This window comes from Bubalus kerabau, chromosome 19, assembly GCF_029407905.1.
Source record: "Bubalus kerabau isolate K-KA32 ecotype Philippines breed swamp buffalo chromosome 19, PCC_UOA_SB_1v2, whole genome shotgun sequence".
NCBI lineage: Eukaryota > Metazoa > Chordata > Mammalia > Artiodactyla > Bovidae > Bubalus > Bubalus kerabau.
Genome location: NC_073642.1, coordinates 70,610,835 through 70,753,310, shown reverse-complemented (window position 1 = coordinate 70,753,310; position 142,476 = coordinate 70,610,835). Strand labels below are relative to the sequence as shown.

At 51.3% G+C, this 142,476-nt stretch overlaps 2 protein-coding genes, 1 pseudogene and 3 gene segments (V, D, J or C); all 6 read left to right on the top strand.

Annotated features, from left to right (window-relative positions):
- The window catches only part of LOC129633974 (signal-regulatory protein beta-2-like), a 23,108-nt gene extending 22,273 nt beyond the window's left edge, over positions 1-835 (top strand). Inside the window, exon 5 of the mRNA XM_055555917.1 lies at positions 777-835. Coding sequence (XP_055411892.1) covers positions 777-835 — 59 coding nt within the window. The remainder of the gene's footprint in view (positions 1-776) is intronic.
- Positions 836-1,996: 1,161 nt separating this feature from the next.
- Positions 1,997-4,698, top strand: LOC129633973 (immunoglobulin heavy variable 4-38-2-like). The segment is given in 4 exon segments: positions 1,997-2,085; positions 2,168-2,475; positions 4,430-4,547; positions 4,646-4,698. Coding segments are annotated over 4 exon segments (525 nt in total).
- Positions 4,699-7,154: 2,456 nt separating this feature from the next.
- LOC129633972 (immunoglobulin heavy variable 1-46-like) lies at positions 7,155-10,662 on the top strand (annotated as a pseudogene).
- An 18,075-nt stretch (positions 10,663-28,737) lies between these two features.
- Positions 28,738-42,237, top strand: LOC129633971 (immunoglobulin heavy variable 4-59-like). The segment is given in 6 exon segments: positions 28,738-28,783; positions 28,866-29,173; positions 32,709-32,826; positions 40,751-40,799; positions 41,039-41,129; positions 42,199-42,237. Coding segments are annotated over 6 exon segments (651 nt in total).
- A 3,892-nt stretch (positions 42,238-46,129) lies between these two features.
- Positions 46,130-57,813, top strand: LOC129633970 (uncharacterized). Its single transcript, XM_055555916.1, has 7 exons — positions 46,130-46,208; positions 46,291-46,598; positions 52,181-52,468; positions 53,619-53,649; positions 54,185-54,245; positions 54,568-54,686; positions 57,692-57,813. Exons 1-7 carry the CDS (start codon positions 46,163-46,165, stop codon positions 57,811-57,813), a joined length of 975 nt encoding a protein of 324 aa, XP_055411891.1. The 5' UTR covers positions 46,130-46,162.
- A 7,525-nt stretch (positions 57,814-65,338) lies between these two features.
- Positions 65,339-136,016, top strand: LOC129634372 (Ig mu chain C region membrane-bound form-like). The segment is given in 12 exon segments: positions 65,339-65,402; positions 65,485-65,780; positions 78,658-78,684; positions 81,301-81,322; positions 96,717-96,725; positions 125,979-126,032; positions 131,787-132,110; positions 132,187-132,519; positions 132,772-133,086; positions 133,218-133,550; positions 135,536-135,651; positions 135,753-136,016. Coding segments are annotated over 12 exon segments (1,884 nt in total).
- Positions 136,017-142,476: the final 6,460 nt, after the last annotated feature.

Below are 142,476 nucleotides of genomic sequence, written 5' to 3'. Positions count from 1 at the left end.
ACTGGTGTGTTTGTGTGACAGATGTGTGTGTGTAACAGGTGTGTGTGTGTGTGTACCCCATGGACTGTGGCGTGCCAGTCTTCTTTGTCCTTTCTAGGCAAGAAACCTGGAGTGAGTTGCCTTTCCTATTCCAGGGAATCTCACACACGGGGAGTCAACCCAGGTCTCCTACATTGCAAGTGGATTCTTTACCACAAGAGGCAAAATTCTCATTATCCACAGAACACTGTAGATAGAAAACCTAAAGACTCCACACAAAGCTACGAGACCACACTCATTCAGAGAGCACTGAACTCAACAGGTCAGAGTGGGTACCAGCATCTGATTGCTCATGGCTTAGGAGTTGTTGGGGATTCTCTGGATCCCAATTCTGATGCCATAAACGAAACCCCATAGAAACCAACTGGTAGTGGAATTGGGGATGTCGTGTGCGGCCTTCCAGTCCCGTGAGATGAGAAGCATATTTGGGTTTTACAGGTGGTCCAGTGGGATCACAAAATCAGAGAAAGTGCAGGAGAGAGGAAAGCCTGTTAGGAGATGCACCACAGGACTCCACTGCCTTGATGATGGACGAAGGTGTTGAGCCAAGGGATGAGGACACACCTAGAAGCTCAGTGACCTGGATGCCAGACGCCCACAGTTCCAGGGTCACCCTCAGGAGTCTTGACCATGTTGCATAGTATCGGGCACAAGTGACCCCACAAGCTCTGAGGCAGAGTGAGGTGGGGCCTCTCCCCGGAGCTCATTCAGGTGTCGGAAAACTGGATCTGCCACAGAAAACATGCTGGTGCAGAACTGCTGTGACCAAAACCAGACCAGGAAGGGCTTTGCATAGACAGTAGGTTCTAACTCAGTCAGTGTACAGGTGAGATCCCTGTGCCGAGGAAGAACTGACCTGCACCAGACCCGAAGGGGTGTCGTCTCAGGGCAGCAGAAGACCAGGGTCCCATGGACAGGGCGACCATCAGAGTGGGGACACACACTGGTCTTTTCTGGCTCCAGGAGGGATAACCCCACTGATGACATGTTGACAGCACTCCCCACCCCGGGCAAACCCGCTGCCAACTCCACACGTGCTGTGACTGTCGTCAGCCCCAGGCTACATCCTCACACACAGAAGTGCAGGAGTGAGGACACAGCCGCAGGGCCACAGGGAGGCGGGGGAGCAGAGCCCTAAGGAGCTCCCAGGAGCTGTGTGTCCTCAGTCCTCAGCAGACTTGGGGTCCTCAGTGTCCACCCTCAGGGAGGAGATGCTGAGGTTCACGAGTTCCTGCAGACACTCAGTTGTGCACAGGAAAATGCAGCCCACTGGGCAAATCAGCCGTGCTGGGAAGACGAGCCTCTCAGCACAAATGTCTACTTTGTCCACAAAATTAATACTGTGTTTAATTACTATGAACAAACCACCTCTAGAGTGATTCTTGAGGTTATTTAAGCTGTTCAAGAGGAAAAAATAGATAAGAAAGCAAAGGAAAATATAAATGCTTTAGTAATTCTGATAGACATTAAATTGTACTCAACTCCATTTGAACTCAATGTGATTATTACTTGTATATTTTTCTCTGATGTTTGTATATGGAGTAAGTAAACATCAGCTAATCAGAAAAGAAAAAAAAATAAGAGTTTGTGTCTAACAAATGGCTGGTACCTGAATGTGTGGTGGGCATTTGTTGAGTAACAGTAAACACATTCATGGGATTAAAGTCTCTTCCCCAAATCTGCAATGTTCCCTGAAAGCATTTTTTTTCCTGACCAGCCCTCCTTCATCATTTCATTCCTCAACAGTCTTCCTGGTATAGGGAGGGGGATCCCAGGAGGGGCTGAGTTCTCTGAGCACACATTCAGCAACCCCCTCACAGGGGGAGCCCAATAGACAGGACCTCTATTCACTGCTTTCTGCTTTTTATACAGAGGTCCCTCCTGTATGCAAATATCCACTCAGGTCACAGGGTAGAAACACAGCACCAGCTCCCTTAAATTCAGCCTCCTCCTCAGGCTTGAAGAGACTTGCGGGAGTGGTGACTCTCATCTGCTCGAAGATGAACCCACTGTGGACCCTCCTCTTTGTGCTCTCAGCCCCCAGAGGTGAGTGTCTCTGGGTCAGACATGGGCACGTGGGGAAGCTGCATCTGAGCCCACGGGTCACCGTGCTTCTCTCTCTCCACAGGGGTCCTGTCCCAGGTGCAGCTGAAGGAGTCGGGCCCCAGCCTGGTGAAGCCCTCACAGACCCTCTCCCTCACCTGCACGGTCTCTGGATTCTCATTGAGCAGCTATGGTGTAGGCTGGGTCCGCCAGGCTCCAGGGAAGGCGCTGGAGTACCTCGGTGGTATAAGCAGTGGTGGAAGCACATGCTATAACCCAGCCCTGAAATCCCGGCTCAGCATCACCAAGGACAACTCCAAGAGCCAAGTCTCTCTGTCACTGAGCAGCGTGACAACTGAGGACACGGCCACATACTACTGTGCAAGAGACACAGTGAGGGGAAGTCACTGTGAGCCCAGACAGAAACCTCCCTGCATAGGGGCCCGTGACCACCAGGGGGCGCGCAGGACTCAGTACAGAGCTGAGCCCTGGAGCAGGTGCAGAAGAGGCGTTGGGCGGTGGGGGGCCTGGGGGGGATTCTCCTCAGAGCTTCTCTTTCCTCCTCCTGCCCAGGAACCGCACCTCAGACCCTCTTGTTGTGTCCTGGTATTTCATTTTTGTGGTTTATGTCGCTCTCAGAAAACTATGTGTTTATATATGTTTTAATTTTTCCTTGAAGCAGGATAGCTTTATGCAAACACACACACACACACATAATACTAAACAGCTAAAATTTTTCACCTTCATTTCTCTTCTTTAAAAGGAACTCAGTAAAACACTTGAGTCTCATGTTATTTTCAAACTGTTAACTATCCTGAAGGAAACAGGAGATAATTAAACACTTTTAATCTTTGTTTTGTTTTTGTCCATGAAGGAGGAAGAGACTCAACCTCCTTCTTTCTGTCAAACTGCACATTAGAATCTGCAGCAATCAGTGTCAAAGGCTCCAGTGTCAGGGGTCCCCAGGGCTGCATATGCAATGATTCTCATCATTCACAGGTTCTGTACTGAAAATTCACCTACATGCTAGCTTTTATTAGTGTCTTAACATAAACACTGTTACCTTGTGTCCTTATATAGACATTGACAGTTTGGCCAGTTCACTGAGTCACTCAACACACACACATTCCAGGTGAGGTCAATCCGGGTGATACCATCTCGCCTCAACGTCTCTGAAGTCCACACCCCATTCTAAGCTTATCTGTGGATCATTCATAAGGGGAAATACAGAGGTGCTCAGGTGGATTTGCCCCTGGGGTCACCGTGGAGCCCACCACCATGGGTCCTCGCTCCCATCACAGTGACCTTCACTGGCACAGGGAAAGGAAGGAGGAGCTGTGCTGGGTTCAGCCCTGAGGAAAGACCCAAGGACTGAGACGATGAAGGGCTGAGCTGAGATGGGCAAGGGGCAGGAGGTGGGGGCCGTCAGGGCGGAGACTCTGGCCTCAGAAAGGCAGACCTGCCCTGGGATCTGGTTCCAAGCCATCTGATAGACACACTGCTTGCCCACACTTCCTCGCCAACCATGTAAATTCAGAAGGCGCCCGTGGGGATCCTGGGATGACCAGGGTGAGTGTGACCACAGCCTCTCTGTATTCACAGGAATAGAGCTCCTCAATGCAAATTCCTCTTCATGCTTCAGGGTAAAATCCACCCCTGGGCTGTGAGAGCTCACCCCTCTCTGCTCACACAGGATGGAGGTCTCAGTGAAGGCACAGCTGTTGGGTAGAAAATGGGGCCTTGGGGTCTTCTCCTCTGCCTGGTGACAGCTCTCCAAGATGAGGGTCTCAGGTGCAGACACGGGTCTGTGGGGATAATTGTGACGGCAGGTGACTGACAGGGACGGATTCTCCTTGTCCCCAGCTGGCCTGTCCCAGTGCAGCTGAGGGGTAGGGTCCAGAACTGCTGAAGCTCTCACTGACCCTCTCCCTCACCTGTGCCATCTCTGGTTGCTCCATCACCAGGGGTTACTGGTAACCAGTACTCCCTGCAGCTGAGCTCTGTGATGACCAAGGACACGGCAGTGTGTTGCTGTGCAAGAGGCCCAGTGAGGGGAAGGCAGTGTGAGCCCAGACACCAGCCACCCTCCGGGGAATCCATGACCACCAGGGAGAGCTGGGGACGTACAATTGTGTGTTGCAGGAGCAGGTGCAGATGGTGATTGACAGCTGGTCTCCTATCAGGAGGCTTCCTCTCCTTGTAGCAGTTTATGTGGGGAACTTATCTGCATTCATGACTCTTAGGTACCTCCTCAGTCTCTGAGGCAGAATGATGGTTGAGAGACGGGACCATATCCTCACCACACGAAAGGCACGGTCTCTTAGGGTTGCTTCCTCTTGTCACTTAGGCCCGTTCTCTGGACATTTGGTGTAAGCTCGCTAAGTCCACAGGAGAGGTTCTGTGTGACTCAGCAGTGCGGCTCAGCACAGCAGGGCCAGTGAACGAGCTAGCCAGCGGTCAACAGTGTAAGTACAGCTGGATCAGACAACAGAGGTGTATAAACCCAGCACCAGGGAAGAACCCCCCCTTGGTGGTGCTAACTGAACTGACACCTCACTCACAGCATCAGCCATAGTTCTCTCCACGGAGACCCAGCGGGACCTCCACGCCACCTGAGATAGAAGCTGAGTCTGCTGACACCATGCTCAGATGCAGGAAGATGAAAAGTTTGTGTCGTCTGTGTTCCTGCATCTACGTTTGTGGTGTCCTCAGACTCACCTTCTACATCAACCTGGGGTGGGAGTCCCACTGAATTTCCATGGAGAAAACTATGAATAATGCTCTGAGTGTGGTGTCAGCTCTTTGAGCACCACCGAGGGCATTCCTCCCTTCACTAATTGACAGGCTCTAGTAGGTGCAGTAACTTCTGTCATTTGGGTGGTTTTACGGCAGATAGAGGACACATACTAAAGGGAAGCTTGTACTTGAAAACCAATTCTTACTTGATATCCTCAGCTTTCTTGTCAAGCTATGAGCCACCAGAAGTTCATATGAGGACAAGTCTTTAAACGAGAGAGTACAATACCTCTAAGGAATATACAGAATATTCCATGATGAATAAAGAAGCCATTGTGAGCACCGTCTTCGTGTTCAGGCATCCCTCCTGACTGTCTCATGGAACAAACACTACCTTTAGTTGATGGAATTTACTGATTTTAAATCACTTTTGTCCTAATATATGCATGCTGGTCACTCCAGTCATGTCAGACTCTTTACCACCCAATGGACTGTAGCCCATTAGGCTCCTCTCCATGAAATTTTCCAAGTAAGAATACTAGAGTGGGTTGCCATGCCCTCCTCCAGGGCATCTTCCTGACCCAAGGATCGATCCTGTGTTTCTTACATCTGCTTATTGGTAGGCGGGTTCCTTATCACTAGCGCCATCTTGGGATCATTATGTGAGTCTCGTTCAGCAGAAATCACACAAAGAGAAGTGAACAGAGTAAACAGTGAGAAAGTCAAAGTTGCTCAGTTGTATCCAACTCTTTGCGACCCCACAGACTATACAGTCCATGGAATTCTCCAAGGAAGAATACCGGAGTGAGTAGCATTTCCCTTCTCCAGGGCATCTTCCCACCCAGGGATCAAACCCAGGTCTCCCAAACTGCAGGCAGATTCTTCACCAGCTGAGCCACAAGGGAAGCCCAAGTATACTGGAGTGGGTAGCCTATCCCTTCTCCAGCAGATCTTCCAGTCCCAGGAATCGAACCCTATATTGCAGGATGATTCTTTACCACTGAGCTATCAGTTCAGTTGCTTGGTAATGACTGATTTTTCACAACCCCATGGACTGCAGCATGCCAGACTTCCCTGTCCATCTCCAACTCCCAGAACTTGCTCAAGCTTATGTCCATCCAGTCGGTGATGCCATCCAACCATCTCATCCTGTCTTCCCCTTTTCCTCCTGTCTTCAATCTTTCCGAGCATCAGGGTCTTTTCAAATGAGTCAGTTCTTCAAATCAAGTGGCCAAAGTATTGGGGCTTCAGGTTCAGCATCAGTCCTTCCAATGAATATTCAGCACTGATTTCCTTTAGGATAGACTGGTTGGATCTCCTTGCAGTAAAGGACTCTCAACAGTCTTCTCCAACACAGCAGTTGAAAAACATCAATACTTCAGTGCTCAGCTTTCTTTATGGCCCAATTCTCGTATCCATACATGAGTACTGAAAAATCCATAGCTTTACTAGACGGAATTTGGCCAGCAAAGTAAAGTCTCTGCTTTTTAATGCATTGTCTAGGATGGTCAAAGCTTTTCTTCCAAGGAGCATGCTATCAGGCAAGCTTGAACTGATCTATCGGGGAAGCCCAAACAATGAGAAAAATCACAAGCCAATGAAACAAGGAGCCCAGATGTGGGTGGTCCAAGGTTTGGTGAAGTCAGAAGTTCATGTACCTGGAGAGAATGAACAACCTTCCACATGGCACACCCACATGTCAGCCCCTCCCCCAGGAGACCCCCTCATGTACGGACGTGATGACTGCATTCCCTGGTCACACGGGGACATGGAAAGGGGCTGGGAGAAGAGAGACAGCTCCTCTGAAATTACCTCAGGAACCCGGAATCACCGAGAGGCGCTTTGTCCTGCCTTCTGACTAGAACTGGGCCACCAGGACGTGACAATCTCCGCACCATGGTGCCTTCTGAATTCCAGCCTCTTGGAAGAGCTTTGGAATCTGAGCCTAAAATAAATGCCCTGCTGAGTCCTTCATCCCTTTCTCTCTATGTTGGTCAAGTCTGTCCAGGCTCCTCTGACTCTTAGTGACATTGGATTTCTCCTTCGACTCCCAGGTCAAGGACAACCTCAGCTGGTACCTGCTGGTTCCTGCATCAAGAGGTAGTGTGTGAGGAAACCGTGATTTCCACCATTAAAGCAAGGAAATTCTCAACACCAAAAGTTTCCCTGGACCTAACAAAGTCCTAACATTACAGGGCAATCCCCCAGCACAATACCAGAGAGGTGGGCAATCCACAGTCCAGGGGAGATCTGCCCAGGAATGCAAAGCTTCAGGAGGAGCACCTTCAGGGTAATTACTACCAATTCCTGCAGGACCAGCAATAACCACTGTAAGGATGAGAGATCCTGGAGGCCACAGCCCATGGTTTGTGGGATATAACTCCACAAACATCCAGGTCTTCAAGGTGAGTGTGCATATTTATCACTTCAGGACACCTGACAGACAAAGGGAAGGCCAATGCTGAGAAATGTTAACACCTATCCAGAAGGTTCATCAGGCAGACCCTCCATAAAAGAGCTCTTCCCCCAGCTTCTCCTAGGAGGTGAACAGAAATTCTTATCCACTGCAGACCTACAGAGGGGGCATATCTCAAGGCTAAGAGAAGGGACTGGACCAGGGCACTGCAGCCCAGGAAGGAGTAGAACGAGGATGGGCCAATACTAAAAACCCTGGGGACGCTCAGAGCCCAGACCCAGATCCCCTGAGTCATGGGTGTTCAACCTCAACAATGCAGGTAACCCCTACCCACATGTGACCCCCAGGGACCTGGCAGAGCTACGATATGCAGCCTCCTTGAGGAGGGGAGCTAGTGTGCAGACACCACAGCCAGACAACCATCAGGAGCCAGGGCGCTGAGGCTCTGGTACCCATGGCTGGAGACCAGGATTGGAGCACCTCACTACTGGCCTCAGACCCACTCTCTCCTGCCTGATCTACATGGCTAGTATCCCTCTCCTCTCTTGGGTATCTGACGATCTCAGGAATATTTATGAAGGTTCCATCAGAGACTCAGAACAGGGGGAAGCAGGCTTGTCACAGGGTCCTGCTGGAGGACACGTGGCTGACTCAGCAGTGGGTCTATCTCCCCACTGACACCAGGTCCTGAGGTCCTCAGGCAGGTGGTCAGGAGGGATGGAGAGAAGCAGGATGGAGTCTGAGGACGGATGCACCCCGAGACCATTCTGCTGAAGCAATGTCCTGCCAGGGGACACGCACACGGCTGGCCTAGCTTCTCTGCAGGGTGCTGTTGTGGCAACCCTCTCCAGTGTTCCTGCCCGGAGAATCCCATGGACGGAGGAGTCTGGTGGGCTACAGTCTGTGGCATATCAAAGGGTCAGACACGGCTGAGGTGACTGAGCGTGCTCACCGCCCCATTCCCTGGGTGAGCACTCCCTCTGGGCAGCCTCACCTGAGTCAGCTGACAAGGGCTGTGCCTCGTCCTCCTCCAGCATCTCAGGTGTCTCCTCTCACAGGTGTGGGCACTAGGAGCCCCTCAAGTGTTTGTGCTGTGAATTCTCAGGGGCGATTGCGCTGTTTCCAACAAGGGGGCTCGTCTAGACCTTCTTGTGGGGCCCCTGCAGGGTCCAGGTGCTGTAAGAACAGGTGAGCCCAGAGTGAACGGTAGGTGCAGTGGGCATCGAGCCCCGTGCTTCTGCATGCAGCTATCCTGTGACATGATGTTAGCCCACGGGGGTTCCAGGAGGCCAAGGGACCCCAAGTCCTCGAGAGCCTCTGGACTCACTGTGAGTGTCAACTGCATCAGTGCCCCTGCAGCCCCAGGGCGGTGACGTCCAGGTGTTCTCACAAACTCCTTCCTTGGGGTCTCTCTACAGAGTGCGTGCGTTTATTGAGGCTATTTCTAGAGATGATTAAAAGAACATGCTGTCTCTAGAAGAATACTCTGAAGATGGAACACAGCCACTTAATACCAGACTAGAAACACTGCTAGGACTGCCCTGTGAGCCCAGGCAGGGGGTGCCCAGGACCCCAGTGCAGGGCTGCTGCCCAGGAACATGTGGGGAGGGGCCAGGAGTCTCAGAGAGGGAGTCTTCTATTTTCACTGAAAACAATAGCTAGCAGAACAAGGACTGGTGACATTGAATATTGGGGCCTGTTGGGAATACACAGCTCGGTGAGGCCATGAGAAGTACATGTGTATATGTCTGTGAGTGTGTGTGTGAGTGTGTATGTGAGCATGCAAGTCTGGATGTGTTGCATGTTTGTGTGTGAGTGTGTGCATGAGTATGTATATGTATTAGTATATGTATGTGTGCATCTTTGAATGTGAATGTGTGCATGTGTGTGCCTGTGTTTGTGTGTATGTGTGTGTGTCAGTGTGTGAGTGAGCATGTCTCTGTTTGATTGTGTGTGTGTTTGTGTGTTTGACAGATGTGTGTGTGTGTGAGACAGGTGTGTGTGTGACAAGTGTGTGTGTGACAGGTTTGTCTGTGTGTGTGACAGGTGTGTGTGTGTTTGACGGGTGGGTGTGTGAGTAACAGGTGTGTCTGTGTAACAGGTGTTTGTGACAGGTATGTGTGTGTAACAGGTGTTTGTGTGTCTGTATGACTGTGTGACAGGTCTGTGTGAGACAGCTGTGTGTGTGACATGTATGTGTGCGTCACAGGTTTGTGTGTGTGTGTGTGACAGGTGTGTATGTGTAACAGGTGTGTGTGTGTGACAGGTGTGTGTGTGTCTGTATGTCTGTGTGACAGGCTTGTGTGTGACAGGTGTGTGCGTGAGACAGGTGTGTGTGTGACATGTATGTGTGTGTCACAGGTTTGTGTGTGTGTGTGACAGGTGAGTGTGTGTAACAGGTGTGTGTGTGTGACAGGTGTGTGTGTGTCTGTATGTCTGTGTGACAGGTCTGTGTGTGACAGGTGTGTGTGTGAGATGGGTGTGTGTGTGACATGTATGTGTGTGTCACAGGTGTGTGTGTGTGTGACAGGTGTGTGTGTGTGTGTGTCATGTGTCTGTGTGTGTGAGACAGGTAGGTGTGTGTGTCTATGCAAATACCCAGTGGTGGCTGACTTTGGCGAAACACACTGATTAGAGCTGAAGATGTCTCTGTGGCACTAATGGCTGGTTCACGATGGGGACTGTGTCCTCTGGGGCGGGTCCTGCAGTGGAAGAGCTCTCTGTGCACAGGGGTCAGGGACCTGGCAGGACACATGCCCTCAAACAAGCATGAGGACACGGACACACACCCACTGAGCATGATCATGCATCAGAAGACTACTCCTTCCTAATATCGCCCGTGTATTGAGTGTAAAGTTTTCAGCCTCAGAACATGCAGGTGACCTGAGGTGTCCTAGGTTAAATACGGATATTCTGAGCCCTGAGAACATCACCCAGAGCAACACCGGCTCTGCACAGCAGTCCTGGGAGCACAGCCCTCACCAGGGACTGGAGCTGGACAGTCCTCCTCCTGGTGGCCTTGGCTCCAGGTCAGGGTCATCCCGGTGCTGCGGTGAAGGAAGGGACAGGGTCCAGTCAAGGGGGTTCATGCACTTCTGTCCCCTGTCCACAGGTGTGCACTCCCAGGTGCAGCTGGTGCAGTGGGGGCTGAGCTGAGGAAGCCTGGGGCCTCAGTGAAGGTGTCCTGCAAGGCTTCTGGATACACCTTCACCGACTACATGCACTGGGTGTGACAGGCCCCTGAGCAAGGGCTTGAACAGATGGACAGATTGACAGCAAAGATGGTGGAGCAAAGTATGTGCAGAAGTTCCAGGGCAGAGTCACCTTGGCTGCAGACACGTCCACCTGCACAGTCTATATTGAGCTGAGCAGTCTGAGGTCTGAGGACACGGCTGTTTATTACTGTGTGAGACACACAGTGTGAAAACCCACATCCTGAGGGTGTCAGAAACCCTGAGGGGCAGGGCAGCTGTGCTGGGGCTGATGATGACAGGGATGATTGGGTTGGGGTCCTGAGAAAAGTGAGTACAAGCATGTGTTCACTCTTACAGGAGTGTGTCCACTGTCAGAATTTGTGTTCATCATCAAAGGAGTTGGGTGTTCACTCTCAGAGGACTGTGTTCCATCAGAGAAGTGTGTTCGCTTGTACAGGAGTGTGTTCCCTATCTGTGGAGTGTGTTTGCTGTTACAGGACTGTGTTCACTGTTAGAAGAATATGTTCATTTTTAGAGTGTGTTCCCTGTCAGAGGTGTGTGTTCACTGTTACAGGAATGTTTTCCATACAATAGATACTCTGTCAGAGGAGTGTGTTCCATACACTAAGCACTCTGTTGGAGGACTGTGTTGTGTACAATACACACTCAGTCAGAGGAGTGTGTTACGTACAATACACGTTGTGTCAGAAGAGTGTGTTCCGTAAAATAAGCACTGTGTCAGAGGAGTGTGTTCCGTACAGTAAACATTCTGTAAGCAAAATATCAGCACTGTGGGGGGAAGCGTCAGTGCACTGTACAGACATGAGCCCCTGTGAGGTCTCTGTGTGGACCCGAGTCTTTGCCTCAGAGCCGTGGCTCCATCCCACGTGAAGTCCAGCTTCATCTCCATGCAGATGTGTTAAGTCGTCTGCAGGTGGTTGAGCCTTTTGCAGCCCCGCCCAGGAGTGAACACCCCTTTTGCTCTATGTCATGTCCAGGACCTGGTATGTTGGGATCTGGGTTCCAGCCATTCTAACTGTGCAGTGGTACCTCACGATCCTTTAAGCATGCAATCCCTGATGGCTTGTGATGTGAAAGGACTTTCCAAGTGCTCACATGTCAGCTGTCCATCTTTGGAGGCAAGTTCAGACTTCACCCATTTTTCACTGGGTTGCTTACCTTCTGTTGTTCAGTTATGAGTGTCCATGTGCATTCATAGCACAAAGTTCTTACCAAATATGCTATTTATAAGTTATCTTTCCAGCCTGTGGCTTGCCGTTAGAGTCCCTTAACAGTGAGTTCAGAAAACAAGTGTTTTTCATTGTGATGCTCTCCAATTTATCAGTTTTTCCCCCATGGATCATGCTATTGGTCTTACGTCTAAAAATTGTTGGCAAATTTAAGGGCACCCAGAAGCTTTCCAAGTGCAGCCCCGCCCCTCCCTCAACAGATGGAGCTGAAGAGGTGGGAAAATCAGGAATATGGAAGAATCCTAGATCCATTGACAGCTTTGTCCTGTGTGTGTGTGTATGGGTGTTCAGTTGAGTCTGACTCGTTCAGACCCCATGGACTGCAGCCCACCAGGCTTCTGTGTCCGTGGGACTTTTCCAGGCAAGAGTACTGGAGGAGGTTGCCATTTCCTCCCTCAGAGGATCTTCCCCACCCAGGGATTGAACCCGTGTTTCCCACGTCTCTTGTGTCTCCTACATTAGCAAGCAGATTCTTTACCACTGCACAACCTGGAAAGCCCTGTCCTAACTATAGTTTTCCCCTTTCCAGAACAGCCTATAAATGAAGTCACACAATATGTAGGCCTTTAAGACTGCTTTCTTTCACTTCTCCATATGCATTTAAGGTTCATTCACACCACCCATGGACAGTCAAGAAAGGAAATTAAGAAAGTATTCCATTTAAAATTGCATCTAAAAGAATTAAATGCCTAGCAATAAATTTAACCAAGGAGAGGAGAGACATGTGCACTGAAAACCACAAAACCTAAGACAAAACATAAAACACGGAAAGAAATGAGACTCCATGTGTGTTCAGTTGTAGCTGACTCTTTGAGATGCCCTGGACTGTAGCCCTCCAGGCTTCTCTGTCCATGGGATTTTTCAGGCAAGAACACTGGAGTGGGTTGCCATTTCCTCAGGCGGGGCATCTTCCTGACCCAGGGACCCTATTTCTCCTGACAGTCTTGACTGCAGCCGAGGCCCCATGGAGCCTCCCCTCCTGCGTCTCCTGCACTGACGGGTGGGGTCTTTGCCGTGCACGTCACCTGGTGCGCACACATCTGAGCTCACAGATGGAACAGCTTCTCCACATTGTAGGACAGCAAGGCTTCCCTGAGTCACTAACATGACCAGTGAGGAGCAGAAAGCCACTGAGTAAGAGGGCAGGGTTTCCCTTAGGGCTGATGGGAGCCCTCAGGACCCGGAGTGAGGAGGTGGCTGCTCAACTGTTTGGTGTCAAACGGCTAGTTTCATGACAAGTGACGTTTCCATCCACTAAAAAGAAAAGATTCCTAGATGACCCTTCAGGGTTCCATAGCTCGTTCTTCTATTCTTCCCATGCACGTGTGGACCACGGGCGGCCCACTCTTCCTCTGGGGAAGGACACCGTGCTTGCCTCCAATTCCAGCAGTCATGGATGAGGCTGCTCCAGCCGTTCGTGTGCAGTCCTGTGTGGACGTGTTTTGGTTCACTCAGAGGCACTAGAAGCATGCTTGCCGATCTCAGGAGAAACGTGCTGATATTGCTCAGTTGCTAAGTCGGCTCCGTGAACTGCAGCACACAGGGCCGCTTGTCCTCCACTACCTCCTGGAGTTTGCTCAAACTCACGTCCATTGAGTTGGTAATGCTATCTAACCACCTCATTCTCTGCCGACCCCTTCTCCTTCTGGCCTCAATCTTTCTCAGGATCCTGGTCTTTTCCCATGAGTCAGCTCTTCACATCAGGTGGCTAAAGTATCGGAGCTTCCGCATCATTCCTTCCAGTGAATACCAGGGTTGATTTCCTTTAGGATTGACTGGTTTGATATCCCTGCTGTCCAAGACACTGTCAAGAGTCTTCTCCAGCAGCACAGATTGAAAGCATCAATCCTTTGGTGCTCAGCCTTCTTTATGGAAAATGGTAACCCACTCCAGGGTTCTTCCACAACAACCTTACAAATAGTATGAAAAGGGTAAAACTGTGTTACCTTTCTTCGAAACTGCCACACTGCCTGCCGATGTGACTGGATCAACCTTCTTTCCACCAACAATGATGAGCTTTTCCATTGTCCTTCTCACTGGTCAACAGTGGGCATTGCAAGACTGGTGGGTTTTAGCCATTCTAACAGTATGGCTAAACAGTGGCCCTGCATGTGAGGAGAGCTCTTAGGGAGGGTCTGGATTTTCTCTGGTCCTGATGCTCTCAGACATCTCCCCTCCATACCTGTGGGGATGGACCCTCACTCTCCTGAAAATCCACTGCACTGTGACCTTCACAGAAGGGGAGTGGTCCCACAGAGAGCACAGGTCTCGTTACAAGCATGGGGTTCCAGACCCCCGGCCCACCACAGAAGCTCTGTCTCACACACACCAGAATGGGCCGAGAGGCCCTCCCAGCCCCAAGGCCCCTCCGCGATGCTCACAGGTCAAGCTGTCACCTCAGTAGCAGCCCGGGTGGTGGGACGATGGAAGGATGATGAAGCCCCCTCTGCCTTCAGAAATGCATCTGGTGCAACATGCAAGTGTCCCTGTTCCCAGTATGCTGTCCTGTGGAAGCTGGAGGGGCCAGCTCGGGGTGAGTGTGTGAGACGTGCCCCGACAGACCCCCATCCTCCTCCACTCCTGCTCTGGCCATGTCCAGAGAAAGGGCTGGAGGTCAGTGGGTGGCAGAACCACAAGGCCAACCCTGGCTGGCAGAGGCGGTGGCCACAGGAGTCCTGGAACAACATCCACCTCTTGGAAATGTCCCATTACACTCTCCCCTTTTCCATCAGGCAGCGGGCAGGCCGCTCTGTGGGCGCCCCCACGGCCCTGCCTCAATGGGCCAGGCCAGGATCCCCACGAGGCCACCCCAGCACCTGTGCACTCCCCACACTGCATCTGCTCCCAGATGATGCCTCACACACAGCGTCTCTGCTCAGGGAGCAGGTGACCGGGGGCAAGCCCTCTGGGCCAGCACTTTGGTCCTTGTAGGTCAGGAGCACCCTCTCGATCACCCCCTCTGGGGACAGGGACCAGCTCCCTTGTACAGGATTCCCTCCAGCCCAAGAAAAGATCTACAGGACTATTCCCCTACCCGACCTCACCCCAGCACCCCCAACTTCTGAATAACGACAGCTTCTGTAAACCACGTGTGCAGGGAACATAGGAGCTGGTGATGCCCCTGGTGGCCACATGCGTGTGCTCCACGTGTTCTCCACACCAAGCCCTGACGTCCCCACCATTACTACGGGGACCACACTGCCAGAGGGAAGGGGACCCTGTGTATGGCAACTGCAGGTCTGGCTTAGGCGCTGCCCTGCTGTGGCCCCCTCAGAAATCCCAGGGGTCCCTGGCCTTTACTGGCTCTCCTGCCACCTGTGGGCATGTGATGTTTGCCTCCTTCTAAGGTTGTGCCTGTTTCCTCCCCAGCCCACACTCAGGAGGCTGACACGACCTCAGGAGACCCATGGAGCCAACTGGGCTGCTACATACAGCCAGAATGAATACCGATCCTTTTCACACCCAACTCGAGAGCTGCCCTTATCCCTGGTGGAGCCTATTGGTCAGCAGGTGTCCTCCCACACTCTGAAGAAGACAGGGTGTAGGTACAGAAGGGTGGAAATAGTGGCCGGGTACATCACATCTAAGCCAAGTGAACTTCCTGAGACTCCTGTCTTCTGTTGTTGTCTCTGGGGCTGATGCTCCGCACGGAGGACCATCCAGATGGGGAAGATGGAGACCCTGTGGACAGTAGGAGCCAGGCTCCACGGCATCGGCAGCCTCTTTCGGATTGACAGCTCATCTCCAATTGCACGTCTCAGGGACTCGGAATACCACAGGGCTGCCAAAGCACTGTTGACCCAGTTATCACCACAGAACTTCCCAGGAGCACGCTGGCCGCCAGAGCCCGTACAATGCACACCCTGTGTTCCTGCAACCAAAAACACTACGCCCAGAAATCAGAGACGCACCTTCCTGGGACATCGTCCCTGGCACGCGCCTCCCCAGTGACAGCCGCTGCTGCGCAGGGCTGAAGGCACATGCAGTGCTCTGTCCTCTACAGTATCCAGCAGGTAAAAGCAAACACCTTCCCCACCTGCAGGAAGTACTCCCTCTGACCATTTCTGCAAATGGTGAAGAGGACCTGAAGGAGTCTGTGACTCCCCCAGGATGACAGCAGGCACTGACACTGAATACAGAGCCAAGAGGAAGGGGGCAGGGCTCCCAAGCATCAGGGCCCAGAGACATCCCAGAGCCCACCCTCCTTCTGCTCTGCTCGCCTCATCACAGGCCGATGCGCTGAGGGCCAGGAGTCGGGGCCACGAGTAGTGGCCTTACTGGCAGAGCCAAGAGACAGAGCAGAGGGCCGATGAGAGTCCTCCTGAACCATGTGGCCTGGAGTTTGACTCCTGTTTCTTTTACAGTGCAGAGACCGGGAGGTGAGGAGGTCGAGTGCTAAAGTGCTAAGGGCCACAGGCTGCTGCAGACACTTCATGCTTCCAGCCAGATTCTGAATGGAGGGCTCAGGTTCTCATCCCCTGCAGCCATGCCCAGCGGGGCTTGGCCAAGGGTTTCCTGTGAGCTGACTCTCGGGCAAGGGGGCAGGGTTCAGGAGACAGCCACTGCGTGGGCCACCTCCCTGTAGCGAGCAGCTTGCAGTCAAGGCAACAGAACACACACGTGAAAGGGAAGGAGCCAGATCCGACCTGAGTCAGATTGTTCTCTCCCAAGACAAGAAGGGAAAAAGAAAACAGACCAACGAGCAAAATGCAGCAGAGAGCACCCTCTGTTGATACAGAATTCTCATATTACAGATGAAAGTGAAATCTTGCTTTTGATTCTGCCCTGTGAGTGAGTTTCTGTCCTCTGTGGATGGCTACAAAGTGGTGTAAAACTGCCTGAAACACTTCCTCGCTCCCCGTGGGTATCATGCGGCCCCTGGGTCCACAGAGGCACAGGTGAGAACCATCCCCTGCCGGGAAAGAGCCACACAGAAGGACACAAAGGTCACCCGGGGGCTCGCAGTCAGGCCTGGTTTCTGGTCTCACCAGCCAGGGTCAGCAAGAATCACAGAGAGCGTCCCAGAGGAGAGTGGGGAGCCTGCTCCTCAGGGGGCCTAAACGAAGCTTCCAATGAAAACCAAGAGGAACACGTGGTTTGCAAGTGACCTACCTGCTAATCGGAATGAGACACACCCAATTATGAACTTTTAAAACACTTTCAACACCTACAAATGTTAAGTGATGTGAGCAATGTCTGGTTCCAATCGCCAAAGTAGAAGGAAGTGGTGCTCGCAGGAGGGAAAAGAGGCCTGTGCAGGAGGGGGCCTGGCAGCTCCAGGGGGCACAGCGGGGGCCCGTGAGCCGTGTTGCAGATGTATGTGGGGCGTGCAGACCGCTGGAAGAAGGGCTGGACGTATGGAGTGGAGACAGGCCTCTGCTCCCCTCCCCTGCCCCTCCCATGCTGCACTCGTGGACACAGCCTCCCCCCTGCCCAGGTCAGCCCCACTGAACTGATGACCAGGCTTGCCCAGGGCCTCGCCCTGTGACTGTGACTCAGTCTCTGCAGATGACCCGCCCAGGGCTGGACGCTGGCAGCCCCGGCACCCTTTGTTCTCTGTCAGTGTCTCCTCTGACGGCAGTGGCCTCAGCACGCGGCTCAGACCTGGCTTCTCTGCAGGGCCTCACCTTCTCTGTCCTCGCTGGCAGACATCCCTGAGCAGCGCCCCCATGCCGGCAGAGGGCCGGGTCTCCCTGAGGGCAGCCCTCTGGCTGCTCGGGCTCTGTGCAGTGCTGGCCCCTGTCCAGTGCTCTCCAGACCGTCCCTCATGGCGCTACATCTCCACGGAGGTGGTCATTCCCAGGAAGGAGCTGCACCAAGGCAAGGGCACCCAGGTGTTGGGCTGGCTCTCCTACAGCCTGCATTTTGGGGGACAGAGGCACGTAATCCACATGCGGCGCAAGAGGCTCCTTTGGCCTGGATACCTGATGATGACTCCGGATGACCAAGGAGTCCTGCAGACAGACCACCCCTTTGTCCCTGAAGACTGCTACTATTTTGGCTACCTGGAGGAGATCCCTTTCTCCACGGTCACCATGAACACATGCTATGCGGGTCTCCAGGGTTATATGACGTTGGATGACCTCACCTACGAAATCAGCCCCCCAAGCATTCTCGAAAGTTTGAGCACACTCTTTCTCAGATGGTGGCAGACGCCAGCACAATGGGACCGATGCACAGACCGGGGTATGAGGAGGAAAGGGACCCTCTGCTCTCTCCAGCAAACATCACTGCAGCCCCCAGGATGTCTAGTAAGGTGTATATGTTTCATGAAGCACTTATGAAAGCACTTACATCAGTCTACTAATGCATTTTACAGAACCATAAACAATGTGTCAAAAACTGTTCAGTACATGGTGGATGTGGGCAATATCATTGATGCAGTGTATCGTGGTCTTGAGACGAGGTTTTATATTAGCGTCATGCATGTTTACGATGTTAGGGACCCAGTCAGCACTGCGTCTCTCAGACCACAGAGTGCATACTTCCAGTTCTATTCAAGAACCTTATATCCTGCTTTTAAACCACATACAGCTGTAGTCTTTAGCACAGCTGAACCGCCTGACGGTGTCTATGTTCCAGGCCTGTATAGTTTCTGCCTTTCAGGTAGTTTGGTGCCAATTGCTACATCGGGGAAAAATACCCTAACGGTGGCTCTCTGTGTGTGCTTTCTAATTGGCAGAAGTATTGGTCTGTATTATGACTACCCAGACTGTGTTTGCCAGAGAAGGACCACCTGCATTATGAATGGCTACCAGTCTCTGACAGATGCTTTCAGTAACTGCTCCTATGGGCATTTACAACATATAGTTGGCCGTGATATAAGCTCTTGTATGTTCCACCTTGAGCCGGTATATTACAATAGATCGATGACACACGAACGTTGTGGAAACAAAGAAGTGGAAAATGAGGAGCAATGCGACTGCGGCTCCTTCAAGGACTGCTACAGCAACCCATGCTGTGACAACCTCTGTTCTTTCACTGAGGCAAGTATTTGTGACGCAGACACATGCTGCACAAACTGCACATTCTCCAAGCCCGGGACGCTCTGCAGACCCATCCGGAGTATGTGTGACCTTTCTGAGTACTGCCGTGGGATAAGCAAGACCTGCCCTAGAGATGTTTTTATGCAAGATGGAACGCCGTGTGGTGAAGAAGGGTACTGCTTTAAAGGAAGCTGCACTGACCGCAGTGTGCACTGCAGAGAAATCTTTGGTCGAGGGGCTTTGAATGCTCCGGATCAATGCTATAGTTTAAACAGAAAAGCTTACCGATTTGGATTCTGTAGAAGAACATCTTGGTCTGTCCGCTTTATAGCTTGTTCACAGCGGGATCAGCTTTGTGGAAGGCTGCAGTGCACCAATGTCAGTTTCCTGCCTCCACTGCAGGAACACGTTGGATTTCATCAAACGCATATGTTAGAAGCCTTGTGTTTTGGGCTGGACCTACACCGTGGGCAAGGAGCAGTTGATTATGGCCAAGTGAAAAACGGTGCCCTCTGTGCTCCTGGAACGTACTGTTTAAACACCTTCTGCAACGGTTCTGTTAGTCAAATGGAGTATATGTGTTTCCCTCAGAAATGCAACTCCAGAGGAGTTTGCAACAGTGAAGACAACTGCCATTGCCACCTGGGCTGGGCACCTCCGTTTTGCCAAAACAGGGGTGATGGAGGGAGTGAAGACAGCGGACCCCCTCCAAGACTGTTTCGATCGGTACCATATGACGAAACAATTTTAGTCTATGCGAGACTGGTGTTCGGTCGCCTGTATGCCCTTATAGCTGCTGTCCTCTTTGGTGTGGCCACAAATGTAAAAACTATCCATACCAGCAAAATTAAGGAAGAGACAGTGCATCCTGTGTAAACCAGCCTGCTGACCCCTGCACAACTGCAGGGGAGGTAGGAGGAACTTCTGAGAAGGAATCAGTGATAGACAGTAAAGCTGAAGTCTGCAGCAGACAGGGGTGGGGTCAGATATCAGGAGGATCAGCATTCTCACACCAGGTCTCTTCGATAGGCCGCTGATCAGAACTCTGAAATAAATCTTGAAAAGCATACATAGGTGTCCTCTAATATCTTGTATTCCTAAGAGCCCAAACTGAGCCTGAGACTGGTCAGGAGAGACCTGAGTCAGCAACTGGGTCTTGACCCAGAGTTGCTGGTCCTGGTGTTAACAACCCCTTTAGGGGCAACTTTATTGGGGGTTTCTACAAATCCGTGCTCTTGAACACTGAAGTTTTCCTCATCTCCTAGGTACCTTCTCTTTTGCCAAACCCAAACTGGATTCAGGGTAGTCAAGGACTACTCCCAGTCAAGGACTACTCACGCAGGGTTGGGGGCTAATGGGGTGGTCTGCCACATGTGGCAGCCCCACTGTCCTCTGGCAGCTGGGCATGGTGGGAGCCTTCCAGGTCCAGCCTCAGGACAGAGCAGAGACCCAGACAGCCATTTCTCACCCTTGGGTGACCTCTGGCTTTTTCTGAGGTGAACATCATGCGCGTGTGTGCAAGAGTGAGTGTGCTCAAGTGCTGGGTGTGTCTGACCCCCATGAGGACACCCCCTGGGAGGCCAGCCTGGTGCTCATGGCCTCCAGGCTCTGCAGACCCAGCACTGGAATCTAGGTGGGCTCTCCTCTTTTTCCACAATTTTTGGGTAAAGGCTTTAAAGTCCTCAAACTCAAACTGGGTTCTAAAACTCAGAGATGGAAGGTTCTGGAAACAGTCTCCCGGCCCCACAATGACTCCAGTATGCGGGAGCCCAGGGACCACCGGGTCTGCTTGGGAGACGCACTGCCAGCACTCTTGTTTAAGACCCTCCCAACCTACCAGGGTCCTCCTCCCTCCCACCGACCCCTGCCTGCAGAGTCCAGTGCAGGCAGAAGAGTTTCCCCCTACCCTGTCCAGGGGCAGGACTCTTGCCCCTTCTCCTGGTCAGGGCTGGCAGAGAGCCTGGGTTTAGGTGCTTTCAACACTGGGGCACCCAGTCAGGACCTTAACAAAGCCTCCTTTGGCCCACCTGCTCCCTCCCGTACCTGAGGAAGCAAGTGGACCAGAGACAGCACCTCATGGTGAAAGGCCTCTCTTCCCCCAAGCCCTTGAGAGACAAGGTTCTTCTCCTTCCAGCGGTTCTTCCCCCATGTCGGAGAAGAAGCTGGGGAAAGCGGGCTGCTGTGGGTTAGCCATTGCAAAGGCCCACTGAGCACAGTCAGTGGCTCCGGGTCCATCCAGGGCTTTGGGAGGAGGGAGAGGATGCAGAGGCAGTCTCGTCATGTTTCTTGACCTGAAGCAGCCCAGGGGGAAAGCACGCATTTGGTATTAGTCGATTCTGAAACTGAAAGCAGAAATAGAGTCTAAAATAGAAGATACCTTCCCCTGTCTCTGGGGAAGAACCAAGGAAACCTGGGCCAAGCAGCAGGTATCAAAGAGTGGGGCTGATGACGGTGACTGGTGAGTGAGCTCCAGGAACCCTGGACGGGCTGGGAGGAGCTCGTCGGCGGAAGGTTGGGCCCACCCGGGAGGAGATGCTCCCTAGGCCTCCCACCACCCCTCAGAGCCACACCTTCCTGACCGGCCCTGCCTCAGTGCCTCCCTGTTGGAGAAGACTCTGGAGAGTCTCTTGGACAGCAAGGATATCTTACCAGTCCATCCTAAAAGAAATCAGTCCTGAATATTCATTGGAAGGACGGATGCCCAAGCTGAAGCTCCAATACTTTGACCACCTGATGTGAAGAACTGACTCCTTGGAAAAGACCCTGATGCTGGGAAAGATCGAAGGCAGGAGGATCAGGATGACAGAGGATGAGATGGTTGGATGGCATCACCGACTCGATGGACATGAGTTTGAGCAAGCTCCAGGAGATGGTGATGGACAGGGAAGCCTGGCGTGCTGCAGTCCATGGGGTGGCAGAGTCGGACACGACTGAGCACGTGAACTGACTGAACTGAGGCCTCCCACCACTCCCCAGAGCCACGCCTTCCTGCCTCAGCACCGCCTCCTGCTCTCAGCTGTCCTTGCTCATAGACGCCAGCTGGCCCCCCTACAGGGGACAGCACTGCAGTCCCTGTGGGCCGGGGGCTGCTAGCAGCCTCAGAAGGAAAACCCACCTGCATGGAGCCCCCAGGACAGGCCGCAACACCCAGCCCAGGCCTAGCTGGGAGGCCTGGACACTGGTGAGGGCCTCAGCAAGCAGCCACAGCTGCCCAGCACAGCTGCAGCCCCACGAGGGCACATGCCGGGGGCGCTCGGCTCCAGGGACCCTGCGGCCACCTGGGGCTCCAGAGGTGACCTGGAGGGGATGAGGGGAGACGTGCCCTGTGCCTGGAGCCCCGTGCAGGTGCCCACGGGAAGCCTGGAGCAGTGGCCAGGAGCTCCTGTTGTCCTCAAAGGCGCAATATCAGCCCCAGAATGCAGGGCCTGGTGAGTCCTCCATCCAGACCTAGCACAGTGCGCATCGTCCACTCAGCCTGAGCTCACTGCAGACCTGCCCTGAACTCCGTGCCTCTGCGCCATCCTCCCCAGAAGCCAGAGCCCTTCTCCACGCCAGAACCAACCCTGCCCACCCACCCCCAGTGCTGTCTTCTCATCACAGCCTCCGTTCTTGCATGGAGATCTGGCCCCACCAGCAGCTGGCAGGAGATGGTGTGCTGGGTCCTTTGCGGCCCATGCCAAGCCTGTGGAGTAATTAATCATCACAGTTCCCACGGGTCCCCTGGGGATTCATGGTGAGGACCCAGCGAGTGACATGTGGGCACCGGGCATGCTGCCCAGGCCACACCAAGCACTCAGTCTGCCAGGGTCTTCGCCAGCTCCTGCCACTCTGTTCCTGCAGCCTGAGCCCCTCCCTCCACCTGCAGCAGCTGACACACCTGCCCCACCCGCAGCTCCGGAGACTGTGCGCCCACCCCCAGCATGGCCATGCCTGTGGAACCAAAGCCTAGCCGTGGGATTCACCCCAGCGGCCCTGCCCCTCGGGCAGGACACGACTCACCCTCAAGCTGGAGGTCACAGCCCCAGCGGGCAGTGCCCGCAGACAGCCCAGCCATCCAGCCGTGTTTGCAGCAGTGTTCCCTGTCTCTGCCCCACCTCAGGGGCTCTCCCTGCCCCGCACCACCTGCTCCCCCTGCAGGCTCTGCTCCTCTGCCCTGGACACACTGCAGGCTGGGAGGACCGAGCAGGTCCAGAGCACAAGGGTTAGCAGAGCATGCCAACAAAGTCAATGCCGGCAGCCAGAACGTTCCTTTTCTAGCCACAAAACTGACTGAGAAAGAAGTAGGAATCTAATTAGAATGCGAATCCTCAAGAAAGCGCTGAGGTTACCGAGTTGTAATCATCTGCACAGGCTAATCCAGGCCCTGGTGGATCTGGGGCAAGCTTTCGGACATCTGCAAAACTGGTCATGCCCGCGTGTAGGAATCCTGCCCCAATGCCCCATGGCCGTGTGTGGGGATCCTGCCCTGATGCCTTCAAAAGGAGAAGCTCGGGCTGGATGACGTGTCAGCAAACAGCCAGACATCATCAATGAAACTCTTACTCTTGTTTGTTGTGGTTTAGACACTAAGTTGTGTCCAACTCTTCACAACCCCATGACTGTATCGCCTGCCAGGTTCCACTGGCCATGGGCTTTCCCAGGCAAGAATAATGGAGTCTCTTGCCATTTCCTTCTCCAGGGGAGCTTCCTGACCCAGGATCAAACCAGCATCTCCTGCATTGGCAGGAGACTTCTTTACCAGTGAGCCACCAGGGAAGTCCAGATGAAACTCTAGGAAGCCAAATTCTGTCCAGTTCACTGCACAGACTCGAACCAGACACTCAGAACTCTGTACAGCTCACCCAGTGATCTCCCCACATGTGAAGCAAAGACTCACTCTATGAAGCCACTGCAAGCACATGTGGACGCCAAGGGGACACCCCTCTCCCCTCCACACCTGAAGTGACCCTGAAAACTGATGAGATGGCTTTTGTATCTAAGGCAGGACAGGCCCTCAGTGTAGTGTGCACCCTCCCCGTGCTGGGCCTTCCTGGCACCTGTGGTTCTGTGGCACAGCTCAGCCTGTGCTCCTCAGATGTCAGAGGGCCTGCCCCAAGGGAAAGGGCAAGTTTCCTCTCTTCCGACACCGGCCGCGTAACTTCCTGAAGATCAGCACTCTCTCCCAGCTCTGGAGGGGTCTCGGCGAACCTCTGCCCACTTTGTACGACTTACCTGGCTGGACACCCTTGGTGACCTTTCTGTAAAATACCCTCACGTCTTTCCGATGGACGATGCTTTGTCTCAAAAATGTGCATGACTATGCCTTCGACTCCTGGTAGGCAGAGTGACTTCTGAGAATCCACTTCCCTTCTGGGGCTAGAATCCTCAGTTTGGCTTGAATATAATCTCCCTTTTTCTTCTTACCTTTGAGAAATGGAGCACTTCCTGCCATATCAGTAAACAAGGATGCCACAGTCATCCGGGATGCCAGCCCCCCAAAGGTGAATTCCTGAGCCCTGAGGGTGCCCAGGGAGGTGAACAATACCTGCCGTCCAGCAGCCCGTGGGCTGCAGCCACTCCCCTCAGTGAGCCCTGAGGAAACTCAGGATGTGAAAATGCAGGACACTGGCCCAGACAGCTGAGGTGTTATGAAATGAATGTTTTCAGGGAGCCCAGACGCTTGCATCTTCCCACACACAGAAAAGCACTAAATTCCTGAACTTGGGTTATCTGGCTTTCTTTAATTAGCAATACCCTTTTGACATACAAACTACCTTCCAAAAGGTAGTTTGCAAAACTTCTGTATCACCTGGCTCCCCCACCGCCCTCTATCCCAGACATGAGGCCCCGGCTCCCTGGCAGTCTCACAGCACGCCTAACGCACTCCCAGCAACCGCCTCCCAGGCTCCAAAATCACTGCAGATGGTGACTGCAGCCATGAAATTAAAAGATGCTTGCTCCTTGGAAGAAGACCTATGACCACCCTAGACAGCATATTAAAAAGCAGAGACATTACTTTGCCAACAAGGGTCCATATAGTCAAAGCTATGGTTTGCCAGTAGCCATGTATGGATGTGGGAGTTGGATCATAAAGAAGGCTGAGCACTGAAGAATTGGTGCTTTTGAACTATGGTGTTGGGGAGACTCGTGAGAGTCCCTAGGACTGCAAGGAGATAAAACAAATCAATCTCAAAGGAAATCAGTCCTGAATATTCATTGGAAGTACTGATGCTGAAACTGAAGCTCCAATGCTTTGGCCACCTGATGCAAAGAGCTGACTCATTAGAAAAAAACTCCGATGCTGGGAAAGCTTGAGGGCAGGAGGAGAAGGGGATGACAGGGGATGAGAAGGCTGGCTGGCATCACCAACTGAATGGACATGTGTTTGAGCAAGCTCTGGGAGATGGTGAAGGACAGGGAAGCCTGGCGTGCTGCCATCCATGGGGGTCTCAAAGAGTCGCACACAACTGAGTGACTGCACAGTAACAAAATTTGATGAGATTTTGATACTGTGTAAGTTGTCCATTTTGAGGCTTTTTTGGTAAAAACAGATTAAAAAGAGAAACATTTTCCAGCTCCTCGCTCTCTATATCTCCAAGAGGATAGCCTCCTTCTTGTGATGCCCAGAAGCTGGAAACAATTCCCATTTCAAAGATCAGCTTAATGAATGCAACAACACGGCCATAATGATGCTTGGAAACCCCACCTGTCATTAATTCCCGTGATTCCTGGTAGACACAGCAGGAAGGTGTTATTCACAAGTAGTCATGCTCAGTGAGATAAGATGTTCCAAGAAAAATACATACAATATGACCCTATTTTGTAAATTCTAGAAAATGAAAAGTAATCTGAAGTAATCTTCAAGTAATCCTGAAGAAAAGATCAAGATTACATGGGGACAGGGACGAAGAAGAGAAGGGACAGGAGAGAGGAAAACCAGACGCTCCTGAAAATAATGACAGGAACTGATTTGTTCTCTCTTGATAATGGTGATGTCTACGTCAGTATTTATCAGAGTGTATGTGGTTTATTGTATCAAGTACCACATCAAAGCTGTTAGAAGTGCAAAGGTGGATGACTTGGAATTTAAGGGGTGAAAGAAAAATAATGAAATGTTAGACTCTTGAAATTACTTGTAATGGGCCCTACTGTCTCCATGTATTTTATGTCAATACAGGAAGAGAACAAAGTTCTCATGCCCAGGTTACAGAAGGGGCTCTCAAACCTCCCCAGGCGTCTCTGTCCTGAAGTGGTTCAGCGGGCAGCCAGGCCCAGGGCACACATGTGGACACTGGATCTGACGGTCACCCAGTGTTTATCCTTGGTTGCTCCAGAAACCCTCTGCAGTCCTGGGTGTAGTTTCTCTCTCCAATATGAGGGTTACAAGGCCACCTGCATCACAGGATTGCGTGCATGAGAAAAATGACCTGAGTGTTATTGCTCTGGAAAAAAAAAATTGTATTTCCCAAATACTATCAACATCACAAATCTAAGACACTGGCTTGTTCTCTGGAACTCTGTCCTTTCTGCTGCCATTCGATGACATGACTTCTTATATACCAGCAGCTCATGCAAATAGGGCCCTCCATCTGCTGAAGCTCCAATACTTTGGCCACCTGCTACGAAGAGCTGATCCATTGGAAATGACCCTGATGCTGGGAAAGATTGGAGGAGAAGGGGGTGACAGACGATGAGATGGTTGGATGGCACCACTGACTCAAAGGACAGGAATTTGAGCAAACTCCAGGAGATACTGGAGGACAGAGGAGCTTGGCACGTCGCAGTCCATAGGGTCTGAGAGAGTCAGACATGACTGAGCACCTTTATCAATGTCGTATTGATTCTTTGCCTGAGCTCTTGTGCAAAAATGTGTACTAGTATTTTGACATGTTTAATTTTAATTATAAACAATTTCCCAAACTGAACTGTATTAAATGAAATAAGATCATTTAAAAATGTATCACATTTAAATAACTGAGGAGTGAGGTCACATCTTCATGTGACTCACTGAGCCCACAGACGATTGTTCTGACACAACACACCTGTGCACAGAGGGGCCTTCACCGGCCCTGTTTGGTCCTGAAACCTGGAGACCGGTTACATTTCCTTCTGCACGAACAGCAATTGGTATGGTCGCCTCCAGTCCTCCAGCTCATCAAGGCCAGGTCAGATGCTGGGGCATGTGCTTGAAGGTTGTCACTGATTGCACCTGGTAACTAACAGGCTCAGCTGCTTCCAGGTGTTGGGTGGCACTCCTCCCCTTCCCCACCCCACAGCGTCTGCTCACTTTTCAGGTCCAGACCAGAGGGTGCAGATGTGTGCTCTGATTCTTACTCATCCTGCTTTAGCTGAGTGTCTTACTATCTACACACAGGTAGGTTCTTCCTTACTTAATTTACCCTACTACTATTATTGAAAATCTAGAAGTAATGTGGTAAATGCTATTTCCTTCTATAATTTTCCTTCCATATATTTCCTTCTATAATTCTGTAATTATATCTCCATCTATAAAAGGACTCTTTTCATGAAACAGAATGGAGGAGAGGGCTTTTCATAGACAGCAGTTTCCACGTCACTTGATACACAGGTGAGAGCCCTGGGCTGAGGGAGAGCTGACCTGCCCCGAAGCTGCAGTGTTGAATCTCAGGGTCGCGTGGACAGGGTGTCAGTCAGAGATGGGGACACACACTGCTCTTTTCTGGCTCCAGGAGAGATAACACCACTGATGACAGCACTCCCCACCCCTGGCAGACCCTCTGTAAAGTCCACACACGACTGTCATGATGTGACTGTCATCCCCCAATCTATATCCTCAAGACGGAAATGCAGGTGCTGAGGCCACAGCCTCAGGGCCACAGGGAGATGGGGGAGCTGTGCTCTGCCCTCCAGCACTGCTGACTCAGAGGACCTCAGGCTCAGTCCAGGACGCAGAGACCCAGGACTCGGGAAAGCTGCTCTCAGTGGGGTTTTCAAGGGAACCTGCTTCCTGAGGAGGGGCTTTCCTCTGACCCTGCCGCCCTCACACTCTGCACGCCGTTCACTGTGAAGGTTTACCCCCAAGAACCACGCGTGTCCTCTCACCACTGTGGTGGGAACTACGCTCCCTGAGCTCCCATCTCACTGGCAAGGATGCAGAGAGGAAGAAATAAGCACCGGGAGGAGGAGGGAGCCTGCACACAGTGATCAGGACAGCTGCAGCATGTCGGGGCACCGAGGAGCTCCCAGGAGCTGTGTGTCCTCAGTCCTCAGCAGCCTTGGGCCCTCAGTGCCCACCCTCAGGGAGGAGATGCTGAGGTTCACGAGTTCCTGCAGACACTCAGTTGTGCACAGCGAAATGCAGGACAGGCCACTGGGCAAGGTCAGCCGTGCTGGGAAGACGAGCATCTCAGCAGAAATGTCTACTTTGTCCACAAAAGTAATACTGTCTTTAATTACTATGAACAAACCTCCTCTAGAGTGATTCTTGAGGTTATTTAAGCTGTTCAAGATGAAAAACAGTCAAGAAAGCAAAGGGAAATATAAATGCTTTGGGAATTCTGATAAACATTTAATTATACTCAACTCCATTTGAATTCAATGTGATTATTACATGTATATTTTTCTCTGATGTTTGCATATGGGATAAGTAAACATCAGCTAATCAGAAAGGAAAAAACAAAAACAAAAAAAAACAACAGTTTGTGTCTAACAAACGGCTGGTACCTGAATGTGTGGTGGGCATTTTTTGAGTAAAGGCAAACACGTTCTTGAGATTAAAGTCTCTTCCCCAAATCTGCCATTGTTCCCTGAAAGCATTTTGATTCCTGACCAGCCCTCCTTCATCATTTCATTCCTCAACAGTCTTCCTGGTCTAGGGAGGGGACCCCAGGAGGGGCTGAGTTCTCTGAGGCCACAGACAGCACCCCCTCACATCGGGAGCCCCATAGACAGGACCTCTATTCACTGCTTTCTGCTTTTTATACGGAGGTCCCCCCCCCATATGCAAATATCCACTCAGGTCACAGGGTAGAAACAGAGCACCAGCTCACTTAAATTCAGGCTCCTCCTCAGGCTTGAAGAGACTTGCGGGAGTGGTGACTCTCATCTGCTCAAAGATGAACCCACTGTGGACCCTCCTCTTTGTGCTGTCAGCCCCCAGAGGTGAGTGTCTCTGGATCAGACATGGGCACGTGGGGAAGCTGCATCTGAGCCCATGGGTCACTGTGCTTCTCTCTCTCCACAGGGGTCCTGTCCCAGGTACAGCTGCGGGAGTCAGTCCCCAGCCTGGTGAAGCCCTCACAGACCCTCTCCCTCACATGCACGGTCTTTGGATTCTCATTGACCAGCTATGCTGTAAACTGGGTCCGCCAGGCTCCAGGGAAGGCGCTAGAGTGGGTTGGTGTCATATATAGTGGTGGAAGCACAGGCTATAACCCAGCCCTGAAATCCCGGCTCAGCATCACCAGGGACACCTCCATGAGCCAAGTCTCTCTATCACTGAGCAGAGTGACAACTGAGGACACGGCCGTGTACTACTGTGCAAGAGACACAGTGAGGGGAAGTCAGTGTGAGCCCCAAAACCTCCCTGCATAGGGGCCCGTGACCACCAGGGGGCGCTCAGGACGCAGTACAAAGCTGAGACCTGGAGCAGGTGCAGAAGAGGCGTTGGGCGGTGGGGGTCCTGGAGGGGATTCTCCTCAGAGAGTCTCTGTCCTCCTCCTGCCCAGGAGCTGCTCCATAGACCCATTTCTGTATCCTGGTATTTCATTGTTGTGGTTTATGTCACTCTCAGACAACTGTGTATGTATATATATTTTAATTTTTCCTTGAAGAAAGGATAGCTTTATGCAAACACACACACATAATACTCAACAGCTAAAATTTTTCTCCTTCAGATCATGAACTCATTATTGCCAAATTCAGACTTAAATTAAAGAAACTAGGGAAAACCACTAGAACATTCAGGCATGACCTAAATCAAATCCCTTATGATTATACAGTGGAAGTGAGAAATAGATATAAGGGACTAGATCTGATAGACTGCCTGATGAACAATGGATGGAGGTTTGTGACAATGTACAGGAGACAGGGAGCAACACCATCCCCAAGGAACATAAATGCAAAAAAGCAAAATGCCTGTCTGAGGAGGCCTTACAAACAGCTGTTAAAAGAAGAAACGGGAAAAGCAAAGGAGAAAAAGAAAGATATACCCATTTGAATGTAGACTTTCTAAGAATAGCAAGGAGAGATAAGAAAGCCTTCCTCGGGGATCAATGCAAAGAATTAGAGGAAAACAATAGAATGGGAAAGACGAGAGAACTGTTCAAGAAAATTAGCGATATCAAGATGGGCTCAATAAAGGACAGAAATAGTATGGACCTAACAGAAGCAAAAGATATTAAGACTAGGTGGTAAGAATACAAAGAACTGTACAAAAAAGATTTTCACGACCCAGATAATCATGATGGTGTGATCACTCACCGAGAGTAAGACATCCTGGAATGTGAAGTCAAGTGGGCCTTAGGAAGCATCACTATGAACAAAGCTAGTGGAGCTGATGGAACTCCAGTTGAGCTAATTCAAATCCTAAAAGATGATGCTGTGAAAGTTTGCACTCAATATGACAGCAAATTTGGAAAATTCATCAGGGGCCACAGGACTGGAAAAGGCAGTTTTCATTGCAATCCCTAAGAAAGGCAATGCCAAAGAATGCTCAAATTACTGCACAATTGCATTCATCTCAAGCGCTAACAAAGTAATGCTCAAAATTCTCAAAGTAGGCTTGGACAATATGTGAACTGAGAAGTTTCAGATCTTCAAGTTAGTTTTAGAAAAGGCAAAGGAACCAGAGATCAAATTGCCAACATTGCTGGATCATCAAAAAGCAAAAGAGTTCCAGAAAAACGTCTATTTCTGCTTTATTGACTATGCCAAAGCCTTTACCTGTGTGGATCACAATAAACTGTGGAAAATTCTGAAAGAGATGGCAATACCAGGCCTCCTGACCCACCTCTTGAGAAATCTGTATGCAGGTCAAGAAGCAACAGTTAGAACTGACATGGAACAGACTGGTTCCAAATAGGAAAAGGAGTACATCACGGCTGAATATTGTCACCCTGCTTATTTAACTTATATACAGAGGACATCATGAGAAACACTGGGCTGGATGAAGCTCAAGATGGAGTCAAGATTGCAGGGAGGAATAACGATAACCTCAGATATGCAGATGACACCATCCATATGGGACAAAGTGAAGAAGAACTAAACAACCTTTTGATGAAAGTGAAAGAGGAGACTGAAAAAGTTGGCTTAAAACTCAACATTCAGAAAACTAAGATCATGGCATCCGGTCCCATCACTTCATGGCAAATAGATGGGGAAACAGTGGAAACAGTGAGAGACTTTATTTTGGGGTCTCCAAAATCACTGAAAATGGTGACTGCATCCATGAAATAAAAACACACTTACTCCTTGGAAGAAAAGTTATGACCGATCGACACAGCATATTAAAAAGCAGAGACATTACTTTGTCAAAAAAGGTTCGTCTAGTCAAGGCTATGGTGTTTCCAGTACTCATGTATGGATATGAGAATTGGACTACAAAGAAATCTGAGCCCCGAAGAAATGATGCTTTTGAACGGTGATGTTGGAGAAGACTCTTGAGAGTCTCTTGAACTGCAAGGGGAAACACCCAGTCCATCCTAAAGGAAATCAATCATGAATATTCATGGGAAGGACTGATGCTGAAGCGGAAACTCCAATTCTTTGGCCACCTGATGCTAAGAGCTGACTCATTTGAAGAGGCTCTGAGGCTGGGAAAGATTGAAGGCGAGAGGAGAAGGGGATGACAGAGGATGAGACGGTTGGATGGCATCACTCACTCCATGCACTTGAGTTTGGAAAACTCCAGGAGTTGGTGATGTGACGTTGGTGACGCCAGGGAGGCCTGGCGTGCTGTCGTCCATGAGGTTGCAAAGAGCCAGACACGACTGAGTGACTGAACTGAACTGAAATAGTCACATGATAAAATAATATCTATATGAAAAGACAGGGCCATCGTATACTGTGTCTTCAGTCCTCTTCCTAGATGCAGTGATTTCAATGTAGCTCATAAACCACGTGCTCCCCTAACCAAATTCAAATACTGAGAGAGATGAAGGAAAGAGACTTCACAGGGACCCAGAAAGATCACGGGAATGGTGATCACACTCCATCCCCACTTACAAGGACAGGGCTGGTCCACATGGAAATTCCTCCTCATGCTCCAGGGTACAATCCACCCCTGGGTGAGGGAGCTCACATCCCTCCTCCCACAGGGCTGAGGTGTCAGGGAAGGCAGGGTGGTGGTGTAGAAGATGGGGGTGTGGGGTCTTCTCCTCTGCCTGGTGACAGCTCCCCAAGGTGAGGGTCTCAGGTGCAGACATGGGTCTGTAGGATGGTTGTGACTGCAGGTCGCTGACAGGGACTGATGATCCTCCTTCCCAGTGTCCAGTCCCAGATGCACTGAAGCAGTCGGGCCAGAACTGGTGAAGCCCTCACTGACCCTCTCCTCACGTGCACTGTCTCTGCTTACTCCATCACGTGGTTATTGTCAGAAGTGGATTCCCCAGGCCGCAGGGAAGGGGCTAGAGCAGATGGCATGCATAAACTATGACGGTGACACTGACCACAGCCCCTCCATCAGGAGCCACGCCTCCATCTCAGAGACATCCAAGATCAGTTCTCCCTGCAGCTGAGCTCTGTGACCACTGAGGACACGGCCGTGTGTTGCTGTGCAGGAGACACAGTGAGGGGAAGGCAGTGTGAGCCCAGACACCAGCCACCCTCCGTGGGCTCCATTACCACCAGCAGGTGCTGGGGACAAACAATTGTGTTTTGCAGGAGCAGGTGCAGATGGTGATTGACAGCTGGTCTCCTCTCAGGGGGCTTCCTCTCCTTGTAGCAGTTTTTCTGGGGAACTTCTCTGCATTCATGACTCTTAGGTACCTCCTCAGTCTCCGAGGCAGAATGGTGGTTGGGATAGGGGAGGATATCCTCACTGCACGAAAGGCACAGTCTCATTGGGTTGCTTCCTATTGTCACTTAGGCCCGTTCTCTGGACATTTGGTGTAAGCTCGCTAAGTCCACGGGAGAGGCTCTGTGTGACTCGGCAGTGCTGCTCAGCACAGCAGGGCCAGTGAACGAGCTAGCCAGCAGTCAGCAGTGTAAGTGCAGCTGGACTCACACAACAGAGGTGTATAAACCCAGAGCCAGGGAAGAACCCCTCTTGTTGGTGCTAAGTCAACTGACACCTCACTCACAGCATTAGCCATAGGACTCTCCATGGAGATGCAGCGGGACCTCCTCTCCAGCCTGAGATAGAAGCTGAGTCTGCAGACACCACGCACAGATGCAGGAAGATGAAAAGATTGTGTCATCTGTGTTCCTGCATCTATGTCTGTGGTGTCCTCAGACTCACCTTCTGCATCAACCTGGGGTGGAGGTCCCATTGAATTTCCATGGAGAAAACTATGAATAATGCTCTGAGTGTGGTGTCAGCTCTTTGAGCACCACCGAGGGGCATTCCTCCCTTCACTAATTGACAGGCTTTAGTAGGTTCAGTAGCTTCTGTTCTTTGAGTGGTTTTACGGCAGATAGAGGACACATACTAAAGGGAAGCTTGTACTTGAAGAGCAATTCTTACTTTATATCCTCAGCTTTCTTGTCAAGGTATGAGCCACCAGAAGTTTATACAAGGACAAGTCTTTCAAGGAGAGAGTACAATACATCTAAGGAATATACAGAATATTCCCTGATGAATAAAGAGCCATTGTGAGCCCCGACCTGGTGTTCAGCCATGTCTCCTGACTGTCTCATGGAACAAACAAACACTACCTTTAGCTTATGGAACTTAGTGATTTTAAACACTTTTGTCCTATGAATGCTCATCACTTCAGTCATGTCAGACTGTTTAACATCTAATGGACTATAGCCCATTAGGCTCCTCTGTCCATGAGATTTTCCAGGCAAGAATGTTGCAGTGGGTTGCCATGCCCTCCTCCAGGGCATCTTCCTGACCCAGGGATCAAACCTCTGTCTATTACATCTCCTTATTGGACAGAAATGGTATGGACCTAACAGAAGCAGAAGATATTAAGAAGAGATGGCAAGAATACACAGAAGAACTGTACAAAAAAGATCTTCATGACCCAGATAATCACGATGGTGTGATCACTGACCTAGAGCCAGACATCCTGAAATGTGAAGTCAAGTGGGCCTTAGAAAGCATCACTATGAACAAAGCTAGTGGAGGTGATGGAATTCCAGTTGAGCTATTCCAAATCCTGAGAGATGATGCTGTGAAAGGACTGCACTCAATATGCCAGCAAATTTGCAAAACTCAGGCGTGGCCACAGGACTGGAAAAGGTCAGTTTTCATTCCAATCCCAAAGAAAGGCAATGCCAAAGAATGCTCAATCTACTGCACAATTTCACTCATGTCACACACTAGTAAAGTAATGCTCAAAATTCTCCAAGCCAGGCTTCAGCAATATGTGAACTGTGAACTTCCTGATGTTCAAGCTGGTTTTAGAAAAGGCAGAGGAACCAGAGATCAAATTGCCAACATCCCCTGCATCATGGAAAAAGCAAGAGAGTTCCAGAAAAACATCTATTTCTGCTTTATTGACTATGCCAAAGCCTTTGACTGTGTGGATCACAATAAACTGTGGAAAATTCTGAAAGAGATGGGAATACCAGACCACTTGATGTACCTCTTGAGAAAACTGTATGCAGGTCAGGAAGCAACAGTTTTAACTGGACATGGAACAACAGACTGGTTCCAAATAGGAAAAGGAGTACATTAAGGCTGTATATTGTCACCCTGCTTATTTAACTTATATGCAGAGTACATCATGAGAAATGCTGGACTAGAAGAAACACAAGCTGGAATCAAGATTGCCAGGAGAAATATCAATAACCTCAGATATGCGGATGACACCACCCTTATGGCAGAAAGTGAAGAGGAACTCAAAAGCCTCTTGATGAAAGTGAAAGTGGAGAGTGACAAAGTTGGCTTAAAGCTCAACATGCAGAAAACAAAGATCATGGCATCCAGTGCCATCACTTCATGGGAAATAGATGGGAAACAGTGGAAACAGTGTCAGACTTTATATTTCTGGGCTCCAAAATCACTACAGATGGGGACTGCAGCCATGAAATTAAAAGACACTTACCCTTAGAAGGAAAGTTATGACCAACCTAGATAGCATATTCAAAAGCAGAGACATTACTTTGCCAACAAAGGTCCGTCTAGTCAAGGTTATGGTTTTCCTGTGGTCATGTATGGATGTGAGAGTTGGACTGTGAAGAAGGCTGAGTGCCGAAGAATTGATGCTTATGAACTGTGGTGTTGGAGAAGACTCTTGAGAGTCCCTTGGACTGCAAGGAGATCCAACCAGACCATTCTGAATATCAGCCCTGGGATTTCTTTGGAGGGAATGATGCTAAAGCTGAAACTCCAGTACTTTGGCCAATCATGCGAAGAGTTGACTCATTGGAAAAGACTCTGATGCTGGGAGGGATTGGGGGCAGGAGGACAAGGGGACGACAGAGGATGAGATGGCTGGATGGCATCACTGACTCGATGGACGTGAGTCTCAGTGAACTCCGGGAGTATGTAATGGACAGGGAGGCCTGGCGTGCTGTGATTTATGGGGTCACAAAAAGTCGGACACGACTGAGCGACAGATCTGATCTGAAGCAGTTCCTTGTCACTAGCACTGTCTTTCGATAATTATGTGAGTCTCGTTCAGCAGAAATCACACAAAGACAAAGTGAACAGAGTAAACAATGAGAAAGTGAAAGTTGCTCAGTTGTATCCAACTCTTTGCGACTCCATGGACAAAACAGTCCAATGAATTCTCCAAGGAATAATATTGGAGTGAGTAGCATTTCCCTTCTCCAGGGCATCTTCCCAACCCAGAGATCAAACCCAGGTCTCCCAAACTGCAGGCAGATTCTTCACCAGCTGAGCCACAAGGGAAACCCAAATATACTGAAGTGGGTAGCCTATCCATTCTCCCGCAGATCTTCCTGTCCCAGGAATCAAATCCTATAGTGCAGGATGATTCTTTACCATTGAGCTGTGAGTTCAGTCACTCGGTAATGGCTGACTCTTCACAACCCCATGGACTGCAGCACGCCAGACTTCCCTGTCCATCTCCAACTCCCAGAACTTGCTCAAGCTTATGTCCATCCAGTCGATGATGCCATCCAACCATCGCATCCTCTGGCATCCCCTTTTCCTCCTGTCTTCAATCATTCCCAGCATCAGGGTCTTTTCCAATGAGTCTGTTCTTCAAATCATGTGGCCAATGTATTGGAGCTTCAGCTTCAGCATCAGTCCTTCCAATGAATATTCAGGACTGATCTCCTCTAGGATAGACTGGTTTGATCCTCTTGCAGTCCAAGGGACTCTCAACAGTCTTCTCCAACACCACAGTTCAAAAGCATCAATACTTCAGTGCTCAGCTTTCTTTATGGTCCTCCTCTCATATCCATACATGACTACTGGAAAAACCATAGCTTTACAAGACGGAATTTGGCCAGCAAAGTAAAGTCTCCATTTTTTAGTGCGCTATGTTGATGCAATCAACCGCCCCTGTGGGTCTAAGCTGATCCCGTGGAAATTCAAGGGGGAATTTTGTCTGAGCTCAGGCTTCCTGATCTAGGCGTCCACTAGGACAAGTGGAGCTCAGCTTGGCTGAAACTTTCTACTGCACAATGCCAGCCTGGGCCTAGTGCCCATGGGCACTGGTCTCTGCCGGGGTCTCTAGAAGGGAGGTAGAGACCTTGGGACTAGGCATGATGGCGGCTGCGACCGGATCACGAAGCGTGGTCTAGAGGAGCTACCCCACGTCTGAGGTCAGGGGCAGAAGCCGGGAGGACCCCATGCCCGAAGGGCGGCAGCCAAGAGGAGTTACCCCAAGTCCAAGGTCAAGGGCAGCGGCCGAGAGTGCCATGCTGCAATGGCGCAGGAACGGCAGAGAAGAGCTACCCAAGTCCGAGGTCAGGGGTGGTGGCCGGGAGGAGCTACCCCACGTCCAGGTTAGGGGTGGTGTCTGAGGTCAGGGGCGGCGGCCGGGAGGAGCTACCCCACACCAGAGGCGGCCAGGAGGACCAACCCCACTCCAAGGAGTGGTGGCTGCATGGGCACAGGAGGGCCTAGAGGTGCTATCCCACGTTGAAGGTCAGGAAGGGCAGTGGTGAGGAGATACCCCTCGTCCAAGGTAAGGAGCAGCGGCTGCACTTTGCTGGAGCAGCCGTGAAGAAATACCCCACATCCAAGGTAAGAGAAACCCAAGTAAGATGGTAGGTGTTGCAAGAGGGCATCAGAGGGCAGACACACTGAAATCATACTCACAGAAAACTAGTCAATCTAATCACACTAGGACCACAGCCTTGTCTAACTCAATAAAACTAAGCCATGCCCGTGGGGCAACCCAAGATGGGCGGGTCATGGTGGAGAGATCTGACAGAATGTGGTCCACTGGAGAAAGGAATGACAAATCACTTCAGAATTCTTGCCTTGAGAATCCCACGAACCGTATGAAAAGGCAAAATGATAGGATACTGAAAGAGGAACTTCCCAGGTCAGGAGGTGCCCAATATGCTACTGGAGATTAGCGGAGAAACAACTCCAGAAAGAATGAAGGGATGGAGCCAAAGCAAAAAGAATACCCAGCTGTGGATGTGACTGGTGATAGAAGTAAGGTCCAATGCTATAAAGAGCAATATTGCATAGGGACCTGGAATGTCAGGTCCATGAATCAAGGCAAATTGGAAGTGGTCAAACGAGAGATGGCAAGAGTGAATGTCGACATTCTAGAAATCAGTGAACTCAAATGGACTGGAATGGGTGAATTTAACTCAGATGACCATTATATCTACTACTGTGGGCAAGAATCCCTCAGAAGAAATGGAGTAGCCATCATGGTCAACAAAAGAGTCTGAAATGCAGTACTTGGATGCAATCTCAAAAACGATAGAATGATCTCTGTTCATTTCCCAGGCAAACCATTCAATATCACAGTAATCCAAGTCTATGCCCCAACCAGTAATGCTGAAGAACCTGAAGTTGAATGGTTCTATGTAGACCTACAAGACCTTTTAGAACTAACACCCAAAAAAGATGTCCTTTTCATTATAGGGGACTGGAATGCAAAAGTAGGAAGTCAAGAAACACCTGGAGTAACAGGCAAATTTGGCCTTGGAATACAGAATGAAGCAGGGCAAAGACTAATAGAGTTTTGCCAAGAAAATGCATTGGTCATAGCAAACACCCTCTTTCAACTACACAAGAGAAGACTCTACACATGGACATCACCAGATGGTCAACACAGAAATCAGATTGATTATATTCTTTGCAGCCAAAGATGGAGAAGCTCTATACAGTCAACAAAAACAAGACCAGGAGCTGTCTGTGGCTCAGATAATGAACTCCTTATTGCCAAATTCAGATTAAATTGGAGAAAGTAGGGAAAACCACTAGGCCATTCAGGTATGACCTAAATCAAATCCCTTATGATTATACAGTGGAAGTGAGAAATAGATTTAAGGGCCTAGATCTGATAGACAGAGTGCCTGATGAACTATGGAATGAGGTTCGTGACATTGTACAGGAGACAGGGATCAAGACCATGCCCATGGAAAAGAAATGCAGAAAAGCAAAATGGCTGTCTGGGGAGGCCTTACAAATAGCTGTGAAAAGAAGAGAAGTGAAAAGCAAAGGAGAAAAGGAAAAATATATGCATCTCAATGCAGAGTTCCAAAGAATGGCAAGAAGAGATAGGAAAGACTTCCTCAGCGATCAATGCAAAGAAATAGAGGAAAACAACAGAATGGGAAAGACTAGAGATCTCTTCAAGAAAATTAGAGATACCAAGGGAACATTTCACAAAGATGGGCTCGATAAAAGACAGAAATGGTATGGACCTAACAGAAGCAGAAGACATTAAGAAGAGGTGGCATGAATACACAGAAGAACTGTACAAAAAAGATCTTCATGACCCAGATAATCACAATGGTGTGATCACTGACCTAGAGTCAGACATTCTGGAATGTGAAGTCAAGTGGGCCTTAGAAAGCATCACTATGAACAAAGCTAGTGGAGGTGATGGAATTCCAGTTGAGCTATTCCAATTCCTGAAAGATGATGCTGTGAAAGTGCCACACTCAATATGCCAGCAAATTTGGAAAACTCAGCAGTGGCCACAGGACTGGAAAAAGTCAGTTTTCATTCCAATCCCAAAGAAAGGCGATGCCAAAGAATGCTCAAACTACCACACAATTGCACTCATCTCACACACTAGTAAAGTAATGCTCAAAATTCTCCAAGCCAGGCTTCAGCAATATGTGAGCTGTGAACTTCCTGATGTTCAAGCTGGTTTTAGAAAAGGCAGAGGAACCAGAGATCAAATTGCCAACATCCACTGGATCATGGAAAAAGCAAGAGAGTTCCAGAAAAACATCTATTTCTGCTTTATTGACTATGCCAAAGCCTTTGACTGTGTGGATCACAATAAACTGTGGAAAATTCTGAAAGAGATGGGAATACCAGACCCCCTGACCTACCTCTTGAGAAATCTGTATGCAGGTCAGGAAGCAACAGTTATAATTGGACATGGAACAACAGACTGGTTCCAAATAGGAAATGGAGTACATCAAGGCTGTATATTGTCACCCTGCCTATTCAACTTATATGCAGAGTACATCATGAGAAACGCTGGACTAGAAGAAACACAAGCTGGAATCAAGATTGCCAGGAGAAATATCAATAACCTCAGATATGCAGATGACACCACCCTTATGGCAGAAAGTGAAGAGGAACTCAAAAGCCTCTTGATGAAAGTGAAAGTGGAGAGTGACAAAGTTGGCTTAAAGCTCAACATTCAGAAAAGGAAGATCATTGCATCCAGTGCCATCACTTCATGGGAAATAGATGGGGAAACAGTGGAAACAGTGTCAGACTTTATTTTTTGGGGCTCCAAAATCACTTCAGATGGTGATTGCAGCAATGAAATTAAAAGACACTTACTCCTTGGAAGGAAAGTTGTGACCATCCTAGATAGCATATTCAAAAGCAGAGACATTACTTTGCCAACAAAGGTCCGTCTACTCAAGGCTATGGTTTTTCCTGTGGTCATGTATGGATGTGAAAGTTGGACTGTGAAGAAGGCCGAGCACCGAAGAATTGATGCTTTTGAACTGTGGTGTTGGAGAAGACTCTTGAGAGTCCCTTGGACTGCAAGGAGATCCAACCAGTCCATTCTGAAGGAGATCAGCCCAGGGATTTCTTTGGAGGGAATGATGCTGAAGCTGAAACTCCAGTACTTTGGCCACCTCATGCGATGAGCTGACTCATTGGAAAAACTCTGATGCTGGGAGGGATTGAGGGCAGAAGGAGAAGGGGATGCCAGAGGATGAGATGGCTGGATTGCATCACTGACTCGATGGACATGAGTCTCAGTGAACTCCGAGAGTATGTGATGGACAGGGAGGCCTGGCATGCTGTGATTCATGGGGTCCCAAAGAGTCAGACATGACTGAGCAAGTGAACTGAACTAGGTTGATCAAAGGTCTTCTTCCAAGGAGCATGTTATCAGAGAAGCTTGAACTGATCGATTGGGGAAGCCCAAACAATGAGAAAAATCACAAGCCAATGAAACAAAGAGCGCAGATGTGGGTGGTCCCAGATTTGGTAAAGTCAGCAGTTCATGTACCTGGAAAGAATGAACACCCTTCCACATGGCACACCCACCTGTCAGCCCTTCCCCTAGGGGACCCCCTCATGTACGGACGTGATTTCTGCATTCCCTCGTCACACAGGGACATGGAAAGGGGCTGGAAGAAGGGGGACAGCACCTCTGAAACTAAGTCAGGAACCCGGAATCACCGAGAGGCACTTTGTCCTGCCTTCTGACTAGAACTGGGGCACCAGGACGTAACAATCTCCTCACCGTGGTGCTTTCTGAATTCCAGCCTCTTGGAAGAGCTTTGGAATCTGAGCCTAAAATAAGTGCCCTGCTGAGTCCTTCATCCCTGTCTCTCTATGTTGGTCAAGTCTGTCCAGGCTCCTCTGACTCTTAGTGACATTGGATTTCTACTTCGACTCTCAGGTCAAGGACAACCTCAGCTGGTACCTGCTGGTTCCTGCATCAAGAGGTAGTGTGTGTGGAAACTGTGATTTCCATCATTAAAGCAAGGAAATTCTCAACATCAAAACTTTCCCTGGACCTAACAGTGTCCTAACATTGCAGGGCAATCCCCCAGCACAAAACCAGACAGGAGGGAAATCCACAGTCCAGGTGAGATCTGCCCATGGGAGCAAAGCTTCAGGAGGAGCACCTTCTGGGTAATTACTACCAATTCCTGCAGGACCAGCAATTACCACTGTGAGGATGAGAGATCCTGGGGCCACAGTGCATGGTTTGTGGGATATAACTCCAGAAACATCCAGATCTTCAAGGTAAGTGTTCATATTTATCCCTTCAGGACACCTGACGAACGAGGGGAAGGCAAACGCTGAGAAATGTTAACACCTACCCAGAAGGTTCAACAGGCAGACCCTCCATGGAAGAGCTCTTCACCCAGCTTCTCCTAGGAGGTGAATAGAAATTCTTGTCCACTGCAGACCTACAGAGGGTTCATATCTCACAGCTAAGAGAAGGGACTGGAGCAGGGCACTGCAGCCCAGGAGGGAGTAGAACGCAGATGGGCCAGTACTGAAAACCCTGGTGACGCTCAGCGCCCAGACCCAGATCCCCTGAGTCATGGGTGTTCAACCTCAACAATGCAGGTAGCCCCTACCCACATGTGACCCCCAGGGACCTGGCAGAGCTACGATATGCACCCTCTTTGAGGAGGGGAGCTCGTGTGCAGACACCACAGCCAGACAACATCCAGGAGGCAGGGCGCTAAGGCTCTGGTACCCATGGCTGGAGACCAGGCTTGGAGCCTTCAGTACTGGCCTCAGACCTGCTCTCTCCTGCCTGATCGACATGGCCAGTATCCCTCTCCTGCTCTTGGGTATCTGACATGCTCAGGAATATTTATGAAGAATCTATCAGAGACTCAGAACAGGGGGAAGCAGGTTTGTCACAGGGTCCTGCTGGAGGACACGTGGCTGACTCAGCAGTGGGTCTGTCTCCCCAATGACCTCAGGTCCTGAAGTTCTTGGGCAGGTGGTCAGGAGGGATGGTGAGAAGCAGGATGGAGTCTGAGGATGGATGCACCCCGAGGCCATCCTGCTGAAGAGATGTCCTGTCGGGGGACACGCACATGGCTGACCTAGCTTCTCTGCAGGGTGCTGTTGTGGCAACCCTCTCCAGTGTTCCTGCCCGGAGAATCCCATGGACAGAGGAGTCTGGTGGGCTACAGTCTGTGGGGTCTCAAAGGGCCAGAGACGACTGAGGTGACTGAGCATGCTCACCGCACCATTCCCTCAGTGAGCACTCCCTCAAAGCAGGCTCACCTGTGTCAGCTGAAAAGGGCTCTGCAACATCCTCCTCTCATGTCTCAGGTGTCTCCTCTCACAGGTGTGGGCACTAGGAGCCCCTCAGGTGTTTGTGCTGTGAGTTGTCTGGGGCGACTGCACTGGTTTTCAACAAGGGGGCTCATCTGGAACTTCTTGTGGGGCCCCTGCAGGATCCAGGTGCTGCAAGAACAGGTGAGCCCAGGAGTGAACGGTAGGTGGAGTGGGCATCGAGCCCCATGCTTCTGCGTGCAGCTATCCTGTGACATGATGTTAGCCCACAGGGGGCTCCAGGAGGCCAAGGGACCCCATGTCCTCGAGAGCCTCTGGACTCACTGTGAGTGTCAACTGCATCAGTGCACCTGCAGCCCCAGGCGGCGATGTCCAGGTGTTCTCACAAACTCCTTCCTTGGGGTCTCTCTACAGAGTGTGTGCATTTATTGAGGCCATTTCTGCTGCTGCTGCTAACTTGCTTCAGTCATGTCCGACTCTGTGCAACCCCAGAGACGGCAGCCCACCTGGCTCCCCCATCCCTGGGATTCTCCAGGCAAGAACACTGGAGTGGGTTGCCATTTCCTTCTCCAAAGGCTATTTCTAGAGAAGATTAAAAGATCATGCTGTCTCTAGAAGAATACTCTGAAGGTAGAACAGAGCCACTTAATACCAGACCAGAAACATTGCTAGGACTGCGCTGTGAGCCCAGGCAGGGGGTGCCCAGGACCCCAGTGCAGGGCTGCTGCCCAGGAGCATGTAGGGATAGGGACCGGGAGTCTCAGAGATGGAGTCTCTCTTTTCACTGAAAACAATAACTAGCAGGACAAGGACTGATGACGTTTAATATTGGGACCTGTTGGGAATACACAGCACAGTGAGGCCATGAGAAGTATGTGAGGATATGTCTGATTCTATGAGTGTGTGAATATGTGTAGTGTGTATGTGAGCATGCGAGTCTGGATGTGTGTGCATGTTTGTGTGTGTGTGAGTGTGTATATGAGTGTGTGAATGTGTATGAGTCCATATGTGAGTGTGGATGTGTGTGCATGTTTGTCTGTGTGTGCATTAGTGTGTATATGTATGAGTATATGTATGTATCTTGTGAGTGTAAATGTGTGCATGTGTGTGCTTGTGTTTGTGTGTATGTGTGCATGTGTGTGTGAGTGAGCATGTCTCTGTGTGACAGGTGTGTGTTTGTGTGTGTGAGAGGTGTGTGTGTGTGAGATAGGTGTGTGTGTTTGACAGATGTCTGTGTGACTGTGTGTGTGTGTATCACGTGTGTATGAGACAGCTGTGTGTGTTACAGGTGTGTGTGTGTGTGTTAAGGGGTGTTTGTGTGACAGGTGTGTGTACCAGGTGTGTGTGTGTGTGTGACAGGTGTGTGTGTGTGTGGTGGTGTGTTGTGTGTGTGTGTCTGTATGTCTATGTGACAGGTATGTGTGTGTGTGTGACAGGAGTGTGTGTGTGTAACATCTGTTTGTGTTTGTGTGTGTAACAGGGGTGTGTTTGTGTGTGTGACAGGTGTGTGTGTAGAACACCTGTGTGTGTGAGACAGGTGTCTGTGTGTCTGTGACATGTTTGTGTGTGTGTAAAGGGGTGTGTGTGTGACAGCTGTGTGTAACAAGTATGTGTGTGTATAACAGGTGTGTGTGTGTGACAGGTGTGTGTGTAGATGACAGGTGTGTTCTGTGTGTGACTGTGTGTGTCTATATGTCTGTGTGACAGGTATGTGTGTGTGTGACAGGAGTGTGTGTGTGTAACATCTGTTTGTGTTTGTGTGTGTAACAGGGGTGTGTTTGTGTGTGTGACAGGTGTGTGTGTGTAACACCTGTGTGCGAAACATCTGTCTGTGTGTCTGTGACACGTTTCTGTATATGTGTGTAAAGGGGTGTGTGTGTGACAGCTGTGTGTAATAACTCTGTGTGTGTATAACAGGTGTGTGTGTGTGTGACAGGTGTGTGTGTAGATGACAGGTGTGTTGTGTGTATGACTATGTGTGTCTGTATGTCTGTGTGACAGGTGTGTGTGTGTAATAGCTGTGTGTGTGTAACCCATGAACTGTGGCATGCCAGTCTTCTTTGTCCTTTCTAGGCAAGAATCCTGGAGTGGGTTGCCATTTCCTACTCCAGGGAATCTCACAGCCGAGGAGTCAACCCAGGTCTCCTACATTGCAGGTGGATTCTTTACCATAAGAGGCAAAATTCTCATTATCTACAGAACACTGTAGATAGAAAACCCTAAAGACTCCACACAAAGCTACTAGACCACACTCATCCAGAGAGCACTGAACTCAACAGGTCAGAGTAGGTACCAGCATCTGATTGTTCATGGCTTAGGAGTTGTTGGGGATTCTCTGGATCCCACTTCTGATGCCATAAACTAAACCCCATAGACACCAAATGGTAGTGGATTTGGGGATGTGGTCTTCAACCTTCCAGTCCCGTGAGATGAGAAGCATATTTGGGCTTTACAGGTGGTCCAGTGGGATCACAAGATCAGAGAAAGTGCAGAGAAAGGAAAGCCTATTCGGCAATGCACAACAAAACACCACTGGCTTTGATGATGGATGAAGGTGTTGAGCCAAGGGATGAGGACACACCTAGAAGCTCAGTGACCTGGATGCCAGACACCCACAGTTCCAGGGTCACCCTCAGGAGTCTTGACCATGTTGCATAGTATCGGACACAAGTGACCCCACAAGCTCTGAGGCAGAGTGAGGTGGGGCCTCTCCCCAGAGCACATTCAGGTGTCGGGAAACGGGATCTGGCACAGAAGACATGCTCCTGCAGAACTGCTGTGACCAAAGCCAGACCAGGAAGGGCTTTTCATAGACAGTAGGTTCTAACTCAGTCAGTGTACAGGTGAGATCCTTGTGCCGAGGAAGAGCTGACCAGCATCAGACCCGAAGGGGTGACGTTTCGGGGCAGGAGAAGACCAGGGTCCCATGGACAGGGCGCCCGTCAGAGTGGGGACACACACTGGTCTTTTCTGGCTCCAGGAGGGATAACCCCACTGATGACATGTTGACAGCACTCCCCACCCCGGGCAAACCCGCTGCCAAGTCCACACGTGCTGTGACTGTCGTCAGCCCCAGGCTACATCCTCACACACAGAAGTGCAGGAGTGAGGACACAGCCGCAGGGCCACAGGGAGGCGGGGGAGCAGAGCCCTAAGGAGCCCCCAGGAGCTGTGTGTCCTCAGTCTTCAGCAGACTTGGGGTCCTCAGTGTCCACCCTCAGGGAGGAGATGCTGAGGTTCACGAGTTCCTGCAGACACTCAGTTGTGCACAGGAAAATGCAGCCCACTGGGCAAGTCATCCATGCTGGGAAGACGAGCATCTCAGCACAAATGTCTACTTTGTCCACAGAATTAATACTGTGTTTAATTACTATGAACAAACCTCCTCTAGAGTGATTCTTGGGGTTATTTAAGCTGTTCAAGATGAAAAACAGTCAAGAAAACAAAGGGAAATACAAATGATTTGGGAATTCTGATAAACATTAAATTGTACTCAACTCCATGAATTCAATGTGATTCAAACATGTATATTTTTCTCTGATGTTTGCATATTGCGTAAGTAAACATCAGGTAATCAGAAAAGAAAAAAAAAATTAGAGTTTGTGTCTAACAAATGGCTGGTACCTGAATGTGTGGTGGGCATTTATTGAATAAAGGGAAACACATTATTGGGATTAAAGTCTCTTCCCCAAATCTACCATTGCTCCCTGAAAGCATCATTTTTCCTGACCAGCCCTCCTTCATCATTTCCTTCCTCAACAGTCTTCCTGGTATAGGGAGGGTGACCCCAGGAGGGGCTGAGTTCTCTGAGGGCACAGGCAGCATCCCCCTCACAGGGGGAGCCCCATAGACAGGATCTCTATTCACTGCTTTCAGCTTTTTATACAGAGATCCCTCCCGTATGCAAATATCCACTCTGGTCACAGGGTAGAAACACAGCACCAGCTCCCTTAAATTCAGCCTCATCCTCAAGCTTGAAGAGATTTGCGGGAGTGGTGACTCTCATCTGCTCGAAGATGAACCCACTGTGGACCCTCCTCTTTGTGCTCTCAGCCCCCAGAGGTGAGTGTCTCTGGGTCAGACATGGGCACGTGGGGAAGCTGCATCTGAGCCCACGGGTCATCGTGCTTCTCTCTCTCCACAGGGATCCTGTCCCAGGGGCAGCTGCGGGAATCGGGCCCCAGCCTGGTGAAGCCCTCACAGACCCTCTCCCTCACCTGCACGGCCTCTGGATTCTCATTGAGCAGCTATGCTGTAGGCTGGGTCCGCCAGGCTCCAGGGAAGGCGCTGGAGTGCCTTGGTTGTATAGACAGTGACAGAGACACAGGCTATAACCCAGCCCTGAAATCCCGGCTCAGCATCACCAAGGACAACTCCAAGAGCCAAGTCTCTCTATCACTGAGCAGCGTGACAACTGAGGACACAGCCGTGTACTACTGTGCGAAGGACGCAGTGAGGGGAAGTCAGTGTGAGCCCAGACAAAAACCTCCCTGCATTGGGGCCCGTGACCACCAGAGGGAGCTCAGGACTCAGTACAGAGCTGAGTACTGGAGCAGGTGCAGAAGAGGCGTTGGGAGATGGGGATCCTGGGTGGGATTCTCCTCAGGGCTTCTCTTTCCTCCTCCTGCCCAGGAGCTGCACCTCAGACCCTCTTCTGTGTCCTGGTATTTCATTGTTGTGGTTTATGTCACTCTCAGACAACTGTGTGTGTATATACATTTCAATTTAGCTTGAAGCAAGGATAGCTTTTTGAAAACACACACTCACACATAATACTCAACAGCTAAATTTTTTCCCCTTCATTTTTATTCCTTCAAGGGAACTCAGTAAAACACTTGCTGCTCCTACTGCTAAGTCACTTCAGTTGTGTCTGACTCTGTGCGACCCCATAGACGCCAGCCCATCAGGCCCCACCGTCCCTGGGATTCTCCAGGCAAGAACACTGGAGTGGGTTGCCATTTCCTCTCCAATGCATGAAAGTGAAAAGTGAACGTGAAGTCGCTCAGTCGTGTCCGACTCTTCGCGACCCCATGGACTGCAGCCCACCAGGCTCCTCTGTCCATGGGATTTTCCAGGCAAGAGTGCTGGAGTGGGTGCCGTTGCCTTCTCTGTCTTCTCTTTAAGTGGTGACACTTAAAACACTTGACTCTCGTTAATTTAAAAGTGTTAACTGTCCTGAAAGGAAACATCAGATATTTAAACATTTTAATCTTTGTTTTGTTTTCTACATGAGGAAGGAAGAGACTCAACCTCCTTCTTCCTGTCAAACTGCACCATTATAATCTGGAGCAAGCAGTGTCAAAAGCTCCAGTGTCAGGGGTCCCCAGGGCTGCATATGCAATGATTCTCATCATTCACAGATTCTGTACTGCAAATTCACCTACATGCTAGCTTTTATTGGCATCTTAACACAAACACTGTTACCTTGTGTCCTTATACAGACATTGACACTTTGGCCAGTTCACTGAGTCACTCAACACACACACATTCCAGGTGAAGGCAATCCGGGTGATACCATCTCACCCCACGTCCTCGAGAGCCTCTGGACTCACTGTGAGTGTCAACTGCATCAGGGCCCCTGCAGCCCCAGGCAGCGACGTCCAGGTGTTCTCACAAACTCCTTCCTTGGGGTCTCTCTACAGAGTGTGTGCATTTATTGAGGCTATTTCTGCTGCTGCTGCTGCTAAGTCGCTTCAGTCGTGTCCGTCTCTGTGCAATCCCAGAGACGGCAGCCCACCAGGATGCCCCGTCCCTGGGATTCTCCAGGCAAGAACACTGGAGTGGCTTGCCATTTCCTTCTCCAAAGGCTATTTCTAGAGATCATTAAAACAACATGCTGTCCCTAGAAGAATACTCTGAAAGTAGAACACAGCACTTAATACCAGGCCAGAAACACTGCTAAGACTGCCCTGTGAGCCCAGGCAGGGGGTGCCCAGGACCCCAGTGCAGGCTGCTGCCCAGGAGCATGTGAGGAGGGGGCCAGGGAGTCTCAGAGATGGAGTCTTCTCTTTTCACTGAAAACAATAACTAGCAAGACAAGGACTGGTGACGTTTAATATTGGGGCCTGTTGGGATTACACAGCACAGAGAGTCCATGAGAATTATGTGAGGATATGTCTGATTCTGTGTATGAGTGTGTGAATGTGTGTGAGTGTGTATGTGAGCATGCCAGTCTGGATGTGTGTGCATGTTTGTGTGTGTGTCAGGGTGTATATGAGTGTGTGAATGTGTTTGAGTCTATGTGCGAGTGTGGAAGTGTGTGCATGTTTGTGTGTGTGATGTGTGCATGAGTGTTTGTGTATGTGTGTATATTTGTGAGTGTGAATGTGTGCATGTGTTTGCTTGTGTTTGTGTGAGGTGTGTGTGTGTGTGTGTGAGAGTTAGCATGTCTCTGTGTGACAGGTGTGTGTGTTTCTGTGGTGACAGGTGTCTGTGCATGTGTAGGCATGTGTGTGTTTGACAGGTGTGTGTGTGACTGTGTGCTTATGTAACATGTGTGTGAGTGTGAGACAGGTGTGTGTGTGTCACAGGTGTGTGTGTTTGAAGGTGTGTGTGACAGGTGTGTGTAGCAGGTGTGTGTGTGTGTACAGGTGTGTGGATGACTGTGTGTGTCTGTATGTCTGTGTGACAGGTGTGTGTGTTTGTGTGACAGGTGTGTGTGTGACAGGTGTGTGTGGGTAACAGGTGTGTGTGTGAAGGGGGGTGTGTGTGTGACAGAAGTGTGGTCTACCAAGTATGTCTGTGTGTGACAGGTGCATGTTTGACAGGAGTGTGTGTCTGTAAAGATGCGTGTATGTGTGACAGATGTGTGTGTGACTGTGTGTGTCTGTATGTTTGTGTGACATTCGTGTGTGTGTAACAGGTCTGTGTGTGTGTAACAGATGTGTCTGTGTGTAAGACAGATGTGTGTGTTAAGGGGTGTGTGTATGTGTGTCTGTGACAGGTGTGTTTGTGTGACAGGTGTGTCTGTATATGTGAGGGGTGTGTGTGCACCAGGTGTGTGTGTGTGTCTACCAGGTGTGTGTGTGTGACAGGTGTGTGTGTGTGTGTGTGAAGGGGTGTGTGTGTGTGACAGGTGTGTCTGTGTATGAAGGGGTGTGTGTGTGCCAGTTTTGTTTCTGAAGGGGTGAGTGTGTGTGACAGATGTGTGTGTGTGACAGCTGTGTCTGTGTGTGTGAAGAGGTGTGTGTGACAGGTGTGAGTGTGAAAGGGGTGTGTGTGACAAGTATATGGGTGTGTGACAGGTGTGTGCATGTGTGACACGTGTGTGTGTGTGTGTAAGGTGTGTTGTGTGTGTGAGTGTGTGTGTCTGTATGCCTGTATGTATGTGTGTGTATGACAGGAGTGTGTGTGTGTAACAGCTGTGTGTGTTTGTGTGTGTAACAGCGGTGTGTTTGTGTGTGACACGTGTGTCTGTAACAGATGTGTGTGTGTGAGACAGTGTCTGTGCGTCTGTGACATGTTTGTGTGTGTGTGTGTAAAGGGGTGTGTGTGTGACAGGAGTGTGTGTGTGTGGAAGGTGTATTGTTTGTGTGAGTGTGTGTGTCTCTACGTCTATGCGACAGGTATGTGTGTGTGTGACAGGAGTGTGTGTGTTGTAACAGCTGTGTGTGTTTGTGTGTGTAACAGGGGTGTGTTTGTGTATGTGACAGCTGTGTGTGTGTAGCACGTGTGTGTGTGAGACAGGCGTCTGTGTGTCTGTGACATGTTTGTGTGTGTGTAAAGGGGTGTGTGTGTGACAGCTGTGTGTAACAAGTATGTGTGTGTGTGACAGGTATGTGTGTGTGACAGGTATGTGTGTGTGTGACAGGTGTGTTGGGTGTGTGATTGTGTCTGTCTGTATGTCTGTGTGACTGGTGTGTTTGTGTGACAGGAGTGTGTGTGTAACAGGTGTATGTGTGTGTGTACCCCATGGACTGTGGCGTGCCAATCTTCTCTGTCCTTTCTAGGCAAGAATCCTGGAGTGGGTTGCCTTTCCTATTCCTGGGAATCTCACACACGGGGAGTCAACCCACGTCTCCTACATTGCAAGTGGATTCTTTACTACAAGAAGCAAAATTCTCATTATCCACAGAACACTGTAGATAGAAAACCTAAAGACTCCACACAAAGCTACAAGACCACACTCATTCAGAGCACTGAACTCAACAGGTCAGAGTGGGTACCAGCATCAAATTGCTCATGGCTTAGGAGTTGTTGGGGATTCTCTGGATCCCAATTCTGATGCCATAAACGAAACCCCATAGAAACCAACTGGTAGTGGAATTGGGGATGTGGTCTGCGGCCTTCCAGTCCCATGAGATGAGAAGCATATTTGGGTTTTACAGGTGGTCCAGTGGGATCACAAAATCAGCGAAAGTGCAGGAGAGAGGAAAGCCTGTTAGGAGATGCACCACAGGACTCCACTAGCTTTGATGATGGATGAAGGTGTTGAGCCAAGGGATGAGGACACACCTAGAAGCTCAGTGACCTGGATGCCAGACACCCACAGTTCCAGGGTCACCCTCAGGAGTCTTGGCCATGTTGCATAGCATCGGGCACAAGTGACCCCACAAGCTCTGAGGCAGAGTGAGGTGGGACCTCTCCCCAGAGCACATTCAGGTGTCGGGAAACAGGATCTGGCACAGAAAACATGCTCGTGCAGAACTGCTGTTACCAAAACCAGACCGGGAAGGGCTTTGCATAGACAGTAGGTTTTAACTCAGTCAGTGTACAGGTGAGATCCTTGTGCCGAGTAAGAGCTGACCTTCACCAGACCCGAAGGGGTGACGTCTCAGGGCAGGAGAAGACCAGGGTCCCATGGACAGGGCGTCCATCAGAGTGGGGACACACACTGGTCACTTCTGGCTCCAGGAGGGATAACCCCACTGATGACATGTTGACAGCACTCCCCACCCCGGGCAAACCCGCTGCCAAGTCCACACGTGCTGTGACTGTCGTCAGCCCCAGGCTACATCCTCACACACAGAAGTGCAGGAGTGAGGACACAGCCGCAGGGCCACAGGGAGATGGGGGAGCGGAGCCCTAAGGAGCTCCCAGGAGCTGTGTGTCCTCAGTCCTCAGCAGACTTGGGGTCCTCAGTGTCCACCCTCAGGGAGGAGATGCTGAGGTTCACAAGTTCCTGCAGACACTCAGTTGTGCACAGGAAAATGCAGCCCACGGGGCAAGTCAGCCATGCTGGGAGGACGAGCATCTCAGCAGAAATGTCTAGTTGTCTACAAAATTAATACTGTGTTTAATTACTGTGAACAAACCTCCTCTAGAGTGATTCTTGAGGTTTTTAAGCTGTTAAAGATGAAAAAACAGATAAGAAAGCAAAGAAAATATAAATGAGTGAGTAATTCTGATGGACATTAAATTGTACTCATCTTCATTTGAATTCAACGTGATTATTACATGTATATTTTTCTCTGATATTTGTATATGGAGTAAGTAAACATCAGCTAATAGAAAGGAAAAAAAAATAAGAGTTTCTTTCTAACAAATGGCTGGTACCTGAATGTGTGGTGGGCATTTGTTGAGTAAAGGTAAACACGTTCGTGGGATTAAAGTCTCTTCCCCAAATCTGCCATTTTCCCTGAAAGCATCTTTTTTCCTGACCAGCCCTCCTTCATCATTTCATTCCTCAACTGTCTTCCTGGTATAGGGAGGGGGACCCCAGGAGGAGCTGAGTTCTCTGAGGGCACAGTCAGCACCCCCCTCACAGGGGGAGCCCCATAGACAGGACCTCTATTCACTGCTTTCTGCTTTTTATACAGAGGTACCTCCCGTATGCAAATATCCACTCTGGTCACAGGGTAGAAACACAGCACCAGCTGCCTTAAATTCAGCCTCCTCCTCAGGCTTTAAGAGACTTCTGGGAGTGGTGACTCTCATCTGCTCGAAGATGAACCCACTGTGGACCCTCCTCTTTGTGCTCTCAGCCCCCAGAGGTGAGTGTCTCTGGGTCAGACATGGGCACGTGGGGAAGCTGCATCTGAGCCCACGGGTCACTGTGCTTCTCTCTCTCCACAGGGGTCCTGTCCCAGGTGCAGCTGCGGGAGTCGGGCCCCAGCCTGGTGAAGCCCTCACAGACCCTCTCCCTCAACTGCACGGCCTCTGGATTCTCATTGACCAACTATGGTGTAAGCTGGGTCCGCCAGGCTCCAGGGAAGGCGCCCGAGTGGCTTGGTGGTATAGATAGTGGCGGAAGCACAGGCTATAACCCAGCCCTGAAATCCCGGCTCAGCATCACCAGGGACACCTCCAAGAGCCAAGTCTCTCTGTCAGTGAGCAGCGTGACAACTGAGGACACGGCCGTGTACTACTGTGCGAAGGACACAGTGAGGGGACCTCAGTGTGAGCCCAGACAAAAACCTCCCTGCATAGGGGCCCGTGACCACCAGGGGGCGCGCAGGACTCAGTACAGAGCTGAGTCCCGGAGCAGGTGCAGAAGAGGCGTTGGGTGGTGAGGGGCCTGGGGTGTATTCTCCTCAGAGCTTCTCTTTCCTCTTCTTGCCCAGGAGTCGCACCTCAGACCCTTTTGTGTGTCCTGATATTTCATTGTTGTGGTTTTATGTCACACTCAGACAACTGTGTACGTATATATATTCTAATTTTTCCTTGAAACAAGGATAGTCTTCTGGAGATACACACACACACACACACACACATAATACTCAAGAGCTAAATTTTTTTCCTTCATTTCTCTTCTCTCAAAGGAACTCAGTAAAACACTTGACTCATGTTAATTTCAAACTCTTAACTATCCTGAAGGAAACAGGAGATATTTAAGCATTTTTAATCTTTGTTTTGTTTTTGAACATGAAGAAGGAAGAGATCCAACCTCCTTCTTTCTGTCAAACTGTACATTAGTATCTGCAGCAATCAGTGTCAAAGGCTCCAGTGTCAGGGGTCCCCAGGGCTGCATATGCAATGATTCTCATCATTCACAGATTCTGTACTGCAAATTGACCTACATGCTAGCTTTTATTAGCATCTAAACATAAACAGTGTTACCTTGTGTCCTTATTTAGACATTGACAATATGGCCAGTTCTCTAGGTCACTCAACACACACACATTCCAGGTGAGGTCAATCAGGGTGATACCATCTCGCCTAAACATCTCTGAAGTCCACACCTCATTCTCAGCTTAAGTATGGATCATTCATAAGGGGAAATACAGAGGTCCTCAGGTGGATTTGTCCGTGGGGTCAACGTGGAGCCCACCACCATCTGTCCTCTCTCCCATCACAGTGACCATCACTGGCATAGGGAAAGGAAGCAGGAGCTGTGCTGGGCTCAGCCCTCAGGAAAGACCCAAGGACTGAGAGGACGAGGGGCTGAGCTGAGATGGGCAAGGGGCAGGAGGTGGGGGCCGTCAGGACGGAGACTCTGCACTCAGAAACGGGGACCTGCCCTGGGATCTGGTTCCAAGCCATCTGATAGACACACTGCTTTCCCACCATTGATCTCCAACCATGTAAATTCAGAAGGCACCCATGGGGATCCTGGATGACATGGGTGAGTTTGACCACAGCCTCTCTGTATTCACAGGAATAGAGCTCCTCAATGCAAGTTCCTCTTCAAGGTCCAGGGTAAAATCCACTTCTGGGCTGTGAGAGCTCACCCCTCTCTGCTCACACAGGATGGAGGTCTCAGTGAAGGCAGAGCTGTTGTGTAGAAAATGGGGCTTTGGGGTCTTCTCCTCTGCCTGGTGACAGCTCCCCAGGACACAAACTAAAGGGAAGCTTTTACATTAAAAACAATTCCTACTTGATATCCTCAGCTTTCCTGACAAGCTTGAGCTACCAGAAGTTTATATGAGGACAAGTCTTTCAACGAGAGAGCACAATATATCTAAGGAATATACAGAGGGTCTCAGGTGCAGACATGGGTCTGTGGGGATAATTGTGACCGCAGGTGACTGACAGGGACGGATTCTCCTTGTCCCCAGCTGGCCTGTCCCAGTGCAGCTGCAGGAGTAGGGTCCAGAACTGCTGAAGCTCTCACCGACCCTCTCCCTCACCTGTGCCATCTCTGGTTACTCCATCACCAGTGGTTACTGGTAACCAGTACTCCCTGCAGCTAAGCTCTGTGATCACCAAGGACATGGCAGTGTGTTGCTGTGCAAGAGACCCAGTGAGTGGAAGGCAGTGTGAGCCCAGACACCAGCCACCCTCCGGGGAATCCATGACCACCAGGGAGAGCTGGGGACACACAATTGTGTGTTGCAGGAGCAGGTGCAGATGGTGATTGACAGCTGGTCTTCTGTCAGGAGGCTTCCTCTCCTTGCAGCAGTTTCTCTGGGGAACTTCTCTGCATTCATGATTCTTAGGCACCTCCTCAGTCTCTGAGGCAGAATGATGGTTGAGATAGGGGACCGTATCCTCACTGCACGAAAGGCACAGTCTCTTAGGGTTGCTTCCTCTTGTCACGTAGGCCCGTTCTCTGGACATTTGGTGTAAGCTCGCTAAAGTCCACAGGAGAGGCTCTGTGTGACTCGGCAGTGCGGCTCAGCACAGCAGGGCCAGTGAACAAGATAGCCAGTGGTCAGCAGTGTAAGTGCAGCTGGACTCAGACAACAGAGGTGTATAAACCCAGAGCCAGGGAAGAACCCCCCTTGGTGGTGATAACTGAACTGACACCTCACTCACAGCATCAGCCATAGTTCTCTCCACGGAGACGCAGCAGGACCTACACTCCAGCCTGAGATACAAGCTGAGTCTGCTGACACCCTGCACAGATGCAGGAAGATGAAAAGTTTGTGTCGTCTGCATTCGTGCATTTACGTCTGTCATGTCCTCAGACTCACCTTCTACATCAACCTGGGGTGGGGGTCCCACTGAGTTTCCATGGAGAGAACTGTGAATAATGCTCTGAGTGTGGTGTCAGCTCTTTGAACAACACCGAGGGCATTCCTCCCTTCACTAATTGACAGGCTCTAGTAGGTGCAGTAGCTTCTGTCCTTTGGGTGGTTTTACGGCAGATAGAAGACACATACTAAAGGGAAGCTTGTACTTTAAAAACAATTCCTACTTCATATCCTCCGGTTTCCTGACAAGCTTGAGCACCAGAAGTTTATACGAGGACAAGTCTCTAAACGAGAGAGCACAATACATCTAAGGAATATACAGAATATTCCTTGATGAATAAAGAAGCCATTGTGAGCACCGTCTTCGTGTTGAGCCATGCCTCCTGACTGTCTCATGGAACAAACACTACCTTTAGTTCATGGAACTTAGTGATTTTAAATTACTTTTGTTCTAATGCACGAATGCTAGTCACTCCAGTCATGTCAGCCTCTTTACCACACAAGGGACTGTAGCCCATTAGGCTCCTCTGTCCATGAAATTTTCCAGGCAAGAATACTGGAATGGTTTGCCATGCCCTCCTCCAGGGCATCTTCCTGACCCAGGGATCGATCCTGTGTCTCTTACATCTGCTTATTGGGAGGCGGGTTCCTCTTCACTAGCGCCATCTTTCAATCATTATGTGAGTCTCGTTCAGCAGAAATCACACAAAGACAAAGTGAACTGAGTAAATAATGAGAAAGTGAAAGTTGCTCATTGTATCCAACTCTTTGGGACCCCACGGACTAGACAGTCCATGGAATTCTCCAAAGAAGAATACTGGAGTGAGTAGCATTTCCCTTCTACAGGGGATCTTCCCAAACTAGGGATCAAACCCAGGTCTCCCAAACTGCAGGCAGATTCTTCTCCAGCTGAGCCACAAGGGAAGCCCAAGTATACTGGAGTGGATAGCCTATCCGTTCTCCAGCAGATCTTCCAGTCCCGAGAATCAAATCCTATATTGCAGGATGATTCTTTACCATTGATCTGTGAGTTCAGACACTTGGTAATGGCTGACTTTTCACAACCTTCTGGACTGCAGCATGCCAGACTTCCCTGTCCATCTCCAACTCCCAGAACTTGCTCAAGCTTATGACCATCTAGTCAATGATGCCATTCAACCATCACATCCTCTGGCATCCCCTTTTCGTCCTATCTTCAATCTTTCCCAGCATCAGGGTCTTTTCCAATGAGTCTGTTCTTCAAATCAGGTGGCCAAAGTATTGGAGCTTCAGCTTCAGCATCAGTCCTTCCAGTGAATATTCAGGACTGATTTCCTTTTGGATAGACCAGTTTGATCCTCTTTCAGTCCAAGGGACTCTCACCAGTCTTCTAAACACAGCAGTTCAAAAGCATCAGTACTTCAGTGCTCAGCTTTCTTTATGGTTCATCTTTCATATCCATACATCACTACTGGAAAATCCATACTTTACTAGATGGAATTTGTCCAGCAAAGCAAAGTGTCTGCTTCTTAGTGTGCTGTCTAGGATGGTCATTACTTTTCTTCCAAGGAGCATGCTGTCAGGGAATCTTGAACGGATCTATCAGGGAAGCCCAAACAATGAGAAAAATTACAAGCCAATGAAACAAGGAGTCCAGATGTGGGTGGTCCCAGATTTGGTGGAGTCAGCAGTTCATGTACCTGGAGAGAATGAACAACCTTCCACATGGCACACCCACCTGTCAGCCCCTCCCCTATGGGACCCCCCTCATGTACGAACGTGATGACTGCATTCCTGCTCACATGGGGACATGGAAAGGGGCTGGGAGAAGGGGGACGGCTCCTCTGAAATTACTTCCGGAACCCGGAATCACCGAGAGGCACTTTGTCCTGCCTCTGACTAGAACTGGGTCACCAGGACCTAACAATCTCCTCACCATGGTGCTTTCTGAATTCGAGCCACTTGGAAGAGCTTTGGAATCTGAGCCTAAGATAAATGCTCTGCTGTGTCCTTCATCCCTGTCTCTCTATGTTGGTCAAGTCTGTCCAGGCTCCTCTGACTCTTAGTGACACTCGATTTCTCCTTCGACTCCCAGGTCAAGGACAACCCCAGCTGGTACCTGCTGGTTCCTGCATCAAGAAGTAGTGTGTGTGGAAACTGTCATTTCCATAATTAAAGCAAGGAAATTCTCAACACAAAAAGTTTCCCTGGACGTAACAGAGTCCTAACATTGGAGGGGAATCCCCCAGCACAAAACCAGAGACCCGGGCAATCCACAGTCCAGATGACATCTGCCTATGGATCGAAGCTTCAGGAGGAGCACCTTCTGGGTAATTACTACCAATTCCTGCAAGACCAGCAATTACCACTCTGAAGATGAAAGATCCTGAGGGCACAGTCCATGGTTTGAGGGATATAACTCCAGAAACATCCAGGTCTTCAAGGTGAGTGCTCATATTTATCCCTTCAGGACACCTGACAGACGAGGGGAAAGCCAACGCTGAGAAATGTTAACACCTACTCAGAAGGTTCATCAGGCAGACGCTCCATGGAAGAGCTCTTCCCCCAGCTTTCCTAGGAGATGAACAGAAATTCCTGTCTACTGCAGACCTACAGATGGGTCATATCTCATGGCTAAGAGAAGGGACTGGACCAGAGCACTGCAGCCCAGGAGGGAGTAGAACGAGGATGGGCCAATACTGAAAACCCTGGCGACGCTCAGAGCCCAGACCCAGATCCCCTGAGTCATGGGTGTTCAACCTCACAATGCAGGTAGCTCCTACCCATATGTGATCCCCAGGGACCTGGAAGAGCTACAATATGCAGCCGCCTTGAGGAGGGGAGCCAGTGTGCAGAGACCAGAGCCAGACAACATCCAGGAGGCAGGGCGCTGAGGTTCTGGTACCCACGGCTGGAGACCAGGCTTGGAGCACCTCACTACTGGCCTCAGACCCGCTCTCTCCTGCCTGATCGACATGGCCAGTATCCCTCTCCTGCCCTAGGGTATCTTACGTGCTCAGGAATATTTATGAAGATTCCATCAGAGACTCAGAACAGGGGGAAGCAGGTTTGTCACAGGGTCCTGCTGGAGGACACGTGGCTGACTCAGCAGTGGGTCAGTCTCCCCACTGACGCCAGTCCTAAGGTCCTCGGGCCAGTGGTCAGGAGGGACAGTGAGAAGCAGGATGGAGTCTGAGAATGGATGCACCCGAGGCCATCCTGCTAAAGAGATGTCCTGCCAGGGGACACGCACATGGCTGACCTAGCTTCTCTACAGGGTGCTGTTGTGGCAACCCTCTCCAGTGTTCCTGCCCGGAGAATCCCATGGACAGAGGAGTCTGGTGGGCTACAGTCCGTGGGGTCTCAAAGGGTCAGACACGACCGAGGTGACTGAGCATGCTCACCGCCCCATTCCCTGGGTGAGCACTCCCTCAGGGCAGTCTCCCCTGAGTCAGCTGACAAGGGCTCTGCCTCATCCTCCTCCGATGTCTCAGGTGTCTCCTCTCACAGGTGTGGGCACTAGGAGCCCCTCAGGTGTTTGTGCTGTGAGTTGTCAGGGGCGACTGCACTGGTTTCTGAAAAGGGGGCTCATCTTGACCTTCTTGTGGGGCCCCTGCAGGATCCGGGTGCTGTAAGAACAGGTGAGCCCAGGAGTGAACGGTAGGTGCAGTGGGCATCGGGCCCCATGCTTCTGCGTGCAGCTATCCTGTGACATGATGTTAGCCCACGGGGGGCTCCAGGAGGCCAAGGGACCCCAAGTCCTCGAGAGCCTCTGGACTCACTGTGAGTGTCAACTGCATCAGTGTACCTGCAGCCCCAGGGAGGTGACGTCCAGGTGTTCTCACAAACTCCTTCCTTGGGGTCTCTCTACAGAGTGTGTGCCTTATTGAGGCTATTTCTAGAGATGATTAAAAGAACATGCTGTGTCTAGAAGAATACTCTGAAGATGCAACACAGCCACTTAATACCAGAAAAGAAACACTGCTAGGACTGCCCTGTGAGCCCAGGCAGGGGGAGCCCAGGACCCCAGCATAGGGCTGCTGCCCAGGAGCATGTGGCGTGGGACCAGGGAGTCTCAGAGATGGAGTCTTCTCTTTTCACTGAAAACAATAACTAGCAGGACAAGGACTGGTGACATTTAATATTCGGGCCTGTTGGGAATACACAGCTCGGTGAGGCCATGAGCAGTATGTGAGGATATGCGTGATTGTATGTGAGTGTGTATATGAGTGTGTGAATGTGTTTGAGTCCATGTCTGAGTGTGGATGTGTATGCATGTTTGTGTGTGTGAACATGTGCATGAGTGTGTATATGTATGAGTATCTGTATGTGTTTGTGTGTGAATGTCAGCATGTGTGTGCTTGAGTTCATGTGAATGTATGCATGTGTGTGTGAGTGAGCATGTCTCTGTGTGACAGGTGTGTGTGTTTTTTATGTGTGTGAGAGATGTGTTATTGTGTGTGTGACAAGTGTGTGTGTCACAGGTGTGTGTGACATGTGTCATCTGACAGGTGTGTGTGTGTGACAGGAGTGTGTGTGTGTGTGTGAATGTGTGTGTGTGTGTGACAGGTGTGTGTGTGACTCTGTGTGTCTATATGTCTTTGTGACAGGTGTCGATGTGTGTGACAGTTTCGTGTGTGTCTGACAGGTGTGTGTGTCTGACAGGTGTGTGTGTGTGTGTGACAGGTGTGTGTGTGTGTGTGAATACCCAGTGGTCACTGACTTTAGGGAAACACACTGATTAGAGGTGAACATGTCTCTGTGGCACTAAAGGCTGGGTCACTATGGGGACTGTGTCCTGTGGGGCGGGTCCCACAGTGGAAGAGCTCTGTGTTCACAGGGGTCAGGGACCTGGCAGGACACACGCCCTCAAACAAGCATGAGGACACGGACACACACACACTGAGCATGGCCATGGGTCATAAGTCTGCTCCTTCCTAATATCACTCATGTATTGAATGTAAAGTTTTCAGCCTCAGAACATGCAGGTGACCTGAGGTGTCCTAGGTTAAATACGGATATTCTGAGCCCTGAGAACATCACCCAGAGCAACACTGGCTCTGCACAGCAGTCCTGGGAGCACAGCCCTCACCAGGGACTGGAGCTGGAGAGTCCTCCTCCTGGTGGCCTTGGCTCCAGGTCAGGGTCATCCCGATGCTGCAGTCAAGGAAGGGACAGGGTCCAGTCAAGGGGGTTCATGCACTTCTGTCCCCTGTCCACAGGTGTGCACTCTCAGGTGCAGCTGGTGCAGTTGGGGCTGAGCTGAAGAAGCCTGGAGCATCAGTGAAGGTGTCCTGCAAGGCTTCTGGATACACCTTCACCAACTACATGCACTGGGTGCCACAGGCCCCTCAGCAAGGGCTTGAACAGATGGACAGATTGACAGCAAAGATGGTGGAGCAAAGTAGGCACAGAAGTTCCAGGGCAGAGTCATGTTGGCTGCAGACATGTCCACCAGCACCACCTACATGGAGCTGAGCAGTCTGAGGTCTGAGGACACGGCTGTTTATACTGTATGAGACACACAGTGTGAAAACCCACATCCTCAGAGTGTCAGAAACCCTGAGGGGCAGGGTGGCTGTGCTGGGAGTGGACAGGAGAAAAATGATGGTTTTCCTGATTTCTCATCACCAAGAGCCTGGAATTGAGAGATCCGATCATGCTCTCCTGGGACACTGGTGCTTTTGAGCAAGACCTCAAAGAAAGATGCGAGATAAAGATTTCTCTCCAATGGGTTATGGATTTTTATTCCTTTTTTAGCAGGGGTATTGAGAGCCTCATTCTTCTTGGGAATGTTAGGGGAGGCATTATCTGGGAATATTTGGTTAATGTCAAGTATGGGATTCTTATTCTGTACAGTGTCCTCGCAAGTCCTCTGGCTCATTCTTTAGATTGAAAAGTGCCATTGTCCTTGGGGGAATCCCAAGGGTGAATTTCTATTCCCCAGCCTCTGGCAAGTAGCACACACATGTCATCCGGTCAGACAGCCACGAGCAGGGTTATAGAGTCAGAGTCGAGAGGTGCACAGGTCCCTCAGTCTGTGGCAGAACATGGTTCCTCCCAGGGACCACAGCCTGCAGTGCCCTGTCCCCAGGGGCAGTGCTTGAGGGCACCAAGTAAGTAGGAGCCATGTGGGAGACACTGGCAGATGTGAGACCCACGTCCTAGCCTGTATCACTCTGCTTATCATTGTGCCAAGTTCCCACACGTGTAGGGCTCAAATCAACACACACACATTCCCTTTCAGTCCACAGTTCAGAATCTGATATCAGTTTCACTGGATTGGAATCCAGATGCGACAGGACCACAGTCCCAAGGTTCTCAGGGTCTGAATACATCTGTGCCCCCAGAATTCAGGCTTGGAAGTCCTGTGCACCCCGGAGAATGCTGCTAGAATTGGGGTCTTTGGCATATGCTTAGTTCATGAAAGGAGAGTCCTCATGATTTGGGTTGGAGTCTTTCTAAGAATCCCCAGAGAACATACTTGTCCTTGTCCACCAGGGGAGGACCCAGCAGGAAGGTGCCAGATGTGAACCAGGAAGGGGGCCTCACCAGAAGGCAGCCTCACTGGTGTTCTGACCTGGGGCTTCCAGCCTCTAGGACTGTGGGAAATAAAGGCTTGCTTACAGACCACCCCACCTGAGCTCCTGTTGTGCACTCTGAAAGGATAAAGTCAGGGACAATCTGCTTCTTTGCCGTGTCCAGTCTAGAGGTTCACTGCCTGCATCCCTGGCTCTCAGCCACTTCCTTCATCTGCACAGCCCAGCAAAGCACCTTCCATCAGTGGTCACTTCTCCCAGGGTCAGATGCCCTTGGCCTCCCTCTGATGAACACATTTGTGGTTTCAACTGGAGCCACATGATAATCCAGGAAAAGCAGACCTCTCAATTAGTCACATTTGCCAAAGTCCCTAATGCCATGTGAGATGACATTCAGAGACTCAATGAAAGATTCAGACAAACAAAGTCCACCTTCAGCCCTGCAAATACATCCTTCCCACAGGCCCATTACACTTAGCAAATCCCAGAAGACCTCCCAAATGTCAACCTAAGAATTGACACTAAATTATAATGGCAATTATAATAAAGATTATAGAGCAAAGTTGGTCTAAATACCATCAACCCCAGGTCCCAAATCTAGTCCTCTAATTCAGCTATGCGTGAGGATTTGTGTTCTGAAATACAACATGAAGACAGGCGTATCTTAGCTACAAGGAGTTTCATTCCGTATAAAGGATAAACATAAGTCAGAAAGGACCCCTGGTCCCAGTGTGCACGAGTGCTCAGTGCTACAGTTGTGTCTGACTCTTTGCCACCCTATGGACTATAGCCTGCCAAGCGCCTCTGTCCATGGGGTTCTCCAGGCTGAGAATACTGGAGTGGGCTGGTATTTCCTCCTCCAGGGGATCTTCCCAACCCAGGGACTGAACCCAAGTCTCCTGCATTTCTTTCAGTGCAAGCAGATTCTTCACTGCTGAGCCACCAGGGAGGCCCCACTGACCCCGACAGTGTTTAAATCCATCCATGCAAACCCTACTAAGTCCAAGGTCTGGGAATAATCTTCTTTGGCTCTTCTTCCAGCCTCTGGGCCTGTTGATCTGCCCCCTTACTTGCCATTGCTTTTTGTGGGAGGCGGTGCATATTTGAAGCTGAGCACTTTCACCAGCATATTTCCTGCTGCTGGGATCTTGAACCATCACCGTGACCCTCATGTAAAAGACAACTGAGGATGGTGCATGTTCCTTTCTATTCATTGTTGAATTTGATTTGCTAATAGGTTTTCAGAAGTTTTGCATTAAATTCATCAAAGGTATGTTTTATAAAAGTCCCTAGAGAAACTTTCTGTTCCGAGACTGTTGCTCCTTGGAAGATTTTTAAATTACTATGATGAAATTCAATTTTCACACACATGATCAGTCTCTCCATGTTGTCTCCTCCATCTTGATTCAGTCCTGCAGGTTTTACAGTTAAGGAATTTGTCCATTTCTTGTAGATTGTCCAATTTGTTGGCATACAAGTGTTTGTAATAATCTCATATGATTTTCTGTATCTCTGTGGTATTAGCTTTATGTCTTTTCTATTTTTTATTTTATTCCAGTAAATTCTTTTTCCTCCATTGGAGACTGGCTACAGATTTGTGGTTTTCTTTGTCTTTGCAAACATGACACTGACAGCAGCAGCACCAGCCTGACTCACTGATCGTCTTGTGTTCTGTGTGTGTGTTCCTCTCAACATTATTAATTTCTGCACTGTTTTGTCCTTTCCTTTCCACTACTGCCTCTGGGCTTTTGTGGTGTTCTGTTCTAATTTCTGTAGGTAGTAAGTTCGATTGTTTCCTTCTGTTTCTTGAAGAAGACCTGTATCACTGTCAGCTTTCGTTTCAGAACTGCTGGGCCAGCATAGAGTTTAGAGATAAGTGTGTGTTAGTCCCTCAGTCGTGTCTGGCACTTTGTTGCCCCAGGGACTCTAGTGCGCCAGTCTTCTTTGTCCTTTCTAGGCAAGAATCCTGGAGTGGGTTGCCATTTCCTACTCCAGGGAATCTCACACACGGGGAGTCAACCCAGGTCTCCTACATTGCAAGTGGATTCTTTCCCACAAGAGGCCAAATTCTCCTTATCTACAGAACACTGTAGATAGAAAGCCCTAAAGACTCCACACAAAGCTACGAGACCACACTCATCCAGAGAGCACTGAACTCAACAGGTCAGAGTGGGTACCAGCATCTGATTGCTCATGGCTTGGGAGTTGTTGGGGATTCTCTGGATCCCACTCCTGATGCCATAAATTAAACCCCAGAGAAAACAACTGGCAGTGGATTTGGGGATGTCGTGTGCGGCCTTCCAGTCCCATGAGATGAGAAGCATATTTGGGTTTTACAGGTGGTCCAGTGGGATCACAAGATCAGAGAAAGTGCAGGAGAGAGAAAAGCCTGTTAAGAGATGCAGCACAAGACTCCACTGGCTTTGATGATGGACGAAGCTGTTGAGCCAAGGGATAAGGACATATCCAGAAGCTCAGTGACCTGGATGCCAGAGACCACAGTTCCAGGGTCACCCTCAGGAGTCTTGGCCATGTTGTATAGCATCGGGCACAAGTGACCCCACAAGCCATGAGGCACAGTGAGGTGGGGCCTCTCCCCAGAGCTCACTCAGGTATCAGGAAACTGGATCTCGCACAGAAGACATTCTAGTGCAGAACTGCTGTGGTCAAAGCCAGACCAGGAAGGGCTTTTCTTAGACAGTAGGTTCTAACTCAGTCAGTGTACAGGTGAGATCCCTGTGCCGAGGAAGAGCTGACCTGCACCAGACCCGAATGGGTGAAGTCTCAGGGCAGGAGAAGACCAGGGTCCCATGGACAGGGCATCCGTCAGAGTGGGGACACACACTGGTCACTTCTGGCTCCAGGAGGGATAACCCCACTGATGACATGTTGACAGCACTCCCCACCCCGGGCAAACCCGCTGCCAAGTCCACACGTGCTGTGACTGTCGTCAGCCCCAGGCTACATCCTCACACACAGAAGTGCAGGAGTGAGGACACAGCCACAGGGCCACAGGGAGGTGGGGGAGCGGAGCCCTAAGGAGCTCCCAGGAGCTGTGTGTCCTCAGTCCTCAGCAGACTTGGGGTCCTCAGTGTCCACCCTCAGGGAGGAGATGCTGAGGTTCACGAGTTCCTGCAGACACTCAGTTGTGCACAGGAAAATGCAGCCCATGGGGCAAGTCAGCCATGCTGGGAAGACGAGCATCTCAGCAGAAATGTCTACTTTGTCCACAGAATTAATACTGTGTTTAATTACTATGAAAAAACCTCCTCTAGAGTGATTCTTGAGGGGTTTAAGCTGTTCAAGATGAAAAACAGTCAAGAAAACAAAGGGAAATACAAATGCTTTGGGAATTCTGATAAACATTAAATTGTACTTAACTCCATGAATTCAATGTGATTCAAACATGTATATTTTTCTCTGATGTTTGCATATGGAGTAAGTAAACATCAGGTAATCAGAAAAGAAAAAAAAATTAGAGTGTGTGACTAACAAATGGCTGGTACCTGAATGTGTGGTGGACATTTGTTGAGTAAAGGTAAACACGTCTTTGGGATTAAAGTCTTTTCCCCAAATCTGCCATTGCTCCCTGAAAGCATCTTTTTTCCTGACCAGCCCTCCTTCATCATTTCATTCCTCAACCGTCTTCCTGGTGTGGGGAGGGGGACCCCAGGAGGGGCTGAGCTCTCTGAGGACACATTCAGCACCCCCCTCACAGGGGGAGCCCAATAGACAGGACCTCTATTCACTGCTTTCTGCTTTTTATACAGAGGTCCCTCCTGTATGCAAATATCCACTCTGGTCACAGGGTAGAAACACAGCACCAGCTCCCTTAAATTCAGCCTCCTCCTCAGGCTTGAAGAGACTTGCGGGAGTGGTGACTCTCATCTGCTCGAAGATGAACCCACTGTGGACCCTCCTCTTTGTGCTCTCAGCCCCCAGAGGTGAGTGTCTCTGGGTCAGACATGGGCATGTGGGGAAGCTGCATCTGAGCCCATGGGTCACCGTGCTTCTCTCTCTCCACAGGGGTCCTGTCCCAGGTGCAGCTGAAGGAGTCGGGCCCCAGCCTGGTGAAGCCCTCACAGACCCTCTCCCTCACCTGCACGGTCTCTGGATTCTCATTAAGCGACAGTAGTGTAGGCTGGGTCCGCCAGGCTCCAGGAAAGGCGCTGGAGTGGCTCGGTGCCATATATTCTGGTGGAAGCACAGGCTATAACCCAGCCCTGAAATCCCGGCTCAGCATCACCAAGGACAACTCCAAGAGCCAAGTCTCTCTGTCACTGAGCAGCGTGACAACTGAGGACACGGCCACATACTACTGTGCAAGAGACACAGTGAGGGGAAGTCAGTGTGAGCCCAGACAAAAACCTCCCTGCATAGGGGCCCGTGACCACCAGGGGGCGCTCAGGACTCAGTACAGAGCTGAGCCCTGGAGCAGGTGCAGAAGAGGCGTTGGGCGGTGGGGGCCTGCGGGGGATTCTCCTCAGAGCTTCTCTTTCCTCCTCCTGCCCAGGAGCTGCACCATAGACCCATTTCTGTGTCCTGGTATTTCATTGTTGTGTTTTATGTCACTCTCAGACAACTGTCTGTGTATATATATTTCATTTTAGCTTGAAGCAAGGATAGCTTTATGAAAACATACTCACACATAATACTCAATAGCTAAATTTTTTCTCCTTCGTTTTTATTCCTTCAAGGGAACTCAGTAAAACACTTGCTGCTGCTACTGCTAAGTCGCTTCAGTTGTGTCCGACTCTGTGTGACGCCATAGACGGCAGGCCATCAGGCCCCACCGTCCCTGGGATTCTCCAGGCAAGAACACTGGAGTGGGTTGCCATTTCCTCTCCAATGCATGAAAGTGAAAAGTGAACGTGAAGTCGCTCAGTCGTGTCCGACTCTTCGCGACCCCATGGACTGCAGCCCACCAGGCTCCTCCATCCGTGGGATTTTCCAGGCAAGAGTACTGGAGTGGGGTGCCATTGCCTTCTCCGTCAGTAAAACACTTAACTCTCATTAATTTCAAAACTGTTAACTATCCTGAAAGGAAACATAAGATATTTAAACCCTTTAATCTTTCTTTTGTTTTGCACATGAGGAAGGAAGAGATCCAAATTCCCTCTATCTGTCAAACTGCACCGTTAGAATCTGGAGCAAGCAATGTCAAAGGCTCCAGTGTCAGGGGTCCCCAGGGCTGCATATGCAAAGATTCTCATCATCCACAGATTCTGTACTGAAAATTCACCTACATGCTAGTTTTACTAGCGTCTTAACATAAACACTGTTACCTTGTGTCCTTATATAGACATTGACACTTTGGCCAGTTCACTGAGTCACTCAACACACACACATTCCAGGTGAGGGCAATCGGGGTGATACCATGTCGCCTCAACGTCTCTGAAGTCCACACCCCATTCTGAGCTTATGTCGGGATCATTCATAAGGGGCAATACAGAGGTCCTCAGGTGGATTTCTCTGTGGAGTCAATGTGGAGACCACCACAATCTGTCCTCGCTCCCATCACAGTGACCGTCACTGGCACAGGGAAAGGAAGCAGGAGCTGTGCTGGGCTCAGCCCTCAGGAAAGACCCAAGGACTGAGAGGACGAGGGGCTGAGCTGAGATGGGCAAGGGGCAGGATGTGGGGGCCGTCAGGACAGAGACTCTGCACTCAGAAAGGGGGACCTGCCCTGGGATCTGGTTCCAAGCCATCTGATAGACATACTGCTTTCCCACTCTTGCTCGCCAACCATGTAAATTCAGAAGGCGCCCATGGGGACCCTGGGATGATCGGGGTGATTGTGACTGCAGCCTCTCTGGACTCACAGGAATAGAGCTCCTCAATGCACATTCCTCCTCAAGCTCCAAGGAAAAATCCACCTCTGGGCTATGGGAGCTCACCACTGTCTGCTCACACAGGGTGGAGGTCTCAGTGAAGGCTGAGCTGTTGTGTAGAAGATGAGGCTTTGGGGTCTTCTCCAATGACTGGTGGCTGTTCCCCAAGGGAAGGTCAGGCGTCAGGCATGCATCTGTGGGGGTAATTGTGACAGCAGGTGACTGACTGGGTTTGAATCTTCTTGTCCCCGGGTGTCTTGTCCCAGGTGAAGGTGCAGGAGTCCGGCCCAGAACTGGTGAAGCCCTCGCAGATCGTCTCCCTCACATGTGCTGTCTCTGGTTGCTCCGTCACGTGGTTATGGTGGGAGCTGGATCCACCAGGCCCCAGGGAAGGGGCTAGCGTGGATGGGAAGCACATACTATAATGGTGACACTTACCACAGCCCCTCCATCAAGAGCCACACCTCCATCTCCAGGGGCACGTCTAAGAACCAGTCCTCCCTGCAGCTGAGCTCTGTGACCACTGTGGACACAGCTGTGTATTATTGTGCAAGAGACACAGTGAGGGTACAGCACTCTCAGCCCAGACACAGGCCACCCTCCAGGGGCTCCATGACCACCAGGGGGCTTGTGGGACACACCAAGCACAGGGCTGAGCCCAGGAGCAGGTGCCCTGGGCTTGGAGGGGATGCTCGGGAGAGCCTGTGCTTTCCTCTTCCTGCCCAGGAGTCCACCAGAGACCCTCATCTGTGTCCTAACGTCTCACTGCTGTGCTTTATGTCACCCTCAGCATACTGTGGGAATAGGCATATGTTTTTGCAGTTTTAATTTCCTGTTGAAGTAGGGTGGATTTTATACATACACATTTAATCCTCAAGAATTAAGGATAACTTTTTGGTTTACTTTTCTTCTCCTCAAAGGATCTCAGCATACCCTTGAGGCCCATCACCATTTTCCTGGTGAGTCTGAATCTTGAAATTTTTGAATGTTCTGAGCAGACACAGGAGATTTTCAGTTGCTACAATGTTTGCTGTTTTTTACATGTGGAAGGAAGAGACTCACTCTCCTTCTTTCACTGAAACTGCAAAAACAGGTAGAATTCTGCTGTGTCCAGTGTTATAGGTGCTAGCACAGAGAGCCCCAATACTGCGTATACAGACATCTTCGTTATTCAGATTCCGCATTTGCAAGTTCACCTACTTTTAGCTATTATTAGCATCATAAAACATATACCATCGTTTCACAGTCATTAATGGACATTTACAATGTGGACTGCCTTTAAATCATCCAACACACGCATGTTTCTACTTGAGGGCAGTCAAGCCCATTCCCTCATGTTTCATCCAATCATGCAAATCAGTCTCCTTCATGTTCAGTTTACTGAAATATTGTCACATTTTGGGCTCCTTAGTTGACAGTTTCCCTCTTAAAATGACCCCATGTGTAGTCCTCATACACAGGCTAGTGTCTCTAAGCACCCATTGCTGCAAGCTAACTTTCAATAGAAAATATCTCTCTCAGAAAGGTTCATTCAGGCAAGATGGTACTTCTGGGCATGTGAGCTTGACATTGATGTCTCAAATAAATATTATCTTTTAATATGGGATTCAGATATCAGTTTTTGTTATTTGAGGTAGCCTTGGAAACTTGGTTCAGTTCCAAATACAGATGGTAAAAATGAAGATTTTTTGACAAGAAGGAGATGGACTGGATGGAAAATGACCATGAGGAGATCAAGTTCAGGGGGTCTTGGCTAGACTGTCTCCCAAGGATTCTTGGTCAATAGACATCAGGGAGATCAGAATCACCTGGGAGACAGCAGGTTTAATGAAATGACTCCAACATTGAGAGTGATCAGAGGTCAAGGGTAAGCGTGCTCACTAGTCTGACTTAGGTGTCTTGATAAAACTAGGAAAGGATGGACACAGAAACCCACAGGTCAAGACTTAATTGAGAAACAAATTTCAGGAAGCCAGAGTAAAATGTAGTCAGGGGGTCCTTGTCATCTTGGGAGTCAGCGTTCTTATCTTCATTGACCTGGTTCTCTGAAAGTCAGCTTTAACCCAAAGGAAGATGATCTGTCTGGTCCTTCCCCATCCTGCTGGCATCTCTGAGCTGTGAGCATCCCCCGGGTCTGAGGAAGGTGGAGTGATGTAGTGACCTCTGTGAAGAGGTCTCATGCTTTCTCCTTCCCAGGTGTCCTGTCCCAGGTGCTGGGGCGGGAGTCGAACCAGGACTATTGGAGGCCCTCTCCTCACCTGGTCTGTCTGTGGATTCTGCATCACACAGAGTGCTGACTGCTGGGACTGGAGCCCTCGCTCTTAAGAGTCAGAGCTGCAGTGACGGGGTGCTTTGGTCGTGGGAACAGCGCAGCATAGAGCATGTCTCTCCAGAAACCACTCTCCATCCAGAGACATGTCCATCTAGCTCCACGAGGACCTAGGACACAACCCTGTGTTGCTGTCCCAGGAGGTCCAGGGAGAAGTCAGACCCAACCCACGTAACACTGCCTACAGGGCTGCTCCAAGCACCAGGGGACACCCGCGTCATCAGGAAACAAGAGGACACTTTTCAAGGCAGGAGAGAAAATGTCATGATGGGGTTTTCTCTCAGAAGCTGGAGTCTCTCCACTGGAATATTCCCTCCCCTGAAAGCTCCTTCCACTGTCACCCCAGAGAGCTTTCCTGTTTCTAAACCTGGGACATGATTTCATGGAGTCAGGCTGGTCTGTCCTTCCACATCTGTCTTAGGACAGGCTGCACAGAAATATTTCCTCAGGGGACATATTAGGTCACTACGTTCTGTGACTTGCTGTCAACTTTTTAATCATTAATTCTTGTATTTAACTTCGAGTCTGCTTTCACCTTCCGATGGATTTCCAAATCCTCTCAGGCTGAAATTCTCCCCAGCTCTGTTAGATTCTGTGTCTTTCATTTGAATGGTGAGTAGTATTTGAAGTTGGTAATTGACGTCATAGACAACTGGAGTGACTTTTTCCCCCAGAGGACACTTGAAAATGTCTGGACACCAGATAGGCTGTATCCTAAGGGGTGTATTGTAGGTGGCTAGTTATGCATTTGGTAGACAGATAAATGATAGATGAAATAGAAATGAAGATAAAAGGAAACAACACAATCAATTGTATCCTAACAATATGGTAAATAATCATAAAAATTTAGTCTACACATTCAGCCAGTAGTAAAAGCTCAGAAGTGCCAAGGTAATACATGCATGTATATGAAGATATTTGTAAGAACATAAATATTCAAATAATTGGTAAATACTTTTCTAGCCCACTCCTCAGTCATGCGGTGATTCTCTCTTTTCTCTTTATGAAATCATCACATACATTACCAGTTATCTGCGATTTCCATTCCTTCCAAGTAGGGGATGAGTGACCTTAAATTTACATCATCCCCAGCATTTGATCGCTTTAGTATTTTGTACTTTAGCTCCTCTAAAGGTGTGTAACAGTATCTCATCCTCCTGTTACTTCATGTTTCCTAAGTGGTCAAACATGAGATGACGAGAGTGAACATCGACATTCTAGGAATTGGCGAACTAAGATGGACTGGAATGGGTGAATTTAATTCAGATGGCCATTATATCTACTACTGCAGGCAAGAATCCCTTAGAAGAAATGAAGAAGCCATCATAGTCAACAAGAGTCCATAATGCAGTACTTGGATGCAGTGTCAAAAACGACAGAATGATTTCTGTCGTTTCCAAGGCAAACCATTCAATATCATGGTAATCCTAGTGTATGCCCCGACCAGAAATGCTGAAGAAGCTAAAGTTCAACGGTTGTATGAAGACCTAGAGGACCTTCTAGAATTCAAACCCAAAAAAGATGTCCTTTTCATTACAGGGGACTGGAATGCAAAAGTCGGAAGTCAAGAAACACCTGGAGAAATAGGCAAATTTGGCCTTGGAGTACAAAATGAAGAAGGGCAAAGGCTAATAGAGTTCTGCAAAGAGAATGCACTACTCATAGCAAACACCCTCTTCCAACAACACAAGAGAAGACTCTACACATGGACATCACCTGATGGCCAACACCGAAATCAGATTGATTATATTCTTTGCAGCTAAAGATGGAGAAGCTCTATAGAGTCAGCAAAAACAAAACCAGGAGCTGACTGTGGCTCTGATCATGAACTCCTTATTGCCTAATTCAGACTTAAATTGAGGAAACTAGGGGAAAACACTAGACCATTCAGGCATGACCTAAATCAAATCCCTTACGATTATACAGTGGAAGTGAGAAATAGGTTTAAGGGACTGGATCTGATAGATAGAGTGCCTGATGAGCTTTGGAATGAAGTTCGTGACATTGTACAGGAGACAGGCAGCAACACCATCCTCAAGAAAAATAAATGCAAAAAAGCAAATGGCTGCCTGAGGAGGCCTTACAGATAACTGTTAAAAGAAGAGACCGGAAAAGCAAAGGAGAAAAGGAAAGATATACCCATTTGAATGCAGACTTTCAAAGAATAGCAAGGAGAGATAAAGCCTTCCTCATCGATCAAGGCAAAGAATTAGAGGAAAACATCAGAATGGGAAAGACTAGAGATCTGTTCAAGAAAATTAGTGATACCAAGGTAACATTTCATGCAAAGATGGGCTCAAAAAAGGACAGAAATGGTATGGACCTAACAGAAGCAGAAGGTATTAAGAAGACGTGGCAAGAATACACAGAAGAATTGTACAAAAAAAATCTTCACGACCCAGATAATCATGATGGTGTGATCACTCACCCAGAGGCAGACATTCTCGAATGTGAAGTCAGTGGGCCTTAGGAGGCATCACTATGAACAAAGCTAGTGGAGGTGATGGAATTCCAGTTGAGCTAATTCAAATCCTAAAAGATGATGCTGTGAAAGTTTGCACTCAATATGACAGCAAATTTGGAAAATTCAGCAGGGCCTACATGACTGGAAAATCAATTTTCATTCCAATCCCTAAGAAAGGCAATGCCAAAGAATGCTCAAACAACCACACAAATGCATTCATCTCAGGCGCTAGCAAAGCAACGCTCAAAATTCTCCAAGTAGGCTTGAACAATATGTGAACTGAGAAATTTCAGATCTTCAAGTTGGCTTTAGAAAAGGCAGAGGAACCAGAGATCAAATTGCCAACATCTGCTGGATCATCAAAAGCAAGAGAGTTCCAGAAAAATGTCTATTTCTGCTTTATTGACTATGCCAAAGCCTTTAACTGTGGAAAATTCTTAAAGAGATGGCAATACCAGACCCCCTGACCTGCCTCTTGAGAAATCTGTATGCAGGTCAAAAAGCAACAGTTAGAACTGGACATGGAACAGACTGGTTCCAAATAGGAAAAGGAGTACGTCAAGGCTGTATATTGTCACCCTGCTTATGTAACTTATATACAGAGGACATCATGAGAAATGCTGGGCTGGATGAAGCACAAGCTGGAATCAAATTGCCGGGAGGAATATCGATAACCTCAGATATGCAGATGACACCACCCTTATGCAGAAAGTGAAGAAGAACTAAAAAGCCTCTTGATGAAAGTGAAAGAGGAGAGTGAAAAAGTTGGCTCAATACTCAACATTCAGAAAACTAAGGTCATGGCATCCAGTCCCATCACTTCATGGCAAATAGATGGGGAAACAGTGGAAGAAGTGAGAGACTTTATTTTGGCGAGCTCCAAAATTACTGCAGATGGTGACTGCATCCGTTAAATAAAAAGACACTTACTCCTTGGAAGAAAAGTTATGACCAATCTACACAGCATATAAAAAAGCAGAGAGATTACTTTGTCAACAAAGGTTCGTCTAGTAAAGGCTATGATGTTTCCAGTAGTCATGTCTGGTTGTGAGAGTTGGATTGCAAAGAAATCTGAGCCCCGAAGAAATGATGCTTTTGAACTGTGGTGCTGGAGAAGACTCTTGAGAGTCTCTTGAACTGCAAGCGTATCCACGCAGTCCATCCTAAAGGTAATCGATCCTGAATATTCATTGGAAGGACTGAAGTTCAAGCTGAAACTCCAATACTTTGGCCACCTGATGCTAAGAGCTGACTCATTTGAAGAGACGCTCGGGCTGGGAAAGATGGCAGGCGAGAGGAGAAGTGAACAACAGAGGATGAGACAGTTGGATGGCATCACTGACTCCATGCACTTGAGTTTGGTAAACTCCAGGAGTTGGTGATGTGACGTTGGTGATGACAGGGAGGCCTGGCATGCTGTGGTCCATGGGGTCGCAAAGAGTCAGACACGACTGAGTGAACAGATAGTCACATGATAAAATAATATCTATATGAAAATACAGGGCCATCCTATATTGTGTCTTCAGTCCTCTTCCTAGACGCAGTGATTTCAATGTAGCTCATAAACCACGCGTTCCCCTAACCAATTCAAATACTTAGTGAGCTGAAGGGAAGAGACCTCACAGGGACCCAGAAAGACCCCAGGGATGGTGATCACACTCCATCCCCACTTACAAGGACAGGGCTGGTCCACATGAAAACTCCTCCTCATGCTCCAGGATACAATCCACCCCTGGGTTGAGGGAGCTCACATCCCTCCTCCCACAAGGCTGAGGTGTCAGGGAAGGCAAGGTTGTGGTGTAGAAGATGGGGGTGTGGGGTCTTCTCCTCTGCCTGGTGACAGCTCCCCAAGGTGAGGGTCTCAGGTGCAGACATGGGTCTGTAGGATGGTTGTGACTGCAGGTCGCTGACAGGGACTGATTCTCCTTCCCAGGTGTCCAGTCCCAGATGAGCTGCAGCAGTCGGGCCCAGAACTGGTGAGCCCTCACTGACCCTCTCCTCATGTGCACTGTCTCTGCTTACTCCATCAAGTGGTTATTGTGGGAACTGGATTCCCCAGGCCCCAGGGAAGGGGCTAGAGCAGATGGCATGCATAAACTATGATGGTCACACTTACTACAGCCCCTCCATCAAGAGCCACACCTCCATCTACAGAGACATCCAAGAATCAGTTCTCCCTGCAGCTGAGCTCTGTGACCACTGAAGACACAGCCGTGTGTCGCTGGGCAAGAGACACAGTGAGGGGAAGGCAGTGTGAGCCCAGACACCAGCCACACTCTGGGGGCTCCATGAGCACCAGCGGGTGCTGGGCACACACAATTGTGTGTTGCAGGAGCAGGTGCAGATTATGATTGACAGCTGGTCTCCTGTCAGGAGGCTTCTTCTCCTTGTAGCAGTTTTCTGGGGAACTTATCTGCATTCATGACTCTTAGGTACCTCTTCAGTCTCTGAAGCAGAATGGTGGTTGGGATAGGGGACGATATTCTCACTGCACGAAAGGCACAGTCTCTTAGGGTTGCTCCCTCTTGTCACTTAGGCCCGTGTTCTGGACATTTGGTGTAAGCTTACTACGTCCACAGGAGAGGCTCTGTGTGACTCAGCAGTGCTGCTCAGCATGGCATGGCCAGTGAATGAGCTAGCCAGTGGTCAGCAGTGTAAGTGCAGCTGGACTCAGACAACAGAGGTGTATAAACCCAGAGCCAGGGAATAACCGCCCCCCCTTGGTGGTGATAACTGAACTGACACCTCACTCACAGCATCAGCCATAGTTCTCTCCTTGGAGACGCAGCGGGACCTCCACGCCACCTGAGATAGAAGCTGAGTCTACTGACACTACGCACAGATGCAGGAAGATGAAAAGATTGTGTCATCTATATTCCTGCATCTATGTTAGTGGTGTCCTCAGACTCACCTTCTACATCATCCTGGAGTGGGGGTCCCCCTGAATTTCCATGGAGAAAACTATGAATAATGCTCTGAGTGTGGTGTCAGCTCTTTGAGCACCACCGAGGGGCATTCCTCCCTTCACTAATTGACAGGCTTTAGTAGGTTCAGTAGCTTCTGTGCTTTGAGTGGTTTTACGGCAGATAGAGGACACATACTAAAGGGAAGCTTGTACTTTAAAAACAATTACTACTTGATATCCTCAGCTCTCTTGTCAAGCTATGAGCCACCAGAAGTTTATATGAGGACAAGTCTTTCAAGGAGAGAGCACAATACATCTAAGGAATATACAGAATATTCCCTGATGAATAAAGAAGCCATTGTGAGCACCATCTTTGTGTTCAGCCATCCCTCCTGACTGTCTCATGGAACAAACACTACCTTTAGTTGATGGAATTGACTGATTTTAAATCACTTTTGTCCTAATATATGCATGCTGGTCACTCCAGGCATGTCAGACTCTTTACCACCCAATGGACTGTAGCCCATTAGGCTCCTCAGTCCATCAAATTTTCCAAGTAAGAGTACTTGAGCAAGTTGCCGTGTCCTCCTCCAGAGTATCTTCCTGACCCAGGGATCAATCCTGTGTCTCTTACATCTGCTTATTGGTAGGTGGGTTCTTTATCACTACCACCATCTTTCGATAATTATGTGAGTCTCGTTCAGCAGAAATCACACAAAGAGAAGTGAACAGAGTAAACAGTGAGAAAGTCAAAGTTGCTCAGTTGTATCCAACTCTTTGCGACCCCACAGACTATACAGTCCATGGAATTCTCCAAGGAAGAATACCGGAGTGAGTAGCATTTCCCTTCTCCAGGGCATCTTCCCACCCAGGGATCAAACCCAGGTCTCCCAAACTGCAGGCAGATTCTTCACCAGCTGAGCCACAAGGGAAGCCCAAGTATACTGGAGTGGGTAGCCTATCCCTTCTCCAGCAGATCTTCCAGTCCCAGGAATCGAACCCTATATTGCAGGATGATTCTTTACCACTGAGCTATCAGTTCAGTTGCTTGGTAATGACTGATTTTTCACAACCCCATGGACTGCAGCATGCCAGACTTCCCTGTCCATCTCCAACTCCCAGAACTTGCTCAAGCTTATGTCCATCCAGTCGGTGATGCCATCCAACCATCTCATCCTGTCTTCCCCTTTTCCTCCTGTCTTCAATCTTTCCGAGCATCAGGGTCTTTTCAAATGAGTCAGTTCTTCAAATCAAGTGGCCAAAGTATTGGGGCTTCAGGTTCAGCATCAGTCCTTCCAATGAATATTCAGCACTGATTTCCTTTAGGATAGACTGGTTGGATCTCCTTGCAGTAAAGGACTCTCAACAGTCTTCTCCAACACAGCAGTTGAAAAACATCAATACTTCAGTGCTCAGCTTTCTTTATGGCCCAATTCTCGTATCCATACATGAGTACTGAAAAATCCATAGCTTTACTAGACGGAATTTGGCGAGCAAAGTAAAGTCTCTGCTTTTTAATGCATTGTCTAGGATGGTCAAAGCTTTTCTTCCAAGGAGCATGCTATCAGGCAAGCTTGAACTGATCTATCGGGGAAGCCCAAACAATGAGAAAAATCACAAGCCAATGAAACAAGGAGCCCAGATGTGGGTGGTCCAAGGTTTGGTGAAGTCAGAAGTTCATGTACCTGGAGAGAATGAACAACCTTCCACATGGCACACCCACATGTCAGCCCCTCCCCCAGGAGACCCCCTCATGTACGGACGTGATGACTGCATTCCCTGGTCACACGGGGACATGGAAAGGGGCTGGGAGAAGAGAGACAGCTCCTCTGAAATTACCTCAGGAACCCGGAATCACCGAGAGGCGCTTTGTCCTGCCTTCTGACTAGAACTGGGCCACCAGGACGTGACAATCTCCGCACCATGGTGCCTTCTGAATTCCAGCCTCTTGGAAGAGCTTTGGAATCTGAGCCTAAAATAAATGCCCTGCTGAGTCCTTCATCCCTTTCTCTCTATGTTGGTCAAGTCTGTCCAGGCTCCTCTGACTCTTAGTGACATTGGATTTCTCCTTCGACTCCCAGGTCAAGGACAACCTCAGCTGGTACCTGCTGGTTCCTGCATCAAGAGGTAGTGTGTGAGGAAACCGTGATTTCCACCATTAAAGCAAGGAAATTCTCAACACCAAAAGTTTCCCTGGACCTAACAAAGTCCTAACATTACAGGGCAATCCCCCAGCACAATACCAGAGAGGTGGGCAATCCACAGTCCAGGGGAGATCTGCCCAGGAATGCAAAGCTTCAGGAGGAGCACCTTCTGGGTAATTACTACCAATTCCTGCAGGACCAGCAATAACCACTGTAAGGATGAGAGATCCTGGAGGCCACAGCCCATGGTTTGTGGGATATAACTCCACAAACATCCAGGTCTTCAAGGTGAGTGTGCATATTTATCCCTTCAGGACACCTGACAGACAAAGGGAAGGCCAATGCTGAGAAATGTTAACACCTATCCAGAAGGTTCATCAGGCAGACCCTCCATAAAAGAGCTCTTCCCCCAGCTTCTCCTAGGAGGTGAACAGAAATTCTTTTCCACTGCAGACCTACAGAGGGGGCATATCTCAAGGCTAAGAGATGGGACTGGACCAGGGCACTGCAGCCCAGGAAGGAGTAGAACGAGGATGGGCCAATACTAAAAACCCTGGCGACGCTCAGAGCCCAGACCCAGATCCCCTGAGTCATGGGTGTTCAACCTCAACCATGCAGGTAACCCCTACCCACATGTGACCCCCAGGGACCTGGCAGAGCTACGATATGCAGCCTCCTTGAGGAGGGGAGCTCGTGTGCAGACACCACAGCCAGACAACCATCAGGAGCCAGGGCGCTGAGGCTCTGGTACCCATGGCTGGAGACCAGGATTGGAGCACCTCACTACTGGCCTCAGACCCACTCTCTCCTGCCTGATCTACATGGCTAGTATCCCTCTCCTCTCTTGGGTATCTGACATGCTCAGGAATATTTATGAAGGTTCCATCAGAGACTCAGAACAGGGGGAAGCAGGCTTGTCACAGGGTCCTGCTGGAGGACACGTGGCTGACTCAGCAGTGGGTCTATCTCCCCACTGACACCAGGTCCTGAGGTCCTCAGGCAGGTGGTCAGGAGGGATGGAGAGAAGCAGGACGGAGTCTGAGGACGGATGCACCCCGAGACCATTCTGCTGAAGCAATGTCCTGCCAGGGGACACACACACGGCTGGCCTAGCTTCTCTGCAGGGTGCTGTTGTGGCAACCCTCTCCAGTGTTCCTGCCCGGAGAATCCCATGGACGGAGGAGTCTGGTGGGCTACAGTCTGTGGCATATCAAAGGGTCAGACACGGCTGAGGTGACTGAGCGTGCTCACCGCCCCATTCCCTGGGTGAGCACTCCCTCTGGGCAGCCTCACCTGAGTCAGCTGACAAGGACTGTGCCTCGTCCTCCTCCAGCATCTCAGGTGTCTCCTCTCACAGGTGTGGGCGCTAGGAGCCCCTCAAGTGTTTGTGCTGTGAATTCTCAGGGGCGATTGCGCTGTTTCCAACAAGGGGGCTCGTCTAGACCTTCTTGTGGGGCCCCTGCAGGGTCCAGGTGCTGTAAGAACAGGTGAGCCCAGAGTGAACGGTAGGTGCAGTGGGCATCGAGCCCCGTGCTTCTGCATGCAGCTATCCTGTGACATGATGTTAGCCCACGGGGGTTCCAGGAGGCCAAGGGACCCCAAGTCCTCGAGAGCCTCTGGACTCACTGTGAGTGTCAACTGCATCAGTGCCCCTGCAGCCCCAGGGCGGCGACGTCCAGGTGTTCTCACAAACTCCTTCCTTGGGGTCTCTCTACAGAGTGCGTGCGTTTATTGAGGCTATTTCTAGAGATGATTAAAAGAACATGCTGTCTCTAGAAGAATACTCTGAAGATGGAACACAGCCACTTAATACCAGACTAGAAACACTGCTAGGACTGCCCTGTGAGCCCAGGCAGGGGGTGCCCAGGACCCCAGTGCAGGGCTGCTGCCCAGGAGCATGTGGGGAGGGGCCAGGAGTCTCAGAGAGGGAGTCTTCTATTTTCACTGAAAACAATAACTAGCAGAACAAGGACTGGTGACATTGAATATTGGGGCCTGTTGGGAATACACAGCTCGGTGAGGCCATGAGAAGTACATGTGTATATGTCTGTGAGTGTGTGTGTGAGTGTGTATGTGAGCATGCAAGTCTGGATGTGTTGCATGTTTGTGTGTGAGTGTGTGCATGAGTATGTATATGTATTAGTATATGTATGTGTGCATCTTTGAATGTGAATGTGTGCATGTGTGTGCCTGTGTTTGTGTGTATGTGTGTGTGTCAGTGTGTGAGTGAGCATGTCTCTGTTTGATTGTGTGTGTGTTTGTGTGTTTGACAGATGTGTGTGTGTGTGAGACAGGTGTGTGTGTGACAAGTGTGTGTGTGACAGGTTTGTCTGTGTGTGTGACAGGTGCGTGTGTGTTTGACGGGTGGGTGTGTGAGTAACAGGTGTGTCTGTGTAACAGGTGTTTGTGACAGGTATGTGTGTGTAACAGGTGTTTGTGTGTCTGTATGACTGTGTGACAGGTCTGTGTGAGACAGCTGTGTGTGTGACATGTATGTGTGCGTCACAGGTTTGTGTGTGTGTGTGTGACAGGTGTGTATGTGTAACAGGTGTGTGTGTGTGACAGGTGTGTGTGTGTCTGTATGTCTGTGTGACAGGCTTGTGTGTGACAGGTGTGTGCGTGAGACAGGTGTGTGTGTGACATGTATGTGTGTGTCACAGGTTTGTGTGTGTGTGTGACAGGTGAGTGTGTGTAACAGGTGTGTGTGTGTGACAGGTGTGTGTGTGTCTGTATGTCTGTGTGACAGGTCTGTGTGTGACAGGTGTGTGTGTGAGATGGGTGTGTGTGTGACATGTATGTGTGTGTCACAGGTGTGTGTGTGTGTGACAGGTGTGTGTGTGTGTGTGTCATGTGTCTGTGTGTGTGAGACAGGTAGGTGTGTGTGTCTATGCAAATACCCAGTGGTGGCTGACTTTGGCGAAACACACTGATTAGAGCTGAAGATGTCTCTGTGGCACTAATGGCTGGTTCACGATGGGGACTGTGTCCTCTGGGGCGGGTCCTGCAGTGGAAGAGCTCTCTGTGCACAGGGGTCAGGGACCTGGCAGGACACATGCCCTCAAACAAGCATGAGGACACGGACACACACCCACTGAGCATGATCATGCATCAGAAGACTACTCCTTCCTAATATCGCCCGTGTATTGAGTGTAAAGTTTTCAGCCTCAGAACATGCAGGTGACCTGAGGTGTCCTAGGTTAAATACGGATATTCTGAGCCCTGAGAACATCACCCAGAGCAACACCGGCTCTGCACAGCAGTCCTGGGAGCACAGCCCTCACCAGGGACTGGAGCTGGACAGTCCTCCTCCTGGTGGCCTTGGCTCCAGGTCAGGGTCATCCCGGTGCTGCGGTGAAGGAAGGGACAGGGTCCAGTCAAGGGGGTTCATGCACTTCTGTCCCCTGTCCACAGGTGTGCACTCCCAGGTGCAGCTGGTGCAGTGGGGGCTGAGCTGAGGAAGCCTGGGGCCTCAGTGAAGGTGTCCTGCAAGGCTTCTGGATACACCTTCACCGACTACATGCACTGGGTGTGACAGGCCCCTGAGCAAGGGCTTGAACAGATGGACAGATTGACAGCAAAGATGGTGGAGCAAAGTATGTGCAGAAGTTCCAGGGCAGAGTCACCTTGGCTGCAGACACGTCCACCTGCACAGTCTATATTGAGCTGAGCAGTCTGAGGTCTGAGGACACGGCTGTTTATTACTGTGTGAGACACACAGTGTGAAAACCCACATCCTGAGGGTGTCAGAAACCCTGAGGGGCAGGGCAGCTGTGCTGGGGCTGATGATGACAGGGATGATTGGGTTGGGGTCCTGAGAAAAGTGGGTACAAGCGTGTGTTCACTCTTACAGGAGTGTGTCCACTGTCAGAATTTGTGTTCATCATCAAAGGAGTTGGGTGTTCACTCTCAGAGGACTGTGTTCCATCAGAGAAGTGTGTTCGCTTGTACAGGAGTGTGTTCCCTATCTGTGGAGTGTGTTTGCTGTTACAGGACTGTGTTCACTGTTAGAAGAATATGTTCATTTTTAGAGTGTGTTCCCTGTCAGAGGTGTGTGTTCACTGTTACAGGAATGTTTTCCATACAATAGATACTCTGTCAGAGGAGTGTGTTCCATACACTAAGCACTCTGTTGGAGGACTGTGTTGTGTACAATACACACTCAGTCAGAGGAGTGTGTTACGTACAATACACGTTGTGTCAGAAGAGTGTGTTCCGTAAAATAAGCACTGTGCCAGAGGAGTGTTCCGTACAGTAAACATTCTGTAAGCAAAATATCAGCACTGTGGGGGGAAGCGTCAGTGCACTGTACAGACATGAGCCCCTGTGAGGTCTCTGTGTGGACCCGAGTCTTTGCCTCAGAGCCGTGGCTCCATCCCACGTGAAGTCCAGCTTCATCTCCATGCAGATGTGTTAAGTCGTCTGCAGGTGGTTGAGCCTTTTGCAGCCCCGCCCAGGAGTGAACACCCCTTTTGCTCTATGTCATGTCCAGGACCTGGTATGTTGGGATCTGGGTTCCAGCCATTCTAACTGTGCAGTGGTACCTCACGATCCTTTAAGCATGCAATCCCTGATGGCTTGTGATGTGAAAGGACTTTCCAAGTGCTCACATGTCAGCTGTCCATCTTTGGAGGCAAGTTCAGACTTCACCCATTTTTCACTGGGTTGCTTACCTTCTGTTGTTCAGTTATGAGTGTCCATGTGCATTCATAGCACAAAGTTCTTACCAAATATGCTATTTATAAGTTATCTTTCCAGCCTGTGGCTTGCCGTTAGAGTCCCTTAACAGTGAGTTCAGAAAACAAGTGTTTTTCATTGTGATGCTCTCCAATTTATCAGTTTTTCCCCCATGGATCATGCTATTGGTCTTACGTCTAAAAATTGTTGGCAAATTTAAGGGCACCCAGAAGCTTTCCAAGTGCAGCCCCGCCCCTCCCTCAACAGATGGAGCTGAAGAGGTGGGAAAATCAGGAATACGGAAGAATCCTAGATCCATTGACAGCTTTGTCCTGTGTGTGTGTGTATGGGTGTTCAGTTGAGTCTGACTCGTTCAGACCCCATGGACTGCAGCCCACCAGGCTTCTGTGTCCGTGGGACTTTTCCAGGCAAGAGTACTGGAGGAGGTTGCCATTTCCTCCCTCAGAGGATCTTCCCCACCCAGGGATTGAACCCGTGTTTCCCACGTCTCTTGTGTCTCCTACATTAGCAAGCAGATTCTTTACCACTGCACAACCTGGAAAGCCCTGTCCTAACTATAGTTTTCCCCTTTCCAGAACAGCCTATAAATGAAGTCACACAATATGTAGGCCTTTAAGACTGCTTTCTTTCACTTCTCCATATGCATTTAAGGTTCATTCACACCACCCATGGACAGTCAAGAAAGGAAATTAAGAAAGTATTCCATTTAAAATTGCATCTAAAAGAATTAAATGCCTAGCAATAAATTTAACCAAGGAGAGGAGAGACATGTGCACTGAAAACCACAAAACCTAAGACAAAACATAAAACACGGAAAGAAATGAGACTCCATGCGTGTTCAGTTGTAGCTGACTCTTTGAGATGCCCTGGACTGTAGCCCTCCAGGCTTCTCTGTCCATGGGATTTTTCAGGCAAGAACACTGGAGTGGGTTGCCATTTCCTCAGGCGGGGCATCTTCCTGACCCAGGGACCCTATTTCTCCTGACAGTCTTGACTGCAGCCGAGGCCCCATGGAGCCTCCCCTCCTGCGTCTCCTGCACTGACGGGCGGGGTCTTTGCCGTGCACGTCACCTGGTGCGCACACATCTGAGCTCACAGATGGAACAGCTTCTCCACATTGTAGGACAGCAAGGCTTTCCCAAGTCACTAACATGACCAGTGAGGAGCAGAAAGCCACTGAGTAAGAGGGCAGGGTTTCCCTTAGGGCTGATGGGAGCCCTCAGGACCCGGAGTGAGGAGGTGGCTGCTCAACTGTTTGGTGTCAAACGGCTAGTTTCATGACAAGTGACGTTTCCATCCACTAAAAAGAAAAGATTCCTAGATGACCCTTCAGGGTTCCATAGCTCGTTCTTCTATTCTTCCCATGCACGTGTGGACCACGGGCGGCCCACTCTTCCTCTGGGGAAGGACACCGTGCTTGCCTCCAATTCCAGCAGTCATGGATGAGGCTGCTCCAGCCGTTCGTGTGCAGTCCTGTGTGGACGTGTTTTGGTTCACTCAGAGGCACTAGAAGCATGCTTGCCGATCTCAGGAGAAACGTGCTGATATTGCTCAGTTGCTAAGTCGGCTCCGTGAACTGCAGCACACAGGGCCGCTTGTCCTCCACTACCTCCTGGAGTTTGCTCAAACTCACGTCCATTGAGTTGGTAATGCTATCTAACCACCTCATTCTCTGCCGACCCCTTCTCCTTCTGGCCTCAATCTTTCTCAGGATCCTGGTCTTTTCCCATGAGTCAGCTCTTCACATCAGGTGGCTAAAGTATCGGAGCTTCAGCATCATTCCTTCCAGTGAATACCAGGGTTGATTTCCTTTAGGATTGACTGGTTTGATATCCCTGCTGTCCAAGACACTGTCAAGAGTCTTCTCCAGCAGCACAGATTGAAAGCATCAATCCTTTGGTGCTCAGCCTTCTTTATGGAAAATGGTAACCCACTCCAGGGTTCTTCCACAACAACCTTACAAATAGTATGAAAAGGGTAAAACTGTGTTACCTTTCTTCGAAACTGCCACACTGCCTGCCGATGTGACTGGATCAACCTTCTTTCCACCAACAATGATGAGCTTTTCCATTGTCCTTCTCACTGGTCAACAGTGGGCATTGCAAGACTGGTGGGTTTTAGCCATTCTAACAGTATGGCTAAACAGTGGCCCTGCATGTGAGGAGAGCTCTTAGGGAGGGTCTGGATTTTCTCTGGTCCTGATGCTCTCAGACATCTCCCCTCCATACCTGTGGGGATGGACCCTCACTCTCCTGAAAATCCACTGCACTGTGACCTTCACAGAAGGGGAGTGGTCCCACAGAGAGCACAGGTCTCGTTACAAGCATGGGGTTCCAGACCCCCAGCCCACCACAGAAGCTCTGTCTCACACACACCAGAATGGGCCGAGAGGCCCTCCCAGCCCCAAGGCCCCTCCGCGATGCTCACAGGTCAAGCTGTCACCTCAGTAGCAGCCCGGGTGGTGGGACGATGGAAGGATGATGAAGCCCCCTCTGCCTTCAGAAATGCATCTGGTGCAACATGCAAGTGTCCCTGTTCCCAGTATGCTGTCCTGTGGAAGCTGGAGGGGCCAGCTCGGGGTGAGTGTGTGAGACGTGCCCCGACAGACCCCCATCCTCCTCCACTCCTGCTCTGGCCATGTCCAGAGAAAGGGCTGGAGGTCAGTGGGTGGCAGAACCACAAGGCCAACCCTGGCTGGCAGAGGCGGTGGCCACAGGAGTCCTGGAACAACATCCACCTCTTGGAAATGTCCCATTACACTCTCCCCTTTTCCATCAGGCAGCGGGCAGGCCGCTCTGTGGGCGCCCCCACGGCCCTGCCTCAATGGGCCAGGCCAGGATCCCCACGAGGCCACCCCAGCACCTGTGCACTCCCCACACTGCATCTGCTCCCAGATGATGCCTCACACACAGCGTCTCTGCTCAGGGAGCAGGTGACCGGGGGCAAGCCCTCTGGGCCAGCACTTTGGTCCTTGTAGGTCAGGAGCACCCTCTCGATCACCCCCTCTGGGGACAGGGACCAGCTCCCTTGTACAGGATTCCCTCCAGCCCAAGAAAAGATCTACAGGACTATTCCCCTACCCGACCTCACCCCAGCACCCCCAACTTCTGAATAACGACAGCTTCTGTAAACCACGTGTGCAGGGAACATAGGAGCTGCTGATGCCCCTGGTGGCCACATGCGTGTGCTCCACGTGTTCTCCACACCAAGCCCTGACGTCCCCACCATTACTACGGGGACCACACTGCCAGAGGGAAGGGGACCCTGTGTATGGCAACTGCAGGTCTGGCTTAGGCGCTGCCCTGCTGTGGCCCCCTCAGAAATCCCAGGGGTCCCTGGCCTTTACTGGCTCTCCTGCCACCTGTGGGCATGTGATGTTTGCCTCCTTCTAAGGTTGTGCCTGTTTCCTCCCCAGCCCACACTCAGGAGGCTGACATGACCTCAGGAGACCCATGGAGCCAACTGGGCTGCTACATACAGCCAGAATGAATACCGATCCTTTTCACACCCAACTCGAGAGCTGCCCTTATCCCTGGTGGAGCCTATTGGTCAGCAGGTGTCCTCCCACACTCTGAAGAAGACAGGGTGTAGGTACAGAAGGGTGGAAATAGTGGCCGGGTACATCACATCTAAGCCAAGTGAACTTCCTGAGACTCCTGTCTTCTGTTGTTGTCTCTGGGGCTGATGCTCCGCATGGAGGACCATCCAGATGGGGAAGATGGAGACCCTGTGGACAGTAGGAGCCAGGCTCCACGGCATCGGCAGCCTCTTTCGGATTGACAGCTCATCTCCAATTGCACGTCTCAGGGACTCGGAATACCACAGGGCTGCCAAAGCACTGTTGACCCAGTTATCACCACAGAACTTCCCAGGAGCACGCTGGCTGCCAGAGCCCGTACAATGCACACCCTGTGTTCCTGCAACCAAAAACACTACGCCCAGAAATCAGAGACGCACCTTCCTGGGACATCGTCCCTGGCACGCGCCTCCCCAGTGACAGCCGCTGCTGCGCAGGGCTGAAGGCACATGCAGTGCTCTGTCCTCTACAGTATCCAGCAGGTAAAAGCAAACACCTTCCCCACCTGCAGGAAGTACTCCCTCTGACCGTTTCTGCAAATGGTGAAGAGGACCTGAAGGAGTCTGTGACTCCCCCAGGATGACAGCAGGCACTGACACTGAATACAGAGCCAAGAGGAAGGGGGCAGGGCTCCCGAGCATCAGGGCCCAGAGACATCCCAGAGCCCACCCTCCTTCTGCTCTGCTCGCCTCATCACAGGCCGATGCGCTGAGGGCCAGGAGTCGGGGCCACGAGTAGCGGCCTTACTGGCAGAGCCAAGAGACAGAGCAGAGGGCCGATGAGAGTCCTCCTGAACCATGTGGCCTGGAGTTTGACTCCTGTTTCTTTTACAGTGCAGAGACCGGGAGGTGAGGAGGTCGAGTGCTAAAGTGCTAAGGGCCACAGGCTGCTGCAGACACTTCATGCTTCCAGCCAGATTCTGAATGGAGGGCTCAGGTTCTCATCCCCTGCAGCCATGCCCAGCGGGGCTTGGCCAAGGGTTTCCTGTGAGCTGACTCTCGGGCAAGGGGGCAGGGTTCAGGAGACAGCCACTGCGTGGGCCACCCCCCTGTAGCGAGCAGCTTGCAGTCAAGGCAACAGAACACAAACGTGAAAGGGAAGGAGCCAGATCCGACCTGAGTCAGATTGTTCTCTCCCAAGACAACAAGGGGAAAAGAAAACAGACCAACGAGCAAAATGCAGCAGAGGACACCCTCTGTTGATACAGAATTCTCATATTACAGATGAAAGTGAAATCTTGCTTTTGATTCTGCCCTGTGAGTGAGTTTCTGTCCTCTGTGGATGGCTACAAAGTGGTGTAAAACTGCCTGAAATACTTCCTCGCTCCCCGTGGGTATCATGCGGCCCCTGGGTCCACAGAGGCACAGGCGAGAACCATCCCCTGCTGGGAAAGAGCCACACAGAAGGACACAAAGGTCACCCGGGGGCTCGCAGTCAGGCCTGGTTTCTGGTCTCACCAGCCAGGGTCAGCAAGAATCACAGAGAGCGTCCCAGAGGAGAGTGGGGAGCCTGCTCCTCAGGGGGCCTAAACGAAGCTTCCAATGAAAACCAAGAGGAACACGCGGTTTGCAAGTGACCTACCTGCTAATCGGAATGAGACACACCCAATTATGAACTTTTAAAACACTTTCAACACCTACAAATGTTAAGTGATGTGAGCAATGTCTGGTTCCAATCGCCAAAGTAGAAGGAAGTGGTGCTCGCAGGAGGGAAAAGAGGCCTGTGCAGGAGGGGGCCTGGCAGCTCCAGGGGGCACAGCGGGGGCCCATGAGCCGTGTTGCAGATGTATGTGGGGCGTGCAGACCGCTGGAAGAAGGGCTGGACGTATGGAGTGGAGACAGGCCTCTGCTCCCCTCCCCTGCCCCTCCCATGCTGCACTCGTGGACACAGCCTCCCCCCTGCCCAGGTCAGCCCCACTGAACTGATGACCAGGCTTGCCCAGGGCCTTGCCCTGTGACTGTGACTCAGTCTCTGCAGATGACCCGCCCAGGGCTGGACGCTGGCAGCCCCGGCACCCTTTGTTCTCTGTCAGTGTCTCCTCTGACGGCAATGGCCTCAGCACGCGGCTCAGACCTGGCTTCTCTGCGGGGCCTCGCCTTCTCTGTCCTCGCTGGCAGACATCCCTGAGCAGCGCCCCCATGCCGGCAGAGGGCTCGGTCTCCCTGAGGGCAGCCCTCTGGCTGCTCGGGCTCTGTGCAGTGCTGGCCCCTGTCCAGTGCTCTCCAGACCGTCCCTCATGGCGCTACATCTCCACGGAGGTGGTCATTCCCAGGAAGGAGCTGCACCAAGGCAAGGGCACCCAGGTGTTGGGCTGGCTCTCCTACAGCCTGCATTTTGGGGGACAGAGGCACGTAATCCACATGCGGCGCAAGAGGCTCCTTTGGCCTGGATACCTGATGATGACTCCGGATGACCAAGGAGTCCTGCAGACAGACCACCCCTTTGTCCCTGAAGACTGCTACTATTTTGGCTACCTGGAGGAGATCCCTTTCTCCACGGTCACCATGAACACATGCTATGCGGGTCTCTAGGGTTATATGACGTTGGATGACCTCACCTACGAAATCAGCCCCCCAAGCAGTCTCGAAAGTTTGAGCACACTCTTTCTCAGATGGTGGCAGACGCCAGCACAATGGGACCGATGCACAGACCGGGGTATGAGGAGGAAAGGGACCCTCTGCTCTCTCCAGCAAACATCACTGCAGCCCCCAGGATGTCTAGTAAGGTGTATATGTTTCATGAAGCACTTATGAAAGCACTTATGTCAGTCTACTAATGCATTTTACAGAACCATAAACAATGTGTCAAAAACTGTTCAGTACATGGTGGATGTGGGCAATATCATTGATGCAGTGTATCGTGGTCTTGAGACGAGGTTTTATATTAGCGTCATGCATGTTTACGATGTTAGGGACCCAGTCAGCACTGCGTCTCTCAGACCACAGAGTGCATACTTCCAGTTCTATTCAAGAACCTTATATCCTGCTTTTAAACCACATACAGCTGTAGTCTTTAGCACAGCTGAACCGCCTGACGGTGTCTATGTTCCAGGCCTGTATAGTTTCTGCCTTTCAGGTAGTTTGGTGCCAATTGCTACATCGGGGAAAAATACCCTAACGGTGGCTCTCTATGTGTGCTTTCTAATTGGCAGAAGTATTGGTCTGTATTATGACTACCCAGACTGTGTTTGCCAGAGAAGGACCACCTGCATTATGAATGGCTACCAGTCTCTGACAGATGCTTTCAGTAACTGCTCCTATGGGCATTTACAACATATAGTTGGCCATGATATAAGCTCTTGTATGTTCCACCTTGAGCCGGTATATTACAATAGATCGATGACACACGAACGTTGTGGAAACAAAGAAGTGGAAAATGAGGAGCAATGCGACTGCGGCTCCTTCAAGGACTGCTACAGCAACCCATGCTGTGACAACCTCTGTTCTTTCACTGAGGCAAGTATTTGTGACGCAGACACATGCTGCACAAACTGCACATTCTCCAAGCCCGGGACGCTCTGCAGACCCATCCGGAGTATGTGTGACCTTTCTGAGTACTGCCGTGGGATAAGCAAGACCTGCCCTAGAGATGTTTTTATGCAAGATGGAACGCCGTGTGGTGAAGAAGGGTACTGCTTTAAAGGAAGCTGCACTGACCGCAGTGTGCACTGCAGAGAAATCTTTGGTCGAGGGGCTTTGAATGCTCCGGATCAATGCTATAGTTTAAACAGAAAAGCTTACCGATTTGGATTCTGTAGAAGAACATCTTGGTCTGTCCGCTTTATAGCTTGTTCACAGCGGGATCAGCTTTGTGGAAGGCTGCAGTGCACCAATGTCAGTTTCCTGCCTCCGCTGCAGGAACACGTTGGATTTCATCAAATGCATACGTTAGAAGCCTTGTGTTTTGGGCTGGACCTACACCGTGGGCAAGGAGCAGTTGATTATGGCCAAGTGAAAAACGGTGCCCTCTGTGCTCCTGGAACGAACTGTTTAAACACCTTCTGCAACGGTTCTGTTAGTCAAATGGAGTATACGTGTTTCCCTCAGAAATGCAACTCCAGAGGAGTTTGCAACAGTGAAGACAACTGCCATTGCCACCTGGGCTGGGCACCTCCTCTTTGCCAAAACACGGGTGACAGAGGGAGTGCAGACAGCAGACCCCCTACAAGACTGTTTCGATCGGTACCATATGATGAAACAATTTTAGTCTATGCGAGACTGGTGTTCGGTCGCCTGTATGCCCTTATAGCTGCTGTCCTCTTTGGTGTGGCCACAAATGTAAAAACTATCCATACCAGCAAAATTAAGGAAGAGACAGTGCATCCTGTGTAAACCAGCCTCCTGACCCCTGCACAACTGCAGGGGAGGTAGGAGGAACTTCTGAGAAGGAATCAGTGATAGACAGCAAAGCTGAAGTCTGCAGCAGACAGGGGTGGGGGCAGGTATCAGGAGGGTCAGCATTCTCACACCAGGTCTCTTCGATAGGCTGCTGACCAGCACTCTGAAATAAATCTTAAAAACCATACACAGGTGTCCTCTAATATTTTGTATCCTAAGAGCCCAAACTGAGACTGGTCAGGAGAGACCTGAGTCAGCAACTGGGTCTTGACCCAAAGTTGCTGGTCCCGGTGTTAACAACCCCTTTAGGGGCAACTTTATTGGGGGTTTCTCCAAATCAGTGCTCTTGAACACTGAGGTTTTTTCCTCATCTCCTAGGTACCTTCTCTTTTGCCAAACCCAAACTGGATTCAGGGTAGTCAAGGACTACTCCCAGTCGAGGACTACTCACGCAGGGTTGGGGGCTAATGGGGTGGTCTGCCACATGTGGCAGCCCCACTGTCCTCTGGCAGCTGGGCAGGGTGGGAGCCTTCCATGTCCAGCCTCAGGACAGAGCAGAGACCCAGACAGCCATTTCTCACCCTTGGGTGACCTCTGGCTTTTTCTGAGGTGAACATCATGCGCGTGTGTGCAAGAGTGAGTGTGCTCAAGTGCTGGGTGTGTCTGACCCCCGTGAGGACGCTCCCTAGGAGGCCAGCCTAGTGCCCACGGCATCCATACTCTGCAGACCCAGCACTAGAATCTAGGTGGGCTCTCCTCTTTTTCCACAATTCTTAGGTAAAGGCTTTAAAGTCCTCAAACTCAAACTGGGTTCTAAAACTCAGAGATGGAAGGTTCTGGAAACACTCTCCAGGCCCCACAATGGCTCCAGTACGTGGGAGCCCAGGGACCACTGGGTCTGCTTGGGATACGCACTGCCAGCACTCTTGTTTAAGACCTTCCCAACCTACCAGGGTCCTCCTCCCTCCCACCGACCCCTGCCTGCAGAGTTCAGTGCAGGCGGAAGAGGTGCCCCCTACCCTGTCCAAGGGCAGGACTGTTCCCCCTTCTCCTGGTCAGGGCTAGCAGAGGGCCTGGGTTTAGGTGCTTTCAACACTGGGGCACCCGGTAACGACCTTGACAAAGCCTCCTTTGGCCCACCTGCTCCCTCCCGTACCTGAGGAAGCAAGTGGACCAGAGACAGCACCTCATGGTGAAAGGCCTCTCTTCCCCCAAGCCCTTGAGAGACAAGGTTCTTCTCCTTCCAGCGGTTCTTCCCCCATGTCGGAGAAGAAGCTGGGGAAAGCGGGCTGCTGTGGGTTAGCCATTGCAAAGGCCCACTGAGCACAGTCAGTGGCTCCAGGTCCATCCAGGGCTTTGGGAGGAGGGAGAGGACGCAGAGGCAGTCTCGCCATGTTTCTTGACCTGAAGCAGCCCAGGGGGAAAACACGCATTTGGTATTAGTCCATTCTGAAACTGAAAGCAGAAATAGAATCTAAAATAGAAGATACCTTCCCCTGTCTCTGGGGAAGAACCAAGGAAACCTGGACCAAGCAGCAGGTATCAAAGAGTGGGGCTGATGACGGTGACTGGTGAGTGAGCTCCAGGAACCCTGGACGGGCTGGGAGGAGTTCGTCGGCGGAAGGTTGGGCCCACCCGGGAGGAGATGCTCCCTAGGCCTCCCACCACCCCCCAGAGCCACACGTTCCTGACCGGCCCTGCCTCAGTGCCTCCCTGTTGGAGAAGACTCTGGAGAGTCTCTTGGACAGCAAGGATATCTTAACAGTCCATCCTAAAAGAAATCAGTCCTGAATATTCATTGGAAGGACTGATGCCCAAGCTGAAGCTCCAATACTTTGACCACCTGATGTGAAGAACTGACTCCTTGGAAAAGACCCTGATGCTGGGAAAGATCAAAGGCAGGAGGATCAAGGACGACAGAGGATGAGATGGTTTTATGGCATCACCGACTTGATGGACATGAGTTTGAGCAAGCTCCAGGAGATGGTGATGGACAAGGAAGCCTGGGGTGGCAGAGTCAGACACGACTGAGCACGTGAACTGACTGAACTGAGGCCTCCCACCACTCCCCAGAGCCACGCCTTCCTGCCTCAGCACCGCCTCCTGCTCTCAGCTGTCCTTGCTCATAGACACCAGCTGGCCCCCCTACGGGGGACAGCACTGCAGTCCCTGTGGGCCGGGGGCTGCTAGCAGCCTCAGAAGGAAAACCCACCTGCATGGAGCCCCCAGGACAGGCCGCAACACCCAGCCCAGGCCTAGCTGGGAGGCCTGGACACTGGTGAGGGCCTCAGCAAGCAGCCACAGCTCCCAGCACAGCTGCAGCCCCACGAGAGCACATGCCGGGGGCGCTCGGCTCCAGGGACCCCGCGGCCACCTGGGGCTCCAGAGGTGACCTGGAGGGGATGAGGGAAGACGTGCCCTGTGCCTGGAGCCCCGTGCAGGTGCCCACAGGAAGCCCGGAGCAGTGGCCAGGAGCTCCTGTTGTCCTCAAAGGCGCAATATCAGCCCCAGAATGCAGGGCCTGGTGAGTCTTCTGTCCAGACCCAGCAGAGTGCATGTCATCCACTCAGCCTGAGCTCACTGCAGATCTGCCCTGGACTCCGTGCCTCTGCGTCATCCTCCCCAGAAGCCAGAGCCCTTCTCCACGCCAGAACCAACCCTGCCCACCCACCCCCAGCACCGTCTTCTCATCACAGCCTCCGTTCTTGCATGGAAATCTGGCCCCACCAGCAGCTGGCAGGAGACGGTGTGCTGGGTCCTTTGCGGCCCATGCCAAGCCTGTGGAGTAATTAATCATCACAGTCACCACGGGTCCCCTGGGGATTCATGGTGAGGATCCAGCGAGTGACATGTGGGCACCAGGTGTGCTGCCCAGGCCACACCAAGCACTCAGTCTGCCAGGGTCTTCACAAGCTCCTGCCACTCTGTTCCTGCAGCCTGAGCCCCTCCCTCCACCTGCAGCAGCTGACACACCTGCCTCACCCGCAGCTCCGGAGACTGTGCGCCCACCCCCAGCATGGCCATGCCTGTGGAACCAAAGCCTAGCCATGGGATTCACCCCAGCGGCCCTGCCCCTCGGGCAGGGCATGACACACCCTCAAGCTGGAGGCCACCGCCCCAGCAGGCAGTGCCCACAGACAGCCCAGCCGTCCAGATGTGTTTGCAGCAGTGTTCCCTGTCTCTGCCCCACCTCAGGGGCTCTCCCTGCCCTGCACCACCTGCTCCCCCTGCAGGCTCTGCTCTGCCGGGAGCCGGCATATTGCATATTGAGTGCATATTGCATATTGAGTGCAGCACTTTCCACAGCATCATCTTTCAGGATCTGGAATAGCTCAACTGGAATTCTATCACTGCCGGGAGCCAGCGTGAGGAGCTCCACCCATGACAAAGGTCATGAGGAAGGAGGCTCGGCATACGCAAAGGCGGGATCGAGCCTCAGGAGTCCCCCTGGAAATTCTCGAGCATCTACCCCCCAAAACCAGAGTCTGCCTACTTTCTGCTTTGTGCTTTCACCCACACCTCTGACTTTATGGGGGGCTGTCCCCCACTACCTCTCTCTGGAAAAAGAGTTAGCTTACAGCTCCAGTTAATAATTCCTGGGTGTGACAGTGTTTAACCTACAAACTCCTTTGGAAATCCTCTAGCCTGCCTGAATAGATTTTTCCGGCCACATGTGATTGTTCAGAGCCTCCCAACTGTGAGAGGCAGGAGATGTTCTAAACTGCCTAAACACAGATTCCTTTGAGTAGTTAAAAGATTGATTAGAAATTGTATTGGTGAAGGGTTTTTCACTTGTTGGGCCAATGTTTGCTGCTAAGTCTCCATACTCCTGTGTCCTTGGCAGTGTATTGATTGATATAATGGGTGTATAGAAATGTAAAATGCAGCTTTGTCCAATGCTTTTTTGGAGGCTGGTGCCTGACTTTGGAATAATCACCTTTAGAGAAAAATAAGTTTCTTAAAATGTTAACAGGCCTCCAGGCCAGAAGATGATGTCAATCACCCGAACTTTTGCATATGATAAGTTTGAAAGCCTGGCTTCGATTAGAACCAGGAACTGCTGTCCTTGCATGACTCCACCCCTTCCCCCATTATCCTCTATGCATAACTTAAGGTATAAAAACTACTTTGGAAAATAAAGTGCGGGCCTTGTTCACTGAAACTTGGTCTCCCCATGTCACTCTCTCTCCCAAATTCTAGCTGAGTCTCCATCTGGAGCGCGGAACCCACCATGCTTGCTAATTATGCCTGGGCTTCTAAGATCCGACCGGGGAGGCCTCAGTGTCTCCTCTCCTTCGGGAGAACGGAAGGACGCCTGCGGCCTACGTAAGTGGTGCAAACTTCTTGTCTTGAAGTTTTATTGGTCTCCCGCGTAAACCAAGCTACTCAGCCTCTTTTCTCCACTGAATTTTTCTACTGAGCTATCCTCATTCTATTACTCTTTGTATCCTTAATTAACGTGTAATTAAGCAGTTGTTTCCTGACCCTCGCCTATGCCGTCTCTCCTTCGAATACCCTGGATCAGCTGGGGCTGGACCCCGGCACTGCTCCTCTGCCCTGGACACACTGCAGGCTGGGAGGACCGAGCAGGTCCAGAGCACAAGGGTTAGCAGAGCATGCCAACAAAGTCAATGCCAGCAGCCAGAACGTTCCTTTTCTAGCCACAAAACTGACTGAGAAAGAAGTAGGAATCTAATTAGAATGCGAATCCTCAAGAAAGCCCTGAGGTTACCGAGTTGTAATCATCTGCACAGGCTAATCCAGGCCCTGGTGGATCTGGGGCAAGCTTTCGGACATCTGCAAAACTGGTCATGCCCGCATGTAGGAATCCTGCCCCAATGCCCAATGGCCGTGTGTGGGGATCCTGCCCTGATGCCTTCAAAAGGAGAAGCTCGGGCTGGATGACGTGTCAGCAAACAGCCAGACGTCATCAATGAAACTATTACTCTTGTTTGTTGTGGTTTAGACACTAAGTTGTGTCCAACTCTTCACAACCCCATGACTGTATCGCCTGCCAGGTTCCACTGGCCATGGGCTTTCCCAGGCAAGAATAATGGAGTCTCTTGCCATTTCCTTCTCCAGGGGAGCTTCCTGACCCAGGATCAAACCAGCATCTCCTGCATTGGCAGGAGACTTCTTTACCAGTGAGCCACCAGGGAAGTCCAGATGAAACTCTAGGAAGCCAAATTCTGTCCAGTTCACTGCACAGACTCAAACCAGACACTCAGAACTCTGTACAGCTCACCCAGTGATCTCCCCACATGCGAAGCAAAGACTCACTCTATGAAGCCACTGCAAGCCCATGTGGACGCCAAGGGGACACCCCCCTCCCCTCCACACCTGAAGTGACCCTGAAAACTGATGAGATGGCTTTTGTATCTAAGGCAGGACAGGCCCTCCGTGTAGTGTGCACCCTCCCCGTGCTGGGCCTTCCTGGCACCTGTGGTTCTGTGGCACAGCTCAGCCTGTGCTCCTCAGATGTCAGAGGGCCTGCCCCAAGGGAAAGGGCAAGTTTCCTCTCTTCCGACACCGGCCGCCTAACTTCCTAAAGATCAGCACTCTCTCCCAGCTCTGGAGGGGTCTCGGCGAACCTCTGCCCACTTTGTACGACTTACCTGGCTGGACACCCTTGGTGACCTTTCTGTAAAATACCCTCACGTCTTTCCGATGGACGATGCTTTGTCTCAAAAATGTGCATGACTATGCCTTCGACTCCTGGTAGGCAGAGTGACTTCTGAGAATCCACTTCCCTTCTGGGGCTAGAATCCTCAGTTTGGCTTGAATATAATCTCTCTTTTTCTTCTTACCTTTGAGAAATGGAGCACTTCCTGTCATATCAGTAAACAAGGATGCCACAGTCACCCGGGATGCCAGCCCCCCAAAGGTGAATTCCTGAGCCCTGAGGGTGCCCAGGGAGGTGAACAATACCTGCCGTCCAGCAGCCCATGGGCTGCAGCCACTCCCCTCAGTGAGCCCTGAGGAAACTCAGGATGTGAAAATGCAGGACAGTGGCCCAGACAGCTGAGGTGTTATGAAATGCAATGCTTTCAGGGAGCCCAGACTCTTGCATGTTCCCACACACAGAAAAGCACTAAATTCCTGAACTTGGGTTATCTGGCTTTCTTTAATTAGCAATACCCTTTTGACATTCAAACTACCTTCCCTTTGTTGCAAAACTTCTGTATCACCTGGCTCCCCCACTGCCCTCTATCCCAGACATGAGGCCCCAGCTCCCTGGCAGTCTCACAGCACGCCTAACGCACTACCAGCAACCGCCTCCCAGGCCGGCCTGTCTGTTCCCGTTCCCAGGGCTTTACTGTGCAGGGCTGTGTCTCATCCTCTGACGCTCCGGCTCACCATGGCCCTGCCCATGGATGTCCGGCTGCTTTCCAGCATGGAGCTCCCAGGCTGCCCTGCAGGAGGGCAGAGGCCCCGCTCCTCCCCATCCTGGTGGCCACTCCATAAGCACAGGTTGTGGGAGGTCCTGGCTCCTAACAGGGTGTCCCCACCCCCGAGGATGTAGATAGGCGTGGCCCCCACAACAGTGCCAGAGACCCTGGTGTCAGACTCCTCCACCAAGCTTCCGCTGCTCTGCACACCCAGGGGAGCTGTCGGCTGTCCTGGTGAAGAGGAAACGTTAAAATTTTACATCACCTCCTGCTCCTTTTGCCTCTGTAACTCAGCTTGCTCCTTGCAAAGTCTGGATCACATAGGTCACATCGTCTCAGAAAGTGGGGACTTGCAATACTGGGAACTGGAGCTTACCTCACTCAGCCTTGTCCTGCTCTTTGCAACTGCCCAGCCCCTGCAAACCTGCTTAATCATGTCTGTCCAGGTCAGGCATTCCCCTCCCCATCTTGACTGCTGTTCCCACACACGGAAAACCCGTTAGTGTAAACCAGTGTATTAGCAGCTCGTGTTGCCCACAGTAGCCTGTCTATAAAACCCCTGTCACCCCTTTGTTCAGGGCGAAGAGCTTGGAGCATTAACTCCTCTGGGCTCACCAGAATAACAAACCTGAGTTCTCCAACCCTCCGAGTGTGGTGCTTGGCTTCTCGAGTACTGGTTTCTGCCACACTGGTGACAGTTTTGGCCGGAAGTGCTAGAGGGTTAGCCTCACCAGCCCGCAGCCCCCCAAGCCCCTCAGCTGCCAGACTCCAGAGACACGGAGCCTTCAGTGAGGACAGAGTCCCGACCCAGTCCGTGCTCCCTTGTGGCTGGTGGACACAGCAGCCTCGTCACTCACGCATGGCCACACTTCCTGGTCCCTCTTAAACCAGAGTCCCAGGCACCCCGCTCCTGCTTCTCCCGTGACACAGCTGTTGCCTCTGTGCAGGGCTGCACTCAGCTCTGCCCTGATGTTACAGTGACTGAATAAACCTATTTCCACCACTTCCGCAGGAAAGGCCCTGGACAGTAACTGCATGAACAGCTAACCTGGAGAGTGAACACGGAGCCCAGGGCCATCTGCCCCTCGCAGGCTGGCCCTCAGGTCAAGCCCAGCTGGGGCTGGAAGGTGTCAGGCCAGGCCCTGACTCACCTGGACGTCCAGGCTAATTGGGCAGCAGGTGGCTCCTGGCAGGTTCCGTGAGGGTCCTTAGAAGGATGTGCACTGAGCCAGGGAACAGGGTAGGGAAGGTTGGTCACCAGAGACTTCCCAACCAACCACGGACACAGCACGTCACAGCCAGGGAGGGCCATCTGCACCCGGTGCTGGGAGGGGGAGGGCCCCCCGCAGCCATAGACGGGAGCCGGTCTCGCATCAAGGCGGCCATCCCCCAGCTCCAGGAGGCTGACACATGTGCCAGGTGTGAACCCAGCCAGCATCAGCAACTTCCAGCAGATGTGAGCTGAGGGCCAGGGGTGCTAGCCCTCACTGGTCAGGCCCGGGACAGGGAAACTCTGCAAGGGGCCCAGAGGGCAGCAAGGACACAACCAGAACCCTGGAGCTGGGCAGACTGCCTGTGGGACCCATGGGCAGATCTCAGTGGGCCCCAGGCCCAGAGAGGGCTGCCTCGTCACCCAGGAGGTTTGGGTCAGACTCACCCTGCACCCTGCTCACCCCGGGGTTCAAAGCAAAAACCCATTGGAAACACAGCGTCTCCACCTCAGAGACAGCTGGAGCCCACGAGGGCGGCCACACACACACAGCCGGGTAGGGAGGATTGTGAGGGTGTGCGTGTCACCGTGAGAATACCGTGATGATGGTTCCTGCTACACCCACAGTGACTCAGGCCCTGACACAAAGCCCGACCCGCACACAGGTGTGGAGCTGGGCAACGCGTCCCCAGGGGCACTGGGCTCCCAAGCAAGGTGCCTCCCCCACCAACTCGGGACAGTGAGCCAGAAGGGATGTGTGGGCATGGGCCCTGGGCTCGGTGCATGGCCAGGGGACAGGGAAGGGCCTGGGGCTCCAGGCCACCTAGTGAGAGTATTGAGCAAAGGTGGCCGAGGCCCCACTGAGGCAGCCATACCAGGGAGCTCCTGACCCCTCCCCAGGACCAAGACTCCCCAGAACGAAGACTTGCCAGCAGGGCAGGGGTCCCGGCAAAGGGCCAGCACTCCAGCCCTGCCTGCGCACACCCCCATGCAGGTGAAGGGGGCACCTCTTGATGCCCCAGGGTGCTAGGGGGAGACCAGATCCAGAGGACTGTCCACATTCCAGCAGGGACTCTGCTGGACAAGCCAGGGCTTCCAAGCCTGATCGTAATCCATCACCCAAAATCAGCATGGAGTGGGTGCCCAGGGGCTGCTGAGGGCCTCAAGAGGGTGGGTCTCAACCATGCTCCAAGGCCTGGAGCCAGGAGGGCACAGAGAGCATGAACCGACTGTGGAGGAGAGCCCTGCCCCTCAGCGAATGCCTCGTTCTGGGCCTCTGGGCCCCCGGGGTCAGGGCGGGGACAGGTGCAGGGTTGGGGGACGCAGCTCCCTGCGCCTGCTCCCAGTCCCGCTGGAGCCACGAGGATGAGCAGCTCAGCACTGCCCTCAGGGCTGGGCCAGCACAACTGGGCCCAGACTCCCAGGACGGGCAGCAGCAGGAATGACTCTGCTCTGCTCCTGGGTTTCCTGGTGGGAGGTGCCCACAGGCCCCAGAGCACAACCGGCCTCAAGGTGACCGATACACAGTTTGCGAGCAATTTGGGTACAATCTGTCAACCCAGGAGGCTGTCACTTGGCCGAGCCCAGCTCGGGGCCTCAGGAGAGCCAGCCTGGTCATCGTCCACCTGGCAGGGGACGCCGCCCACGTGCTCCAGCAGGTCTCCTGTGGCGCCATGCCCTCCCCAAGCCCTGAGCCCGGCACCAACCCACCCACAGCCAGCCCAGGCCGCCCAGCCCCCTGACTGTGCAGCCCTCTGAACGCCCCACATCCAGGGTCCCCACGCAGACGGCCTACAGCGCAAACAGGGCTTTTTGCCAAGGGCTCCACTGCGGTGTTACTATAGTGACCACCACAGTGAGACATGGGGCAGCAAACCCTGCCAACCGCACGGCCACCCAGCCCCACGGCCAGGCCTCACGGCCTGAGCTTCAGAGACCAGACCTTCGGCCTTCTGGGCCACTCTGGGCGGATGCGGTCCGCGGGCCCGTGTCCAGACTCTGAGATGACTGACTGACCCTGCAGCCACACGTCCTAGCCCAGCAAGCTGGCCCTGACCCCCAGCGCTCAGTGCACCCCCAAACGGGGTCAGGAAAGACAGAGCCCACACTTGGCAAACCGTCAGATCAAGTTTCCCAGGGGCAGGACCCGAGACACCTCCAACCCTGCTGGGAGCTCAGGGAAGCTGACAGCAGTGGACGCTGGAGCTGGGCCTGTGCTCAACTGCATAGGAGCACGCCAGGGAGCAGGCTGGGAGGGGTTCATGCAGAGGCAGCAGCTCCCAGCATGCTGCCAGACCCGAGGTAGGGGAGTCCAGATCCAGGCCCGGCCTGAAGGGGCTCGAGGGGCCTCTCACATGTAGCAGGGGTGTGCAGGTTCCTTGTGCAGTGTCCAGAGATCATGGCCGGGGCAGGCACTGCACCAGAGCCAAGCCAGTGACCAGCCTCTGCAGGAAGCGTCCATAGGAGCCATTACACCTAAGTCTCCCTCCCAGCCCTGCAGCATGGCCACCTGCCACCCCACAGGTCAGCCTGAGGAGCTCAAGATGGACTGGCGTCCCTACCTGCCAGGTTCCTGTGCAGGACGCTGTCCACGGCCGCAATGCTCGGGCCTCTGCTCAGCTTCTTAGTTTCCCTGGCCCACCACCACCGACCTGAAGGGACTCGGAGTGCAGGCCCAGCAGGACATCAGACCTGGGCTCAGAGAGCCACTGGGTCCAGGGTGCACTCAGCCCTGCACCTGGAGGTGGGTCGTCCATGGCCGCAGGGTTGGCTGGGCAAGGAGGCATCACAGGCCACCCTGCCATTGGGCCGTCCAGACCTGGACCAGGACTAGGTTTTCAGAATCCTCCCCACCACGGGACCTGTCCATACCTGGACCAGCTGACAGCTCCCGAGGGCTCCAACCCAGCAGACAAGACCAAGGGGGCGCTGAAAGCCAGCAGCTGGGGTTTCTGATGCCAGCTTGTCATGGTGGTATTGGGGTAGTTATTGTGGTAGTTATTATGGTACCACAGTGACACTGTCCAGGACAGAAACGCCTGTCCTGAGGTCCCAGGCCAGGGAGCTTGTCCTCCAAGACCGGGGTACCGCCCTGCTCTCCTGACCATCAGACTGCATCCTGCACGCCCTCACCCTGCTGTCTCAAGGCTGCAACAGCCTGAGGAAGGGTCCTGGGCCAGGAGCTGGGCTGCAGAGACCCAGACAGGAGACCCTCAGCAGCTTCCCACCCCTGACCCTGGAGGAACTTCCTCAAGCCTATGGCAGGCTGGGGACAGACCCTAAGAACCCTCCTCTCACAGGGCCCGTCCAGACCTGGACCAGCTGACAGCTCTCGAGGACTCCACGTCCACCAGACGAGACCAAGGGGGCGCTGAAGGCCAGCAGCTGGGGTTTCTGATGCCGGCTGTGTCACGGTGATAGTTTAGTGGTTATGGTTATGGTTATGGTTATAGTTATGGTTGTACCACAGTGGTACTCTCTGGGACAAAAACCCCTGCCCCTGAGGGTCCACGACCAGGGATCCTGTAGGCTGTGTTTGGGGCACCGCCCTGCCCTCCTGACCATCAGACTGCACCCTGCATGCCCTCACCCTGCTGACTCAGGGCTGCAACAGCCTGAGGAAGGGTCCTGGGCCAGGAGCTGGGCTGCGGAGACCCAGACAGGAGACCCCCACCCCCAGCAGCTTCCCGCCCCCTGACCCCGGAGGAAGTCGTGCAGGCTGGAGGCAGGCTGGGCCTCTGCTGGGACGCCATGGTCTCAGCCACTCATAGCACCTGTCATGGGTGGGCAATGGGCCAGGATCAGACTCAAAGACCCACACTCCTGGGTCCTTTCCTGCCCGGCAGCCCAAGCTCATCACAGAGGCCCTGGGCCTGGGGCCCAATGGGGATTGGGCAGCCCTAGGTCATTGCAGAGCTGAGGGGAGTGACACCACAAGAGGAGATGTAGCCGAACCAGCCCCTGGGTACCCAACCCCGGGCCAGAGAGCAGAGTGCTGCCCGGCCCCCAGGTCCCCGACCCCGGTACGCGACCCCTGGACAGCCGAGTGCTGCCCGGCCGGCACCGCCTCAGACCTGGGGTGAGCCAGCAGTGCCCAGCGGTGCCTCGTCTCCAGGCCCTGGCGCTGGGCGAGTCATGGGTCCCGACTGTCCCCACCCTCCTCTGTGTCTCCAGAGTCACCAGCCAGAGCTGCCCCCGGTGTCCCGAGCTGCCCAGGGTCGTGTCCAGCCCCTGAAGAACCTGCATAAACACCCAGGAGGCTCAGAGCCGCACTGTCCACAAGTGTCCACCAGGACCACAGCGCCCCACGCCCTGCCTGTGGCCCGGGGCTGTCCGCAATGCTGGCTCACAGGGAGCGGACCGGGAGGACCCACGGGGGGCAGGATCGAGGCAGCACTCAGGCCCCGTTTCAGGAGGGGGCCCTGGGAAGCCCACCCCAAAAGAGGCCCTCGGGCCCTCCTCCCAGCCACGGGGGAGCCCCAGGGCCATCTCCTCCTGGGGGACAGTCTCTCACGCAGGTCCTCCTCAGGAGCCCCGCAGCATGGCCCCTCCAGGTGTTCACACCTCTGCCCCAGCTCTGGGGTCTTGGCCACCCCAGGCAGCCGTGGTACCCCGGCCCACAGCAGGGCCCCCAGAAGCCCGTGGGCCCCGTGGGCTCTACGTTCTGGTGTGTCCACAGCCTGCCCCTGCCCGCCGTCACCCTGAGCCTGTCTGTAAGAGGAACTGGACCCCGCTTGGGGCAGAGGTTCAGGGCGGCACTCACCAAGCTCCTTTCCTGGGAGCAGGCTGCGTGCCAGATCTCAGGGCCAGCGCTGGTTTGACACGGCCGAGCACCCCGGCAGCCTCTTTTCTGTGTGGCAATGCCTCCCCCCGCCACCGCCCCCAGACAGGAAAGCCCTTAAGCCCCAGGCGAGCTCCATGACAGCTGCTCTGAGTCTGACTGCAAAGCCCCTTCCTGCCCGGCTTCCTGCCCGCCCCACCCCACACACAGGCCTGGAGGTCCACGGAGAGTTCTAGCAGAGAGCTGGACTGCCCTGCCCAGAGACAGGGTGCCCTCCACTCCTTCCCTCACTCACCATCCCGGGACCCTGCACGGGGCCTGGGCGGGGGCCGCAGTCAGCTGCAGGCCTTGCTGCAGTCCATGAGTGAAGACGCAGAGCATGACAGGGAGGCCGGGACTCCCTGCTCAGGATCGTCTGGAGTCGGTCAGGGTGACTTCCTGGCGGAGGTGGCACTTTCAGCTACAGTTGGAGGGAGGAGTATCTAGGACTCAGTGACAGGACACAGGGCTGCACAGGGCACCCCAGGGCTCTGCCTGCACCAGCCGGGGGAGGGCAGGGAAACAGCTCAAGGACTGGAGGCTCAGGGCTCTGACACCCTGCGCTCAGCCAGGAAGGGCTCCAGCAGGCAGGGGCTCCTTGGCCCCAAAGCTCTCAGTGCTCCTGACCCTGCGCAGTGGGGACGGCCTGAGGTCACGCAAAGGCCCCCCACAGCTGCTCCAGGTCCCTAAGATCCACGCAAAGCTCTAATCCCCAGGGTCACCCAGAGTCTCACTGAAATGCAGAAAGCGGTGCAGCAGTCGGGGCAGGGGGCACCCAGGAGACCCCCTGGTCCACAATGCCGGGGACCCTAGAGGGCCCTGACAGCTCCCTCCCTGGTCACACTGCCATCCACCTGGAGCTCAACACGGACCACTGGGAATGCCCTCCCTGGACCCTGAGAGCCGCTGTTGCCCTCCCTGTCAGTCACCAGCGTGCGCACCCTCAGGTCCTGGCTGGTCACAGGCCCCGGCCTCCTCTCCCTCCAGCCTGGCCCAGGCCAAGTGCTGGACACTGCCACACCCACGGTCCCACCTCCGGGATCACACTCTGCCCACCCACTCCGCTCTCCAGTTCCGTCCCTACAGTCCCCCTGAACCCCAACCCTGCACCTTTATCCTCCCCCCCCCACCCCCTCACTTTTCCCTCCATGAATGCCCTGCACTGCTACTCCCCTCTCTGCCATGGCCCTGGGGTCTCCTCACCCAACTAGGTCAACCCGACACCACACCCGAGCCCCGAGCCCCCTTCTGCCCAGCACGCCCATGCAGGACCCCTCCACCCACAGCTCCTGTCCTCCGTCTCTGGGCCAATCTTCCTCACGCCTGCCCAACACCCATCCTCCCCTCGTCCTTCCCAGTGCCACCCGGGCCCCTCTGTCCCCAGGGGCATCCACGTGAGCCTGGTATTCACTGTGAGATGCACCGCGGTCCAAGGGCAGGGCTTCCAGAGTGCGGCTCACTCTCTGCCCATCCTGGGACGCAGATGCAGTGTCTGGGATGAGCCGCCCCTTTGCCCACCAACTAAGGACAGCAGAGGAGAATTCAGACACATCCTTGGTCCCAGTGGTGAAGAATTGATGCTTTTGAACTGTGGTGTTGGAGAAGACTCTTGAGAGAGTCCCTTGGACTGCAAGGAGATCCAACCAGTCCATCCTAAAGGAGATCAGTCTTGAGTATTCATTGGAAGGACTGATGCTGAAGCTGAAGCTCCAATACTTTGGCCACCTGATGCGAACAGCTGACGACTCATTGGAAAAGACCCTGATGCTGGGAAAGACTGAAGGCAGGAGAAGAAGGGACAATAGAGGATGTGATGGTTTAATGGCATCACTGACTCAATGGACATGAGTTTAAGCAAGCTCCAGGAGATGGTGATGGACAGGGAAGCCTGGCATGCTGCAGTCCATTGGGGTCACAAAGAGTCAGACACGACTGAGTGACTGAAGAACCTGAACATGACTTCACAATAAGCAAAGCAGCACCTACACATGATCAGACCAAACATAAGAGGCGAGGAATTTGGCCCTATTTCCTTATAAAAAAAATTTTGTCAGTGCCCATAAAACTGTGTTGAAGAGAAAATGTGATCCACGAATTTTATGCCCTCCAAAAAGGCAACTAGTATGAAAATATATTTTCCACAGGCATCAACTTGGGAGAGTGTCTCCTTGAGGTCCTTCACAATTGAATGAATTTTATATTTATGTGTATATATATTGCTGGGAGCCAACACGGGAGTCCCCACCCATAACAAGGTTATGTGGGAGAGTTCTGGTGGGCAAGGCGAGCCAGAACTCAAGGGGTGCCCCTCTGGGCCTGCCTGACCGTATACCCCAAAACCAGAGTCTGCCTACTTTACTGCTTTGTGCTCTCACTCTGACTTTACGGGGGGCTGTCCCCCACCACCATCTCGCTCTCTCTGATAAGGAGTTAACTTACAGCTCCAGTTAATAAAGTTCCTGGGCATAATAGGAGTGTTTAAATCCAAACCTCAGATGGCTCTCTAACTTGCCTGACAAGTTTACCCGGACTCCTACAGCTATGCATATGATTGTTTACAGACTCCCAGCCGCGAGAGGCATGGGAAGCTTAAGATATTCAAATAGCTTAGAGCCTCTCGGAGAGTTAGAAGCTGTCAGAATAAAACTAGTAGAAGATTTCATTGATGAGCCAATGCTTGCTGCCAAGTTTCCACATCCCCTGTATTGTATCCTTGGAAGTGTATTAATTAATATAGTTGGTATGTAGAAAAAGTAAGTAGTGGCCTTGGTGTTAGCAACTTTAGACCCTTAAGGTAATAAATTCTTTCCTTTGTTGTAAACCCACTGCACCTCTGCCCTATAGGAATGCAACTTTATCTAACACCTTCGGAGGATGCCGCCAAACTTTAAAATCATTACTCTTAGAGAAAATAAGTCTTATGGTTGACAAACCTTTGTCAGAGTCATAAAATGTTAACAGGCCTTCTAGCCAGAAGATGATGTAAATCACCTAAGCCATTTGTATATGATAAGTTTGCAGAAAAGAAATCCTGGTTTCGATAAGGATCAAAGACTGCTGACTTTGCATGATTTCACACCCCCTATTATCCTCTATGTGCAACTTATAGTATAAAAGCCCCTGTTGAAAATAAAGCTACGGGCCTTGCTCACCGAAGCTTGGTCTCCCCGTGTCATTCTTTCTTTCACATTCTGGCTGAATACCCATCTGGAGCGTGGAGGTCCTCTGCGACTACTTATTTGCCTGGGCTTCTAAGACCCCCTCGAGAAGGTGCCTAAGGTGGGGCACCTTCCGCTATTCAAGAGGGCGCCTGCAGCCTCCATGGTCACAGCTAACCTGATATCACAGGTTATATTGATTTTCCACGTAAACCAAGTTATTCAGCCTCTTTTCTCTACTGAATTTTCCTACTGAGCTATCCTCATTCTATTACTCTTTATATATTTGATTAATATTTAATTAAATCACCGATGCCATCTCCCCTCGAAGTCTCTGGATCAGCCAGGGCTGGACCTCGGCAGGTGGCGCCCGAGACAGGTGATTCCAAGGTAGGTCCCCCAGCCCCATTGTTCTCCCAGTGTTGAGTTTTCAGGACGCCTAGGACCCCACCTAGGGTGCTGCAGAGCACCGTGTAGGATAGACAGGGTGAGTAGGAGTGGAAAGTGTTGAAAATGTTAAAGAGTTAGAGAGAAAAAATGGTTTCTGAAGTTAAAAGGCTGAAGAAAAGCCTGATCTTTTGAAAGCTAAATCTTCTATTATACTTAATTTTCCAACATGGGTAACACTGAATCAAATGAAAGACAGCTCTTTATAGGAGTAATTTTATAGTTGTTAAGTAAAAGAGGAATTAAGGTTAATAAAACTAATATTCAATCCTTTTTTACATTTGTACAAGAGCACTGCCCTTGGTTTCTACAACAGGGCACTGTTAACCTAGATATCTGGGGAAACGTAGGAAAACAGCTAAGAGCTTATTGTGCTCAGCATGGCTTGGAGAAAATCCCTACTTACACCTTTCCTCTGTGGAATATGATTAGAGATGCTTTAGATCCAGCTCATGAATTTGAAAAGGTACCTGTTAAAGAGGAAATAGAAGTTGGAAAAGTACCTGTTAAACAGGAAAGAGAATCTGAAAAGGTACCTGTTATAAAGGAAAGTGAAAATGAAGAGGCTATACCTAGCTATTGGCAGCTAAACGAATGGCTAGCTGCTATGACTGCCAATGAGCATGTAGAAGATAGGGATGAGAAGAAAGATCAGCTCTCCCCTCAGGATGAGGAAGATTTAGAGGAAACAGCAGCTCGATACCATTCTGATGAGGATTGGTCTTTTTTAGCTAAAGATGCTCCTAAAAATTTAAGAGAAACATCCCTAATCAGACCATCTTCTCCTAGGAGCTTAAAGAAAACATCCCCGATCAGACCGTATGTAAGATTTAGTCACCAAACAGTTAAAGGATCTCCAGAACAGGAGAGGAGAAATACGGGACACTCCCATCCCCCCGTGCCTCCTCCTCCATGTGGGGGTAAAGGGCCTCCGCTAGGAGTTTCCCGGAGAGGGTTTTCTCTAGTCCCAAGGATGAATTTGATCCTCGCCTTGAGGCTTGTTTTCTAGTCCCCTCTGCAGTTTAGACGGGGTAAAGAGGGTACAAAATAAAGAAAATTTTCTCTTAAAAAAATGTGTTTCTCTGCATCTAACAATAGACAAATGTTTATTGACTGTGGAATATGATTAGACATGTCCTGGACCCCCGTCATGAGGCTGCTAGATAGCCTATGGGGGAGGCTATAGCGGTGGATGGTGATGAGTCTCCACTTTCTGCACAGATCATAATTTCTGCCATTGACAAAAAAAAAAAAGGAGGGAGAAAGTCCTCTACCTCCCGAGGAAGGAGAGGGCTTACAGGACGCTGTGGCCGAGCACCCTGGCGAGCTCCCTCCCGCTCTGTGCAAACCTTTAAAAAACTTATCCACCACTTTCTGATTTAAGGCGATCGCCACTGCCTCCATTTGTGCCTCCCAGAACCCAGGAGTTCCCCCACTTTGCCCCCAAAGCCTCTCAAAGCATTGCCTAAGCCTAAGGAAGATAGAACGTTTTTTGAACAAACGAGCTTTTAAAACAGACGCGTGTACACAACATGCAGAGTGTGCTCCTTGGAGAAAACCCCCTCAGGTGGGTCTCACCCAGGCTAGAAGAAAAGCGGAACCGGTCAGGGGATTTAGCAACAATATTAACCCCTGACGTGCCGGTTACTCCAGGCTGGCACCCTACCTGAGGACAGTGTACGATTTGTCCTGGGGCGTAACTCGCTTTCTTTCAAAGAAATTTCGGTGGTGCATGGTGTAGTAGATTCTGATTATTGGGAAAATTAAAGTTTTGATCTCTCCACCTACCAAAACTGTACAAATTAATAAAGGTCAAAGAGTAACACAGCTTTTGCTTTTACCTTATTATCAGACAAGAAAAAACTTGACTTCTCAAGCTAGGGGCCGCAGAACATTTGGATCTAGTGATCTAGCCTTTTGGGTGCAGGAAATTACAGCTCCAAAGCCTTTAAAAGATCTTTTAATTCAAGGGAATAAAATGTCAGGGCTGAGTTATGAGCAGTTATTTAGTCTCTTCAATATTTAAGAGACCACACCTTTAATCTTTTGACTGACTCCCGATATATTGTTGGGTTGTTTCCTCATATAGAGACTGCTAATATTCCAGAAAATAAAACTACTATTTTCTCCTTGTTATCTGATTTACAGAAAGAGATTAAACACAGAGATAAAAAATATTTTGTGGGACATAGAGCCCATTCTGGCTTGTCTGGCCCTTTACATGAAGGAAATGCTTTGGCAGATGCATTGACTAAAGTCATTGCTTTAAACTTACATAAAAAAGATTGATAAGGCCAAAATTCTCGCAAAATTCACCATCAAAATGCAGCTGGTTTAAGGTATAAATTTCATATCCCTAGGGAAACAGCTAGACAAATAGTTATGTCCAAATTGTAATTAATCACTTAAACGTAAACACACAGGGGCACACTACAATGATGAGACACTAGATGCCTGAATGACAGGCTACAACTCGGCCCCTGGTCAAGTGAAAAGACCTCCTTACTGGAGAGTGAAAAAGGCCAGATGTGTTGCTAACTTGTGGGAGAGGCTATGATTGTATATTTCTACAGAATGCAGATTTTCGGATTTGGATCTCAGACAAATTCATCATGTAACATTCCCCAAAGACCAGGTTCACGGCGTGCACTCGCTCGCTCCCCACTCCCCAGCCAGCTCTCGCCTCCGTGCCACCAGCCACGCCCCGCACCCTCCTCGCTGCACCCCGTGACCTAGAGCAAAGAAGTTTGTGCGGCAAGTGAGGGCCAGAGAGGAAAGCGCGCCCGCAGAGTGCCATCCAGACCAGCGCGGCCCTGCCGCCGAGATGGGAATGCCCGGAGCCCAAGCGGCGGCTAGCCCGAGTCCGCGAACCCCGCCCCTCCACCCACCGTAGGTGCCACGGCCCACAGCCTGCCGCTTGCGTTCTGCTTTCTGATGCTGGAGACACTGTGCCCCCAGGCCGACGTCTACAGCTGCTCCCTGGTTCATCTTGTTTAAACCCTCAATGTAATGTTTGCTCCTTTGTGGTGGTGTTGTGAACAATGTATGCTCTCATCTTGTTTGAACCCTCAATATAATGTTTGATCCTCTGTAGTGTTACAACGTCCACCTTATCTTATGATGCAACCACTTATTGAATTATGGTCTTGCTATATTACAACAACTGCAGGATTTAATGTGAACATGATGGTTTGTGGGCTTACTTATCTTGGGAATAGCAGCTTTGATAACTGCAATTACTTCTGTTACTGTGGCAGCAATATCATTGACTCAACAAGTACATACTGCTCAATATGTTGATACTATATCCAAAAATGTTTCTTTAACATTGGCAACACAGGAAGCTATAGAGAGGAAATTAGAAATGAGGGTAGACACCCTGCTGCTGCTACTGCTAAGTCGCTTCAGTCGTGTCTGACTCTGTGCGACCCCGTTGACGGAAGCCCACCAGGCTCCCCCGTCCCTGGGATTCTCTAGGCAAGAACACTGGAGTGGGTTGCCATTTCCTTCTCCAATGATGAAAGTGAAAAGTGAAAGGGAAGTCGCTCAGTTGTGTCCGACTCTTAGCAACCCCCTAGACGAGGCAATAATACATATTGGGACTGAATTGCAGGCTTTAAAAGTGAAAATGGCATTGTCCTGTCATACTGACTACCGGTGGATATGTGTAACACCCCTGAAAGTAAATGAGACAGATTTTGACTGGGAAAAGAATAAAAACCGTATTTCAGGTGCCTAGAACAGCTCTGACATTGGTTTAGATTTAGGGAAACTTCATGATCAAATAGCAACCACGGAACACTCCTGATTAGATTTTACTGCCGCTGGAGTAGCAAATGACTTCTTCCGCACTTTCTCTAACTTCATTTCAGGAAAGAATATTCTGTTTACTGTTTTTAGCTATGTTGCTGTGGCTGCTTTAATTCTGCTGCTCATAATCATTCTTCCTTGTATTGTCAGAATTCTTCTACAGAGCACTCAGAAGCTCGCAACTGAACTGCATCTGGCTGTTTTAAGAAATGAAAAAGGGGGAGATGCTGGGAGCCAGCACGGGAGTACCCACCCATAACAAGGTTATGTGGGAGAGTTCTGGTGGGCAAGGCGAGCCAGAACTCAAGGGGTGCCCCTCTGGGCCTGCCTGACCGTCTACCCCAAAACCAGAGTCTGCCTACTTTACTGCTTTGTGCTCTCACCTCTGACTTTACAGGGGGCTGTCCCCCACCACCATCTCGCTCTCTCTGATAAGGAGTTAACTTACAGCTCCAGTTAATAAAGTTCCTGGGCATAATAGGAGTGTTTAAATCCAAACCTCAGATGGCTCTCTAACTTGCCTGACAGGTTTACCTGGACTCCTACAGCTATGCATACGATTGTTTACAGACTCCCAGCCGCGAGAGGCATGGGAAGCTTAAGATATTCAAATAGCTTAGAGCTTCTCGGAGAGTTAGAAGCTGTCAGAATAAAACTAGTAGAAGATTTCATCGATGAGCCAATGCTTGCTGCCAAGTTTCCACATCCCCTGTATTGTATCCTTGGAAGTGTATTAATTAATATAGTTGGTATGTAGAAAAAATAAGTAGTGGCCTTGGTGTTAGCAACTTTAGACCCTTAAGGTAATAAATTCTTTCCTTTGTTGTAAACCCACTGCACCTCTGCCCTATAGGAATGCAACTTTATCTAACACCTTCGGAGGATGCCGCCAAACTTTAAAATCATTACTCTTAGAGAAAATAAGTCTTATGGTTGACAAACCTTTGTCAGAGTCATAAAATGTTAACAGGCCTTCTAGCCAGAAGATGATGTAAATCACCTAAGCCATTTGTATATGATAAGTTTGCAGAAAAGAAATCCTGGTTTCGATAAGGATCAAAGACTGCTGACTTTGCATGATTTCACACCCCCTATTATCCTCTATGTGCAACTTATAGTATAAAAGCCCCTGTTGAAAATAAAGCTATGGGCCTTGCTCACTGAAGCTTGGTCTCCCCGTGTCATTCTTTCTTGTTTCCTTTTCCTCCTTTTCTCTTCTGTTCTTCCTTCATGCCAAAATAATTTGGAGTGCGGGGGTCCTCTGTGACCACTTATTTGCCTGGGCTTCTAAGACCCCCTCGAGAAGGTGCCTAAGGTGGGGCACCTTCCGCTATTCGAGAGGGCACCTGCGGCCTCTGTGGTCAGAGCAAGTTTGGTGTCATGAACTTTATTGATTTCCCACGTAAACCAGTTATTATTGAGTATCTAATAAATCTCTCAGCCTTTGCTATCCCTTAATCGCCAACGCCGTCATCCTGAGGGAATCCCTGGATCCAACCAGGGCTGGGTTCTGGCAATATATACATAGAAAGAGAGTTATAAGAAAATATAATATTATCCCCAATAGTCTATACTGTTCCTATTGAATATATATATATGCATATGTGCATGTATACACATATATTTCACATTCAATATGTATAATATTGTTCACTTGCTAAGTTGTGTCCGACTCTTTGTGACCCCATGGACTGTAGCCCCCAAGCTCCCCTGTCCTTCACTATCTCCCAGACCTAACTCAAATTCATGTCCACTGAGTCAGTGATGCTCTCTAACTGTCTCATCCTCTTACACCCCTATTTCTTTTTGCCTTCTATCTTTCCCAGCACCTGAGTCTTTCATATATGCCGACTCTTGGCATTAGGGTTACAAAGTAGTGGAGCTTCAGCATCAGTCCTTCCAATGAATAATCTGGGTTGATTTCCTTTAGGAAGACTGGTTGGATCTCCTTGCAGTCCAAGGGACTCTCAAGAGTCTTCTCCAACACCGCAGTTCAAAAGTATCAATTCTTCAAAACTCAGCCTTTTTTGTGGTGCAACTCTCACTTCTGTACATGACTACTGAAAATCATAGCTTTGACTACATGGAACTTTTGGCAAAGTGGTGTCTCCTTTTAATATGCTAAGTTTGTCATAGCTTTTCTTCCAAGGAGCAAGTGTCTTTTAATTTCATGGCTGTAGTCACTGTCTGCAGTGATTTTGGAGCCCAGGAAAATAAAATCTGTCACTGTTTCTACTTTTTCCCTTCTATTTGCCATGAATTGATCCTACCAAATGCCATGATCTTAGCTTTTTGAATGTTGAGTTTCAAGCAGCTTTTTCACACTCCTTTTTCACCATTATGAAGAGATTAGTTCTGCCTCGAGTTTCTACCATTAAAGTGGGATCATCTGCGTATCTGAGGTTGATATTTCCCCAGAAATCTTGATTCCAGCTTGTGATTCATCCAGTTCAGCATTTCACATGATGTACTCTGCATAGAATTTAAATAAGCAGGGTGACAATATACAACCCTGTTGTACTCCTTTCCCAATTTGGAATCAGTCTGTTTTTCCAAGTCATGTTCTAACTGTGGCTTCTTGACATGCATATACATTTCCCAGAAGATAGGTAAGGAGATCTGGTTCTCCTATCTCTTTAAGAATTTTCCATGTTTGTTGTGATCCACACAGTCAAAAGTTTAGCATCATCAATAAAGCAGAAGTAGACGTTTTTCTGGAATTCTCTTGCTTCCTCCATAAACGATCAAATGTTGGCAATTTAATCTGTGGTTCCTCTGCCTTTTCTAAATCCAGCTTTGACATCTGGAAGTTCTCAGTTCACATTCTGTTGAAGTCTAGCTTGAAGGGTTTTGAGTGTTACCTTGCTAGCATGTGAAATGAGTGCACTTGTACAGTGACTGGAACATTCTTTGGCATTGCCCTCCTTAGGGACTGGAATGGAAAAACCAGTTCCAGTCCTGTGATCACTGATGAGTTTTCCAAATTGGCCGACATATTGAATGCAGTGCCTTAACAGCATCATTCTTTACGATCTTAAATAGCTGGGCTGGAATTCTGTCACCTCTACTAGATTTGCTCCTCATAATTCTTCCTAAAGCCCATTTGATTTCACATTCCAGAATACCTGGCTCTAGGTGAGTGACCACACCATCTTGGTTATCCAGGTCACTAAGGCATTTTTATATAGTTCTGTGTATTCTTACCACTTCTCCTTAATGTCTTCTGCTGCTGTTAGGTCTTATTTGAGATTTTTCTTGTTTTTCTATGAAGGCTTATATCACTATGAACTCCCCTCTAAAAACTGCCTTTGCTGTATCCCATAGACTTTGTATGTGTTTTCGTTGTCTTTTGTCTCAAGGTATTTTCCATTTCCTCTTTGATTTCCTCGTTGACTCGTTGGTCTTATAGTAGCATGTTATCCAGTCTCCACGTAGTGGTTTTTTCTCATTTCCTTTTCTATGGTTGGTTAGTAGTTCATGCTGTGTGGTCAGAAAAGGTGCTCGAGATAATTTCTACACTCTTAAGTGTGCTGAGGCTTGTTTTGTGCCCCAGTTTGTGCTCTAGAGAATGTTCCTTGTGTGCTTGAAGAGAATGCATGTTCCGGTGTTTTGGATGCAATATCATGAACACCTCAGTCAAGTCTTACTGGTCTATTTTGTATCATTTAGTATCTCTGCTGTCTTATTGATTCTCTGGAAGATCTGTCCATTGGTGTCAGTGGAGTGTTAAAGTCTCCTTTTGTTGTATTACCATCAATTTCTCCTTTATGTCTGCTAGTATTTGTTTTATGTATTGGGTGCTCCTGTATTAGGCATATATATGTTGATGAGTGTGAAATCCTCCTGTGGTGATTCTTTTATCACCATATTTACTGTCCTCTTTATCTTTCTGTATGGTCTAAGTCCTTCTTTATGTTTCTGTATGGTCTAACTTTTAAAGTCCGTTTTGTCTGATATGAATATTGTGATTTCTGCTTTCTGGTCATGTACATTTGAGTGGAATATCTTTTCCATTCCCTCAGTTTGAATCTATGTATGCCCTTTGTCCTAAGGTCAGTCTCTTATAGGCAGCACATTTGCAGCTCTTCTTTTTTAATCTAGTATGCATTCTAATACATCTGGTAGGAGCATTTAGACCATTGCTATTTAAGATAATTATGAAAGATATGTATTTATTGCCATTTTAAACCTCATTTTCTAATTGGTTTTATATATTTCCTTTGGTCTTTTTTTTTTTCCCCTCTTGTGGTGGTCTGTCTAATCAAGGCTATGCTTTTTCCAGTAGTCATGTATGGATGTGAGAGTTGGACTGTGAAGAAAGCTGAGCATCAAAGAATTGATGCTTTTTAACTCTGGTGTTGGAGAAGATTCTTGAGAGTCCCATGGACTGCAAGGAGATCCAACCAGTCCATTCTCAAATAGATCAGTCCTGGGTGTTCTTTGGAAGGAATGATTCTAAAGCTGAAACTCCAATACTTTGGCCACCTCATGTGAAGAGTTGACTCATTGGAAAAGACCCTGATGCTGGGAGGGATTGGGGGCAGGAGGAGAAGGGGACGACAGAGGATGAGATGGCTGGTTGGCATCACTGATTCGATGGACGTGGGTTTAGGTGAACTCTGGGAGTTGGTGATGGACAGGGAGGCCTGGCATGCTGCAGTTCATGGCGTCGCAAAGAGTCGGATATGACTGAGCAACTGAACTGAACTGAACTGAATTATGGTTTGAAAATGTCCTTTTATTTTATGCTATTGTTGTATTATCTTGGGGGTTTTGTAAATCTATTGAATTTTTTTGATTTGTGGCTGCCCCATTTTTAAGTATTAGTTAGTGAGTGAAGTGAAGTCACTCCATCATGTCCAGCTCTTTGTGACCCTATGGACTCTAGCCTTCCAGGCTCCTCCGCCGATGGAATTTTCCAGGTGAGAGTACTGGAATGGGTTGCCATTTCCTTCTCCAGGGTTGTTTTCCTGACCCAGTGATCAAACCCAGGTCTCCCACATTGTAGGAAGATGCTTTACCTTCTGAGCCACAAGGAAGCCCTTCCTATATTAAGTATGTTCAGTTCAGTTCAGTTCAGTTCAGTCACTCAGACGTGTCCGACTCTTTGCGATCCCATGAATCACAGCATGCCAGGCCTCCCTGTGCATCACCAACTCCAGGAGTTCACTCAGACTCATGTCCATCGAGTCAGTGATGCCATCCAGCCATCTCATCCTCTGTCGTCCCCTTCTCCTCCTGCCCCTAATCCCTCCCAGCATCAGAGTCTTTTCCAATGAGTCAACTCTTCACATGAGGTGACCAAAGTACTGGAGTTTCAGCTTAGTATCATTCCTTCCAAAGAAATCCCAGGGCTGATCTCCTTTAGGATGGACTGGTTGGATCTCCTTGAAGTCCAAGGGACTCTCAAGAGTCTTCTCCAACACCACAGTTCAAAAGCATCAATTCTTCGGTGCTCAGCTTTCTTCACAGTCCAACTCTCACATCCATACATGACCACTGGAAAAACCATAGCCTTGACTAGACGGACCTTTTTTGGCAAAGTAATGTCTCTGCTTTTCAATATGCTATCTGGGTTGGTCATAACTTTTCTTCCAAGGAGTAAGCGTCTTTTAATTTCATGGCTGCAGTCACCATCTGCAGTGATTTGGGAGCCCAAAAAAATTAAGTATGTTAACCCTTCCTACATCTACTCGCTTTAGACTGATAGTTGTTTAGGCTCAATCACATCCTGAAAAGTATTTATATTTTCTTACTCTCCTTTTCCATATTTGATTACTTTCATGTCCTTTTTTACATCTTCATTTTTATCCTTTTTCTGATCATTGTGGTTATTATTACTTTTTACAATCTTTTTTTATTTTTTAAATATGTATACTGGTTTATTTAAGTGATTTACTTTCCAGTTGTGATTTTCTCATTCTTATAGCTTCTTCCTTATTTTCTATTTAGAGAAGACCTTTAATATTTCCTTGGGACTTCCCTCGTGGCTCAGACAGTAAAGCGTCTGTCTGCAATGCAGGAGACCCGGGTTTGATCCCTGGGTTGGGAAGGTCCCCTGGAGAAGGAAATGGCAGGCCACTCCAGTATTCTTGCCTGGAAAAACCCATGGACCACGGGGCCTGGTAGGCTACCGTCCATGGGGTCGCAAAGAGTCGGACACGACTGAGCGACTTTACTTTCACTTTAATATTTCCTTAAGGATAGGTTTAGTATTGCTGTATTCTTTAAGTCTTTGCTTGTATGAGAGATTCTTTATCTCTCCTTTCTGAATGATAATCTTGCTGGGTAAAGTATCCTAGGCTGTAGGGTTTTTCATTTCAGGACTTTGAATATATCTTGCCTTCTGGCCTACAGAGTTTCTGTAGAGAAATGGGCTGATGGCATTGCAGACGTCCTTTGTTTTCATCTTGCTGCCTTAGAATCCTCTCTGAATCTTTAAATTTTGCCCCTTTTACTATAATATGTCTTGGCGTAGGTCTGTTCAAGTTCATCTTCTTTGGAACCCTCTGTGCTTCTGTATCTGGATAGCTGTTTCCTTCTTTAGGTTTGAGAAATTTTCAGCCATACTTTCTTCAAATACTTTTCAATCCCTTTTTCTCTTTCTTCTCCTTGTGCATTCTCTATTATGCATAGACTTGCACACTTTATATTATCCCAAGGGTCCCTTACACTTTTCTTTTTAATTTATTTTAATTGGAGGCTAATTGCTTTACAATATTATGGTGGTTTTTGCCATACATTCACATGCATCAGCCAAGGGTATACATGTGTTCCCCATCCTGACCCTCCCTCCCACCTCCCTCCCCATCCCATCCTTCAGGGTCATACCAGTGCATCAGCCCTGAGCACCCTGTTTTATGCATCAAACCTGGACTGGCAATCTATTTCACATATGAAAATATACATGTTTCAGTGCTATTCTCTCAAATCATCCCACCTCACCTTCTCTCACAGAGTCCAAAATTCTGTTCTTTACATCTGTGTCTCTTGCTGTCCAGCATATAGGGTCATCATTACCATCTTTCTAAATTCCATATATATGCGTTAATATACTGTATTGGTGTTTTTCTTTCTGACTTATTTTGCTCTGTATAATAGGCTCCAGTTTCATCCACCTCATTAGAACTGATTCAAATGCATTCTTTTTAATAGCTGAGTAGAATATGTACCACAGCTTTCTTATCCATTCATCTGCTGATGCACATCTAGGTTGTTTCCATCTCCTGGCTATTATGAACAGTGCTGTGATGAACATTGGGGTACATGTGTCTCTTTCAATTCTGGTTTCCTCAGTGTCTATGCCCAGCAGTGGGATTGCTGAGTCATATGGCAGTTCTATTTCCAGTTTTTTAAGGAATCTCCACACTCTTCTCCATCGTGGCTGTACTAGTTTGAATTCCCACCAGCACTATAAGAGGGTTCCTTTTTCTCCACACCCTCTCCAGCATTTACTCTTTGTAGACTTTTGGATAGCAGCTATTCTGACTGGTGTGAGATGGTACCTCATTGTGGTTTTGAGTTGCATTTCTCTGATAATGAGTGATGTTGAGCATCTTTTCATGTGTTTGTTAGCCATCTATATGTCTTCTTCAGAGAAATGTCTGTTTTGTTCTTTGGCCCATTTTTTGATTGGGTCACTTATTTTTCTGGAATTGAGCTGCGGGAGTTGTTGTATATTTTTTAGATTAATTCTTGTCAGTTGCTTCACTTGCTATTATTTTCTCCCATTCTGAAGGCTGTCTTTTTACCTTGCTTATAGTTTCCTTCGTTGTGCAAAAACTTTTAATTTTAATTAAGTCCCATTTGTTTATTCTTGCTTTTATTTCTATTACTCTGGGAGGTGGGTCATAGAGGATTCTGCTATGATTTTCGTCAGAGTGTGTTTTGCCTATGTTTTCCTCTAGGAGTTTTATAGATTCTGGTCTTCATTTAGATCTTTAATCCATTTTGAGTTTATTTTTGTGTATGGAGTGAGAAAGTGTTCTAGTTTCATTCTTTTACAAGTGGTTGACCAGTTTCCCCAGCACCACTTGTTAAAGAGATTGCCTTTTCTCCATTGTATATTCTTGCCTCCTTTGTCAAAGATAAGATGTCCATAGGTGCGTGGATTTATCTCTGGGCTTTCTATTTTGTTCCACTGATCTATATTTCTGTCTTTGTGCGAGTACCATACTGTCTTGATGACTGTTGTTTTGTAGTATAGCCTGAAGTCAGGCATGTTGATTCCTCCAGTTCCACTCTTCTTTCTCAAGATTGCTTTGGCTCCTTGAGGGTTTTTGTATTTCCATGCAAATTGTGAAATTATTTGTTCTAGTTCTTTGAAAAATACAATTGGTAGCTGGATAAGGATTGCATTGAATCTATAGATTGCTTTGGATAGTTTACTCATTTTCACTATATTCATTCTTCCAATCCATGAACATGGCATATTTCCCCATCTATCTGTGTCATCTTTCATGTCTTTCATCAGAGTTTTATAGTTTTCTATACATAGGTCTTTTGTTTCTTTAGGTAGCCTTGAGAACCCCATGAATAGTATGAAAAGGCAAAATGATAGGATACTGAAAGAGGAACTCCCCAGGTCAGTAGGTACCCAATATGCTACTGGAGATCAGTGGAGAATAACTCCAGAAAGAATGAGGGGATGGAGCCAAAGCAAAAGCAATACCCAGCTGTGGATGTGACTGGTGATAGAAGCAAGGTCCGATGCTGTAAAGAGCAATATTGCATAGGAACCTGGAATGTCAGGTCCATGAATCAAGGCAAATTGGAAGTGGTCAAACAAGAGATGGCAAGAGTGAATGTCGACATTGTAGGAATCAGTGAACTAAAATGGACTGGAATGGGTGAATTTAACTCAGATGACCATTATATCTACTACTGTGGGCAGGAATCCCTCAGAAGAAATGGAGTAGCCATCATGGTCAACAAGAGTCTGAACTCCAATACTTGGACGCAATCACAAAAACTACAGAATGATCTCTGTTCGTTTCCAAGGCAAACCATTCAATATCACAGTCATCCAAGTCTTTGCCCCAACCAGGAATGCTGAAGAAGCTGAAGTTGAACGGTTCTATGAAGACCTACAGACCTTTTAGAACTAACACGCAAAAAAGATGTCCTTTTCATTATAGGGGACTGGAATGCAAAAGTAGGAAGTCAAGAAACACCTGGAGTAACAGGCAAATTTGGCCTTGGAATACAGAATGAAGCAGGGCAAAGGCTAATAGGGTTTTTCCAAGAAAATGCACTGGTCATAGCAAACACCCTCTTCCAACAACACAAGAGAAGACTCTACACATGGACATCACCAGATGATCAACACCAAAATCAGATTGATTATATTCTTTGCAGCCAAAGATGGAGAAGCTCTATACAGTCAACAAAAACAAGACCAGGAGGTAACTGTGGCAGATCATGAACACCTTATTGCCAAATTCAGACTTAAATTGGAGAAAGTAGGGAAAACCACTAGACCATTCAGGTATGACCTAAATCAAATCCCTTATGATTATACAATAGAAGTGAGAAATAGATTTAAGGGCCTAGATCTGATAGATAGAGTGCCTGATGAACTGTGGAATGAGGTTCATGACATTGTACAGGAGACAGGGATCAAGACCATCCCCATGGAAAAGAAATGAAAAAAAGCAAAATGGCTGTCTGGGGAGGCCTTACAAATAGCTGTGAAAAGAAGAGAAGATAAAAGCAAAGGAGAAAAGGAAAGATATATCCATTTGAATGCAGAGTTCCAAAGAATAGCAAGAAGAGATAAGAAAGACTTCCTCAGCGATCAATGCAAAGAAATAGAGGAAAACAACAGAATGGGAAAGACTAGAGATCTCTTCAAGAAAATTAGAGATACCAAGGGAACATTTCATGCAAAGATGGGCTCAATAAAGGACAGAAATTGCATGGACCTAACAGAAGCAGAAGATATTAAGAAGAGGTGGCAAGAATACACAGAAGAATTGTACAAAAAAGATCTTCACGACCCAGATAATCATGAAGGTGTGATCACTGACCTGGAGCCAGATATCCTGGAATGTGAGGTCAAGTGGGCCTTAGAAAGCATCACTACGAACAAAGCAAGTGGAGGTGATGAAATTCCAGTTGAGCTATTTCAGATGATGCGGTGAAAGTGCTGCACTCAATATGCCAGCAAATTTGGAAAACTCAGCAGTGGCCACAGGACTGGAAAAGGTCAGTTTTAATTCCAATCCCGAACTAAGGCAATGCCAAAGAATGCTCAAACTACCGCACAATTGCACTCATCTCACACACTAGTAAAGTAAAGCTCAAAATTCTCCAAGCCAGGCTTCAGCAATACGTGAACCGTGAACTTCCCAATGTTCAAGCTGGTTTTAGAAAAGGCAGAGGAACCAGAGATCAAATTGCCAACATCCGCTGGATCATAGAAAAAGCAAGAGAGTTCCAGAAAAACATCTATTTCTGCTTTATTGACTATGCCAAAGCCTTTGACTGTGTGGATCACAATAAACTGTGGAAAATTCTGAAAGAGATGGGAATACCAGACCACCTGACCTGCCTCCTGAGAATTCTTTATGCAGGTCAGGAAGCAACAGTTAGAACTGGACATGGAACAACAGACTGGTTCCAAATAGGAAAAGGAGTACGTCAAGGTTGTATATTGTCATCCTGCTTATTTAACTTATATGCAGAGTACATAATGAGAAACACTGGGCTGGATGAAGCACAAGCTGGAATCAAGATTGCCGGGAGAAATATCAATAACCTCAGATATGCAGATGACACCACCCTTATGGCAGAAAGTGAAGAGGAACTAAAAAGCCTCTTGTTGAAAGTGAAAGAGGAGAGTGAAAAAGTTGGCTTAAAGCTCAACATTCAGAAAAAGAAGATCATGGCATCTGGTCCCATCACTTCATGGCAAATAGATGGGGAAATAGTGGCTGACTTTATTTTGGGGGAGCTCCAAAATCATTGCAGATGGTGATTGCAGCCATGAAATGAAAAGACGCCTACTCCTTTGAAGGAAAGTTATGACCAACCTATACAGCATATTAAAAAGCAAAGACAATACTTTGCCAACAAAGATCCATCTAGTCAAGGCTGTGCTTTTTCCAGTGGTCATGTATGGATGTGAGAATTGGACTATAAAGAAAGCTAAGCACCGAAGAATTGATGTTTTTGAACTGTGGTGTTGGAGAAGCCTCTTGAGAGTCCCTTGGACTGCAAGGTGATCCAACCAGTCCATCCTCAAGAAGATCAGTCCTGGGTGTTTATTGGAAGGACTGATGTTGAAGCTGAAACTCCAATAGATGGCCACCTGATGCGAAGAGCTGACTCATTTGAAAAGACCCTGATGCTGGGAAAGATTGAGGGCAGGAGGAGAAGGGGACAACAGAGGATGAGATGGTTGGATGGCATCACCGACTCAATGGACACAGGTTTGTGTAGACTCCAGCAGTTGGTCATGAACAGGGAGGACTGGCGTGCTGTGGTTCATGGGGTCACAAAAATTTGGACACAACTGAGCAACTGAACTGAACTGAACTGATTCCTAAGTATTTTATTCTTTTTGTTGCAATGGTGAATGGAATTGTTTCCTTAATTTCTCTTTCTGTTTTCTCATTGTTAGTGTATAAGGATGTAAGGGATTTCTGTGTGTTACATTTATATCCTGCAAATTTACTACATTCATTGATTAGCTCTGGTAATTTTCTGGTGGAGTCTTTAGGGTTTTCTATGTAGAGGATCATGTCATTTGCAAACAGTGAGAGTTTTACTTCTGCTTGTCCAATCTGGATTCCTTGCATTTCTTTTTCTTCTCTGATTGCTGTGGCTAAAATTTCCAAAACTACGTTGAATAGTAGTGGTGAGAGTGGGCACCCTTGACTTGTTCCTGACTTTAGAGGAAATGCTTTCAAATTTCACCATTGAGGTTAATGAGTGCTGTGATCATTATCTGCTTAATATGCTGATATATATCTGATCAATATGCTGCTTATCATATGCGACTCTTATTATGCTGAGGCATGTTCCTACTATGCCTGCTTTATGGAGGGTTTTTTATCATAAAGGGATGTTGAATTTTGTCAAGGGCTTTCTCTGCATCTATTGAGATAACCCTATGGTTTTTATCCTTGAATTTGTTAATGTGGTGGTATCACATTGATGGATTTGCGACTATTGAGGAATCCTCACATCCCTGGGATAAAGCCCACTTGGTCATGGTGTATGAACTTTTTAATATGATGTTGGATTCTGTTTGCTAGAATTTGTTAAGGATTTTGGCATCTATGCTCATCAGTGACATCGGCCTGTAGTTTTGTGGCATCTTTGTCTGGTTTTGGAATTAGGGTGATGGTGGCCTCATAGAATGAGTTTGGAAGTGTCCCTTCCTCTTCAATTTTCTGGAAGAGTTTGAGTAGGGTAGGTGTTAGCTCTTCTCTAAATTTTCGGTAGAATTCAGCCGTGAAGCCGTCTGGTCCTGGGCTTTTGTTTGCTGGAAGATTTCTGATTACAGTTTCAATTTCTGTGCTTGTGATGGATTTGCTAAGATTTTCTATTTCTTTAGAACCACTTTTACTGAATCCCATAGGTTTTGGGTTGTTGTGTTTTCATTTTGACTCTTTTTATGCACATTTTTATTTCTTTTTTTATTTCTTCTGTGATTTGTTGATTATTCAGAAGTGTGTTGTTTAGCCTCCATATATTTGTATTTTTGATAGTTTTTTTCCTGTAGTTGACATCTAATCTTACTGCATTATGATCAGAAAAGATGCTTGAGATTATTTCAAGTTTTTTGAATTTACCAAGGCTAGATTTATGGCCCAGGATGTGATCTATCCTGGAGAAGGTTCCATGTGCACTTGAGAAAAAGGTGAAATTCATTGTCCTATAGATATCAATTAGGTCCAACTGGTCCATTGTATCATTTAAAGTTTGTGTTTCCTTGTTAATTTTCTGTTTAGTTGATCTGTCCACAGGTGTGAGTGGGGTGTTAAAATCTCCCACTATTATTATGTTAATTTCCCCTTTTATACTTGTTAGCATTTGCCTTACATATTGAGGTGCACCTATGTTGGGTGCATATCTATTTATAATTGTTATATCTTTTTCTTGGATTGATCCTTTGATCATTATGTAGTGTCCTTCTTTGTCTCTTTTCACGGCCTTTGTTTCAAAGTCTATTTTATCTGATATGATTATTGCTACTCCTGCTTTCTTTTGGTCTCCTTTTGTGTGAAATATCTGTTTCCAGCCCTTCACTTTCAGTCTGTATGTGTCCCTTGTTTTGAGGTGGGTCTCTTGTAGACAGCATATATAGGGGTCTTGTTTTGTATCCATTCAGCCAGTCTTTGCCTTTTGGTTGGGGAATTCAATCCATTTACATTTAAGGTAATTATTGATAAGTATGATCTCATTGCCATTTACTTTGTTGTTTTGGATTCAAGTTTATAAACCTTTTCTGTGTTTCCTGTCTGGAGAAGATCCTTTAGCATTTGTTGGAGAGCTGGTTTGGTGGTGCTGAATTCTCTCAGGTTTTGCTCGTCTGTAAAGCTTTTGATTTCTCCATATTTGAATGAGATCCTTGCTGGGTACAGTAATATGGGTTGTAGGTTATTTTATTTCATCACTTTAAGTATGTCCTGCCATTCTCTTCTGGCTTACTCATGGAAATGCTTTTCTGAGGCTCTATGTTAATGCTTATTGAGTCTTGCCTGGGGACGTATTTCTCAAGACTTGTATCCCTGATTACACAGCAACGGGATATATCTCACCCAGAGACGTTGGCCAGAACTCCCTGGCTAACCTTGTACTGAAGTTATCTCAGGACGTATGCCTTGGGAAAGGGTCTGGTCTGGTGGAACTCTTACAACCTGGAGCCATGATTCTTACCTGTTCTCAGCAGCCAGTTGAGAACTATTTAAGACTTAACTAGGCCAGTACTCTCCTACCCTCTTCTGATGTCTGTCAGACGCTTTTTCTGTCACTTTCACTTCAAGTAAAATTCTACACAAAGCTCTAGTGACTGAGGCTGTCTTTGGTCCCAGAGTTAAATCTTCCCCTTCGGAGACCACAAAGGAGACCAGCGGCACTGTTCACCAAGCACTTTAAGCTATCACAGGTCACCTTTAAACCCAACCACAAAAACTACCAGCCATTCTCCTCCGGGCACAAGGCCCAGCCTCTAGTCGTGGCCTCAGCTGGACTCAGACACAGAGAGACTTCCCAACATGCTGTCCACTCACCCCATCTCTCAGCAAGCCTCCAGGGCATGGTCACTCCCCCTAGTCCAAGCCATATATGTGCCCTTCTGTCCCACCCCCAACAGTGGTCCAAGGGCGAGCACACCCACCACACTCACAACCGCCCCCCCCCGCCCCGAGGGCCCATATGTGGCACACCCGTGGGTTCCTGCACCCCAGCCCCAGCTTTGATGCTGTTGAGGGCAGGCCCCCTCCCCTCCAGCCCCCAGGGTGAGTGCAGGTCTGGAGGAGGAGTGATCCTCTCCTTGAAACCATCGTGCCCCTCCCCTCGCACCTGCCCACCTGCCGGGGGCATTTAGAGCTGAACCTCCTCCCCGAGGACAGCAGCCAGCGAACACAGCAGGCCCCAGCCGTGGGGGCACCCCGTGGTCCAGCATGCAGTGCAGCCGCAGCCCCTGGACGCCACTCCCATGGAGGCCAGTGAGAGGTGGAGTTAATAAGGGGCTTCTGCCAGCTTCACAGCCACGGCCAGAGAGAGCCCCTGACAGACCCCTGGGGCCAGCCACCCAGAGGGCCAGCAACAGCCTAGGCCCACCCCCCACCCACTGCCCCCACGGGCCTTTCTACAGCTGAGAACACAGCTCCAGTGAGGGTGGACGCAAAACAGCTTGAATTTGCCCTCATTTCCAGAAGGGAAGGGACCCAGTGGAGGCCACCTTCAGCACCGTGAGGATCACCAACAGTAACAGACTCTGTGTGTCCAGCCCAGGAATGACCATGGGGATCTGTGGGCATGGCTCTCCAAGGGGCTCCGTGGCTGACCCCCCCCGGCTCCAGCTCGCCTGTGGCCAGCCCTCAGGGTTTTGGCCAAGCCAGGAACCACAGTGGAACTCGGTGGGGCCACAGAGATTGACAACTTTACAAAAACCCCTGAGCAGAGTGGGCCCAGGGAAGCAGGGGGTCTCCTCTGAGGGTTCCCTGTCAGGGCACACGGGGTCAGGTCAGCCAGGAGCCTAAAGGCACTGGAGAAGAGCCACCTGGGCTGACGGTGGAGGGGCCTCCCAGGCAGGCATGGAGCAGGGCCCAGCCCAAGCGAAGGGCCAGGTCCCCAAGGCCTGGGGTGCAGGGAGTCCAGGGAATCGGGGGTTGAAGTGGCAAGCCTCGGAAGGGGTAGGGAGCACGTGACCTCACGAGAACAAAGCAGGTCAGGAGACAGCAGACACTCAAATCCCAGACCAGGGGCCTGAGGTGGGCAGGTGCTTGTGGGGTGGAGGGCAAGTGTCTTCAGGAAGACAGACTTGCAGCTCCTGGGGGCTCCCTGGGGACCCTGGGTGGGTTTCTGTGCCCCCCACCATGGGGCCAGCCCACTGTGACTATGTGACTTCCATCTCTGGGGCCAGGCTGCCCTGGGCACCATTTCCTCAGGTGAATCTGGTGTCTAGTGTCCAAGTCAGGGGACAGCAGGACTTGGGTGGACTTGGGATGGGAGTCATGGCCAGCAAGGAGGGAGGGTGTGTTTTTGTGGAAAAGAAGCAGAAGAGAAGCTATGCTGCTGGGACGTAGATCTCTGGGGCCAGAGCACCCCGGTCACCGTGTCCTTGGGGAGTGTCTCCCTTGCAGCACTGCCTGGGCCTCAGGCAGTTCCTTGGGGTCCATGCAGCGCCACTGAGCTCTGAGCAAGGCAGGGTCCTGGTCCAATGGGGTCCCGCCCTTGGATCTGCCAGAGCCCCTGGAGGTGAGCCAGCTGAGGCCTGAGGGGAGGACAGGAGCTGGCTGGGCGGGAGGAAACATGGGCAGAGCCTGATGGGGCAGGGTCTGTGCAGTGAGGACAGGGGAGGCCCCCGGGCTTGGCCTTCCCAGGATTCATGTCTAGGGGACAGCCGGGACTGCGCCCCTCAGCAATGCTTTTGACTCCTGGGGCCAGCGCACCCTGGTCACCGTCTCCTCAGGTGAGACGGCTCTCTGCCCACTCCATCCTGGGCCGGGGAAGACGTCTCCAGGGGCCCCTTGGTCTGGGGCAGACCCTCCGTGGTCCCTGGGGGATCTGCGTCTGAGGCCGTTTGCCTCTCTGCCCTGTTGAGGTGGCGCCTCTGCCTGTGGAACACGGCCAGGCAGAGTGCACTCTGTGACCTGAGGGCCTGACTTTGTGTGGGGGAAGAGGCCTCGAAGCCCTGGGTTTTTGCACAGCCCCTAGCGGGGCCCACGGCACTGTGACTATTTTGACAACTGGGGCCCAGGAATCCTGGTCACCGTCTCCTCAGGTGAGTCCTCAACAGCCCTCTCTCCTCACTCTCTCTCAGGGTTTTGGTGCACTTTGGGGGAAATCAAGGGTGTCGGGTCTGGAGGGCCTGGGGCGGCCGGGGTCTGAGACACAGAGGGCCCAGGGGCCCGGGCTTACAGCAGCGAGGAGCAGAGGCTGCAGACACCCTCTCCTCCTGGGTCTGTAGCCAGGGCTTTCTCTGGGGCCCTCAGCCACCCCTGGGCTCTGACTCCCATGAGGCCATAGGTGAGGTGGTCCGGAGGCCTCGGCCACCCCTGGGCTCTGACTCCCATGCGGCCACAGGTGAGGTGGTCCGGAGGCCTCGGCCGGCCACGAGCTCTCGCCTGGGGTCCCAGCATCATTGTCACTGTGTCACAACTGGCTCGAGCACTGGGCTCGGGAAGCCTGGGCGCTGTCTGCTCGGCTGAGCCCTCACCACCCCACTTCACTGCACCTGGGGAGACCCGGGTGTCAGAGATCCAGGGGCATTCTGGAGGTCAAGAAAGGGAGCTGGGGAGAGGGCTCTGGTGACAGGCAGAGCCAGACCTCCCTGCCCCAAGGACACCGCGATGTGGGGACAAGGCGGCTCCTCTGGTGGGTCTGGCTGTCTGACTTGAGCAGCACCGGGGGGCTTCCGTTGCTTTCTGGGGCAGGCGGCTGCTCGAGGCTGGACTTAGGAGTCTGTGGTTCATGGTCCGCCAGCCCAGGCAGGCAGTGGTCTGGCCTCTGGGGACCAGAATGGGACATAGTGTCTCTGGCACAGCCAGGTGGGGCGGGGCCAGCCGAGGGTCACAGACAAGCGACTTTGACCGACGGCTTCCCTGTGGCACCTGGAGATGGGGTGGGGGCCCGGGTGCTTCGAGCCTTGCCAGGCTCCCGAGGTTTTTGTTGGGCGAGGTTGGAGATATCACCACTGTGTTTACTATGGTCTAGACGCCTGGGGCCGAGGGCTCAGGGTCGCCGTCTCCTCAGGTAAGAGCAGCCCATCCAGGGCCTTTGCTTTATCTCATTTCGTGGGATTTTTCTGAGCATCACTGTCTGGTCCTCTGATGTGTCCTTGTCCCCTCCTCCCCGGGGGGACTCAGCAGACTGGCCAGGAGGGGACCAGCTGCCTTATGCATTTCCGAGTCTCTTATTTTCTGATGCCTTTAAAAAATCAGAAACTCACTGGCATTCAGAGGGGGCTTGGGCGGGAAGGGCCACCAGTGGGGGAGTCCCAGGCCCCCCTTGGCAGCAGGGCAGCTTGGAATGCGGTGGAAGGCAACTTGCCGCGGTCCTAGCATCTGCAGAGGAGCGTGTCTGGATAATTAGGGCCTCAGGAACGCTGCCTGTGGCAGGCGCACAGAACGTCCTCCTCGGGTGAGGTGTGTTCTGCACTAGACTGTGTTTAAAATTCTTTATTGGGTAGGAAGAGAATTGTCTAGGTGAGGACGGACACGCAGTGTCCCAATCGTGGCGAGAGAGGGGAGCCCGAAGAGGTGACGGGCACTGGGCTTTGTGAGGCCACTCTAAGAGAAAGAAAGGCCGTTCATCAGAGGAGGTGTGCTTGCGAATACCAAGACAGGGCATCTTTGAAGCGACTCCTGATAGTCTGGAAAATTGAAACTTTAAAAAGAGATGTTTAAAGTATTTTAAATTTTTATCATTTAATTAACAACCACAAATCATGGCTTTGGAGAGTTGAGACGGGTACAAGTTTGGCCAAAAAGTACTTACTAGGTTCCATAAACCCTGGCCCCAATTCAGGGCTGTTTTGAGAATAATAAATTCAGCTTATTTTTTTAATGTATTTGGTGGTACCGAGTTAGTCAAGATGGCCACGGGCAGGACTGACCACCTGCAGCAGGTGGCAGGAAGCTGAGAGTCTGTTTTTGGAAGCAAGAAAACACAGTTGGTAAATTTACAGCTTCTGGTTCCCAAAAGGTGGTTTGCGGCTGGTTTTGCCCAGCCCCACAGAACTGAAAGTGTTCCCCTGAGCAGAGCAACACCTGGCTGATTTGCATTTCTAAAACAAGGCGCAGATGCTGACCAAAACTGGAAGGTTCCTCTTTTAACTATTTGAATTTACTTCAGCTTTAGCTTATCAACTGCTCACTTATATTCATTTTCAAAGTCGATGTTTAAGAAATTAATTTGTCTCAGGTGCATTTTATCAATGCATTGGTACACTCTTTAATGAGTTACTCCTTCAAGGTAGTTAAGCTGAGACTGTGCGCACGCCGTGTGCACTGAGTGTGCTCACAATCGTAGCTGGCCGGCTCCTGCCTGGCAATGATGCAGCTTTCTCAGTGCGGCTCCCTCACTGCAGAATGTTCAGGGCCGCCTTTCGGGTACCCTTCTCAGGACAGACTTGGGTGAAACGGGGGCATTCGTTGTGAGTTACTCTGCTACACCACTAGCTGGGGGACTGAGAGGATGCCCGGTGGGGTGGCAGTCAGCGGGGCCTGGGAGCGCCCGCACCTGGGGACGTGTGGGCCTGGCCTCTGCCGCCAGGCCAGCGGGCAGGTCACGAGTTAGCGCAGCGAAGGGATTCGGAGGAATCCGCCCAGGTCAGAGAGCCCACGGGACGTGCCAGGGACCAGGCGCCGAGCTGTGAGGGGCAGGAGCCGGTGCAGCCAGACTCGCTGCCCCGGGACGTTTCTATGAGTTGTTTTTGTTTCTACTTGAAAGGGAATCTGCCTTTACCTACTGCCTTCAATGCCAGGGTGCTTCACACACACAGGGACCACTTGCCATTTCCACACTTAGGTATTCAACACAGCTTTGGGGTTCAGATGGTCGCTGTGTGCTAGAGAGTATCCTCTTTCTCAGCAGAACTTTGTGATAAAGACAGAATTGGGAGCAGGTTCAGATAAGATGCATTTCCCATGGTTTTTAATGAGGACATTGGCCAGAGAACAGTTAGTCACCAGGACTGTTTTAGACTCGGGGCAGGATCTCAGGCCCACAGCACGTGCCCAGGAGGCCAGGCCCCAGGGACGTGTGCCCAGGCTCTCCTCTCCCAGAGAAGCAGCGCTGCCCACTCAGCAGAGACAGGGCCTCTGTCTGAGAGTGGCAAGCATGCCTCGGCCTGTGAGATGCTCTAGGGAAGCTAAAGTCGCCAACAAGCTTTTCACCCAGAGTGGAGGGTGGTGGTGACTGACAGCTGGGAGGAGGGCCAGCTGGGCCTGGTGTCGGGATGGAGGTGTCAGGCACCCAGGGGAGGGGGCGAGCGGGCTCCCAGGAGGAGAAGCGGGAAGAGGCTGGGAGGGGTGAGCCCAGCTGGGCAACGTCCACAGACCAGGGCCTTTAGCCGAGGCCGTGGTCCAGGATCTGACCCTTTCTCGTCAGAACCACTGGGCTTTCACGTCTGTGACGACGGTCCAGGCCACCTACAGCAGGTGAGCTGGGCTGAGCCAGGTTGAGCCAGGATGAGCTGGGCTGGGCTGACCTGAGCTGAGCTGGGTTGGGCCAACCAGGTGAGCTGGGCTAAGCTGGGCTGGGCTGGGCTGAGCTGGGTTAGGCTGAGTTGAGCTGGGCTCAGCTGGGCTGAGCTGGGCAGAGTGGGTGAGCTGGGCTGAGATGAGCTGGTCTGGGCTCAGCTGGGTGGAGTGGGTGAGCTGGGCTGGGCTAGGCTGGGCTGGGCTGGGCTGGGTGGAGTGGGTGAGCTGGGCTGGGCTGGGCTGAGCTGGGCTGGGCTGAGCTGAGCTGGGTTGAGCTGGGCAGAGTGGGTGAGCTGGGCTGAGCTGGGCGGAGTGGGTGAGCTTGGCTGAGCTAGGCTGAGCTGAGCTGAGCTGGGTTGAGCTGGGCTGAGCTGAATGGAGTGGTTGAGCTGGGCTGAGGGGGGCTGAGGGGGGCAGAGTGTGTGGGCTGGGCTGGGCTGAGCTGAGCTGGGCTGAGCTGGGCAGAGGGGTGAGCTGGGCTGAGCTGGCCTGAGCTGGGTCGAGCTGGCCTGAGCAGGGTGGAGGGGGTGAGCTGGGCTGAGCTGAGCTGGGCTGGGCTTGGCTTGGCTGAGCTCGGCTGGGCTGGGCTAGGCTGGGCTGGGCTGGGCTGAGCTGGGCTGAGCTTTTCTGGTCTGTGCTGGGCAGAGTGTGTGAGCTGGCCTGAGCTGGGTTGAGCTGGCCTGAGCAGGGTGGAGTGGGTGAGCTGGGCTGAGCTGGGCTGAGCTGGCCAGAGTGGGTGAGCTGGGCTAGACTGGGTTGGGCTGTGCTGAGCTGGGCTGGGCTGGGCTGGGCTGGGCTGGGCTGAGCTGAGCTGAGCTGGGATGAGTTGGGTTGACCTGGGCTGAGCTGAGCTGGGCTTGGTTGAGCTGGGCTGAGCTTTGCTGGCCTGAGCTGGGCAGAGTGTGTGAGCTGGGCTGGGCTGGGTTGAGCTGGCCTGAGCTGGGTTGAGTTGGCCTGAGCTGGGCAGAGTGGGTGAGCTGGGCTGAGCTGGGCTGAGCTGGCCTGAGCTTTGCTGGGCTGAGCTGGGCTGAGCTTTGCTGGGCTGAGCTGGGCAGAGTGTGTGAGCTGGGCTGGGCTGCCCTGAGCTGGGTTGAGTTGGCCTGAGCCGGGCAGAGTGGGTGAGCTGGGCTGAGCTGGGCTGGGCTGGGCTGGGCAGAGTGGGTGAGCTGGACTGGGCTGAGCTGAGCTGAGCTTTTCTGGGCTGAGCTGGGCAGAGTGAGTGAGCTGGGCTGGGCTGGGTTGAGCTGGCCTGAGCTGGGTTGAGCTGGCCTGAGCTGGGCCAAGTGGGTGAGCTGGGCTGAAGTGGGCTGAGCTGGGCTCAACTGAGCTGAGCTGGGTTGAGCTGGGCTGTGTTGAGCTGGGCAGAGTGGGTGAGCTGGGCTGAGCTGGACTGAGCTGGGCTGGGCTGAGCTGGGCTGAACTGAACTGGGCTGGGTTGAGCTGGGCTGTGTTGATCTGGGCAGAGTGGGTGAGCTGGGCTGAGCTGGGCTGAGCGGGACTGAGCTGGGCTGGGCTGAGCTGGGCTGAACTGAGCTGAGCTGGGCTAAGCTGGGCTGTGTTAAGCTGGGCAGAGTGGGTGAGCTGGGCTGAGATGAGTTGGGCTGGGCTGGGCTGGGCTGGGCTGAGGTGGGCTGTGCTGGGCAGGGCAGAGTGGGTGAGCTGGGCTGAGCTGGGCTGAACTGAGCTAAGCTGGGCTGACCTGGGCTGTTTGAGCTGGGCAGAGTGGGTAAACTGGGTTAAGCTGAGCTGGGCTGAACTGGGCTTAGCTGGCTGAGCAGGTGAGCTGGTCTGAGAGGGTTGAGCTGAGCTGAACTGAGCTGGGTTGAGCTGGCCCGGATTGGGCTGACCTGAATTGAGCTTGGCTGAACTGAGCTGAGCTGGGCTGAGCTGCTCTGGGCTAGCCTGGGCTTAACTGGGGTATGCTGGGTTAACCACGGTGGGCTGATACTGGGCCAACAGAAGTGAACTCACTGAGCTGGCTTGACTTGGGCAAATTGTTGAGATGCTTTGGGTCCATTTAACCTCCACTGAGGCTGGTGGGTCTAGATGGACTAAGCTGACCCCACTGGACTGTCCTGGTCAACAGTGGGCCTGCCTCAGTGATCTGGTTGTGCTGAGGACTGGGGGCCTGAGTGTGTATCAGTCTTATTGATGACCCCAGACCCCCGGGCCAGGCCCCAGGTGGCTGAGCCGCGGGCAGTGAGGGTGGGCTGGCAGGGCTGAGTGTGCCCTCCACTCCACTGTCCCAGAGAGAAGGTGGAGCTGCCCACACCCCTGACCAGCAGGACGCCTCTCAGCCCCCTCTTCTCCTGTGTCCTCTCTCGGGTCCCCAGAAGGTGAATCGCTCCCGAGAGTCTTCCCCCTGGTGTCCTGCGTGAGCTCCCCATCTGATGAGAGCATGGTGGCCCTGGGCTGCCTGGCCCAGGACTTTGCGCCCAATTCTGTCAGCTTCTCCTGGAAGTTCAACAACAGCACGGTCAGCAGCGAGAGATTCTGGACCTTCCCCGCAGTCCTGAGGGGTGGCTTGTGGTCGGCCTCCTCTCAGGTGGTCCTGCCCTCCTCAAGTGCCTTTCAAGGGCCAGATGACTACCTGGTGTGCGAAGTCCAGCACCCCAAGGGAGGAAAGACCGTCGGCACCGTGAGGGTGGTCGCTCCAAGTGAGTCGGGCCCGTCCCCTGGTTGGGTGCGGGGGGGAGGGTCCAGGCCCCGCTGACCCCTTCTCCTTCTCTGCAGAGGCGGAAGTGCTGTCCCCCGTTGTGAGTGTCTTTGTCCCGCCTCGCAACAGCCTCTCTGGTGACGGCAATAGCAAGTCCAGCCTCATCTGCCAGGCCACTGACTTCAGCCCCAAACAGATCTCCTTGTCCTGGTTTCGTGATGGAAAGCGGATAGTGTCTGGCATTTCTGAAGGCCAGGTGGAGACTGTACAGTCCTCACCCATAACATTCAGGGCCTACAGTGTGCTGACCATCATGGAGAGAGACTGGCTCAGCCAGGACGTGTACACCTGCCAGGTGGAACACAACAAGGAAACCTTCCAGAAGAACGCGTCCTCCTCATGTAATGCTGGTGAGTGCAGCCCTGGGGGGCGGGCGCTCACCCTCAGGTCTGCAGACACCGCCCCAGATGTGCCAGCTGCTCCCTGAGCCTTGGCTTCCCAGAGCGGCCAAGGGCAGGAGGGGCTGTGCAGGGCGGCTGGGGGCCGGCGCCCCTCCAACAGGGCCCCAGGTTCACAGGGGACTCAGCCAAGTGGGCCCTGCTCTTTGGGCGGACCTTTCCCTTCACCTGATTTCACTCCAAGCAACTCTCTCCCACCTCCAGCACCACCATCGCCCATCGGGGTCTTTACCATCCCCCCATCCTTCGCCAACATCTTCCTCACGAAGTCAGTCAAGCTTTCCTGTCTGGTCACAAACCTGGCCTCCTATGATGGCCTGAACATCAGCTGGTCCCGTCAGAACGGCAAGGCCCTGGAGACCCACACTTATTTTGAGAGACACCTCAACGACACCTTCAGCGCCAGGGGTGAGGCCTCGGTCTGCTCGGAGGACTGGGAGTCCAGAGAGGAGTTCACGTGCACAGTGGCCCACTTGGACCTGCCCTTCCCAGAAACGAACACCATCTCCAAGCCCAAAGGTAGGCCCTGCCCTGCCCCTGCCCTCCACCCCAGACTCTCCCACGGCTTCCACGGTCTGAGGACAGCAGGCAGGGCCAGCAGAGGACCCAGGCTCCCCGATCTCACCACTGTGACCCCCTCCCCCACCCAGACGTTGCCATGAAACCACCGTCCGTGTACGTGCTGCCTCCAACGCGGGAACAGCTGAGCCTGCGGGAGTCGGCCTCCGTCACCTGCCTGGTGAAGGGCTTCGCGCCCGCGGACGTGTTCGTGCAGTGGCTGCAGAGGGGGGAGCCCGTGACCAAGAGCAAGTACGTGACCAGCAGCCCAGCGCCCGAGCCCCAGGACCCCAGCGTGTACTTTGTGCACAGCATCCTGACGGTGGCCGAGGAGGACTGGAGCAAAGGGGAGACCTACACCTGCGTCGTGGGCCACGAGGCCCTGCCCCACATGGTCACCGAGCGGACCGTGGACAAGTCCACCGGTAAACCCACCCTGTACAACGTGTCCCTGGTCCTGTCTGACACAGCCAGCACCTGCTACTGATGCCTGGTCAGAGCCCCCGGGTGACCGTCGCTGTGTGTGTGCATGAGTGCAAACTAACCATGTCGATGCGTGAGATGCTGCATTTTATAAAAATTAGAAATAAAAAGATCCATTCAAAGATGCTGGTTGTGAGTGAGCAAAGCTCTCCCTGCTAGGCCCGTGGCTGTCTGCCCTCACCTTGCAGACCACCCTTCATCATCCGCACCCCCGCCTCCCCACTCGCTTCCAACCCATGCCCAGGAGCCCCGGTGCTCCTTGCGGGACGCTCACAGCAGGCCGAGCCCATGCTCACTGTGCCTCGAGTCGCTTCCATGGCCACACTGGGGGCACACGGGTGTGCAACACACACACATGCACACAGTCACATACCTACATGCAGAGAGACGCGTGTGTGCACACACATGCACGGACACGCAGACATGCACGCACATGGACAGAGACCTGGGCACACGTGACACAGACATGTATGTGATGGACCTGGGTGAGCAGGCACACACAGACGTGGACACATGAACCTGTGGACACACAGACACACATGTACATGTGCACTCACACGCAAGTGCACACAGTCACTCATAGCACATGCACATGGGCACTCACAGACACACACGCATGATGAGGACAAGTCATAGACATGTAGACGTACACGCACAGATGTACACATGCTCATGCACACACATGAATGCACTGCACACACCCAGGCTCACACACTCGGATCCCAGCCCTTGCACACCCGTGGTCACTCAGTGCCCTGTCTGGCGGGGTCCCTCTTTACCACGCCCGTGCTCTGCTTGTCCCTCTGTCTCAGCTTGGAGGTACATCTGGAGGCCGGCCCAGCCTGGACTCCTCCACAGCCCCCAGCCCCAGCCCCAGAGCAGGGTGCACAGAGGGCCACTCTGGGCCTGGCCGGAGGCGGCTCCTCAGGAAACTCATGGCCCCTGTCCAGGCCCTTGTGAAGGTGGGAGGGCCCCAGCTCTCCCCTTTCCCTCTGAAGAGACAGAGTCAGGCATGTCCTGACAGAGCAGGCCATGCCTGGGAAGCCCCCTTGGAGTAGGCAATTGCAGGGCCACACGTGAACCTGGAGTGGTGGGCACGGAGCCAACGGGTGAGCGGGTCTCCTCTGACGTCCACACCAGTGCCCCTTCAGGCTGACTCCCGACCTCCCCTACACTCCTGGCTCTTTAGGGACAAAGGGCCCATCAGTGTAGCAGCTGCAGACCTAGGTGACTGTCCTCAGCGTTTGTCCCAGCGTCTCTCTCCCTGGGCCTCATACATCTATCTGACCTCCTGATCCCACAGCTGTGAGTCCTGCAGTCCAGGCCCCAGCCAGGGCCCCACATGGCCTCTCTTGTACGTGCCACGGCTCCAAGACAGAGAGAGATGGAGGCTAGAGGGATGGGCCCCTTGGCACAGGCAGCCATCTGCCCCCAGGGCTTGTCCTCACTGGCTGGGGAGCCCACCCCAAACCACCAGAGACAGGACGCCCCACCACCGCTGTCAGCCCCAAGTGGCCCCGTGTCCTCCAGAGGGGTCAAGGACACTGGGCCACTCCCCCACCTCCAGCCCAGCGAGACCCCCACCCTTGTGTGTATGTGTGTGCTCTGTCTCACTCTCAGCCACCCCAGTGCTCCTAGGGCCAGGCACTCGGGGCCACTGCTTGGCTCAGCCTCAGCCATGCTCTGCCCCTGCAGGCTGTGGAATTGGGCGGCCAGGGCCTACCACACCTAGCCAAGACGCTGCCTAACAAGGCCTGGAGCTCCCAGCTGCCCCGGGGGTGCCAGGGAAGCAGGCACATGCCTGCTCACCTGCCCGCTTGCTTCTGCAGTCCCCCAGCCCTTCTGGCGGGTCAGGGCGGCCGAGGGGCCCAGGGCGGGCTCTGCAGGTAGCTTAGCCATGCTGACCACCGTGCTCTATCTCCCACAGAGGGGGAGGTGAGTGCCGAGGAGGAAGGCTTCGAGAACCTCAACACCATGGCCTCCACCTTCATCGTGCTCTTCCTCCTGAGCCTCTTCTACAGCACCACGGTCACCCTGTTCAAGGTAGGCTGCCTGGCCCCGGGGAGGGGGTGAGGCCACAGAGCCCCGGGGCCGCAGACCCCCAGCGCCCCTGCACCCACTCACACTGTCTCTGTCACCTGCAGGTGAAGTGATGGCCAGCCAAGAACATGGGGCACCAGAGACGGAACATGAGGGGCTGCCTTGGGGCCGGTCCCTGGCCTATGTGGCTTGTCTGCTTGTACTGAAATTTTCCCTGTGTCCTCTCCAGCTTCAAGCTGTAAGAAACTGGCTTTTCTCAGAGCAGCTGAGTGCCATGGCCAAGCATGGAGCCCGCAGTTATAGGCTCCACCTGGCCCTGCTTTGCAATGTCGCATTTGTGGCCTTGAAATAAACAAGTATACTTAATCTTGTGAAACCGCTTCCTCGTGAAGGTTTTTTTCCCCCAAGCCACACTCCTGTGGGCTGCATATCCTGAGCGCTGAACCCACTGCTGACGGGAAAGGGACGTGTGTCTCCTCCCAGGCCAGTGGCGCCACGCCGGGGTGGTGTCTTGGGGCTGGTCCAGATGCAGGAACATGGCCGAGTTGCAGATCCCAGGACTGGTTTCCCAAGGTGGCCTGAGCTGGGGCCTCTGTGTGCATCCGGGAGGACCCTGCCACCAGCCCCAAGGACACCCTGTCCCTCTCTGCCGCCATTCCCGGAACCCCAACCACGGCAGGGCTTGTCAACCTCGGGTTCGCGTGGTGTGTGCAGGAGGGACTCGGGAGGAGGCCGGTGTGTGTGCAGCCACACCGTGCCCTGAGGGAGCACGAGACCTCACCTGCAGGCCAGAAGACGGTGCCTGGAGGGTGAAAGGAAGTGTCAGGTGAAGCTGCAGAGAGGTGCGGGATTGGAGAGGCACAGAGGAAAGGCCTGGAAATAGGGGGCAGCTGGCAGCGGGACAGGGGACAGGGGAATTAGCCCTCAGAGATAAGCTGCGGGGGTCCAGGTGGGGGCCGACAGGGGCGGCGGCATGCTCGGGCCCCAGGGAGGTCCAGGGTAGGGTGGGCGGTGGGACGGGAGAGGACACCCCGGGGGCCAGGGCAGGGAGCTCGGTAAGGGTGATCTGGCTCTCCAGGGAGGCAATTTCAGGGGCAGGAAGGAGACTGGGGCTTCCCAGGACGCCTCTCATGGGGCCGTCAGGGGCCTGACAGTGACTGTCCAAGGGAGTGGGAGTGGACCTGGTCCCCAGAGAAGGCCGCCTCCCAGCAGGAGGCTCCTGGAAGGCATTTCTGGTTAAACGCTGTCCTTTGCGGCCCAACCCATCAGGCAGGGGAACGTTGGGTGAGGGGCTCCACGGCAGGCAGGGTGCCTCCAGCAGGGGAGGGGGGCGGCTGCACGGAGGCCGAGGGGCTGAGGTCAGGACCTGTGGGCTTGTCTGAGGGCCGTGACGACGAAGAAGCACAGGCCAGGTGTGAACAACAGGAGCTGGCTCTCTCCAGCGTGAGGGAGGGCCCAGGGCCGAGGTGTCAGCAGGGCTGGCTCCTTCTGGTGCTCCACGGGGAGTCCGTTCCCTGCTCCTGGCGGTTCTCAGCACCTGTTGGAATGTATTTCCTTCAGAGGCTATCAACTGCTCACTTATATTCATTTTCAAAGTCGATGTTTAAGAAATTAATTTGTCTCAGGTGCATTTTATCAATGCATTGGTACACTCTTTAATGAGTTACTCCTTCAAGGTAGTTAAGCTGAGACCGTGCGCATGCTGTGTGCACTGAGTGTGCTCACAATCGTAGCTGGCCGGCTCCCTCCTGGCGATGACGCAGCTTTCTCAGTGTGGCTCCCTCACTGCAGAATGTTCAGGGCCGCCTTTCGGGTACCCATCTCAGGACAGACTTGGGTGAAACGGGGGCATTCGTCGTGAGTTACTCTGCTACACCACTAGCTGGGAGACTGAGAGGATGCCTGGTGGGGTGGCAGTCAGCAGGGCCTGGGACCCTCTGGAGGGACAGTCTCTGCTCTGAATCCCCAGGCTCGCCGAGGCTGGGGGTCTCCTGGGACTGCCCACACCTGGGGACGTGCAGGCCTGGCTTCTGCCGCCAGGCCAGTGGGCAGGTCACGAGTTAGTGCAGCAAAGGGATTCGGAGGAATCCGTCCAAGTCAGAGAGCCCACGGGACGTGCCAGGGACTAGGCGCTGGGCTGTGAGAGGCAGGAACCGGTGCAGCCAGACTCGCTGCCCCAGGACATCTGCACAACCCCCCTCAACTAAACATCTGGTTACGTCTTCATAAGCCCAACATAAGTTGAAAGTAGTTTAAATTCCATTTAATGTGCTTCGCAGGCCAAACACCAGGGCTTATCTTCACCTGCCTTAAAAGGCTCAGAACACTTGCCGCATCTCCCGAAAGCCTGGGTCAGCCCGGCCCCCCAGACTGCAGCCCGGGCCCTCTGCCCTCTGTCATCACAGAAGCCAAGACACCCGCCCAAGTCCCGCGCCCCTCGAATCGGCCCCTTCTGTCGGAAGACCCCACCCCAGTCCTCCTGTCCCTGCCGGTCTCACGGCCCAGGGCTGTCCCCTCAGCCCACCCTCCTCTCAGCTGCCAAAGTGACCTTCAAACACCTATCAAAGTTCTGCTTTCCCTTAGGATATAGAGGCTAGTAGGTCAGCCACTCATGTGGTAACAAAAGGCCAATTCCAAATAAACCGTAAAAATCATGTTTATTTAAAGTGTCAGACGAGCTGAGGACTCAGTGTCCAACTGGCCCAAAACCCTAGGTCAGAAGAGGCTGCTGGCAGGTATCCTCATCCTCAACACAGGCGGACAGAAGCTTGGGTATCCATGGGACGAGAGGGACGTGAGGGACCAGCCAGGGTTTAGTTCCCACACAGGCTGGCCCAGGGTGTGGGTACAGGCGAGCCCCCGAAAAATCCCCTGGGCCCATGACCCTCCACCCAGGGATTCTGCTGCGAGCAGCCCCTGAGAGCAGGCGGGGCCACAGCAGGAGAGGTCCAGGCTCAGAGCCTTTCCCGCCGGGAACAGGGGCCTCACCCCACTCCCACGCTGGAGGCCAGTAGCCAGGGAACCCGCCACCCAGCCCAACTCAACTCCTGGTGAAAACACAGCTCCTCACCCTCCCTGCCCGACAGAGGAGAGTGCGCTCACTCCACAGAAAGTATACACGCGTCACCGACGTCATGCTCACTTTCTGTCTGTGCACCATGGCCGGCGTGCAATCAGAATCCCCTCAGCGTGCAAAGAAGCAGAAAACTTCACCCGTAGTCAGTATGAAAACAGCAAATAAAGCCAGACCGCGGTGACCCAGACCTTGGAGCTGAAAACAATTGCGATCATGTTCTCGGCTTAAGCTCTGCGGGTGGCTCCTGTTGCCTTGAGAAAAACGTCGTGCCCCATGGTTTCATGGGCTCTTCCCAAAGGGCTGCCCCAGCAGAGACGGGTGAAGGGGCGTGACCTTTCTAGCCTGCAGTTCTTCTCAACGTGGCTTCTCCAACACGAGCTCTTTCCTGCCTTCTCATCCCGGCAGCTGCTGCCTGTCATTCACACGAGCTCTCCTGTGCATGAGAAGACCTCCCTGACCTCCATGGCTGGGCCATGGGGCAGCCGGGACCCCTGGCCTTTACCCGAATGGAGCGCATCCAGGGGGTCCTGTCATCGCATTTAGCCACCTCACCCACCCCCAGACCACTCACCCCCGCATTCCATGTGTCTAGGACAGGTTCCTTCAGGTTCTCCATGGCAAAGGGCTGCTGCCTTTGAAAACTTTTCCAATGAATCATGGATCCATAGCATTGTAGAACACAGTATGAACTCATTAGCGGAAAACTGAGACAAACAGAAACCAAGATGCATCGCTATTTCATCATTAGATCCCACAGAGGGCGAGCACAGTCTCCATGCTTACTTCCCGTGCCGTGACCAGCGGTTCGTAGACGGCAGCCCTGCAGACCCCACCTCCCGAAGCTCTGGTCAGGCTCAAGGCAGACCCCCAGGAAAGAATGCTCATGGAAAGAGGGACTAGGAAGTCCGGGCCGGGTGATGGGTCCCGGGACTTAGCACTTCCTCCCTGCCCCGGGCCCTCCCACTGGACTGGAGTGTGCCTCCTCATGAGGGTTCTGAGCTGGCCGGCCCATCCTGCCCCAGCCCCCACCCCAGGTCCAGCAAGACAGACTTCTGATGCACAGACTCAGCCCTGGCTTAAAGCCTCTAGTTCCCAGCTCGGCCTGCCCTGGCCTCCTGTGCGACACCTCGGCCAGCTCCCCGCTGCAGTACGCAAGGCTCCCGTCTACTCTCCCGACTCAGGGCCCTCGTGACGCCGTTCCTCCTGCTGGGACACGGGCCCGGTCTCACCTTTCACCCTCACACAGCAGCTGCTTCTACGAGAGGCTGTTGCTGCAGCCTGCAGGGCAGGGCCTGAGGATCCACATCGGCATGAGGGCTGCCCACCCGCCCCCGCACTCATGCTGGCATGAAGGCCGGCTTCAGGCCGTCTGCCCCACCGTGCTTGTGCCCCTTCCAGCTCTGTGCCCCGTCAGGCCCTGTGACCCCTCTGTGCCCCATCCGTGTCCTGCAGGGAGAAGGTTGTTCACACGGGGCCCCAATGCCAGTGGTGCCATGTGGGGGACTGTGGCCGTGCCCCATGGGCAGACCTCTTGTGGTCAGCAGCCAGCCGTGTGCTGGGGTGGGCGTGGGCCAGCCCTCAGTAGCACCCGCTGCCCCACAGGTCTGGCCACCTGGCCACCCTGGAGCCAGGATGAGAGCAGCGATGACGAAATGGATGTGGAGGAAGCCAGCCCACTTTGGCTCACCTTCCTGGCCCTCTTCCTCGTCACTGTGGTCTACGGCGGCTTCGTCACCTTCATCAAGGCAGGTGGCCTGGGCAGGTGGGGCCCTATGTCCAGAGCCAGAGCCCCTAGGGTTGGCCAGGGTTTCTGAGGGAGCCGCCCACTCAGCCCTGGAGTAGGACAGGCGCTAGGACCTGCTCCCCAGGGCCACGGGGAGGTGGGGTCCCCAGCTCGGCTGACCAGGGGTCCTAGGCCTCAGAGCCCTGGCCTCTTCCTGACCCCGGGGCTGTTGCTGCAGGTGAAGTAGCCCCGGAGAGCAGACACTGGCTCCACATGGACAGAACCTGGCCTCCAAGCTGCCTGCTGCTCCTGGAGGGCAGAGGAGCCCACGCTGGACCCCACCCTGCACACAGAGGCCATGCGGCCCCACACTCGGTCCACCACAGAGCCCAGCCCCCAGCCCAAGAGGAGGGCATCATGGTGCAGAGAGGGGGCCCCCGGCTGGCCCTGCAGCCCCGGAGCCGGTGGTCTTGGCTGCAGCCACCCCCCTCTCTGCACCCACCGTCTGCCACATAAAGAGCTTTGGTCCTTCCTCCTGCCTCCCATTTCTGTGCCCCAGCCCTCAGATCTTCCAGGTGAGAGCACCCAGGAGGCCGAGGGCAAACACCTGAGCGGGTCCACGCACACAGGAGAGGAGGGCAGGGTCAGGCACACAGCAGGGGGCTGCCTCGGGAGGAAGATGCCGAGCCTACTGCGCTGAAGGGACTGGGCACGCCAGATGCGTGTGTCCACACCTGCACACACGGGTGCACACACATGCAGCCCTCACACATAAGCATGTGTGCACCTGCAGATGGGCCACACCCTGCACACACAAGCACACCCACACGCGTGCAGACACAAATGCTGGGCATATGCCTGTGGGCACGCATGCGGAGGTGTGCATCCACACACACGCACACATGTGGACTCACACTCAGAGACATGAAAGCACATATACCCATGCACCACTCAGGTGTGCGCACGCACACACACACACAGGAGAGGGCCCTAAGTGGTGGGAGCGGGAGAGGCTGGGCACACAAAGCCCCCATCAGACGGCAGGAGGCACCCCTCACGCCCCTCACGGAGGGCAGGGTGTGGAGGAAAGTCCTGCCTGAAGAGGCTTGGAGAAGACGCTGGCACTGGTCAGCTCCTGGCCACTCCTGGCCCTCCTGCCGCTGTCCAGAGTTCCCGAGGCAGGCGGGTGTGACCCTGGGCCCAGGCAGCCCCCAGGCAGGGAGGCCAGTGTGGCAGACACCCTTCCTCAGTGCTGGCCTCAGGCGGGTCCTGTCTGGCCTCCCCTCTCAGACCAGGAGGAGGGCATCCCGTCTCTGGCCAGTCCCAGTTTTGGACACGGTGTCTCACTCCTCTTGTCGGCTCCGGACTCCACACCATTCGTTCCCCTGCTCACTGGTTAGTTCCCCTGCTCACTGGTTGGGTCTGGTTCTCCCTGCTCACTGGTTGGGTCCCCCTGGTACTGGGCTTCCCCCTGGGCCCCCATCCAGCCCCCCCCCCCCCGGCATATGGCCAGCAGCACCTGTCCACAGCTCCTCCTCGCCTCTCATCCCAGACATGGACCTTACTGCATGTGTCAGGCCTGGAGGTCAGCAACGCATCTCATTCCCAATACACCCAGCACCATAGTTCTAGAGAGCAGGCCGACCCGCCCTATGGACACCAGTCCTGATCCTGCAGCCTCCGAGTGGGGGCTGAGCTTGGCTCCTGAGACGGGAGAGGGGCCTGGCACCTTGGCCTGGAGCCATTACCAGGCCTTCACAGGAGGAGGCGGGGGGCTGGCAGAGAAGGCCTGAGAGGCGGATGCAGGACACAAGTCTGCCGACTCTGACAATGCAGGAGGGGCCATGAGCCAGGTTGCAGCTCTGACAGGTGGAAGGACCAATGCAGAACCTCCCTGGGCCCTCCGGAGGACAGGCAGCTCTTACCATGCTTGCCAAGGCCGAGCAAGACTGTTGCAGATTTGTAGCCTCACTGTGTAGGGAACAAATGTTTGCAGTAATTTGCTGCAGCCACAAAATGAAGACACCAA

Excerpts from the sequence above, each read along its gene's own strand:
- LOC129633970 (XM_055555916.1), top strand. The coding sequence starts at position 46,163 with ATGAACCCACTGTGGACCCTCCTCTTTGTGCTCTCAGCCCCCAGAG. Across the intron at positions 53,650-54,184 it reads GGGGATCCTGGATGACATGG|TGGTTACTGGTAACCAGTAC; the intron begins GTGAGTTTGACC and ends CTCCATCACCAG. Across the intron at positions 54,246-54,567 it reads ATCACCAAGGACATGGCAGT|GCCCGTTCTCTGGACATTTG; the intron begins GTGTTGCTGTGC and ends CTTGTCACGTAG.